The sequence below is a fragment of the Phoca vitulina genome, unplaced genomic scaffold (assembly GCF_004348235.1).
Source record: "Phoca vitulina isolate PV1807 unplaced genomic scaffold, GSC_HSeal_1.0 scaffold2, whole genome shotgun sequence".
Classification (NCBI taxonomy): domain Eukaryota; kingdom Metazoa; phylum Chordata; class Mammalia; order Carnivora; family Phocidae; genus Phoca; species Phoca vitulina.
The window spans coordinates 80,445,260-80,563,159 of NW_022589705.1; the positions used below are offsets into that span (position 1 = coordinate 80,445,260).

Sequence of the window (117,900 nt, forward strand, 5' to 3'; positions counted from 1 at the left end):
CAAATCTGTAGTGATAGTAAGTAGTCTACTGGGTGCTTGGGGCTGGGAGTGGGGGGAACTGACAGCAAGGGGACATAAGGGAACTTTCTGGGGTGATGGAAATCTATATATTAATAACAGTGGTGGTTACCCATGTGTATACATTTGTCAAAACTCAAACTATACACTTAAAATGTATTTTACTGTATGTAAATTATATCATAATAAAACTGACAAAGAAGTAAAAATACCTGCTGGTTTTATACTTTGTTTTGGGGGGGGGGTGGTGAAAGGAGAGGGAGAGAGGGAATCTTAAGCAGCCTCCACGCCTGCATGGAGCCTGACGCAGGGCTCAATCCCATGACCCTAAGATCACGACCTGAGCCGAAATCAAGAGTCGGACACTTAACTGAATGAGCTACCCAGGGGCCCCTGGTTTTATACTTTAATGACAACAGAACATTCCAAAGGAAGAAGCAAAAAGAGAGAAAAGAGCTCTAGGAGGAATGTGACACAAACGCTATGGAGATGCAGAGAAACATTCCGTCTGGTACTTTTTCACAGTGGCTTATGAACGTTCATGAAAGATCCCCCTCAACCCTCTACCCCTTTTGGATTAAAAAAGACTAACCAAAAACTTGACATAGGTAATCAATCTAGTCTAATATAGTCCAAAGATTTTTTTTTTTTTTTAAGTAGGCTCCACACCCAGCATGGAGCCCAACGCAGGGCTTGACCCTGAGATCAAGACCTGAGCTGAGATCAAGAGTCGGACACTTCACCGACTGAGCCACCCAGGTGCCCCTAAAGATTTTTTTTTTTTTTAAAGATTTTATTTATTTGAGAGAGAACAAGAGAGAGAAAATGCAAGCACAAGCGGGGGGGCGCGTGCAGAGGGAGAAGCAGGCTCCCCGCTGAGCAGGGAGCCCGATGTGGGGCTCGATCCCAGGACCCCGGGATCATGACCTGAGCCGAAGGCAGACGCTTAACCGACTGAGCCATCCAGGCGCACCTAAAGACTTTTTTTTTTTTTAAGTAAAACTTTCTATAGCACCTCTGACCAGCATTTTCCAATCATTTCTTAAAGATCTCTAATTCACAGGGATCTCACTACTTCAAGGGGCCATCTGCTCCCTGTGGACAGTCCAAGTGGTCACATAGTTCCTCCACATGTTGAGCAACCAGAACATCTCTGTAATTTCACCTCCTGGCTCTTCAACATACCTGATCTTTCAGCCTAATCCAATCTGGGCTGCCTTTCCTATCTGTGCCATTCCCAATCACAAAACAAAGGCACGGCCATAGCTGGAGGGGCCCTGCAGAAATGCAACAATGCCTCTTCCTAATAAGCCTAATAGCTTACTTGGAGTCAGAAGGGCAAGGCTAAAGAAAAGTGGGTCTCTCTGCGTCCTGCTGGGAAGTAACTTTACAGACCCCCAGTGCACCATAATTTACGCGCAGCATCAAGCTGGCTGGTCACCTGCAGTCTTTCTATGGCACTCCAGGATCCCGTAGATTCAGGTGGAATGAAAATATTTCCACATGATGAAAAATAGGAGAAGAGCAAAGAATGTGTTTTAAAATTAAGCACATAATTAACACTTACCTACACATAAAAGCGTGGGTTTTTAAACCAGACTGTATGGCATTTCAAATACTGTTAAAAGGTGCTTCCTACCTTGACTGGGACCACTGCAGTCTGCACCATGTTCCGGAAGCGACCAACTGAGGGATCCACATCCTCTGCAGAAGATATGAGAGATGGGTTAGTTTGATACTCTGCTGGGATGATTAAGGGAATAGGGCCCACTGCAAAGTAATCACAACTCATATTAAAACAGTAAAATACAACTAACACTTCAAGTGCTTACTGAGCGCTGACACTGTGTTAAATCCTCACAACTCCACGAGGCGAGTACGACTACAATCAGCATCTAACAGACATGCTCAGGCCTGGAGGGGTGAAGTGCCTGGTCCAGTCACCCTGCTGGGGAGTGGAAGGACCAGGGTTTGAGTCCAAGCAGCCAGAAATAGGCCTTGGCTCTGGACCACTGTGCTGTACTGCCTTTCCCAAGTTCTTTCCCATTCCATATGATCAGTCCCTCTTTGAAGGGGGAAATCAAAGAGCAGATTTCATCAACCCCAAGCTAGTGATAAAACAATGACACATGTGATGGACACTGGGGAGGGTATGTGTTCTGGTGAGCGCTGTGAATTGTGTAAGACTGTTGAATCTCAGATCTGTGCCTCTGAAACAAATAATGCAATATATGTTAAGAAAGAAAAAAAGAAGAAGAAGAATGTAGCAGGAGGGGAAGAATGAAGGGGGGGAAATCGGAGGGGGAGAAGAACCATGAGAGACGATGGACTCTGAAAAACAAACTGAGGGTTCTAGAGGGGAGGGGGGTGGGAGGATGGGTTAGCCTGGTGATGGGTATTGAGGAGGGCACGTTCTGCATGGAGCACTGGGTGTTGTGCACAAACAATGAATCATGGAACACTATATCTAAAACTAATGATGTAATGTATGGGGATTAACATAACAATAAAAAATTTAAATAAACTTCATTAACAAGAGATAAAAAAAAAAAAACAATGACACATGACACATGGGAAGCGGTCACACACCACGTACCCTGCCAATGCCCGCTCATTAGCAAATACCAGAAATTAGGATTCAGGCCCAGGGCTTCCAAGTTAACCTGGCCTCCTGACCTGAACAACTGTATACAATCAAGACTTACTAAAGGAGCTGAAGCCCCCTGTCCAAGCAGGGTGGAGAGCAGCCCCCTTTTCACAGGTTACACACATACACATTACTGGTTCTAGCCTCATTCACCGTAGGAAGAAAAGTGCTAAGACCAAGGAAGGGACGTGCTTGCAGTAACTCTCTCATGCCTCATTTATTGGACATCAAGCATCAAAATAAAGAGCAAGATACTGTCCCGCCTTTAAGGAGTTCACAGCTGAAAAGCCAGATAGGCTACAACACAATGGAGGGGTACAAGATAGTGTTCCTGGAGCACAGAAAGGACGACTGGGCTGGATCACCTGGGATGAACGGGACCTTTCTCACTGAAGGCTGAAGGTCTGGAAAACAGGCAGGCAGACTTACTATCATTACTAAAAAAACTACTCCAAGCCCCTTTGTCTTAATATAGTGGTGGGAAAGGAACTGTTTTCGTATTAGGGGCTGTATATCTGACTTTAAATGCATAGAGGGTGCCTGCTATTCAAAGAAACACCCCTATGAATCCCTTCGGAAAACAAAGATTCACTATTTGAGTAATTAATCCCTTGTTTGTTTAATAAGTCTGGTTTTTCACATATTAAGATGCCTCCAAAGAATACACCCTGGCATTACATTCACAACCAGTCTTTGCTCAGTGAATGAACAATATATAGAAGAAAGAAGGAAAGATATCCAGGCTCATTAGGAAAGGGACGAGGTTTCTGTAAAAGGCATCCTTACCTTTTTTCTCACCCCATAGGAGCCCTGTTCCAATCGTCCCCTCAGCAAGGCAAGCTAAATGAAGCAAAAGAGCAACTGGAGCCCAAGAGGGGTGGCTCACGGGGTATGCACCCCACGTGTGCAAAAGGCCTGTGGAGGGGGAGGATAACTCTCTGGGGGACCCTGTCCTGTGCCATGCTGGCTGAACGGTGCTCGGGCCTCTCACCCTCTCCTCATTTCTAGCCATTCCACTCCAAGAAAGAGGATACACCCATTCCACGAGACCTCTGCTCCTCGAAGATCTACCAACAAGTTCCTTGCTAGTAAGTCTACTTCTGGCATAGGAACGGCTGCACGGATAAAATGCAAAAGTGATGGCTGATGACAGTGAGGATAATGGCTAATGTTTGTCAAGGGCTTACTGAGTGCTGAGCACTGATCTAAAGTATCTGTACAGGGGCGCCTGGGTGGCTCAGTCGTTAAGCGTCTGCCTTCGGCTCAGGTCATGGTCCCAGGGTCCTGGGATCGAGCCCCGCCTCGGGCTCCCTGCTCGGCGGGGAGCCTGCTTCTCCCTCTCCCTCTGCCTGCTTGTGTTCCCTCTCTCGCTATGTCTCTCTCTGTCAAATAAATAAATAAAATCTTTAAAAAAATAAAAAAATAAAGTATCTGTACATATATTAATCATTTAGCCTCCCCACCAGTCCTGTGAGGCCAATATCTGTTAAGTCACTTGGTCAAGGTCACAGAGCTACTAAGTGAAGAGGCTCATTTCAAACCCAGGTCCTCTTAACCGCTATGCAAGGCTCTGTCTGAATACACATTTCGCGCCAGGGCAATGATTTTCTTTCCTTTTTTTTTTAAATTTTTTTTAAAAGATTTATTTATTTATTTGAGAGAGAGAGGAAGAGGGAGAGACAGCGTAAGCACATGAAGGGGAGGGACAGAGAGAGAGAGAAAGAAACTCTAGCAGACTCCACACTCAGCACAGAGCCCAACAAGGGGCTTGATCCCACAATCCTGAGAACACGACCTGAGCCAAATCCAAGAGTGGGATGCTTAACTGACTGAGCCACCCAGGTGCTCCCCAGGGCAATAATTTTCAAGGAGAAAAACAAAAGACCAGACCCTGAGGTCTAAAAGAGATTTAAAAGATTGACTATCCAGTGATTCCCAAATTGCTGGCTGTTCATCAGTACAAAAAAGAGCTTGTTTAAAACTATAAAATCTCTAGGTCCAACCCCTAGGAATTCTTATTCAATAGGTTCTGGGGTCCAGAAATAAGTTTCCCCAACTGGTCACTCAGCCCCTGCCTGAACACTTCCACTGGGCATTCACTGCTTGGATAGTAATCCTCTCTACTTCACACACCAAACAAATGCTTGGATCTTTCATAGGGATCTTTCTGATTCTTCTTCTAAATATAAGGATTTTGTTGTTGCTTTTTATGCTGAGCCAAATACTTGCTACTCACTGGCTCTGGCTTGCCTACTCCTTCCTCCCTAAGGTCAGCCCTGCAAATATCCAACCACAGTGGCCATGCCTCCTCAAGCATAGTTCCCCTACATTCCCAGCATTTGGGGGACAGTGTTCCATAGCTGTGAGTCTCCTCCTCCCTCAGGACTACATAACACATTCAGTGGTTGAGGCTGTGCTTGCATTTGGTAACCTGTTTGGGTGAGTTCTGCTCAGAACACAGGTGAGTGGGGTTACTATCCCCTACTGTTCTATTAATGCAATTTTAAACTGCACTTGATTAGTTTCCACATCCCCCTGATGACTCATTCAATTAACCAGATTTGGTTTTTTTTTAATGAGCTGTCACTGGAATGGATCCTCTCCATTTAAATAATTGATATTTTGAACCTATGTGCAGGACCTGAAGGTTATTCTCACTGTACTTCATTTGGGAAGTAAAAGCAACTTGTTAGTTTGGGATCTTTGTTTCTATCCACTGAGACTGATCTCTAACAAGGTTTTCAGAATCTCAATTCCATCCTCATCATACAAATGATACCTCCTGGCTCAATGTCATCTACCTACCAGAGTACTTGACATATATGTGAGCCCAATAAATGGATGTTGAATGATGGAACAAACTGGTGAATTTGGTGGCCTTCCCATAAACAGATGCTCTCACCTTGATGACGTCTCCATACAAACTCTCTATACATTACTTCCTTACAGAGAGGCAAGTCTTTAGTGCAGTTAATGGTGACAGCAGAAGGCTCTCCAATCTTAGAGTTACCACTCACACTCAGAATTCCACAAAGACAGTAATGCTCTACTCTGAGGTAAAAGACAACAAACAACTCTACTTCCATCTCCACTATGACACAGGCTTGCTGGACCAGCAGGTGGGAATTACAGCCTGGCTCTGTATACTGCATTACGCGGGCCCTTTCTTTGTCTATTTCTTTCACACTGCAACTGGATAATACTTGAGTGTTTGAGGGTACTCCACTGATGACCTGTAAGAATTCTCTTTCCTTAATATAGCACTGGTTATCCTACACCTTGTTGAGAAACATTATAACCAACCTACGCATTGTGCACACTACTCTCTGAGATCACAGCTTTTTCATTGGAAGAAACTAGGAAGACATTTCACCTGGGTTGATGATCTCATCATCCTCACTGAAAGTCACCCGTGAGTTCTTCCTCTTCCTCTTTGGTCTCTGAATGTCGAGATTCCCCTCCTCAATGGTCAGGGTGGAAATCCGCTTGTTGTGGGCAGTGTTGAACTCTGTCAGGTTCTAGGCCAGGGTTCACACAAGACAGACAGGAGTCAGTACACAGGGAATCTGAAGACCATAGAGCTAAACAGGGGCAAGAAGGCTTTAGGAGCGAATGTTAACCTCCCCAGGCAAACAAGATCCTCTTGTATTCAGAAAAGACTCATTACTGCCCTTAGACTGCTACTATTAACAAGCCTCTTTTGACAAAATATGGAACATCCCCACTAATTAGTGGGGCAATGATGGTCACAAGGAGGTGAAGAACCTTGAGTTGAGAACAGGTCATCTGTGCAAATATCCCTGAGGTGAGGTTCTGTGTTTCTGGGGGAAAGACTATCATGTCTTCATGCTGAGAATTAAAGAATGTGACCGGGAGGAACTCCATGAACTGCCTTAAAGTAACGAAACAGAGACGAGAGAGGGCAACTGACAGCTTCTTTGCCAGTAGCCCTCCCAACTGAAGCTCAGAAGGACAGGGCCAGTGCACTTAATATTTGGCATTAATGGTTTGTCACTCCCTGTCCCTGTGTATGGCCCCATTTCTATTCATAACCACCCATCTATTTCAATGATTAACTTGGCCTCAGCACTGCTGCCTGCCTCTTCCCAATCCTCTGGACCTATTCCAATCTGCACTGCAGTCTGAGACACTCTAAATGTCTTGAGAATGAAGACCCAGGGAGGACCTAACAAACTGAACTTAAAAGACAGGGAAGCAGGGAAGCAGCCTGGAGGAGAGATGGGCACCAGTGACTGTCAGCAAGGTGCCTGGCTATGAGGCTACTTCTTTAGAACAAAATAACATGTAAATGTAAGATTTCTGTTGTGCTTTTTTTCCTAAGGGCTGAGAAACTGCCTTGATGAACAAGAGGTAAATGCATGAGGGTGGGTAAGGGCATGCTGGCATTTGGTCTACCTGAACAGACCAGTCACACCAGTGCAGCGATGGACATGTTAAGGACAACAGATGCATCACAAGCCACTGGGGCTAGCCTCTAGAAAAGGACAACTTTAGCACTTTAAAATTACATCTTGTAAAATTCATGGCCTTCAGGGCAGCTAGGCCCATAAGACCAAAAGCAGTCTAGTTCTACTCAGAGATTCTTAGGCTATTTGAGCCATATAAAAAAAAAAAGCAATGTTGGGGCGCCTGGGTGGCTCAGTCGTTAGGTAGATCCCAGGGTCCTGGGATCGAGCCCCACATCGGGCTCCCTGCTCGGCGGGAAGCCTGCTTCTCCCTCTCCCACTCCCCCTGCTTGTGTTCCCTCTCTCGCTGTGTCTCTTTCTGTCAAATAAATAAAATCTTAAAAAACAAACAAAAAAGCAATGTAAATGAACGAAAGCTTCAGTCTCTCTAAGCCTGTGCTGTCTGACCAAACTTTCTGGGTGATGGAAATGTTCTATATCCTTGTCATTCAATATGGTAGTCACTAGCCACATGTGACTACTGAGTACCAGAAATGTGGTTAGTAGCTACCACACTGGACAGGGCAGCTCCAGGAAAGTTTAACTCCCAGCCCTGGCTTCTAACATCCAGTGAAGGTATACAGACGACCATGAAGGTCTGACAGGAACTCCCCGAGAGGCCTGGCTGGACATAACCAAGCCCACACGGCGCAGCTGTCCCAGGTGCATCACATGTGGACACACTGTACTGGAAAAGCAGCAAACCTCCTGAAGCTAAGTCACTGGCATTTCAAGCTACACAGAACAGCTACATACTGCAAAACCCAGAGTCCCAAAAGACAAAATAACACCGTAGATGGATATGGAATTACATCAAGCTCGGTCTCCTCCTCTGGAAGCCCCAGCAAGCCCTTGAGCTCATCGTCCTCTCCACCCATCTTCTCATCTCCCTTCACAGCTGACGGCAGTGTCTGAGGCTTCTCACGTAGAGTGTAGGCCCTTGTGGATGCGCCGAACGAGACTGTGGAATCGATGGGAATCTGCTGAGGCTTGTGAGGTTCCAACCGAATGTGACCCAAGAAAGTGCCGTGTGCTGGGAATAACCAAATCAGAAATATAAGAGAGAAACACAGAAACAAAAACCAACCTGAGTTGTAGGAGGGCGAGTAGTTCCTCCCAGCACATCAGTTTTGCTTTTTAAAATGAAAATAGCATGGGGTCCGCTTTGCATCCCTTGTCATGGGTCACCATGAAAAGGAAACTCTTCACTGAGTCTTCAATCTCTTCAGTGGATTTCTTACACATCTCCAGACCCGTCGCTACCCCATCGAACAAAGACCATTGCTCACTCTCCGCTGGACAGGTTTGGCTTCATTCTGGGTCTAGCAGGAATCACTCCAACCCAGCAACAGCCATGACCCACAAGGTAGAAGACAGGCATTGCTGTGGTCTGACCTCTCCAGCCCCAAGTGTAAGGAACATAAGAACTTCTGGCCTGGTGGCAGTTATGTTTGGGTTTTCCCCAGGACAATAAAGGACATTGGCTGAAACAGGTGCATTATGAATGCCAAGTCAAACCAAAATTCTACTAGAGAGTCTCAATATTTCTCCATGTCAGCATTCTGCATGTTATAAAATGGAAAGAAAAGATGAGATAAATTTGCAAGTAAGTACTTGTGAGACAAGCCCCTCCAAAGTCATTATATAAGCAGATTGTGTGTGTGTGTGTGTGTGTGTGTGTGTGTGTGTGTGTGTGTGCTAGAGGAGGGGAAAAGGAGTAGCACATGATCAGCCCAGGAGCAGGAGGCTTTACATTTTACACTATACTGATACATGAGCAAAATGAATAAACTTCAGAGCCCCATGCAGTTAAGTCTCAAGTGCATTTCTGGGATTATCTTTGGCAAAGATGAAAATCTTACTCGGAGTGTGCTCATGGAATTAAAACTGGTATTATTAGTAGTCAAAGCAAAATGTAGCTGGAATAAAGAACCCATCATAAAAAATTAAACTTTGCTCAAAGCAAGTATTTTTTAATGTCCTGCAACACTACTCTAATACATTAATGGAGCTTTCCATGGCTTCTGCTTAAACCGGACCACAATTTTATCACGGTCCTATAAACACCTGAATACCCAGAGCCCCTGGTTCCTGGGTACCTTTTTTTTGTTCTCTGTATATACTTATTGCCTTTTCCAGGACATGACTTCCCAAAACCCTCTTCTCTCTCTAGTCATCAATTATTTCAGGAAAATAGGAGATACCACAGAAAGAGGAGCTGATTTAAAAACCAAACATAAACTTCTTCCTCGATGAGCAATAAAACATGATTTCAAAACTGAAGAACCCAAAGAGCATTTTCACATTGCCCCAAAGGGAATGTGTGAAACGGGATGGGATGTGAGTTACTTACTACTGTTGAGATCTATTAGGAAAACTCTCTTCAGATGCTTGTGGTAGACCAAGGCAGCGTGGACCCGAGAGCAAGACTGGTGGTCAATGGTAAAGTCACACAAATCAGGGTTTCTCCCAAATAAGTAATACTTCTTCTCATCAATAATCAGTTTCTAAATAAATATTAAATTAAATATTACTTAAATCTTGTTTCAACAGGGTTTAGCAAAAATTCTTCCAATCTAGTAAGTAGAGAATCTTGAGTAAATAAAATTCCTTGCCAAGGTGAAAACAAAATTATTTCCCACTATTCTTCAAGATAAAAAGCTCAGAATAATTTACTAGCATTTTGGAGGGGGGATGGCAATTAATCTCCCCAAATGCAGTGGTTAAATGTCTTGTGTTGGTATGAAAAGAACTTTTCTTAATTCTATTAGATGAATGTAGCCTGTGGGAGTGGCTAGTCTTCCATCCATTGGAAATTTAAGATTTCACTGGATCTTAATTTTAGGCCAACCAGAAAACAAGAAGTACAAAGCATGTCTACAAAGTAGTAAGACTGCTGTTCAGAAAATCTACATTCGAATGAATATTAACAATCGGTGAGGAAAGGAAAGGGGTGTAAACACCTATGTGTATTCTAATCATGCTGCCATAGCCCCAAAGTATTTTTGGAACCCTCTTTAGGAAGTACAATTACATTAGATATCACTGTATGAGTACCTAAATCTAACTTCATTGGCCACAAAAAAATATTACTCTAAGTTAACTCTAAATGAGTATTTGCTGTGTCCAAACATAGAACTACTTCATGGGGCAAAGATTTTCTAGGTTTGGGGAAGAAGGGTATGGGGATTAACATTTATTGACAGACTATTTACCGCTAGGCATTTTAAGCATAATCTCATCTAATTCTCAAAACAACTCTGTGAAACAAGTATCACCTCTATTGTTAAAGACAAGAAAACAGATGGAGAGAGATGAAGTCACTCATCCAAGGTAGCCCAGCTGGTTAAGTAGCAGAGCTGGGATTTGAACTCAGGTGTGAATGACCTGCAATGCCAATATTGTAAACAATGTGCCACTATCTGAAACAATTCTAAGAGAAGAGCTCTAAAATGTTTCTAGACACTGCTATGGCACTAAAAAGGACCCAAAACTATAGAATGTCCCAGTATAACAGCAGAAAAGGGGATTTCACAGACCAGGAAACTATTACAAAAAAAAAATTATGAGGGGAGAAGGAACTGATGTAGAATTGTTAACTTTTGATTTTGCCAAAGAAGGACATTAAAAAAAATTCTCACCAATTAGTAGCATCATAATCATTTTATAAAAGAAAGGTCATTTCAACACCAAATAAGTAGGAAGGAAAGGATAAAGGACATTCTTTGAGCTCATTTTAGCTTTATGGAACACTCACAACAATGTCCTTATTTTTCTTTTAATTTTTTTTTTAATTTTTATTTAAGTAATCTCTACACCCAATGTGGGGCTTGAACTCATGACCCCGAGATCAAGAGTCGCACGCTCCACCGAACAAGCCAGTCAGGCTCCCGATTCTTATCTTTCTTTTAATCCTGAATCAGTAAAGCCTTTGCTGGTTGGTTGTAGACTGGGTTGTTGTAGATGAAGGACTCTAGATGAATTACTGCTAACACTTTCCCAGTTCTAGAAGTCTACAACTTGACTGCTCAAGAATGTTATATTTTTCCTTTACACACAGGTCTCCTTAAGCTCTAGTTCACATTCCACACTAACTCCTCCTGAAATCCCCAAGAGAAGACAGCACAAAGCTGAGTAGAGAAATAGTCAAGTTAGTATAGTACCAGGTAGGACTCAAGAGGCTTAGATTTCATTCCTGGCTGTCACTAAACTCACACTGGGCCACTGTTCTCCCCTGTGCTTCAGTGTCCCCTTATGAACCCAGAACTATACCTCCCACTGATACTGCTGAGCACGCAGGCGCCACACACTGTGCTAGGTTTCCTGCTGTGTCACTTGGTCTCCACAACCACTCTGTGCGGTGGGCAGGTATTTTTATTCTTATTGTTAGGATGACAAAATTGAGACTCCAAGAACATAATTAACATATTCAAGTTCACACAGCTAAACACAGCAGTTACCCCCTTATCTGTGGGAGATACATTCCAAGACCCCCAGTGGATGCCTGAAACCTCGTATATACCAAACCTTATATACTGTGTCTTTTCCTATACACACATACCTATGATAAAGTTTAATATATAAATTACACAGTAAGAGATTAACAACAATAATAAAAGAGAACAATTATAACAATATACGGCAATAAGTTAATGTGAATGTGGTATCTCTCTCAAAATACTTTATTGTACTATACTCACTCTTCCTGTGATGATGTGAGATGACAGAATGCCTATGTGACAAGATGAAGTGAGGGGAACGACGCAGACACTGTGACACAGCATTAGACCACTACTGACCTCTGACAACATGTCAGGGGGATCCGCTGTGCCAGTAACTGAAACGGTACCGCGGCTAAGGGGGGATACTACTGTATTTGTAAGCTGGATTAGAAATTCAGGTCCGTCTTACTTCAGAGTCCAAGCTCTTTTAACCACTACATTATGTATTTTTTTCACTCTACCTACATCGAAAAAATGCACCATAAGGCAAGGAACATTTTAAGTCAACAAGTACTATGGGTCATGTTCTTAATTTTTCTTTTAACTATCACTTACCCAGTCTTTTTAAGAAGTGAACAAGTACTATGGGTAACTATGACCCATAGTTAAAAGTGATTTTCACTATCACTTACCCAGCCTCTTTCAGGCTTAGCCTTAAGACCCAATTGGTTCAAGCTAGTCTACGTATGTGGGTCACCTATGGGAAACTCTGTCCAGCAGTGCCCATCTGCTGCTGGCAGAGCTTATGCCAGGCCTGTACTGCTATGGAGCCCCAAGATTTAACAACAGCCTGACAGCTCAATCAACCACCCCCATGTCATCCCCAAGTTTTAAGATTTGGGTTAAAAATTAGACATTGATTTAGAACTGAGAGAGCCCTGAAATTTCAACATCTTGTTCTTTCCAGGTACTGCTATGCAGGCTGAATCTCACAGCATTTTTCATTTATATTTATATGCACACAGATTATGTATGCACAAACTTAAATTTGCTAACTACAGTGCTCATAAGCTGGTCTCAAGGAAGCAATACATAAGATCACCCACTCCTGGGTTCTAATATAACACTGGCCAAATTTCTCTAATTCTAAGGTGCCAAAGACATATCAGAGATTTAGGTGTTCAGGGGGTTGGGAAGGAGAAAGGGTTTCCAAATTAAAGATATACATTCATTATTAAAGGTATCTCAAGGGGCGCCTGGGTGGCTCAGTCAGTTAAGCATCTGCCTTTGGCTCAGGTCATGATCCCAGGGCCCAGGGACTGAACCCCGCATCAGGCTCCCTGCTCAGTGGTGAAGCCTGCTTCTCCCCCTCCCTCCGCCTGCTGCTCCCCATGCTTGTGCTTTCTCCCTCTCTCTCTCTGTCAAATAAATAAATATATATATTTTAAAGGTATCTCCATTACAGAAATGTTCAAGTATATGGGGGTAACAGTATGTCTTAGAATTAAGGAAATGTGTTAATTCTTGGACGACGTCAAGTGAACGAAATAATTTATTGGTTTTTCAATAGTAACTAACACCACAATTTCTTGACTAGCTATGGCTAATAACCACAATTCAGTTGTGCCTCTGAGTTATAACTCAGAGTGTGTCTTTACACACTGGGCTTAAAAGACTCATGGCTTTTGTTTTAATATTGCACTTCTTAAACCCAGCTATCACAACACATCACAAGCCTTTGACACAAGGCTAGGATATAGATAGCTCGGTTAGTATCAAGTGCTGCCTAAATCTTTAAGAATAAGCATCTCTTAGGTCTATTCGTCTCCAAAACAATACAGTGATGTCTAAGGATTGTAACTTGACAATCGTGTGGCAACTCAGCATACCTAAGAGCACTGAAAGACAGAAAACACGATCAGTTAATGGAAACCAGTAATCAGAGGGATGTTTGACAAATCAGAGTGCTTTGAAAATATAAATTATTTCACAAAGGAATGTGATATTAGCATTAAGGCTACGCCTCATTGTCTATTTCTTTCTACTACAAACTAGAGATTTACTAAATTCTAGTACCAAAATAAATTCCTCTATGTCTTCAAAGCTTCATGCTATTTAGCAACGATATTTTACACCTGTGGAACAGTCTATAGTAAAAAAAGGCTTTACAGACATTTTAGCTAAATTATTTCCTTGAATAATCTGGATGTTTTGTAACCTTTAAGACAGAAGAACTCAAGACAAAAGGCCTCTATAAGTGACTGGCTAAGGGCATGATGAATTAACAGAATTCATCACAACGCATGCCTTAATACTTTGCAAAACACCTGGGTCTCCTTCAGGAGATCTCACAGATGCCTTTCAACCATCTTGATCTTTACTATACACGCCAAAGAAAACCAACTGCATTCAATAATGAGGCCTTGAACCTAAATTCTACCTGAGTAAGCAAACATAAAATTGCCTTAAGACATGGAGACTCACAACTCCATGGTCATAGTGGGCATAATCTCCATTTCTTGGTAAGTAAATGGCACTGTTAAGGATTAAAAAACTTATACAACCTAGTATCTAATCAAAATTCATGATCTCATGAAGTTCCATGTGGTGTTCATTCTAAAGACTTGTATAAAAGCTGGAATTCTGCTAAACTTTTCCTGTATAGTACTTATTTCAATTATAATCATGTAATTTTTGTGTGATTGTGTTTCCTACCAGATAATCTGAGGACAGGAACCATGCTTGTTTTGTTCACTGTTGCAGGCCCTCTGCTGAGCACAATGACTGGCACACAGTAAGCATTCAATAAGTGTTTTGAATGAATGAATGAATTTCATCACCATGCCGTTCTCTTTTTTGAGCAAGTGTCTTAGCTTACTATACTTCTTTGAAAGGCTTGGGCCTGGGGCGCCTGGGTGGCTCAGTCGTTAAGCGTCTGCCTTCAGCTCAGGTCATGATCCCAGGGTCCTGGGATCGAGCCCCACATCAGGCTCCCTGCTCAGCGGGAAGCCTGCTTCTCCCTCTCCCACTCCCCCTGCTTGTGTTTTCTCTCTCGCTGTGTCTCTGTCAAATAAATAAATAAAATCTTTAAAAAAAAAAAAAAAAGAAAGAAAGGCTTGGGCCTGAATTGCATAAATGCAACCCAAAAGTGAAATGCAACCTACATCATTCACTTTCTTCTTCAGTTACTGCGTATCTTGTAACTTCCACACAACTCCATGTACTCAGAGAGATAGAATTCACCAAGTTCAGTTTGATGGGGACTCATAAGCCTATGATCAATTAAAACCCTTCATTTGGAAGGTGAGAGAAGTCACAAAAAACTGAGTGTCTGTGGGAGATACTAGGTTTGAATGTGTTATATCACCATGTGCTTTTAATAGAAAAAAAAATCAAGATGAACGAAAGTAGCATTGCTGGAAAACAAAGCACAGGAGAGGGGGTGGGAAAGTGAGTCATTGGCAAAAATGTTTAGTGTGACGAGAAAAAAAGGGAAGACATGTATTTCCATACCTCAATTAGCTTGTCTCCTTTGACTACATCCAGATGTAAACCAGGTGGGGGTTTACCTGCCCTGAAAAATAAGAGTGAGAAAAGCATTTTCAGGATGAGTTTGTAAATGCCATTTACAATCACTGTCCCATTCAACAATGCAGCTCTTCTACCAGCCTATAATTAGTTCATGTTCAAGCAGAAATGTCATCTACTTCACTGTTATTACAGCTCCTTTCTACATTTGACACTTCCCCAGTGATTCAATTGCTCTAAAACAGACTTTAGTGGATCTGTATTTAGAGCAGCACCAAAGAAACCTATATTTTAAACACTGGATATCAACCTCAGAGAAAAAGCAGCACACAGAGTCCAAGTACTATAGCTGCGATAGTCTGGTTACTTGGAGTTTGAATCTAAGATTTACCACTACCACTAATACCCTATAAAGGCAGAATAAATCAGTTGGTGTTTGGGGCTGATCAAGATTAGTCACATCACAGAATAAACAGAGGGTACTGTCCTGAGCTCTGAGACCAAATCAGAGGTGCATAATTAGGGAGCTAGGGCAATCCAAAAGCATGCCCATAAAACCAGGTACCAATAAATACAAGAGATGTTTGTTACTCTTGAACAGGTCTTCCTTGAATGGCATGTTTCAGGGAACTGTTCTCTATACTTCTTATAACACCATTCATGAGGGATACATATACATCAAAGCACCAAACAGTGCCTGGTACATACCAGACTCTGAGGAAATGGTAGGTGATCTCAAATAGTCTCTTCTAACTGTAAGTTTACAGTCCTGGTCCAACTTCTTAAATCAATGCAGCAAGGGACCAAAATAGGCATACAATTTGTAGACTGAAACAACTGGGTGCTACAAAAATGCAGAGGGACCCAGAAAACAGCCACACTTTCACTTGCTTCCGGTCTTTGCTCCTTTTAAGTTTGAAGAAAGAACAATCTTGCCAGAGCCCCTACATTTGCATACACACACACACACTGCATCCTCATCCATCTAACTGAAGATGCAACATAGTCATCTCACAATCCTGTCCCAACTCCTCTATACGGCAGTTGTTGAAAGGACAGTGCATTGGACAAAAGCCCATTCTGTACGGAAAACAGGGAAAGGAAAGTTAAATGTTACATCCACAACATACCTTCTGAACTCCTACTATGTGCCTGGCTTAGGCCTAGGAGCTGGGAACACGAAGATGAATCAGACAGCCCTTGCCCTTGAGGAGCTCAATATAACGGGAAAGAAAAAGGAATTATGCATAAACTGTGACGAGCTACAGCAGAAACAGCTCTAACTCGGATGGGTCTCCTTGCAAGGCAATTCATATGTATTCATCTTGCACCCTGCTCAAAGACTAAATTAAATTATTCCATTATTCCCAAGAGCTTGAGAAGGGTCGAAAGGGGTTCATCTCAGCAATTACTGACGTCCACTTGTGCCCGGCTTCGAGATGGGTCAAGCCGTCCCGGCCCTCAGGGCGCTTCCAGTCTGCGGGAGACAGACAAGTACCGCACGGGAGATGCAGCAACGACAGAGGGATGCGGGGCACTGAGCTTGGGCTGGGGCCGGGAAGCGGGCTCGTGCGCGCTCGGGACAGAGAGCAGGGGGGCAGGTACGGTGCTCCACAAGAGCACCAGGCACTCAGTCAGGAGTTGGGGTAAGTTCGGGGCCAAGGCCCCGAAGCGCCCCAGCAACCGGCTGAATCGCCCAAGGGACTGCCTAAGCGAGCACCCCAGAGCCCCCAAGTCTGGGTTTCCTCAGTTTCTGGGCCCGGGCTCCAGGCTCCCGGTTCCTCCACACGCCGCCCGGCCCGACGGACAGTTCTCCCTCAATCAGTTCCAGGGTCTCTGAGCCGTTCGGCTTGCTGCGAGAAATGAGCCGCCCTGCCAGTCCGGGCCAAGCCACTCCAGCCCTGGCCAGGCCACTCCAGCCCTGGCCACCCCGCCACTCACCAGGTCGGGCAGTCGAACAGCGGGAGGCTAGAGCCGGAGTTCGCGGCTGCCGCCATCTTGCGTCTCCCCCTCCCATTTGGCGGGCCCTAAGCACGCCGGGAAACTGGAAGACCCGAGGGGAGAGGCGGCATCCCAGCAGTCTGTGCGTACGCACTCGCGCGCGCGCGCGCACGTATACCTACGCACGCATGGGACGTGTCTAGTGGCCGTGAAGACTGGAGTCTGATTTTTAAGTTCTTTTCCGGTGTTTTGAGACAGCTGGGCTTCTCTGGAAGAGTCTCGGGAGGGTAGGGCTTTCCTTGGCCGGGAAGTGTCTGAGGAAAGGTGCTTGTAAGGAGGGGTATCGGTCTCCCCTGTGTTCTCCAGACGCCCCTGGGCTCTAAAGTCTTGGGACCCTGTCCTTGTCCTGCGCTTGCACCATCAGCCTTTCCACCCCAATCTGGGGAGAAGCTAGAGGGCAGAACTCAGAGAGTGGAGTGATCAGTTTCTCTTCTAACGGCTCTTCGCAGAGCTGCATGCATGCTACTTACATCCCCTTCCTAATCCAAATCTGGGTCTGAGGATTTCTGTAGATTATCTGGGAAGCTGCTTTAGGGGATCATCTAGTTTGTTTATGAAAACTGGACAAACTGCAGCAAAGGGCGGATCCAATTCGAAGGCAGGCTTCCAAATCTTAAGTGTGCATGAATGAAATAGTTAAGCTGTGGCCCCTTTGGATTTTAAAATTTTGGTCATGGTGATTAAATAGTGCAAGGAAGCATTAGGATTCAAGCCTGCCCTAGGCCTACGGTAGGCTGAGAGAGACCAATAAATAGCAGGGCCTCTGATTGTAAAGGCTTTATTGAATGCTTACGTATCTGTGCAAGTATGTTTTATATGCATCATCTCATTTAATACTCACAACACCGGTGAGATAGGTATGATTCCTGAGGGGAGGCTCAGAGAGATTGAGTTACCTAGTCTCAACCTAGAACAAGTGAGTGGGATTCGAACATAAATCAGTATGATGCCAAAGGCCGTGCTCTTAAATCACCACTGTCTCTCATACTTAGATGTTGGTCAATTACATTTATTATTAGCACACAACTGATTCCCAACACTTTTTCATTTTTGTAGAAAACAGGAGAAGATTAGTTGGCCGTTTTTAAAGAAACCAATTAATTGCAAAATTATTGTTCACCCGAAAACAGCACTGCACAGCAAGTTATCTCTATGGTGGAGTTATTTGTTTTCTTGATTCCCTGCTACTGGTCCTTTTTTTTTTTTTTTTAAAGATTTTATTTATTTGACAGAGACACAGCGAGAGAGGGAACACAAGCAGGGGGAGTGGGAGAGGGAGAAGCAGGCTTCCCGTGGAGCAGGGAGCCTGAAGCGGGGCTGGATCCCAGGACCCTGGGATCATGACCTGAGCTGAAGGCAGACGCGTAACGACTGAGCCACCCAGGCGCCCCTGGTCCTTTAGATTTTTAAATCAAACGTCAGCCTGGTGTTTGCCCTTTTGACCTCTCCAGGGCATCAAAATTTAACTGCAGCATAATATTAACTTGGATTTTTAAATGATCAACTCGTAGGCAAGCAGGAAAATCACCTTTTCCTCTGACCTTCAAAAGCACAGTAAACTTATCCAGCAAGGATGCTAACTGATTGGAACACTTATCAAATGACCTGTTAATATCCTCCTTTCCAGTCATGGGATTCTAAAGACCAGGCTGATAGGAAAAATACAAATTCTAAACTTAGTTTCAAGAAAACAGGCTATGGCTCCTCCTTTGAGCATGAGTGCATGATTCCTGAGAAGGAATTATTCTCAAGTGTTTTGAGTGTAACAGAAAAGAACAAGGTACTTTTATCTACAGAGATTGTCCAGGCCTTCAAGGTTCCATGCACTTTTCAGGCATAAGGTCGTGTTGAAGCCATTTCTAGCTAACGGTGACCTGATAACAAATGTCAACTTTGCCTTTCAATTTCTCAGCTTCTGTGTGTGGTCCATTATTTGATCCCTTCTAGTGCTGACTATACACCCAAGAAACCTAACGCTATATTCTTACCCTTATAATTCTTTACTCCTTAGCCATGTTTCTTGTTTCCAGCACAGCTGATATTCACACTGGCTTCTGATGTAATGGTACCTTACATTTACCTAGGCCTTATAAAGCAAAATGCTCTTTGTTTGGGCGCCAATGATGTCAGTATAGATCAGCAAACTGAAGGGCAGCAGTCCCTGAAATGGAAAGACTGATGGGCCAGCTGCCTTGGGAGTCTGGTATCTCAACTAAGATTAATTTCTTAGACTTTGAGACCCCCTTAGAATGGAACCCAAGGACATGAGGAGCATATTGATGTCAGAAAACTTTCTTAAAACCTCTTTGATTTATGAGTAATCAAATGGAGACACAAAAAATGTGTGTTTGTGAATAGATACTACAAACCAGAGGCTTCATTTAGCAGGGTGGTGAATGAAAAGTTCACAAGGTCCTGACCAAAGAAAAGATGGGCAGAAATTGCCACTACTCCAGATTTTGAGAGAATGCTTCATGAAAGAGGAGGTGAGCAAAAACACAGTGTAGAGTGTCTCCAGGTGTGGTTTTAAGTCTGAGTGCTTGAGATCAAATCCTGGCTCCATCATTCCTAAACTGTGTGCCCATGGGCAGGCTACTTACTGTGCTTCAGTTTCCTAATCCATAAAAAGTAAACAAGAAATATTCAAAAAATTTTACATTTAGCATAGTAAATTACTGGTAGTAAGGGTTCAAATGTTATCCCACAAATGACCATGCACATGTAGAGCACTTCCTCTAGCTTTAAATTCCTGTATTAGACTGCCGTTCCTGGCCTCAACTTCTTCAGTTGTAAAGTAATGGGGCTAGTCTAGACAAGTGTCTCACAGACAGAGATGTTGTGGACCAGGGGAAAAAAAGTAATATAGGGATGTCAACTTTTATTTTGTCAACTAAGGAGATTTAAAAATGAAGACTTCCCAATGACATCACCACCTATTCATTTTTATAATCTTGAAATATCCTTTTTAAAAAGTTGGAAGGTCATTATCTCACACTCAAAGATGGTACTTTAAAAAGCCCACTATAGGGGCGCCTGGGTAGCTCAGTCAGCTAAGGGTCTGCCTTCAGCTCAGGTCATGATCCCGGAGTCCAGGGATCAAGCCCTGCATTGGGCTCCCTGCTCAGCAAGGAGCCTGCTTCTCCCTCTCCCTCTGCAGCTTCCCCCTACTTGTGTTCTCTGACTCACTCTCAAATAAATAAAAAAATCTTAAATAAAAATAAAAAGCCCACTACATCATTTTTCTCATTTCTTCATGGACTGGTAAAAACTTGATCCATAATTAGAGTCCAACATTAAAAAGCCTATTATTTCAAGTTTATCCCTTAAAAATTAAGTGCTACATTGTCAATCAAATTGCATTTTGGATAAGTATTAAAATGAACTACTCAAATGGCCTAAAAGTAGGATCAGGGTTGGGTATCAAAACCTTTCACACTGGGGCGCCTGGGTGGCTCAGTCGTTAAGCATCTGCCTTCGGCTCAGGTCATGATCCTAGGGTCCTGGGATCAAGCCCCACATCGGGCTCCCTGCTCGGCGGGAGGCCTGCTTCTCCCTCTCCCACCCCCTCTGCTTGTGTTCCCTCTCTCGCTGTGTCTCTCTCTGTCAAATAAATAAAAATAAAATCTTAAAAACAAAAAACAAAAAACCTTTCACACTATATCCTGGTTAAATGGAGAGTCTAAAGTAGTTGTATTTCATAGCACTGAAAAACAATACTGAAAAATCCTGTGAAACTTTGGGATACACTTAACATGTTTAGAAAAGCAGGGAGAAGCAGGCGATTCCTAGCCCTAAGAAATAGGGTAGACTGAAATATGAGTTGGGTTCTGGTCTGCATTTAGTGATCAAAAGCAAAAGCTTCATTCCCGTGACTAAGGATAACCTCTCAATAGGAAGGGGAAAAAAAAAAAAAGGAATGGAGTTGTTTGGGTTTTTTAAAAGATTTTATTTAAAAAAAAAAAAAAAAAAGATTTTATTTTTAAGTAATCTCTACACCCAACATGGGGCTCGAACTCATGACCCTGAGATCAAGAATCACACACTGTGGGGTGCCTGGCTCAGTCGTTAAGCATCTGCCTTCAGCTCAGGTCATGATCCCAGGATCCTGGAGAGCCCCGCGTCGGGCTCCCTGCTCAGTGGGAAGCCTGCTTCTCCCTCTACCACTCCCCCTGCTTGTGTTCCCTCTCTTGCTGTGTCTCTCTGTCAAATAAATAAATAAAATCTTTAAAAAAAAAATCACACACTCCACCAACTGAGCCAGCCAGGCACCCCTAAAAAAGAATGGAGTATTAAGAAGAACAAAAAGAACAAAGCTGGAAATATCACACTCCTGGACTTCCAACTATACTACAAAGCTATAGTAATCAAAACAGTATGTTACTGGCACAAAAACAGACACATGGATCAATGTAACAGAATAGAGAGTCCAAAGATAAACTAACTCTCATATGGTCAATTAATCTGACAAAAGAGACAAGAATATGTAATAGGGGAAAAGACAGTCTCTTCAATAAATGGTGTAGGCAAAACTGGACAGCTACATGCAAAAGAATGAAACTGAACCACTCTTTTAAATTATATACTAACTCAAAGTGGTTAAAGACTTAAATATAAGATCTGACAGGCAGTAAGCTTTTTGACATTGACCCTAGCAATAGTTTTTTGGATCTGTCTCCTCAGGCAAGGACAACAAAAGCAAAAATAAACAAATGGCACTATATCAAACTAAAAAGCTTTTGTTCAGTGAAGGAAACCATCAATAAAATGAAAAGGCAACCTACTGAATGAGAGAAGATATTTGCTAATGATATATCCAATAAGGGGTTAACATCCAAAATACATAAAGAACTCATGTAACTCAATATAAAAAAAAATTGGCACAGGACCTGAGTAGACATTCTTCCAAGAAGACATACAGATGGTCAATAGACACATGAAAAGATACTCATCATCAGGGAAATACAAAGCAAAACCACAATGAGGTATCACCTCTCACCTGTCAGAATGGCTAGTATCAAAAAGACAAGAAATAACAAGTGTTGGCGAGAATGTGTAGAAAAGAGAAATCTTGTACACTGTTGGTGGAATGTAAATTGGTATAGCCTCTATGGAAAACAGTATGGAGGTTCCTTGAAAAATTAAAAATAGAAAAAAATAGAACTAGCACATGATCCAGCAATTCCACTTCTGGATATTTATCTGAAGCAAATGGAAACACTAATTCAAAACGACATATGCACCCCTATGTTCACTGCATATTTACAATAGCCAAGGCATGGAAGTAACCCAAGTGTCCACTGATAGATGGAAGGATAAAGAAAATGGGATTATATATATACATATATATAATGGAATATTTCTCAGCCATAAAAAAGAACAAAATCTTGCTATTTGTGACAACATAGACAGACCTAGAGGGTATTATGCTAGATAAAATAGGTCAGAGAAAGACAAATACCATATGATTTCACTTATATGGAATCTAGAAAACAAAACAAATGAACAAAGAAAACAAAACAGAAACAGACTCATATATACAGGAGACAAACTGCTGGTTACCAGAGTGGGGAGGGGTTGGGGGCAGGCAAAATAGGTGAAGGAGATTAAGAGGTACAAACTCCCAGTTATAGAGTAACTCATGGGGATATAATATACAGCATAGGTAATATTGTCAATAATGTAAAAACTTTGGTGACAGACGGTAACAAGACTTTCGTGGTGACCATTTCACATTGTATATAGATATCAAATCACTATGTTATATACCTGAAACTATAGAATATTGTATGTCAATTACACATCAATTAAAAAGGTGAATGGAGGTGGGTTAGGGTGTTTTACTTTGCACTGATGCAATGGTAATTCCAATTTGATATTGTTGCCCAATGGCATAAGGTAAGACAGTGTGTATCACCACTCCTTAGCAGATGAGACAGGACAAAACCAGCCCTGGGAGCATCAGTCTAGCAGCTACAAGTTCTTGTTCTGGAACATCCCCAGAGGAAGGGCCCAGAATGACATTTCTACTTTACCTTGTATAGTACTATATAGTACTATAGTTTTTTTTTTTTTTTTTTTTTTTTTAAAGATTTTATTTATTTTTTTGACAGAGACAGCGAGAGCAGGAATGCAAGCAGGGGGGAGTGGGAGAGGCAGAAGCAGGCTTCCTGCCGAGCAGGGAACCCGACGCGGGGCTCGATCCCAGGACCCTGGGATCATGACCCGAGCCGAAGGCAGACGCCTAACGACTGAGCCACCCAGGCGCCCCTATAGTACTATAGTTTTAATTCACTTCAGAGAATGGTAGATCTGCTTATTACTTCTAGAACATTCCATAAAGGAAGGAAAAAGGGGAAGAGGAAAGGAAAGGAATACCGAGGCAAACAGAATGTTTATGCTCAGACCAAACCCCTGTGATCCTTATAATCAGAAAATGTTATAGCTAGAAGAGAGCTACTGAGAAAACTTGGGGCCCACAGGTTAAATGACTTATCCAAATACCTATGGCAAGTTAATGGCAGAGCCAAGATTCTTCAGCCTTCTGTGCTCCAGTCTAGTTTTTGACCTCCGAACTAATGGTTCTCAACCATGGTTACACATGAGAATTACCTAGAGCTTTTAAATGCCCAGGCTATACTCCAAACTAATTGAATTAAATCTTGTGGCAGGGGCACTGAGGTATCAGTATTTTTTTAGTTTCTAATGTGAAGCCATGGTTAAGAACCACTGTCCTAGATCATGATGCCCCCTTCCCCCCAAAGACAAACAAATCAGAGATAAGGAGGATTCTGTGAACAGGTTTATTAAGATCATCTAGCAGAACCTCTTGGCAACTACCATAAACTCCAGGCCCTTCGAATTCTAAGCCAAGGTCAGACTGGCTACCCACGACCACTATTACCACCACCACTGGATTACACAGTATTATAGAACACAACTATGATAGCTTCATTTAACCCAAATTGAAATCGTTTTTCACAATCAGGAATTTTTTGGTCTTAAATGTTACAAATGATGTACCCAAGTCCAGCTGATTGTAGAACCAAGGAACGAGCCCTGGAGCTGCTGCTTGGGCCGCCTGTGACACCCCAGTAGCTCCATCCTGTTTTTCAAGGAAAGGGCAGCATCGGCCCTTATTCCACCCCCAAGCCAATCATCACCTGACCTCCAGTCTTCTTGCCAGTCTCAATTTTTCTCAGGACAGCACTTTACCTAATAGCTACCACATGTTAACTCATAAAAACTTACTACAAAAGCTTTTTTAAAATGTTTATTTGTATTAAGGAGTGGAATGGTGCAAGAGTACAAAGAAACTTAGGCATTTGGGCCCTTGTTTCCCTACTATTCACATTAGTTTGGTAAAAAGGAGATTAAGGAACATTAAAGGGAGTGGAAGAAATGAATATAAATATATCCAGGGTAGCCCAGTCCTCTAATTCACTAAAGGATGAACTGAAATTGTTGGCCCAATTCACACTTATGTGAGAGCCTACAGAAATTTTATTCCCTTTAACTGCTCTAGACCTGTGTGAAAAAGGGAAATGGACAACATTTCTATTACAAGACAGCAATCTTTTATTGAAACATTTTTTTTTTTTGTCTAAAACTATGCATGGAGATTAATCTCTTGTTCATAAATTAGGATAAGTCTAACATCACTATTCCAAACCGGCAGTATTTACAAAAATGAACCCTTTCTTTGCTTTATCACCAGGTTCACAGAACTAAATTTTAAACCAACCTCAGTCTAGCTTTTAAAATCTTCCTGCCATCAAATGCCCAGCAGCCCTTATGGGGGAAGGGGCAGCCTTTTGACAGCAATATTCATCATTCACCAGGAATGTAGAACCACAAGTGAACAACAACAAAAAGTTTAAATCATTCCAAACAATTCCTATTTGCTTTCCAAAAGCATGCTTTGTCTAATTCTCCCTTTCTATACAGACAGGGGGAGAGGGACCCCAGAGGGCATAATAATGTTAATTAAATTAATCTCTTAAAAAAGTGAACAAGACAGTTTAGTGTGTGTGCAGATGAACTGCCATGGATGACACTAGCAGGTAATAAAGTAAACTTTAAACCCCGTTAACAGGTACTTTGACAATTGGCCAGCTCAAATAGATACTTTTAATCGGGATCAAATGTGCAATTTTTACTTTCCAGTTAAATATATTGCCAAAATCTTTCAAAGCAGATAGAGAATAGGCTTCTTGGAAATTCAAATTGAAACGTTAAATAATAAAAAGTACCAGCTTATTATATAGTTTCTGACAAATGTGTTGGCTGTCAGAAAGTAATTCTACCTCAGTTGCTAGTAAAAAGGTGAATCTAGTATATACATAAAATGACAATATTACAAGACTGTAGTGTCACCTGTCAAAACAAGAGTATCTAGAATGGAATTTTCAGTAAACACTTGGAGATGAAGGGCAATCAGAATACAAGAGAAAGCAAAATCCACATAAATTAATTCCTAATTTGAGAAATCAATAGAATGTATGCATAAATTGATAAATACTGTCTCCATAGGTCACTAATTCCAAAGGACTAGTTAGTAGTTATTTTCTAACTAAATTATTAAACAGGACATTCTGGTGTATGCTCTCTTCTTGTGATCAGTTTGTTCTGGAAAGACTCCAGTAAGCAGGTGCCCTTGAAAACAGCTCAGCAGAAGGAGGCTCTGAGGCAATCACTTCATTTATAAATTTGCCAGATAATAAATACCAAGATGACAATAATCACGGACAGGACAAGCACCAGGATACAGATCTTCTTGCGAGATTTTTTCTGAGGAGAAAAATATATAAAGAACACACTCATGAGACAAGTAAAAATTTTCATATCTAAGACTCCAAGAGTGTTTCATAAATCTGCCTCCTTGTAATCCCAGCATTAACTCTATCCGTGCACGGATATGCAGAGACCCTCCCAATATCTCAACAGTTATCAGCGCAAGGCAGTAGTGCAAATTCTAATTCCAGATCCCCTAATACATTTCTGCAAAGGGATTGTTTATACCTATGCTGCTAGGCATTATTTGTAATAAAATAAGTTATTTGTGCATGTGTATTTTAATAAAGGTTTTATACCTATTATAAAATTTTTGTTTACTGTAAAAAATACAGACAAGCAGAAAGAAAATAATCATCTACAGATAAAACCACTGACACTCTGATTGTATTTTCTCATGATCTTTTATCTATGCACATTGTTATTTGACAGAATTGGGATCATACTGTATGATGTTTGACGTCTTTCTCACTTAACATTTCAGCACAAAAATGTTATTATAAACTCTTCATAGACATCTCTTTTAACTCCCACATAATATAATATTGAGTGGATGTATATAATTTACTTCATAAGTCCTTTACTGTCTAACACTAACATCATCATTCAGTTTTTAAAAGGAAACACTATTATTAAATACAAATTTCCTTAACATTTCCAGGTAAAATACAACTATCTTAGGAACATGGAAAATGACTGAAATGCTGTTTATTAAAAAGCCATACAGCACCAAACGGAGAGGAAATGAAGAGGACGTCAATCACAGTACCTGCACACTTGAGATAAAGACCCAGGTAAAAGTCACAAAACCAGAGTTTCAGCTAATATGTAAAAAAAATAACACTTCATACAAAGTAGAACGATTAACTCCCATTTATTCATAGAAAAATGATAACCCCCTACTTATTCACAAATAGCAGTTGGAATTGATTTTCTGTCCATCCTCTGTGGCTGCAGTCAACATAAAGTAGCCACAAAGTCCTACTTTGTACCTATTACTATACTAACTGAAACAAATTTTAGCTGTTCAGAATATAAAATTAGCCTTATACCAGATTTAGGTATCATGCCAGCTTCTGGGATTAGCCTTGTAGCTAAGAGCCTTCTGTGTCAGTTTATTCAAGGACTGATGTCTTTTTGTAGATTTCTCCACAGAGGAAAATATTAAAAGTGGACCGCGACTGCAATTACGACCACTGGCCCCCAGCTGAAGCCTAAGCCAAAGCCTGCAGCTGTTCTCAGTGTGTCAGTGAGCTGTGATGGCTCGTGAAGTCTGCAATACAGTGACTTTCTTTGGTATGTGCTCTTACCTGATAGTAAGCAGCTCGCTGTAACTGATCAGTGGCTCTCTCTACATGTACCTCTGAGCTTTCCACATTGGCTTCTATGCTGTCTGCAAATAAACAGAAGGGCAGTGGATGTTTTTACCACAATCAGATGTTTCCAGATTGCAAATCAAACACACTCTTGATGTTGTGGGTCCTGGTTTCACCATTCCACCATTCCAACTATCCAGCCACGGAATCAAAAGTTACTAACTGGGTAAGACGATAGCTCTATTCTTCGGAAATAAACACTGAACTATTTTAGTGGCAAAGGGTTGTGAAGTACGCAACTTACCCACGAATGGTTCAGAAAAAATTATATATACACATGTATATTTAGAGAGAAAGAGAGCAAGTCTAAAGCAAATGGGGGTAGAATGTTAACAAGAGGTAAATCTGGGTAAAGGTTATAAAGGAATTCCTTGTAGTCTTTTTATTTTTGCAACTTTTCTAAACTTGAAATCATTTCCAAATAAAAAACTTTATAAAAAAGGTTACTAATCCCAAAATGGTTTAAGTTTCTGGAGATAAAAGCTGGGAAGCCAACAGCTATTTCCCTAAACAGCCAAAGACTTAACAAGAAGCAATGGCAAGTGAGCTGAGTAATCATGGAGGTCTCACTTTAGTTTCTACATCTGACAATATAAAAAGGGGGCCAAAAAATGAATTTAATAATTTTTAAATGGCATTCGTAATTTCCTAAGACATGTCTTACTGACTTCTTCACACACAAGTACTACTATCAACTCACCTTGAGGTTAAAGGTATCAATGATACATACCAATTAGATCACCTTGATCATGGATCATCATGGCCAAATCTTTAAATATTTGATTGACATCCAAAATATCAGCCTAAGGAACATAAAAAATAATTAACATCAAGCAACATGTTAGACAATTCAATTCCTCTACTTAGCTAAAATTTTGGTGTAAACATAACACATGTGTTTCTAAGGCTTATAAATCATGCTTTCTCCGTAAACTGAAAATGAAAATAAAGTTAATTAATATCTACTAAATGCCTACTATGTGCCAAAAACTATACCAGGTAGGTAATTAAAGCACAGACCCTTGAAGCCTGACTGTCAGCTAGAGAGAACCCAGTCTTGCTGTGTGAAGTTAATCCTCCACAGTCTTGTGGTACCATCTTAGGTTAAGAACCTCTCTGGGATGTCCCCTCTAAAATGTGGACAATGACAGTACCCATCTCCTACTAAAGTGCAGAAGCACTAAATAAGTTGATATATTTAAAGTTCTTGGAACTGTGCAATACGCACTTTGTAAGTGTCAGCTATGATTAATCATTACTTAGTTGGTCCTCATGACAACACAATGAGACACGTATTATCCCCATCGTACAGAAGAGAAAAGTGGGGCTCAGAGAGGTTTGATGACTTGTCCCAAGGTCTCAAAGCTAGCAAGTGGCAGAGCTGAGAATTAAAAGTTCATGATGTTTTCATTATGTTACTATGCCTCTTTGATATTTACATTAATCATTCACTCTATGAAGTCAAGTATCTTTGAGGATAATAAGGCTCAGAGAGGTTATATAACTGTCTAGTCACAAAGCTGGTCAGTAAGGAAACTAGGGATTGCAGCCAGAATCTCTCTAAAGCCCATGCTCTTTTGATTGCAATACACTGCCTCTCAGAACGCTACAATAAAAAACAATGCTTGAAAGCCATGACTTCCGAATCATAACTTGGCAAGACTAGTTCTTACCAGAACATCAAAACTTTAATTACTTGCTAAGAATCTACTGTAGTAGGGACAGTCTGCTAGTTGCTGTGGATACAAAAAGGCTTACTAGCTAACGGAGGTGGGGGGTGGGATGAGCACACAATAAGATAAATAAGAAAAGTCACTATATAGGAAGTGACTACTAAACGGTTATAGGAAGGTGTGTAGAGGAAGGCTTGCAGAAGCAGCAGGACTTGAGTTGTACCTTTTTTTTTTTTAAAGCTTTATTATTTTTTTAAAGATTTTATTTATTTCTTTGACAGAGAGACACACAGCGAGAGAGGAAACACAAGCAGAGGGAGAGGGAGAGAGAGAGGCAGAGGGAGAAGCAGGCTTCCCGCTGAGCAGGGAGCCCAATGCGGGGCTCAATCCCAGGACCCCGGGATCATGACCTGAGCCAAAGGCAGACGCTTAACGACTGAGCTACCCAGGCACCCCTTGAGTTGTACCTTAAAGCAAAAGGGAAGCCATATAAACAAAAAGTTAATTGAGTTAAAGAGCAAATAGCCCAGCTTGGTTATAACATGGGTGTGAAACCGTGATTTATAATAAGAAATATATTTTTAGTCTTCATCCCATTCCTGGATCAGAGCTCCTAAAACCCTTGAAATTTCCTAAGTGGTAAAAGAGAGAAAATTAGCTTTTGTTACTTATAACACATCCCTTTCAACCACACCTGAGCTTAAAGAACAAGCCCCTCAGGATGGGGGCTGGTTGCCAGGGGAACCAACTGTGTTATCAGAGAGCTGGAGGCTGAGTCAACCACCAAGAGCCAATGATTTAATCAATCATGCCTACATAACGAAGCCTCCATAAAAACCCTAAAGGGCAGGACTAAGAGTGCTTCTGGGTTGGTGAACACGGAGGTCTAGGAGAGTGGTGCAGGTGGAGAGGTCATAGAAGCTCCTCACCCCTTCCACATATCTTGCCCTGTATATCTCTTCCATCTGGCTGTTCCTGGGTTGTATCCTTTTATAATAAACCAGTAACCTAGTAAATAAATTGTTTTCCTAAGTTCTGAGCTGCTCTAGCAAATTAATCAAACCCAATGAGGGGGTCATGGGAACCTCCAACTGATAGCCTGTCAGTAAGCACAGGCAACAACCTAGACTTAGTTGGCTTCCCAAGTTGGGGGGAGGGTTGTGGGACTGAGCCCTTAAGCTGTGGGATCTGATGCTAACTCCAGGTACAGTGTCAGCACTGGGTTAAATTGTAAAACACCTAGCTGGTGTCGAAGGATTGCTTGATGTGGAAAAAGCCCACACATTTGGTAGCCAGAAATGTCAGATGCGCAATGTGAGAGTCGAGGAGACACAACTTCTATTTCATTAGAATAGGATATTAGATGTATATTCGATGTAGGAAATGACTGGATATAAAAATCCAGTCCCAGCTAAGGCACTCGGACTTAATGCTGAATGCAGAATTTGTGAAGCGCCTATTATGTTCCTGATGTCTTCTACCTTACATTCCTTTCCTTAGCTCTGTGTTTCACTCGACTCTCTGCTATAACAGTATTTCTAACGTTAGAGAACCAAGTCAATGGTTAGTTGCAGTAGGTGAAAAGAGAAAAGATAGGACATCTTTGAAGGCAATAAAATTATCAAACTTGAGGATGAACTGTGACACTGATGGTCTCTAGGGCAGTGGGTCTCCACCCTGAATGCACATTATAATCACCTGGGAAGTTTGAAAAAAAAAATCTTGTGAATATTTGCCCATTTTTAGCCTAAAAAAAAATAGGAATTTCACATAGTCAAAACTAATAGCTGGTGTGGGAGGGAGAACAGCTGGGCACTTGGGGGAAAAAGTCTTCAAGTGACTCTAAGGTACAGTCAGAGCTCAGAGCCACCGCCACAGATGAAGGTCATGGAGGAGCTCCAAGTTTCTCCTCTCTACAAACCCCCTCCTCCTCATTGCCCACCCCCCCTCCAGGGATGGCAGTCCTCTAGCTGCATGGAGGAGAAAATTACTCAGGTTTAAGAATATACGTGTCATTATGTAAAGTTAAAGTTGGAAAATCAGGTAAGAAAGGCCTCAAGACCTTTCCCTCAACCCCCACCTTAAAAACTGTTCCTGTTCAATGAATCATGGAACACTACATCAAAAACAAATGATGTAATGTATGGTGATTAACATAACATAATAAAAAAAATTTTAAAAAAACAAAAACAAAAACCTGTTCCTGTTTCTTTGCAGTGAAGTCATATCTACAACTTGGGATTGGACTATGGGATGCACAAAAATTAAGCAAACTTTTTGGCCTGCCTTTATTCTGAGCTATTCAGACTAAACAAAGGGGCTCTCTTTCTCTTTTTTTAAGATTTTATTTATTTGAAAGAGAGTGAGAGCACGAAAAGGGGGGTGGAGTGGGGACAGAGGGCAGAGGGAGAAGCAGACTCCCCGCTGACCAGGGAGCCTGACACAGGGCTCGATCCCAGGACCCCAGGATGATTACCTGATCTGAAGGCAGACGTTTAACCAACTAAGCCACCCAGGTGCCCCAAAAGGGCTCTCTCCAAAGAGGTCTGGGGGCGAAGTCTTTTTTTTTTTTTTTTAAGATTTTATTTATTTATCTGAGAGAGAGAGAGCATGAGCGCAGGGGAGGGGCAGAGAGAGAGGGAGAAGCAGGCTCCCTGCTGAGCAGGGAGCCTGATGCGGCTCAATCCCAGGACCCTGGGATCATGACCTGAACCAAAGCCAGATGCTTAACCGCCTGAGCCACCCAGGTACCCTGGTTTGGGGCAAAGTCTTAATGAGCAATAAAATATTTGTTTGCCTTGCTCTGTTCTTCATGCATATTCTCCCACAGACCATGTAAGATATGGTATTTGAGTCTTCCTGGGCACCACGACCAGTACCACCATAAGAGTAGTTCAAATTCACCATGATTACATTGAGACATAATACGCAAATCACATTAGGACTCATTTCATGCTTTTTCATAACCGCCGAGAGAAAATCCAGGTGGATTAGAGTGCAGATACATGGAGTCAAACAAAAAACACGACCTGGCTCTTACCTCCAGCTGCCGAATTGCTGTTTCTCTCTCTTTAATAAGTTCCAGATCCTGTTCGGTGATGGCCACCTCATCCTCCTGGCTCTGCATCTGGTTCCACTCCTCATGGCTGCAAGGCAACAAGCACACTAGCTGATTCCCCCTCCCTAAGGTGTGCATGAGACACTCACAACATTACTACCAGCGGAGCCTAGCCAAGGACATGACCGGGCTCCAACGCCTCCGGGATCGATAACAAAGTCCTTGAGGGCCACATTCTTCATATCTGGAGGCAAAGAGCTGATATTACCAAGAAAACAAAGTCTCAGCTTCCCTGGGCAAAACTGAGATGAAACAGGATTATGAGGGATGGGACTCCTTGCTGTTTTCCAGTTAGGGGTGCACCTACAATCTTGCTAGGGCTTGCTAGACAAGGAAAGCAGACAGAGACTTGAAGTCAGTGAAGCACACTGGCCCATCCTCTTCTAGAGCACTCTCAGAATATAAGCTGTGTTGGTCTCTTGGGTACTAAATGGGTGGAGGAGAGCAGGCTAAGTGACCTGTCAATGCTTCTCCAATTAGTCTAACAGAATCACATCTTCTGGTTTTCAGAACATTCCTTGAGATTATACTTTGGGTTTAAATGCCTCTTTTTTAAAAAATATTTTTTAAGGTTTTTTATTTATTCATTTGAGAGAGAAAGTGAGACCACGAGAAGGGGGTGGGTTAGAGGGAGAGAGAGAAGCAGACTTCCCACTGAGCAGGGAGCCCAACATGGGGCTCGATCCCAGGACCCCGGGATCACGACCTGAGCCAAAGGCAGACACCTAACCACCTGAGCCACCCAGGAGCCAGTGGGTTAAATGCCTCTTAAGAGAAAACTAAAATAAAAAGCTAGTGAAATGTTATAACTCTTCTTTTCAGGTACCATATTTAGAAGAAAGGCATACTATCAAAAGGAATGAGATCTTGCCATTTGCAACGACGTGGATGGAACTGGAGGGTATTATGCTGAGCGAAATAAGTCAAACAGAGAAAGACATGTATCATATGACCTCACTGATATGAGGAATTCTTAATCTCAGGAAACAAACTGAGGGCTGCTGGAGTGGGGGGTGGGGTGGGAGGGATGGGGTGACTGGGTGATGGACACTGGGGAGGGTATGTGTTCTGGTAAGCGCTGTGAATTGTGCAAGACTGTTGAATCTCAGATCTGTACCTCTGAAACAAATAATGCAATATATGTTAAGAAAGAAAAAAAGAAGAAGAAGAATGTGGCAGGAGGGGAAGAACGAAGGGGGGGAAATCGGAGGGGGAGAAGAACCATGAGAGACGATGGACTCTGAAAAACAAACTGAGGGTTCTAGAGGGGAGGGGGGTGGGAGGATGGGTTAGCCTGGTGATGGGTATTGAGGAGGGCACGTTCTGCATGGAGCACTGGGTGTTATGCACAAACAATGAATCATGGAACACTATATCTAAAACTAATGATGTAATGTATGGGGATTAACATAACAATAAAAAAAATTAAAAAAAAAAGAAGAAAGGCATACTACATATGATGCTAGACATAAAACACTCCGAAAATTCCAACAGTATGCATAAATCAGACATCATCTCCACAGTATTTAGTTTCCTCCCCACACTGGAGATATAAAAAGGAGTAAGACAGAGCCCACGAGGCACCCCTCTGAGGCGCTCACAGTGTAGTGGGAAGAGAGAGATTCATACCTATGATAGAGCACTTTAAGTTCTAAATTAATAACACCAACACATTTTTTTTTTAAGATTTTTACTTATTTATTTGACAAAGAGAGACACATCAAGAGAGGGAACACAAGCAGGGGGAGTGGGGGAGGGAGAAGCAGGCTTCCTGCACAGCAGGGAGCCCGAAGCAGGGCTCGATCCCAGGACCCTGGGATCATGACCGGAGCTGAAGGGAGACACCTAATGACTGAGCCACCCAGGCGCCCCACCAACACATTTCTATGGAATTAGTTAATTCAGTCTGGAGAAATTAAGAAAGAAGATGTCTTTCAGATGCAAACTGTTTGCTTTTTCTTGTACTACTCCTAAAAGAATGAGTTGCCTCCATTTTACAGATGGGTAAACGGAGACCCAAGAACTTTGAAAAAATTACATCTGAATTAGAGGTAACATCCTAATCTGTAGATTCATGGGTTCGTACTTATTCCTAGCGAGCCAGGCTCTCTCCCCAACACAAACACATCAGAGATTTCTCTGGCTCTTTTATTCACCTTCAAATTGTTTCTTCCCTAATTCAAAGATCTTGGAAAAGCCCAAGGTTTTGACTTTTTTATTTTATTTGGTGGATTATAAGTCACCCACCCCAGGTCTTCCTTTATTTTTCCTTCTTCTCCACATTGATTTTTAAAATTAGAAGCAAAGGGACGCCTGGGTGGCTCAGTCGGTTAAGCATCTGCCTTCAGCTCAGGTCATGATCTCAGGGTCCTGGGATCGAGTGCTGCATCGGGCTCCCTGCTCAGTGGGGAGCCTGCTTCTCCCTCTGCCTTCTGCACCCCCTGCTTGTACTCTCTCTGACAAATAAATAAAATCTTAAAAGAAAAAAAATTAGAAGCAGGAAGTATAGAATCCATCTCAACTAGCCAGCAGGTTGTACGGATAATTCCTTACCCATCAAATGAGACGAGCTGCTCCTCTCTTTGCCTCTCCTCCGCCTAGAAAGCAGATGGCATTATTGCTGCTGTTATCCAGAAACATGTCACAGACAGACACACAAAACAATGGCTTCCTTTCGCTACAGTATAAAGCAACATCCCTTGGCTCCAACAGGATCTGTAAGATGACACAGGGCTCTGGCAATCTGTCTCAACTAGAAAATGGGTGTGAAGTAGTTGAAAGCAAATCTGGGCTCAGAATGGTAACCTTACTAAATAGGATGGAGGGAACACGGGTTGGAGAGAGGAGTAAACAATAGGGAGGCAGAATAAGGGAAAGAGTTGAAACTTGCAGGGAAACAAATTTTCAGAGCATGTAAAGATTTAAAAAAATGGACATTTATGGCATATCAGGCACTAAAGTGGCAGACTCATTTCAAAGATCAGTCTAATGCATGTATTAAAAAAAGTTCAGAAAAAATGTTAAAAGAGCAATCTATTCCCATTAAAAAAGAAGTCGTTCCCTTTTTCTAATAGCAGTAATTAAAAGAACAAGGAAAATGAAGAAAATTTCAAAATTCTACCCACCCAGAGGAACACTGTGAGGTTTTTCTGTTTTTGTTTTACTTTTTCCCCAAATCAAGAAACAAAACAGTTAGTGCCCTCAAGCCTACCTCTATGCCCTTCTCCAATTACAACGCCCCCTCCCTCGCCCTTAAAGTAACCACTATCCTGACTTTACAATGATCATTTTCTTGTATTTTCAATACAGTGATATGTATCCTTATTTAATATCATTTTACCTGCTTCTGAATTTCACATGAATGGAATTATACTGTTTGTATTCTTCCATGCTTTGATTGGATCTTGCCAGATTGTGCCAGATCCATCCCTGATGCTGAATGTAGCTGTGGTTCATTTATTTTCTTCGCTGTATGATACTACAGTATGTGAATATACCATAATGCATTTACCTATTCTACTACTGATGGACATTCAGATGTGTCCAACTTTTGACTACTACAAATAATGCTGCTATAAACACTTATACATACATCCTGACATAAACATTTACAGTTTTCTCTAATATATATCAATAGATGCCATTCATACAAATAAAAGCTCATTGGGGTCCCTAATAATTTTTAAGTGTTAACAGGGTCCTGAGATCAGAAAGTCTGAGAAACTACTGTTCTATTGGGTTGTATCTTTTTCATACTGACTCATGGGAATTCTTTATATGTTCTATATATATTCTGGTTACTAGTTCCTTGTCAATTATACATATAGCAGTATCTTCTCCCTGTTTGCAGTCTGTCTTTTCACGTATTTACCACTTTCTTTGCTCTTCATTCTGTTCTGCTTTTCAGACTTCCCATATGGGATCACCTTCCTTCTGCCTGAAGTTCATTTTCTGGAATATTCTTAAGTAAGGTGTCCTGAGAACAAACTCACTTTTGACTGAAAATGTCTTTATTTTTTTTTTTTTAAAGATTTTATTTATTTATTTGAGACAGAGAGAATGAGAGAGAGAGCGCACATGAGAGGGGGGAGGGTCAGAGGGAGAAGCAGGCTCCCTGCCGAGCAGGGAGCCCGATGCGGGACTCGATCCTGGGACTCCAGGATCATGACCTGAGCCGAAGGCAGTCGCTTAACCAACTGAGCCACCCAGGCGCCCCTGAAAATGTCTTTAATTCTCATTCTGTATATCTTCTTTCACTGGGTTTAGATTCCTAGGTAGGCAGTTACTGTCCTTTAGAACATTAAAGATAGCCCTCAACTAGCTTCCACTGTTGCTGTTGAGAAGTCAACTGCCAATCCAACTATTGCCTCTCTGAAGGTATTCTATTGTTTCCCTGGCTATTTTTATGATTTTCTCTTTGTCTTTGGTGTTCTGAAGTTTCTCTCTGATGTATTTAGATGAGAGTCTTTTATTTATTCTTTTTGGGATTTGTTGGGCTTCTTGAAACTGCAGATTAGTGTCTCTCATAAGTTCTAAAACATTACCAGCCATTATCTCTTCAAATATCACCTCTGTTCTATGTTTGCTCCACTCTTATTCTGAAACTCCAATTAAAACTAGGTCACATCCTTTCTCTTTATTCTCCATTTCTCATAGTCTTTCTTCCTATTTAACTTCTTAACCCCCGTCCTACATACTGATACATAATATCATGAGATAGATAATATCTTCTATTTTCTAGTTAAATCATCTATCCATTAAGTTTTTAGTTTCCATATTATATTTTTCAATTCTAGAAAGTATTTTGACCCTTTTCCAAAGTTTTTTGTAGTTTCCTGCTTCCTGCAGATGTTTTCAAGATTTTCTTTAAATACAATAAGGACAGGGGCGCCTGGGTGGCTCAGTCGTTAAGCGTCTGCCTTCAACTCAGGTCATGATCCCCGAGTCCTGGGATCGAGCCCCGCATCGGGCTCCCTGCTCGGCGGGAAGCCTGCTTCTCCCTCTCTCACTCCCCCTGCTTGTGTTCCCCCTCTCACTGTGTCTCTCTCTGTCAAATAAATAAAATCTTTCAAAAAATAAATAAATAAATAAATAAATAAATAAATAAATACAATAAGGACAGTTGTCATATAATTCTAATACATGAAGTCTCTGTAGGTCCATTTTACCTCATTGTTGTTTCTATTAGTTCTTGTTTAGAGTTATTTGTTTCTTTGTGTACTTGGGTATTTTTAACCCTGTGCTGCTCACAACACTTCAAAAATTGTTTGAGGGTATTCTTTCAGGGCTAGGATAAAGGTGTCTAACCAGAAAGGATTTGTATTTGCTTCTGCCTGGTACCTAGGTACTCTACCAGTCCAGAACTACTTGAAGCTTGAGGCTTTCTGATCATTCATGTACTATGAATTTGGGCAGTAAATTTGCCTCAAGGTTCCTCTGTGGTACAAGTTATTGCCTGGATTTCCCCTCTCTCCTGCTGTCCTCCACCGCTTGCTCAGTTCAGTGCTAATGCAATCTTTTTGTAGGAAAGAAGGGCTTACTTCTGGTTTACCCATATCTGAAGGATACAGCCTTTTGGGGTCCAGTTTAATTGGAGGAGCACCTTCTTTTAGATTTTCCACCTTGTCTGGACTCTGAGCTTTTCTTCCTCCTCATGCCACATAGACATCAAAACTAAAGTTCAAGTTTGCCCTCAGTAAATGTACTCCATGCAAAAGCAGTTTCAGTGCTTAGCCTACCTCTCTGTGGGTTCTCATCTTCTCTTAGATTTTGACCTTAATATTTTCATGGCCATTTTATACTTTTGAGAAGTTAGGTTGTTAAAATTTAGTATTTGTTAATTTGTTTCACAGAGAGGTCTAGTGAAAATAACCTAGCCCTGCTATATTCTAGGATATAGATTCATTGTTTCTTTTCTTAAGTTTTTAATGTAAGACAAATAAAATTTAAAAAAAATCACACACAACTCTGTCACTTTTTCAAATCTTTGTGCATATTCCTTTCTAGTGTTAGACCATAGGCATACATATTTTTTTAATTTACTTCTATTAAAAAAAATTTTTTTTTAAGTAGGCTGCTCACCCAACATGGGGCTTGAACTCACGACCCTGAGAGTGAGAATCACATGCTCTACCAATTGAGCCAGCCAGGCGCCCTGCATACGTATTTTTTATAAGGATTGTACCAATCTGGCATTTTCACAACAGCTAATGTCTATGTGTATTATTATTGAGGGGGAGCAGGTAACAAACAAAAGCTAATGGTCAAAATGGTCAGAGTTAGGAGGGGGAAAAAAACCCAACAATGTGGGAAAGAACATCCTGCAATCGCAAGGGTCTTCTTCTTTTGGGAATAAACTCACCGAGAGACGAGATCCAGCTCTTGCTCTGGCAATGCTCTCCTTTTCCTTTTCAGATACCCTTCTCTGAACAGCCTGGAAGTTGTTTAAGGCTGCAGAGAAGTCATTCATGAGGCGTTCTTTCTGAAGTTTTTGCTGGCGCTAAGGAAATAAACAAGGACTTGAAATTTCATATTAACCCTAAATAATCTGGTTTTAATTCCCATTAAAAGCAAAATTACTCCTTCTAAAGATTTCCAACCAGGAAAATTACTATAAAACAGGCTCTTCCTTAAATTAATAAATTTGTTCTTTGCTAACTCAAATCCCTCATTAATGCCACAGACCAAGTCTGAATTCTCCTTCTTTCATTCTGACAAACCTGGGAACTGTGTGTCATTTACCTTGTAAGGTAATCTCAGAGGGAAATACAATTGAGAATTTTGGTTCCCTGGAGAATCTAAAAGCAGAATAAATAACTTTAGGCTCAGATTGAACCCCAAAAGAGATTGTTCTATGTTAAAATGTTAAAAATATTCATCTACACTGAGTTCAGAGCTTCCCTGAAAACTACAGAATCATTTTCCTTCATACTGTAGTGAAGTTTAAAACCTTGGAGAACCTGAAAACTATTACAGGCTATCTTTACTAAGCTTACTGATTCTATGTCTCAAAAAAAACACATACTGAGAGAATCTGTTATGGGCTGAGAACACAGAAGTAAAAACTCATCCCTGACCTCAAACAGCTTACCAACTACTTATAGATAAGGGATATAGACACACAAGTTACAAATCAATATAAATAATTGCTATATCCAATTAGTACTACAGGAGTTTGGAGACAGGTATAATCATTAAGAACTCAAGTGGCCAAAAAGGCCTAGAGAAAGTGGATACTGAAGGAAGAGAAAGGTCTGAATAAGCAGATGGAAGAAGTAAGGCAATTCCAAGTAAGAAAACAGTGTGAGCAAAGGCATGGCAGTAAAAATTTGAAGAGGATCTATAAGGAGATAGTTTGACTGGAACCTAAGTTTTTTTTCATGAGAATAGCTAAAAGAACTGGAAAGACAGAGAAGGGGCTGACCAGAGCAAGTTTTAAATGCCAAGCTAATGAGTTTGGGATTCAATCCCTAAAGAACAAAGAGCAACAAAGATTTCTGAGCAGGAAACATGATGGGTACAAAATGATAATTTAGAAAAAGTAGTCTGTGATGGTGTACAGGGTAGGATGGAAAAAAGAAACATGTCAAAAAGACTATTGCAATATTCTAGGTTAAAGGTTAGGAGGACATTGTATTCGTAAAGGGAACACAAAAGACATGAATTTAAGAAACATTATGACTTAATGACTGACTATGGGGCTACAAGGGAGCTAAAGTCAAGAATGACTCAAATTATCACACCTGGGAGAATTATGGTAATACTGAAAGCAAATTTATTTTATTTTTTTTTAAAAAGATTTTATTTATTTGAGAGAGAGAGAGAGTGAGCACATGAGCAGGGTGGAGGGGCAGAGGGAGAGGGAGAAGCAGGCTCCCCGCTGAGCAGGGAGCCCAATGCGGGACTCGATCCCAGGACCCTGGGATCATGACCTGAGCCAAAGGCAGATGCTTACCCAACTGAGCCACCCAGGCACCCTGAAAGCAAATTTAGATGAGGAACTTTTTTCCCTTTTTCTGGGATTTTTTATTTTCACACAAACATTGTAACAATAAGAGGGAAAAACCATCATTCTCTAATCTCACAATCCAAAAACACTACCTTGTTTTGTTTTTTTTTTTTTTTGAGTAGGCTCCATGCTCAATGTGGGGCTTGAACTCACAACCTTGAGATCAAGAGTTGTATGCTCCACCAACTAAGCCAGCGAGGTGCCCCACAAAAATACTATCTTTAAGTATATCATAAACATTTTCCATGTTATCATACTCTTCACAATTATGGTCTTTGTTACATAATATTCTATCAAGTTGATCTAGTAAAATTTATGTAAACATTCCTTCTAGATTCTTCCCAGGTTTTAACTATTATAAATAAAGCTAATGTGAGCCCCACTGTAATTGCTAATATTAATACAGTGCTTACTATGTACCAGTACGGTTATAAGTACTTTAACATAATACTTTAATCTATACAACAACCTATAAGTTAGGTACTATTATAGTCCCTATTTTACAGATCAGAAAACCAAGGCACAAAGAAATTAAGTAATTTGCCTAGGATCACACTGTCAGTAAGTGGAAGGGGTAGAATTTTTTTTTTTTTTTTTTTTTTTTTTTATTTGACAGAGAGAGACACAGCGAGAGAGGGAACACAAGCAGGGGGGAGTGGAAGAGGGAAAGCAGGCTCCCCACTGAGCAGGAGCCCGATGCGGGGCTCGATCCCAGGACCCCGGGATCATGACCTGAGCCGAAGGCAGACGCCCAACGACTGAGCCACCCAGGTGCCTGAATTTTTTTTTTTTAAGATTTTATTTATTTATTTGACAGAGAGAGGCATAGTGAGAGCAGGAACACAAGCAGGGGGAGTGGGAGAGGGAGAAGCAGGCCTCCTGCCAAGCAGGGAGCCCAATGCAGGGCTTGATCCCAGGACCCTGGGATCATGACCTGAGCCGAAGGCAGATGCTTAACGACTGAGCCACCCAGGCGCCCCGGAAGGGGTAGAATTTAAATACAGGAAATCCACTTCCAGACTACAGTTTTTTTTTCTTCCAACCTTTTTGCCTTAGGACAAATTTGCATGAGTGGGAATATTAGGTCAAAAGGCACGAACTTTTTTTATGACAATCAGTATTATCAATCAGCTTAGTTAAGGGATTTGGGTGAAATGGGAGGAATTCAGTATAAGACAACACATTAAATTTTAGATGAAGGCAGTATATTCAAGAGGAGATATTAGAGTAGGAATTGGCAATATGGGCCTAGTCCTTAGAGGTTAAGGGCTAGAGCCAGGAAAAGATCTGGGGGTCATGTTCATAAAGGTGCCAGGGAACTCATAAAAATAGATAAGCCTCCTGAGGGAGAAAGCAGAGACTAAGAAAATGAGAGGTCAATGGCAGAGCCTTGGGACATGCCTACTTCGAGGAAGACAGAGAGTCAGAGAAGGAGGCTGAAACTCCACCTGGGGAAAGAGAAAAGAGGCCAGCAAAGGATACCAGAGTCGGGAGACACACTGAAAGGGGATCATGGAAAGAAGAAAACCGTTTCAGTAGAGATGGGATGGGCTGTTTCAAATCAGACAGAAAAGTGAATAAAAGCTCAAAAAAGCCCACTAGATTTGGCAATGAGAAGATCACTGATGATAGCACATGAATATGAAAAAAGACTGAAAGGAGGATATACGGTCTGATATACAGGACAGGAGCAAAAAGATGGTGGTAAGCTAAGATTGATTAGATAAAGAAAGAATCGAAAGGGCAAACGGTATTCAGCACAACAGGGGAAAGAATCAAGGAATTATGTGTAGATCTATTTCGTGTTCTTAATGATCCAAGGTAATGGAAGGGAACAATAGCATGGATGATCCAAAAATAACTTCTTTTTGATTTTGGAATACATTAAATCCTCTCTCTCTCTCTTTTGGTAGCAGATTTAACTTTCTATTTATTTTTGCTTAGGCTATTAACTCTTAAGTACTTTCAACATTCTGTTTTCATCAAGATCCTTAGACTCTCTCTTTATTACTAAAGCCATCCACAAGCATGTATTCCCTAAGTGCCCAGCTGGGAGGAGGGAAGGGGTGATTTTTATTGGAGATACTGGATGGCAAGGGGAACTGGTCTCTAAGTGAAATATCAGCATGAATAACAACAGCATACCTATGGGCGACCAAAGGTGATTACATTAAGATTACTTTTTATCAGAGCTGCTTTGTAGCACAATGACAAAGCATCTAGTCTTGGCTCCTCTCTTTTGTGCAAGGGGGCGCCAGAACTCCAAAGACTAAACATCTGCTTCATTAAACAGTTTTGCCAGGTATGGGTTAAGCTAACATTTTCAAACTTTTTTTGATGGAGACATGCAGAAATAATGTGACATCTTGACCTAGTTCCATATATACACATATGTATGAAATGAAAGCTTCCTGTAATAATAGTTCCCTTTACTACATGGTATACATTCTGATATTCCTACTCTATTTTTTAAATGATGATTACGGCACACTAAAATTATTTCATGTTACAACTAGGCACAACTCACAGAATGAAAAACAACCTAGAACAGGGAAGTTGTAGGCTTTGTCTTTATAGCCATCAGAGAATAGGACATCATCAGAAAAAAATCAATAATAAAAAGCAAAATAAGTGCTCCCAGAAATGGTAGAGAAGCTAAAAGAAAAACGGAATCACAGTAGGCTAAGGTAGATGGAGAAGGTTTTTTTTTTTTTCCTGGAAGAGAGAGGATTTGAGGTAGACCATGAATGACAAGTAAAACAGGTCAAGCCACAATAAAGGAGGAGGCACACTGACTTCAGGAATGTGTGAAGAAAAGGCCCAGCACATCAAGGGAACAATGAACTCCAGTTAAAAATTGTGTGTTTTTAAAGGATCTCAATGACCACTGAATAAAATAACTTGAAAAGAGAAATCCTTTCCCCTGGGCATTTCTTCAACCTGAAACCTATGAATAACTCATGATGGGACATGAAAGTGACTGCAAAATAGAAAGCAAAAACATTTGATTAAAATTTATAGAAACTGACTACAAAACAAACTAGGACCAAGCCTGCAAACATAAAGCTGCTGGCCAAAACCCAGAGATGCAAACATTGAGAATGTTTACCAGTTAAGCTCATTTTATCAATATGTTAGTATGTTATTATTAATAATAGCAGCAGATACTGATTACTACTAAATGCCGAGCACTTTGCAAGACCCGGTGCATACATTCTTTCTACTGTCACAACAGTCACATAACCCCATTTTACAGATAAAGAAAGTGAGGGTCAGAGAAGGTCTACCTAGCACCAAAGGCCAAGTTATTTTTGTTTCACACACTGCCTTCCCATTAAAACAAAGTCCTTTCCTATTAAACAAACACACACACCAGAAAATACCAACCTGTTCTGAAGCAGATAAGGGAAGAGGCAAGGACCCTAATTCCTTCAGTAATTCATTTGTTTCCTTGGCGAGCTGATTTGTAGAGTGCTGTAACTGTTGCCTAAGAGAGAAAAGACACGTTTCAGGATATTCCCACTCCTCGAGAGCTGTTATAGTTAGTACAGTTAGTTCTCAGAGTGCCCCAGTGCAGGGAATGAAAGGGGTACTTGAAGGAATGGGTTCCCAGAGGCCCAGGTTCACACACACACAAAAAAAAAATCCAGAAATACGACTCAGTCAAACCCACCGCAAGGCATCTTCATGTTACTCAGTAGAAAGAACCTACCTCAGTGAAACCTGCTGATCAGGTATTTTAACTCTTTGGGGAGAAAAGAAATGCCTATCAGCAGTTCTGATAGAAATATAAGAGCAACTGCCCCCCACATCTAAACCTAATAGTTTGAACACACCAAGGTCTCACAAAACTCTCCCATCCACTGCCCAGCAGTTCTGCCTAGCTGCTGTCTGTCACAGGCCACTGACTAGAGACGGAATTCAGACACTGGGGGTTGGATGAAATGTGCATTAAAAGCACAGCTTCTACCCTAGGGAACAACTTCCAAAGAGCTACTCCCACGTTCTTGCTTAAAGCTGGCACTTTTTCAGCTTTAATCTTGGCTCCCTATCGTCCTTCATGCTTGACTTTCTGGCTCTTCCCTCCAAAACAAAGAAGCCCTGTACTGCATAAAAACATATAAGGAGTATAAGGGGAAGAATATTAAAGAGGGAAGAATATGCATTCTATTAAGTGGGATTGGAAAGTAGTGGAAACATAAAAAGAGCCCCTTTTAGTCACGGTTTCCTCTACTCTGCGGCTATTTCTACAAAGGTTTTGAGGGAGGACAGAGAAACCATACTACTTAATCGTTACTATTTTTTCACTGCAAAGGGGCCTCCCAGAGAAAAAACGAGGGAGTCAAAAACAAGAGGCAGTCAAACAGGAGCCTGGACCTCCCAGACGTTACTAACACACCCAAAGATTTTTCACATCTCCCTGGAAAAAGTTCAAAGTAGTAAGTCATTCTCTCACTTCACACTGTCTAGGACAGGAAACAAAGAATATCATTCAGTATATTTTAAAGATGAAGAATAGAACTTCTAAAAGCAGAAATGGGGTCAAAAAGGATGTAATAAAAAGAATCACGAGTTCCTACTACCAGTCCATTCTCCTCTCCCTCAGACGCCCCTCAGATCATTGTGAATACATTTTTCTAATATTTACAGTTGGAAATCCCACCAGACTAGAGGAGCTCTGCAGATCATCAGGAGTCCTGTGCCAACAGGAGGCTCATTTAGGCAGAATACAGTTTAACAGTGGTAAAAGTTCCCTTCCCTACTTCCTCAAAGTATTCTGCTAAACAGCCCAAGGGGAAGAAAGAATCCGAGTTTGAGGATTTTGAAAGGAGCAGAGATCACAACCCATGAATATATTTTGTTGCCCCTCTTCCAAATCCAGCTATTACTTCATGTCCCACTGCCTGTCATTCTGAGTCCATAGGCCAGAAACCTAAGCTGCCACGCAGCAAGGACAGTGGATGTGTCCTCAAAGGGCCCTCACAGAACCCAACACATTAGGAAGCTACTCACAGATTTTCCTGTAGCTTGCTTGAGTCCTGCTTAGTTCCTAGTTGGCTCATCAAATTCTTTATCTGAGCAGCTGGGGAGACGGGGGGAAAAGATTTATTTAAAAGAAAAATACATTCATCATGAGCAACCTACTTCTCAAATCACTAGTCTCTCTCCACATCCTGAATAAGTTCATGCAACTAACAGAAAGCATGTTATGATAAAAAATTTGGCATATACATTCCCTTCTAAAACTAATTACGAGGTTCACCTTTCTCCTATAGATAACTATGTCACCAAGTAAAGGGTAGCAGTTTTGTTCATCATTCCCAAAGAACTTTCAAAATTTTCCAGATTTCCCATGGTACTAGTTTAAAATTTCAACACCTTTGAAAGGGCCTTACTACCAAATATCAACTCGCAACAATTAAAATTTAAATTCATAACACAATAATTTTTCTATAGCAAACATTTTTGGAAAGACAATGTACATTTGTTATTAATAACAAATTACCATTAAAAAATAATAATAATAAATTACCATTGACTGAACACCTCTATGTGCCAGGAGCTTTTATATTAGGAGCTCTGTATACATTATTTTATTAATTTTCACAGCAACAGTCTGAAGTAGGTATATCTTCATTTTGCCGATGAGGAAATATATTTAGATAAGCTATATAAGTTACATTTACATAAGTTAATTATATAAGAGTACACAATTATTAGGTAACAGAGCAAAAAATTCAATCCCAAATACATTGAACTCCAAGGACTATGTTCTTTTAACTATGTTGTTTACAGTCAAATATATGGTTTTGTTCAGATAACGTTCTCTATCTTTTCCTAGATATTTTGCTAAGACTAGAAAAGTTCATGTTTGAATTCTAGATGTTTAGGCCTCTAGCCCTGGACTAGGAAAGCAGAGGTCCAGAGGAACTGATCATCTACCAATAAGGAGAAACACTCTAACACCAGCTTGCCTGGGAATGTGAATAGCCCTGTACCTCACTGATTTGTGCATCAGAAATAGAGCGTTGATATCTTTTTTTTTTTCTTATTCTAAATATTTTTGGGTTTTTTGTGGGCTTTTTTGAAGTGTAGTTGACCTTTTGATTTCTTTTGTGTCCTGCGTTCTGTTCTTTTTCTGGTTGGGTGGGAGGATGAAGGAGTTAGATTCATTCATTCATTTGTAGAGGTTGGAATTTTCTTGTATTTCTTTGTTGTTGTCTGCTTGCTTGCTTGCTTGATTTATTTGAAAGAGAGAGAGAGCATGTGTGCGTGTGGGGTGCAGAGGGGAGCAGAGGGAGAGGATGAGAGAACTCCAAGCAGACTCTGAGGAATGCAGGGCCCAGAGCCTGACATGGGGCTTGATGCTGAGCTCGATCTCACGACCCTGAGATCACGACCTGAGCCAAAACCAAATCAGAGATGCTCAACTGACTGCACTACCCAGGCACCCCTGCTTGCTTGCTTCTGAAGAGCATTCACTAACTTCTATTCCAAGTTGCTGGAGTACAGACATAACAATAGAGTACTCCTTGCCCAGAGGAAACACGATTATCTTCAAATTTCACCAGAACTTCAAGAGATAACATAACACAATAGGTATATGACTCTTCCAGCCAAAACAGTCTCCTTTGTGAGGGCCTTTCCTATTCTCTCAGCATTAATGCCAAAGTTTCACTTGTGAGATACCAGACTGCTAGATGACTGGCTTAGTGGAAGATGAGGAGGAAACCAATGTATATTACATCATTTGTATATATTATAGGGAAAATGTACATACAATGCTTCCATATCCAGTAAGAAAAAACCTTCACTTGTTAGAACTTAGGATAGGGTGTTCCTTAAAATAACAAAATTTAAGGTTCAATCATAATCTTGCTCTTAATCTGGTCACCAAGAGTAATAAAAAGGTGGGTGCCTGTGTGGCTCAGTCAGTTAAGAGTCCAACTCTTGATTTTGGTCAGGTCATGATCTTAGGGTCCCGGGATCGCGGACTGGCTCTGAGCTCAGCGGGGAGTCTGCTTTTATCTCCCTCTCCCTCTGCCCCGCCCCTCCATGCTCTCTCTCTAAAACAAACACACAAATCTTAAAAAAAGGGAGAGAGAGAGTAGTAAAAAAGCAAGCTGAAGTTTATGAAATACCAAGTTACCTTACACAAACACTGATGAGTTAATAGCCTCTAAGTCTGATAAGAAACAATGATTAAGCAAAATCTAATTGATTGCTGGTGACTCTACTCCTAAGTAGCAATTGAACAACCTAGTCCTTAGAAATATGTACGAGTTATTTCTGTCTAGCCGAAATCACTACATCATGGGTGTTACAAAGCAAAAAAATCCCAAAGTCAAGAATATATAAACTTGGGGTGCCTGGGTGGCTCAGTTGTTAAGCGTCTGCCTTCGGCTCAGGTCATGATCCCAGGGTCCTGGGATCGAGCCCCACATCGGGCTCCTTGCTCCGCGGAAGCCTGCTTCTCCCTCTCCCACTCCCCCTGCTTGTGTTCCCTCTCTCGCTGTGTCTCTCTCTGTCAAATAGATAAATAAAATCTTTAAAAAAAAAAAAGAATATATAAACTTGTAGCACTTCAAATTATGATTTTATCTTATTTTGAGACCATGTTTTTGTTTTGTTTAGCAAAAATGTAACTCTAATTTTATAATGGAAATATAGTGTTCAAGTGATTAAAATTTTGCCTTTTGACCAACATTCCTAAAATACATCAATTATTCTATTAAGTGAGGTTACTTTTAGCTTAATGGTTCCACAGGAAAATGTAAGCACCATAATGAGTGCATTTTGCTAAGACAGCATTCTATAAGATAAGTAACAGTTTTTCATCACTAACATATGGAATTTCCCCTCTTATCTCAGTCAAATTGGAATCAGGATACCACTAGAGCTATCAACTGGCTAGCCATACAAATAATTTATAAGAGGGCAGACATTAGCATTAATTGAGCATTTATTATGTGCCAGACACTGGGCTAGGTACTTGACGTGATATAATAAATAATACATTTGGTCATTGTCCCCAGTTCCTGACACAAAGCACCTAAAACCCTTGGAATATTGTGCACAACAGGAGTGTCGTTTGTTATTCATAAAGATCCCCTTTTTTTTTTAAAAGATTTATTTGAGAGAGAGAGAGAGAGTACGCGTACTCGCGCATACACAGGGAGAGGGGCAGAGGGAGAGAGAGGAGAATCCTTTAGTAGACTCCCGGCCTAGTGCAGAGCCCTATGGAGGACTTGATCCCAGGACCCTGAGATCAACATCAAGAGTCAGCTGCTTAACGGACTGAGCCACCCAGGTGCCCCATAAAGAGCCCCTCTGAATACACTGAGTTTATGCTATTAGGGTGAGTTAGAGCTAGATAGCCTTAGGTTGGGTGGGGCTAGTCACCAGAACTACCAAGTGATTATGTTGGAACTTTCAGCCCCACCCACTGACTTTAGGGAAATGGCGGTGGGGGGCAGGGATGATAGGCACTGCCCATTAAGATTAAGCGTTATAAAAACTCTTGAACTCCATTTGATGAGCTTCTGGGTTGGTCAACAGGTGAAGATACAGGGCGGGTGTTGGAGGGTGTCCGAGCTCCTTCCTACATACCTTGCCCTGGGCATCTCCTCCATCTGGCTGTTCCTGAATTATGTATGTAATATGTAAAATGTTTTCCTGAATTATGCGAGCTGCTCTAGCAAATTAATCGAACCCAAGGAGGGGTTCCTGGGAACCTCGGATTTACAGCCCACTGGTCAGAAGCACACGTGATAACCAAAACTTGCAACTGGTGTCTGAAGGGGAATAGTCATGTGGGACTCAGCCCTTAACATGTGGCATCTGCTATTAACTCTAGGCAGACGTATCAGAATTGGGTTAAATTGTAGGAAATCCAACTGGTGTTTGGAGATCTCAGAATTGTTTGGTGTGTGGAAAACCCACACATCTGATGTCAGAAGTATTAAAAGTAGAGGGAAAACAGGAGTATTTTTCCTTTACACTTGATATGCATTATTTTATTTAATCCCAACAACCCTTTAAATAAGCATTATTATCTCAATATTATAGATGGGCACACTGAGGCTCATGAATGTGACAGAACTCATTCGTTCATTCATTCGTTCATTCATTCATTCAGAGTACCTACTCTATACTGTCCTATGCTCTAGAAGACAACTACTCTTTTTTTTTTTTTTTGACACAGCGAGAGAGGGAACACAAGCAGGGGAAGTGGGAGAGGGAGAAGCAGGCTCCCCATTGAGCAGGGAGCCCGATGCGGGGCTCGATCCCAGGACTCTGGGATCATGACCTGAGCTGAAGGCAGACACTCAACGACTGAGCCACCCAGGCAGCTCGAGGACTGCTCTTAAGATGCTAACATTTTAAAGAAAAGAGACAGACAATAAACATATATCTCTGGCGGTGATTAAGTACTATAAAGAAAAATAGCGGTGCCTGGGTGGCTTAGTTGGTTAAGCATCTGCCTTCGGCTCAGGACATGATCCCAATGTCCTGGAATTGAGCCCCCATCGGGCTCCCTGCTCAGTGGGGAGCCTGCTTCTCCTTCTCCCTCTGCCTTCTGTTCTCCCTGCTTGTGCTCTCTCTCTGTCAAATAAATAAAATCTTACAAAAAAAAAAAGAAAAATTCAAGTACGGGCTGGAAAGACAGGGCAGGGAGAGGGTACTAGCTTACATAGTGTGGCTAGAGATAACCTCTCTGAGAAGGGACACAGAGAAGAGATCTAAAGGAAGTGAAAGATCAAGCCATACAAATATATGGGGAAGAAGCTTTCTAACAGAGTATGAAGTAAAAGTCCCAAGGCAAGAGTGCTTCTTGTAAATGAGGAACAGTGAGGAGGCCACTGCGGCCACAGTAGAGCAAGCAGGAGAGGGGTAAGAAAAGTGACCAAAGATGTAGAGGCCAGATCGTATAGGGCCTTCTAAACTAGAACAAGGACTTCAAATTGGAATGAAATGGGAAGACACAGAATATCATAATAACTGGAACTCAAACCCAGGGCAAATTCCAATGGCTATATTCTTTGTGCCACGTTATGTTTTTTGAAAAGGCTGAGGCTTAAAGGAAATAGAATGGAGTGACACAGGGCAGGCCTCAATTCCAGTGTTCTACTTAGCCCCACCCTACTTATCTGATACCTCCCTAACTTAATAGCTCTCTGCCCCAGGTAGGCTGATGTCCTTGCTCTAACCTCCTCTCTTCCCCAACTCCCTCCCACTTTGGGGAACATTCCTGTGTACTCTCCAGAGTCCAGCAGAGCGCCAGGCACCCAGTGGGTACATAAATCATTGTTGGTTGAGTTAACCTCTTTTTATATCATGACACTTTCTTTTTTTTTTTTTTTTTTAAAGATTTTATTTATTTATTTGACAGAGAGAGACACAGCGAGAGAGGGAACACAAGCAGGGGGAGTGGGAGAGGGAGAAGCAGGCTTCCCGCTGAGCAGGGAGCCCGATGTGGGCCTCGATCCCAGGACCCTGGGATCATGACCTGTGCTGAAGGCAGATGCTTAACGACTGAGCCACCCAGGCGCCCCTATCATGACACTTTCTTTAAGGCAGAATATATGAATGAACATGAGCTGGGAATAATAAGACCTGACCTCTAAGCCACACTTGACCATTAACTAGATAACATGGCACCAAGCAAGTCATTTCATGTTGCCGAGTCTCTTTTCACCAATTGTATGTGATATTCAGGTTTAACTAACATATACTGAGTACTTACTATTATTATAATACTTACATTTGTACTACTTTTTCCTCATTAAATCTTTACAAGTATGTGAGGAATAAATGTTCTCTGAGTCCTCCTATCACTGCTCAGTGCTGAAATTCAACAATAATAAATAAGCTCTAGTCCCAGAATGATGCTATGCAACCAAGGAGTGTTTTTTGCAAGCCAGAGTTTGGCATACAGAGGTTCCACCTGGGTACAAATGGGACTGGACGGAGTATGTGCCTCAGGAAGGCAGGGACCACATTCTACTCATTTTTGAATTTGCATAACAACACACACACACACACACCCTCCAGAAATAGTTAGTTGAATATATGAAGACACATTAAGATAGATCTTATAAAAAGTTTAAGGAAACAGATCTCATCTTATTGATTGTCTTTATAGAGTACCCTCCTTAGAAACTCCAGAGATATGTCAAAGTATCAAGGTATTAATCATCTAATCAAAACTTATTAAATACTCAGGGCACCTGGCTGGCTCAGCTGGAAGAGCATGCGACTCTTTCTTTTCTTTTTTCAAGATTTTATTTATTTAAGAGACAGAGTGAGCAAGAGAGAGCACAAGCTGGGGGAGCGGCAGAGGGAGAGGGAGAAGCTGACTCCCCTGCTGAGCAGGGAGCCCGATGCTGGACTCGATCCCAGGACTCTGGGATCATGACCTGAGCCGAAGACAGACCCTTAACCAACTGAGCCAGCCAGGCACCCGGAGCATGGGGACTCTTTTTTTTTTTTTTTTTAAGATTTTATTTATTTATATGACAGAGAGAAACAGCGAGAGAGAGAACACAAGCAGGGGGAGTGAGAGAGGGAGAAGCAGGCTTCCTGCTGAGCAGGGAGCTGGATGCGGGGCTTGATCCCAGGACTCTGAGATCATGACCTGAGTCAAAGGCAGCCACTTAACCACTGAGCCACCCAGGCACCCCCTGAGCATGTGACTCTTGATCTCAGGGTTGTGAGTTCGGGCCCCACGTTGGGTGTAGATATTACTAAAAAATAAACTTAAAAAATTTTTTTATTAAATACCCTAGAGAGCAATGGGGATTTTATAGGACATGGAAAAAAATCTATTAAAAATCAGCTATTCTCGGGGCACCTGGGTGGCTCAGTTGTTAAGCGTCTGCCTTCGGCTCGGGTCGTGATCTCAGGGTCCTGGGATCGAGCCCCACATCAGGCTCCCTGCTCAGCGGGAAGCCTCCTTCTCCCTCTCCCACTCCCCCTGCTTGTGTTCCCTCTCTCGCTGTGTCTCTCTCTGTCAAATAAATAAATAAAATCTTTAAAAAAAAAATCAGCTATTCTCTGTGTATTCTCAGCTGAGAACTTTTTTCATCTAGACTTTTCTGATTTCTTTTGTTTGTTGAGGTTACCTGAATTTGTTAGGGGGGTTACAGAAGTTTGGGGAAGGGGGATCTAAGGGTCATTTCCTAGCTAAGCACCAGAATTAATCCAAGCCTCTGTCAACTCTTTCTAAACTTCTGAATATTAAGATATTTTCCTAAAAGTTTCCAGCAAGACTCAGGTATCAGATACACCAAAACTCAAATCATAAGGACAGAAGTGTCTTACTTTACGGAATCCAAAAAAGCAGAATTTTTTGTATACTGCCCTCCAAAACCACCAACATCAGGGATTTATTTAAAAATAGTGACTCGGGGTGCCTGGGTGGCTCAGTCGTTAAGCGTCTGCCTTCGGCTCAGGTCATGATCCCAGGGTCCTGGGATTGAGCCCCGCATCGGGCTCTCTGTTCAGCAGGGAGCCTGTTTCTCCCTCTCCCACTCTGCCTGCTTGTGTTCCCTCTCTCACTGTCTCTCTCTGTCAAATAAATAAATAAAATCTTTAAAAAAAAATAAAATAAAATAAAATAAAAATAGTGACTCAATGATCCATCTATTTTATATCCAAGAATTTTATCCCTTAATAAACCTAAAGCCCAGAAAGGAATAGAATGTTCCCATACACAGTTATTTTCACTGGAGTGTACTTAACAATGAAGTAAAGTGATACTTTCTGGAAAGATTTTTATAAAATAGGTTGAATCTAAAAGGGTCTTCTGGTCAACTTGGTTAATAAGAAAACTCCTTTTCTAAGCATTCTAGTAAATAAAAGTTTTACCTTAGGTTGACTTGTTACAACCCTTTGGGTGAAAATAATAGTCTATGAAATGCTACATAATCCTAGAAACCAGATGACTAGGCCAAATATAAAGACAAGTCCTTAAGTTCTGTGTAAGCAATTTTGTTATTTTTAAAACTAGACCTCAATTTCTATCATTGACCTCTTATTTTTAAAAGCATGTCCTGGCTAAAACTTTTATGAAGACTACAAAACAAATCAATTTATTGTACATTACAGCTGATATCCACACTATGAATTACTCTAAATTGAACACTCTTTATGTGCTTTTAGCTGGTATCAGCTTTAAGTAGAATCTGAATCTCCAAATCAACCTTTTTTTAAAGATTTTATTTATTTATTTATTTGGGGGGTGCAGAGGGAGAGAATCTCAAGCAGACTCTGCACTGAACATGGAGCCTGACGCAGGGCTCAATCTCACGACCCTAAGATCATGACCTGAGCTGAAATCAAGAGTTGGATGCTTAACCAACTGAGCAACCCAGGCACTCCTGAATCTCCAAATGAACCTTAATCCAAATCAAAGTCTAGTCATATCAAAGTAACTACCATCATAGTGTTTCTTTTTCAAAGAAAAAAAACAACATTTATACCAAATGGGAAAATGATAGCCTATGTGGTGATTATGACAATGAAGTCCTATCAGTGTCTTACTCTAAAAATCAGGTTTATATTGTTTTCATATAGCTACAATGAAAATGACCTGACTTGAAAAATGTAGCCACTATATTACAATATTAAGGCTCTAAACTAAACTAAACCTGAGCGCTAAATATCAGACATAGGGGCACCTGGGTGGCGCAGTCGGTTAAGCATCTGCCTTCGGCTCAGGTCATGATCCCAGGGTCCTGGGATGGAGCCCCGCATCGGGCTCCCTGCTTGGCGGGAAGCCTGCTTCTCCCTCTCCCACTCCACCTGCTTGTGTTCCCTTTCTCGCTGTGTCTCTCTCTGTCAAATAAATAAATAAAATCTTAAAAAATAAATAAATAAATAAATAAATAAATATCAGACATAATCTTCCATTTACTGTGCCAGTGACAGAATATGTAATGGTTAAGAGCATACTCTGAATTAAGACTGCCTATGTGTTATTCCTGATTCTACCACTTCTGAGCTTTATGATCTTTTTTTTTTTAGTAAGCTCTATACCCAGCGTGGGACTTGAACTCACAATGTCTAGATCAAGAGTTGCATGCTCCACTGACTGAGCCAGCCAGGCATCCAGCTTAGCTTTATGATCTTGAGCAAAAGGCTTCACTCCTCTGTGCCTCAGTTTCCTCACCTAAAAAATGGGAATAACAAGAGAACTCTCATACTGTTTTTGAGCAGATAAAATAAGATAATATGGAGCTAAATTTAGAACAGTGTCTGGCACATAAAAGAACTCAATTAAGGATAGCTATAATTATCAAACTCAAGACAAAGAACAATATACTTAGCAATGATAACATCAATTAAGTACATACTGAATGCCAACTACATATCCATTGCTGTGCCAGGCACTGGAGCTAAAGAGAACTGTACAATGTATGCTGTTTCTATCCCCAGAAAACTAAAAGCAATCTCTCTAGTTAGAATGACAAGGTCAAAAATAATTAATTAAAGAATACCGAATAAAAGTGCTAAACTGTGAATGAAAAGTGCTTGCAAATTCAAAGAAACAACAACGACAAAAGGATAACCAACATTTCTTAAACAATTACTATGTTGCAGGCACTGTTTTAAGCACTTTACATAATTACATCATTTAATTCTCACAACCCTATGAAGTAGATATTATTTTTAACCCTACTTTATAGATGAGGAAATTAAGAAACAGAGAGATAAAGCAGTATGTTTACACAGGTAGTAAGAAGCAGATTAGGATTCAAACCCAGGTAGTCTGACTCCTGAGCCTGCTCACCTAATTACTAAACCATAGTAGGGCAAGAGACTCAACCAATAATATCACCATTTACTGAATGTCTACTATGTGCCAGTCACTCTACTTTTAAACATCCCATTCTAGGGGCGCCTGGGTGGCTCAGATGGTTAAGCGTCTGCCTTCAGCTCAGGTCATGATCCCGGGGTCCTGGGATCGAGCCCCACATTGGGCTCCTGGCTCAGCGGGGAGTCTGCTTCTCCCCCTCCCTCTGCCTCTCCCCCTGCTCGTGCTCTCTCTGTATCTCTGTGTCTCAAATGAATAAATAAAATCTTAAAAAAATAAAATAAACACCCCATTTTAATAATTCTATTCATGGGGTGCCTGGGTGGCTCAGTCAGTTAAGTGGCAAACCCTTGATTTTGGCTCAGGTCATGATCTCAGGGTCCTGAGATCAAGCCCTGCTTTGGGCTCCACGCTCAGTGGTTAGTCTACTTGGGACTCTCTCTCCCTCTCCCTCTGCCCTTCCCCCGCTCGCTCTCTCTCTCTCAGATACATAAATAAATCTAAAAAAAAATTGTATTCATTTTTACAGATAGGGTTACAGACAAAAAGGGGAAATAGTGCGTAGAGTTAACCGTGCATAGAGGGGCAAGGACTCAGTCACAGAACTGCTGACCCTAAAGCCCATGCTCTTCCTGATTTCACTTTCTTTCAAAATCAAAGGTAGGCTTAGTTACAAGGGGCAGGATTTAAGCACAACTCAGAGGATTTGTATAATTTAGATAGCTAACAAGTTAGGGAAAGATATTAAAGAAAGGAGGAACAGAATGAGCAAAAACTTGGAGCAAAAACAAGTGTTTAAGGATGTTAAGAAAAACAGCCCTGCCTATGGCAAAGGGTGAAGAGAAGTAGACAATATGCCTAATCTGGGTTAAGATAACAGAGAGTGAGGGGCGCCTGGCTGGCTCAGGTGGGAGAGTGTGTGACTTTTGATCTCAGGGTTGTAGGTCTGGGCCCAACACTGGTCATAGAGATTGCTTAAAATTAAAATATTAAAAAAAAAGATGACAGAGAATGAAAACAAGGTAGGAAATTAAAATCTTATGCAGCAGACATGAGAGAGCCACTGCAGGCCCTTGAGAAGGTGAGTGGTATAATCCAAACAGGATTTTAGACATACTACTGATAGCATTATCGGGATGAATAAGAATGGAAAGAGAGACACTGAGAGTATGCTGCTGTAATACAGATGTTGAGGTCATGAAGATTTAAGAGATGGCAATGAAATAAAAAGCAAATGGCAAATGTGAAAATAACTTTGAAAGAACCACCTATGGGATTTCATGATAATTGGTTTTAAAAATTCAACTGCCTTTCATTTTTTTAGTTAAAAAAAAACCATAGCAATAAATAAGTAACATTAAAGAGAAATGCTGTTCTTTAATCTCTTCAGAGAACTTGGAGGCTATTAGGTTTTTTCCTATATCTGACACAGCAATACTTGCCCAGACCCTCCACTCCATAATAGGCAGAGCCAAGTACATTTCTTCTGTACCCCACACATATTGATAACAACCCTTTCTGTACCAGGCAGTCAACCCTAGCTGTATCTATAACAACCCACGTGCTGGCCTGCCATATTTCAGCTGATATGCTCGGCAATTCCAAACCCACATCTGTGGCTGAACAGCTGAGGAAAAAAAACAGCTATTCTCTCAAATTTTCAATGGGTAGAGTTCCTGCAGGTCTGTATGGACTTGGGTATATGTCTGTGAGTTCACATTCAGAGTGTATACTTAGTATAACCACCATGTCTTGGAGAGATTTGGGGAAAGTCATTAACCTGACTAACAGGGTAGAAACAGTGTTACCCTGCCAATTTCAAATTCCCAATTCCTCACCAAACAACCCTAAGGGAAGAATTCCAACTGATACTACCTAGGGTCATAAGATGTGGTAGGTACCACATAGTACAGGAAGAATGAGGGAGGAAGACTTCAAAGACGGTAGAAAAACTTCACTCATTCAAATATACTATTTAGTAAGCATCAAGACCCTAAATGATAATGATCCCTGGCTACCTCCCTGACTTCTTTTCTTACTATGCTCCCCTTCTTTAACTGCAGTCTAGCCACACTAGCTTTCTTGCTATTCTTTGAACACCCTAGGGGGGCACCTGGCTGGCTCACTTGGGGGAGCATGCAGCTCTTGATCTCAGGGTTGTGAGTTCGAGCCCCATATTGGGTGTACAGATTACTTAAAATCTTTAGGGGCGCCTGGGTGGCTCAGTTGTTGATTAAGCGTCTGACTCTTGATCTGCTCAGATCTTAATCTCAGGGTCGTGAGTTCAAGCCCTGCACTGCGCTCCACACTGGGCATTGAGCCTACTTAAAAAGAAAAAAAAAAAGAACACACTAAGGTCTTTGCTCTTATTCCCTCTGCCTACAATGCCTTCCCCCAGCTATTCACATGGCTCTCTCCCTCACTTCACTCAGGTCTCTACTCAAATGTCACCTCCTCACAGAACCCTTCCTTAACCATCTGATCTAAAATATAATAGCACACCCACCCTCTCTCTCTCCTCACCTCCATCCCCTTACCCTGCCATTTTCTTCACAGCACTTGTTACTACCGGATATGTATATATGTGTATATATACACACACTCTCATGGCAGCAATTTTGTCTGTCTTATTCATCACTCAAATCCCAGTGCACAGAGGGTGCTCAAAGAATATTTGTTAACAGTAAATGTACGAATCTATCCTATATTTGGGACTGAGATAAGTACTAGAAATATAAAGATGAATAAGTCATGTCCCATGCTTCTTCAAAGGAACTAACTATCTAACAGCGGAGGTTAGCCACACCACAAGAGAAAGTTCTACAGCTTCAGGTATTTCCCAGTTTCCTATGGAAAGTAAAAAAAGAACAAGTCACTTCTAACTTGAACTGCCAGCTGCTACAATATTGTAATATTAATTAAAAATTATAAAAAAGGCTAATTACTGGTCATAAGAGACAGACCTGGTTTCAAATTCTGGCATTGCCATTTGTTTGCTTGGTAACTTTTTTTAAAGATTTTATTTATTTATTTGAGAGAGAGACAGAGAGAGAGAGAGAGCGCTAGAGCACAAGCAGGGGGAACGGCAGAGGGAGAGAGAAAGGGAGAAGCAGACTTGTGAGCTGAGCACAGAGTCCGACTCAGGGCTCGATCCCAGGACCCTGGGATCATGACCTGAGCTGAAGGCAGACGCTTAACAGACTGAGCCACCCAGGCACCAGTCTGCTCAGTAATTATGTAAACTTTCTGTTTCCTAACCCATAAAAAGAAATAATATTGGTAATTACTTAACGGAGTTGTTAAAAAATTAAGTAAGATAATGCATATAAAGCACCTTTTGCATTGCTTGGCACACAGTATGTACTCAAATGTTAGCTATTAGTGTTATTAATGGTTGATTCCAATGATTCTTTGAGCCCGATACCCAACAAACAGGTAAATCCTATTCAATTGTGTCACCAAAGTCTATCCCTTCCTTCCTTTTCATTTTCACAGTTCCTAACTGGTGTCTCTAAATCCAGTCTCTCCCTTCCAATGTAATCTATACATTTCTAAAGAACTAAATCCAAGGGCTATCTGGGTGGCTCAGTCAGTTAAGCAGCTGCCTCCAGCTCAGGTCATGATCTCAGGGTCCTGGGATATAGCACCACATCAGGCTCCCTGCTAAGCGGGGACCCTGCTTCTCCTTTTGCCCCTTCCCCGACCCCCGCTCATTCTTTCTCTCTCTCAAATAAATAAGATCTTAAAAAAAAAAAAAAAAAAGAACTAAATCCAGCCCCCTTAGTTTACCACTTAAAGCCCTTCAGGTTTGGGCCCCAACTTACCTTTCCAACCCAATTTTCCACTACTTTCTAGAGTCCACCCGTCTAGCCAAATTAAATCATTCTACTTTTCTATATATACTCCATGCTTTCCCACTACCACGCCTTGTTCATTTTATTCTCTCCTCTTCCCTTCTTTACTGGTAAAAGTTCAAATCCTTTCCACCACTTTCCAGACCTAGCTCAAATGCCACAATGCCTTCCTAGATCATCCCCAAGTGAAAACGGTATCTTTCTCCCCTGAATACCTACTCCATGTTGCTATATCTCTTCTGTAGTACTGAACCCTTTCAACTTTATATTTCAGTTGATATGTGCGCCACGGGCTCCCTGTTGAAAGAATCCATGCCATGCCAGTTCCTATACTCAGTATATGAGTATGCCTAATACTCAAACAAATATATGTAGAATGAATATTTCACAAAGAGACACTAAGGTTAGATTTAGCCTCAATGATAAACTTTCAGCCTTGAACCAGAATCTCCTGACCTAACTGGTACTACAGTTCCCTCACAAAAGGAGAAATTGGAACACAAAGTACTATACTTTCAAACCAGTGGTCACATTAACTTTTTTAAATTTTTATACATAACAGGCCACACAGTCTTCCTTCCACTTCCAATTCACCCAGTCTCACACTTTCATCAGAAATTTTCCCCCTCTTTATCTAGAACATAATTATAATTCAAGACCAACTGAGTTCTACCTATTAACAGAGTATAGCCAAGCTCACAAAAACACAATAAACAAGGATGCTGATCATCATTCTTTCCAAGTAAAGTTGTACCACTGACATGTTTATAAGGCTCTGTGATGATTTTCAGGCACAAGAAACTGCCTGTATTTGACTCAATCAGCTCAGTCAGTCTTACTCAGACCCTAATGATGGGCGGGGGGGCTAGTTCTAAGACAAGCAACGACATTCTGAAATCCACCACCAACTCTACCATATCTTACTTGCTATGTGATTGTGGCCAAGTCCCTGAGCTTCTCTGTGTATGAGATTTGTTCAAAAAAGCTGCTAAATAGGGAAGGAATGCAGAAGCTTCATCAGCTTGAAACCCAAAAATATGTGCAAATCTTTTGCTACAAAAGACAAAACCATGTAAATGGGAATGTTTTCGGTGAACTCTCTTTATTAAAACAGAAGTCATCTCACCGCTCAAATACATGTCATTGTATCTGATATACAAATTCATTACAGGAAGAGCTGGGTATTAAGTCACCCAAACACATGCAGTCTCCACTTCCCTTAATTGAAAGCTGCTGATTTCCAAGGAGCAAAAAGCTGAGCAGAATGTAACTTAAAAGTCTAGATCGGTAAACAACTCCCGATCCAAACTGGCCAAAGAGGAAAGAGAGGTGGGTGGGGGTAAGGCAGATGACAGGAAAAACTCGGCTGACCACTGCGCCAAGTGAACTCACTCACTGCTCCCGAGATGACACACACACCCCTCCACCCTAGGGCTGTCAGGACTGCTGCTTTGGCCCCCATACCATGAGGGCAGTACACCTGAGAAGAAACTCAAGCTTCAGCTGGGGCTCGGGACCCTCGGGGAGCCTGCGCCTGACAGACTCGAGGATGGCAGCCGCCGCCCCCACAGTGGAGAGCCCGAGACGGCCTCAGGTGTGGCTTTGGCCGTAGCCTCGGCCGGGCTCCGCATCCCGGCAACCTCACCCAGGCCTGTCCCCGGGATGGCCCCTGCCCCCCAGCCCTGTCCCCAGCTCACTGGCTTGGCTGATCCGCTGGATGTTGCCACTGCACGTCTGTATGATGCTGTTGAAGTCCCGGAGCTGGGGCCCAGAGGACCCCGGGTTCCGATACATGTCTAAGGGACCGTAGGACATGACGAGGAACTGAGACCAACTCGCCCTGCACCGCGCTCCTACCGGAAGCAGCCGCCAGACTGAACCCGCAGCCTGACGGGGAAACCGAGAAGAGAAAGGGCGGGGGAAGGGGCTAGGGCTGCGTGCGCACTGGCCCCGCCCCCACGCCGCGCGCATGCGTCCGTCCCGCCCCGCCCCACAGTGCGCAAGCGCCGCTGGAACTGGTGCCGGGGACAGTAGCTTAGAGACCGGACGCCTCCGCCTTGGGGAAACGGGGCGGGGCGCTGACGTCACACGGTTGGGGCTCGGATTGGAGGAGCTGGTGTGGTAGTGTTGTTTCTCGCCGGAGCGCGGTGACAGGAGGCAAGAATTTTCTATTAGCATAAAATTGTACCAGATGATCTCAGCCCTAACATCCTATTCTGTTCTATTCTGAGAATTCAGGCCCAAATATGGGAGAATTCGACAACCCTGAAAGTCAGATCGGTAACCATCTCCTGAAATTCCTCACTCTACTTCCATCCTGAAGGGCTTTGGTAATAATTGCGGAGCGCTTTTATGGTTTACAGACCGCTTTCATTTCTCCTCCACCCCTCTTCTAAGCAATAAAGCGATGATAATAATAATATTTATTGAGCACATACTATGTATGAATCTTCACTGCAATTCATTTGTTCATAAGCTCTATCATAGCAAGGGACAATGTTCCAACTATATTTTTACGTTCAGAATAGATAATGGACAATCGGTTTTTTAAATGTTGAAGCAAAGTAACTCGACAAAGCAAGAGTTATTTTCCCTTTTACAAAACTGAGAAAATTAAGACCACGGTGGTTAATTTGCTTTTCTGAGATTTGACTGCAAAACCCAAACATTAAGCTAACTCCATCTTCATCTCCCTACTTCCGTAAAACTCATTCTCATGTTACCAAACTCATTCTCCATCTAAATCCTTCCCAAATAGCCTCTTCATTTACTATATATCCCAAACCAGGATTTTTTTTGGAGAACTAGACTCTCAAATTTTAAGTCATTCCCTTGAGGGTGGGGGGAAAATCATTCCCTAGAGGGTGGGGGGGAAACCATTCCTCAAGTAATTTGGAGTGTGTGACCTCAATGTTCTCATAGAAGACTGCATTTGGTGAGCTTATCGTAAATGGACAGACGTGGGTAGGATTTGGGTTTGGGAAGAGATCTAGATAAGAAGTGAAGGGGAAACTAGCAGTGTTTGTTTCCTGTGTTCTCCACCCAGCCCCACCCCAGCCTACTCTGCGATCTCGGGAATGGCAAGAGAGGAAGCTGTTTGCCTGTTTGGGAGGAGACCCCAAATGAGTGAATGAGCCTTAGAGATTTTGTAAGCAAAGCTATTTCTATTTTCGTTGCGGCATTTTTTTTTAAAGAGCATTTCTTTCTCTATAGAAAGGGATAGATGACATTTGAGGGCTCTTATTCTGGTTATTAAAATGCTACCATTTCTTAGAATCCATAGTTTTATGTCAAATCTTATACCTAATCATGTAAATTGTACTTTACCTATAAAATAGTCTTTTTTTCATTTACACTTGACTCTATTTAAGGTGAAGTTCAGTAAAGGTATTTTTCTCCTAGGAATTGAAGACATAGGGTTTTGTTATTGTTGTTTTCTTTCTCCATCTAAAATAAAAAGTGGTTTTCCATCTGTGCCTTGTGCTATTTTGTGTTCTCTGTCATAGCTATACATTTGTGTCTTGCAAATACTAGATGTCAAATAAACATTTATTATATTTATACATGAATGATAAAAAATAACTACCATTTCTTAAATGCCTATCCAGTGTGTGAACACCTTTTACAAACCTTATGGGTACCCCCCAAGATAAAGCCTATCTGATAAAAACCACCTGTGGTCTGACAAAATTAGTGCTGCAAAGGGAGACTGCACACCAGAGGTATCATGGGGCATCTCACCAAGCACAGGAGAAGATAGAGTTATCCTAGGATTTGGGGAAAAGATGGAATGTAGGTAAAATTTTAAAAGAAGCAGTGTTTTGATAGCCTCAAAGCACACCAGGCTACATGTAAGGGGATTATCATCAGGCCTGAGCTAACAAGAGGACTCAGGATCTTGTTTCCTTGGAAACTACAACGTGAAGATAAATGTGGAATGTTGTATCTGGAAACCCCTTATCTGAAGCTTTGCACCTGGGTGGGAAATTGAGGCTGCTCCTCTGTGTCAAAGTAACTCAAATCCTCCAGGCAGGAGTGGAATATTACATTCTTATTGATATTTCGAATAGCAAATATTCTGAAAATCTGTGATTTTTCTCAGCATTGTGTCCTTTTGTTAATTGACAAAAACAGTTTTCATGGTTTGCACCCATCAATGTGAGATTAGCTCCTTGGTAACAGATAAGGAATCTGGTGTTCTCTAGAGGTCCTGGGTACTTGCCCAGCGCTATACAGCTATTAAGTTGCAGAGCCGTGATTCATACATATTCCATGACCCAGCAATTCTACCCTTAACTAAATACTCAACTGATATGAATACTTATATGTTCCAAAAACCAAGTATAGGAATGTTCATAATAGCATTTTTTAGGACTAAGCAGCATTTTCTGTATTATTTTTATTGAGTTATAATTGACTTACAATACAATGTCATGTACGGGTGTTAAGTGTTCAATTCAATGAATTTTGACACTTGTATACATCCATGGAACTACCACCCATATCAAGATAGAGACCTTTTCATCATCACCCAGGGAAGTTTCCTTGTGCTGTGCTCCTTTCTATCACATATTTTATAGGGAAAAAAAAAAAGGAATGTAGCAAATGGGTCAAGGTTGTACAAAAACACCAATGAACTGCAGGTTTGTACACATTGCTCTATCAAGCTGTGCTCCTTTCTAATCAATTTCTCTCATCCCCAGAAATCACTTTCTAATTTTTATCACTACAGATTTGTTTTGCCTATTCTTGGACTTCATAGAGATGGAATCATATTTTACGTATTGTTTAGTGCTTGGCTTATTTCAATTAACATAATATTTTTGAGATTTATCCATTATGTTGCATGTATCAGTGGTTTGGTCTTTTTTATTGCTGAGTAGTATTTTATCATATGAAAATACTACAATTTGATTATCTATTCTCTTATTGATGGACATTTGAATTGTTTCCAGTTTGAGGCTATTACGATGAAGGTGAGAGCAGCATTTATTTTTACTAATTCCAAACTGGAAACAACCTGAATGTCCATCAACAATAGGATGGATAAATTGTAGTAGTATTTTTTTTTTTTTTAAAGATTTTTTATTTATTTATTTGACAGAGAGAGACATAGCGAGAGCAGGAACACAAGCAGGGGGAGTGGGAGAGGGAGAAGCAGGCTTCCTCCGAGCAGGGAGCCCGATGTGGGACTCGATCCCAGGACCCTGGGATCATGACCTGAGCCGAAGGCAGACGCTTAACGACTGAGCCACCCAGGCGCCCAAATTGTAGTAGTATTATAGAACACAAAAATAAACGTCCTACTGCTATGTAAGCAATGCGGGTGAACTCATCCAAACATAATGCATTGTGGGTGCCTGCCTCGCTCAGTCAGTGGAGCATGCAACCCTTGACCCTTGATCTTAAGGTCGTGAGTTCAAGTCCCATGTTGGGCATGGAGCCTACTTAAAAAAAATAAATAACAAACATAATGCCTACCAAAAGAAGCCAGAAAAAATTGAGTACATTCTGTATTAATCCATTTTTATTAGATTCATAACCAGCAGAATTATTATTTAAAGTAAGGATAGTATGTAGTTAATTTGAGAGAGGGAGTAACTGGGAATGGGCACATGAGGTGAGCTTCTAGGGTGCTGGTGGCAGTCCTCTTGATTCGTGGTGGTGATTACATAGGTGTGTTTACTTTGTGAAAATTCATCAAGTCATATACATGTGATGTGTCCTCTTCTGAAGTATGCTATATGTCAGTAAATAAGTTTCATATTTAAAAAAAATAAAGTATCATTATCACCAATATGGCAAGTTTTTCTTGGGAATGGTAGGGAAGGGTCAATGGAGATATTCACTTAGGTTGCAATGAAGACTGCATTCAAATGAGCACTCATCATGCATTGCTCATGGGAATGCAAAATCATATAGCCACTTTTGGAAAATAGTTTGGTAGTTTCTTAGAGAATTGAACAAGTTTGCCATACAATCCAGCAATCCCACCCCTAGGTGTTTTACCCAAGAGAAATGAAAACACACGTTTCTATAAAGATCTGTACATAAATGTGTAAGGCAGCTTTATTCATAGTAACCAAAAGCTGGAAATAACTCAAATGTCCATCAGTTACCGAATAAACAAATTGCAGTATATTCATATGATGGAAAACTATTCAGCTATAAAATAAAGGAACAGACTACTGAAACATGGAATGAGTTACTGAGACATGCAAATACATGGACAAATCTCAAAAGTATGTGCTAAATGAAAGAAGTCAGACACGAAAGCCTTCATATTGTATGATTCCATTTATGAGACATTCTGGAAAAGGCAAAGCTACTGGGCTAGAAATCAAATTAATGGTTGCCAGGGGCTGGAGTTAGGGGGGAGGGGATTAACTACCAAGGGGCATAAGGGAAGTTTTGAAGTTGATAGAAATGTTTTAGATCTTGATTGTGGTGATTACACAACGGTATACATCCATCAAAACTCTTTGATCTATATACGAAGATGGGTAAATTTTAGTGTATGCAAACAATATCTTATTAAAGAAAATGACACTCTAAGAACCAGTGTGATGAAGTGGCATGCACGAGGTGGGTGGTTTGGAGTCAAAAAAAGGATATACCAGTTGTGGGTTGCATGAATGTTCTGAGGGCCTAAACGTGATCTTGGGATAAGGTAACAATGGAAGCCAAAAACAAGTGAACGTCCACGGTTATTTTATTTTATTTTATTTTTTTAAAGATTTTATTTATTTATTTGACAGAGAGAGACACAGTGAGAGAGGGAACACAAGCAGGGGGAGTGGGAGAGAGAGAAGCAGGCTTCCCGCGGAGCAGGGAGCCCGATGTGGGGCTCCATCCCAGGACCCTGGGATCATGACCTGAGCCGAAGGCAGACACTTAACGACTGAGCCACCCAGGCACCCCTTTCCACGGTTATTTTAATTTATGATTCTATTACTTTCCCTCTCAGGAAATAGAAAATGTAGATTCTGTAGAAGTCACGCATAAAAATTGCTTACAAAAACTAGTGCGTACTACGTGCCAAGCACTGTTCTAACAACTTCTACAGACATGACTTAATCTTCACAACACCCGTAAACTAAGGAGAGACAGAACTCAAACCCAGGCAGTCTGACTTCAGAGTTAACCGCAGCATGACACCAGTATCACTTTTCATGTAGAGTTGGTAATCTGTTGCAGTGACAACCTGGCAAACACTGGTAGGGAAAGTAGTCATTGATACCAGGAAGAGCTGAGGAATATGAACTACTTTCCCCAAACTGACAGCTTTCATTTCTGGCTTCCAAATCTAGAGGTTCACATCGTTTTTACTCAATCCCATAGGCCAAAGGGCAATGTGGTAGCCAGCCTACAAGACAGACCCCAGTGATCCTTACTTCCTGGTATGTACCCACGTGGGAGGCACCATTCCACCTGGAATAGTGTCAGTAATTTGATCTCTGTAACCAGTAAGGTATTGCAGAAATGATGGAGAGCCACATCTGAAGGTAGACCATTGCAGCTTCTGCCTTGCTCTCTTGGATTTGGTTTGGTTCCAGAATCTATTCCCTTTGTGGCAGATTCTATTTTTTAAGTTAGTCACCACAATAGCTTCCATTCAACATGCTCTTCTACTTTGTCATCCTCTCATAAAGAGAAGGGATCTATGTCCCCGGCCCTCAAGTCTGGATGGGCTTCTGACTGCTCAAACAATAAAGTACTGCACAAGTAAGGTAATGCGACTTCTGAGGACAGGTCGGAAGGTGTATGCATCTTCAGCTTTGTTCACTGGATCACTTGTGCTTGCAGTCTAGAGCCACCACGGAAGAAGTCTGATTATCTTGACCCACCATGCTGGGGAAGTCCAAGTTATATATGGAGGGGTCCCATGTAAGGTGCTCCAGTCAGCATTACTGGACTTCCAGTCATCCCAGCTAGATATACAAGTAAACAGCCTTTAGAGATGATTCCAGCCCCAGGAAGCATTCCTCGGTTTTTGAATCTTCCCAACTGAGGACCCAGACATTGTAGAACAAACCAGTCATCCCCACAGTGCCCTGTCCAAATTCTTGATCGATAGGGTCTGTGGGCATATTTAAATTTGGGGATAGTTTCTTATGTAGGAATAATAACCAGGATACCCTGCAACTCCTGACAGTTTTGGCCTTCCTGAAAATGGCCCCTCCTCCCAGACCCTTGAGCCGGCCATCAGTTGAAGACAGCTATACTGCAGGTAACACATGATCTTAAACTGCAAAGGATGGAACCAAAGTCCTAAATTTTGAGGGTTATTTCGAGTGGCTGAAGACCTTCTTGAAGAACTGTTTATACAATATACTTCCCCTACAGTGGTTTTTAAGGCTGAGCAAATGGGTAAATTAACTCACACAATAAAGATGGTCATAGACATAGCTTACTGTCTTAGTCCTTCCGGGCTGCTGTAACAAAATATTACAGACTGCATTGCTTATAAACAACAGAAATTTATTTCTCAAGAGTTCTGGAGGCTGGGAAGTTCAAGATCAAGGTGCCAGCATGGTTATTTTCTAGTGATGGCCTTCTTCTGGTCTATAGTCCTTACCTTCCGGCTGTGTCCTCACATAGTGGTAGAGGCAAGGTATCTCTAATTCCATTCATGAAGGCAGAGCCTAAGCACCTTCCAAAGGAAGGTCCCACCTTCTAACACTATCATCTTTGGGATTAAGATTTCAACATATCAACGAAGGGGGGGAGGGGCACAAACATTCAGACCATGGTACCTACAAAATAAAACTGTCTTCAATTTAGAGAAAGTAAGTTGTCATTGAGTCTATGGAATAGAACGACCAGGATGTGACAGTGACAATGTCTGAGAGGCACCTGTTATTAATTTTAAAACCTACCAGTACCAAAGTTTCAAACTAATACATTCCTCTCCTTCTTGAGATGGTATCTCAAAATCCTTTCACTCATACCTTATAAAGATTCATCCTGTATTATATTTTGAAAAATAATGGTAAATACAAAATCAAGAAACAATGGTGGTGTCCAATATTTCACTAAATGGGAGCCCATGAGGACAGTAACTTTATCAATCTTCTTCACTTCTGTATCCTCCTTGCCTGGCACAGTGTTTATAACAAAGCAAGCACTTAAATTGGAAAATAAAGTAATAGAAGAAAAAAGAGAATGAGTTTATTCTCTGATGGATATGAAACTCCCTATTACCACAGTTAGGCTTTTGTTTAAGTCTACAAGACAAAATGTTTTCTAGGCTGAATGGCATCATGGGATATGTCCATTGGTGGTAAACCAGCAATCAATCAGTCAATCAATCACCCAACAATTATACTTGAGTCAATTTGAATTTTTATTAACACACATTTTTCAAAGTTTGTACAAACCAAAACATTCCTGTGTTTCAAAATGTCCATTATACAAACATACAAATGAACAAAAGGTGTTACCAAAAGTTAGCTACTCAATTTCATGGTAAAACAGTGTCATGATTTTTAAAAACCAAAATTTCAAGACTGAGGTTTCTTCCTTCACTTTTTGGAACTTGTGGAAAGTTAGAAAATGTGTGAATCTGCTTTATATTAAATGCCAAGACCTTAAAAAAAGATTTAGTATAAAACTAAGTATGTGTTTTTATATTATCACTTCATGAAACAGAATTTCTCAAGTCTTCCAAATTAAAAAAACCCAAAAAACCATGACTGTAACGTTTTTCACAATCTTTCCCCCATAGTCAAATGTAAATGCATCTGAAAAATATTATCTGACAGTTTATCTTTACCTAAAAGTTTCTCATTCAAAAAGTTACAAAACTATTTAGCACTGCCATTTCCCCTGCGTAGAAGGGAAAATGACCTCCCCTACTAGAGTGAGATAGAAGCAACATGGTCCATTGTTTCTCTTCTCGGAAAGAAGCCACCCATTTCCACATCTCCGTCCAATTCTGTGCATGGCTCCACTTGTGAGAATGTTATCACAAATTATAAGCATTTGCCTTAGGAAATGCCTAGCAAGTTAAACTGACTGCTTACAATTTTGGTACACTGAGGTACAAAGGTCATCTGCCCTCATGGTTACCTCTAGCCGCAGTACCCCTCCCTCTCCATTAATGATTCCAAGGTAGTTGATTTTACTGTGTTTCATGGGACATTACACATCTCTCATTTCTTTCACAAACATCCCATACAGGACCTGAGAGAATGACTGGAAGTGCAAATCTATCTCCTCTCCTGGAAAAGTAAATCCATGTGCCTATTGGGTCAAGAAGGGAAAATAGGACACAAACAATTCTGGCTGAGGCCAAGCTGCTTCTGACAAGCCCTGTTTTCAATACATTTCCATTCAAAGCAAGGAGTGTGCAGGCTGGGGTGAATGAGGAGGAGTGGGGAGAAGGTACAGTGATACCATTTCTCGAAATCAGACTCAGAGTCCATACTTGAGCAGCTCATACTGACTCTCAAAATGCTCTGTAGTTCAAATATTATCCCATTTTGAATCTGCTCATTTTTTTAAAAAATGTTCTCTGACAATGGCCCAATATAACAAATGATGTAAGTAAAAGGTATTTTTTTTTTTAAAAAAAGAAGTGGCAGTGTGAGAATTTAAAATCAGTCACATAAAACAATCAAGAAAGGGGTAGGGGAGGGAAATGTCCAGTAAAACCTAGACAACCTTTCTTTCTGCCCTTACTTAAAAAGACAGACTGTTCAAATCTTTGCTACCTCCCTTAAGTAGCTTCTTCTTAAATGCTCTTCCAAGAAATCCTCCAAAAGGCACTTAACTCCATACTGATGCATTGAATTGTTTCACCTCAGCAATCAGTTTTTAAGACTCCAAGGTAACAAGAAAAGGTCTTATTCCTTTACTAAAAGGTAGAGAGTAGAACTTTTTTTTTTTTAAAGAGGCATCACTTTTACAAGAAGAACAAGCTAGGCTACCATTATTCCTTTATCAAGAAAAAGTTTCTTTTTTTAAAAAATAAATAAAACTCTGGCTATACATAGTACAAAGTTCATACATAATATACCTGGAAAAAAACCCAAGAGTATACCCTGAAGCAAAAGGTTTATTGGAGAGAGAAAGCCTCTTCCATTGTACCAAGTCTTAAGGTGGCAGTTTTCAAAGTTCAGAGAGTGGCAGTGATATGTGATTAATGCCAAACAATTTGCTCATGGGTATGGCAGGATGCAATGATGGACAAAAAAACAAACAAAAATCATTCTGCACATAACACTGAGCAGTGACCACCACACACACACAAAGAGTAGTACCAGAAGGGAGAGACAGAGAGTAGTCGGGGGGGGGGGGGGGGGAAGGGAGGGAAAGAGTGAAAGTATGAGACAAAGAGCTTGGAACCCCAAACATCCAAGCATGCAGTCATGACACAGCACAAACCAGGTGTTTCCATTCAGCCTACTGCGATCCCACAAAGAAGGATAACTATAATAAAATAGAGATTTCTTAAGAAAGCTTGCAATTCCCAGAGAACAGCCAGGTCACCAATCCTAACCCAGGAACCCCTGTGCTGTTGACTGGGAGCCTCCTTATGGTCTCTCATGGAGAGGTTATAGCTCCTGATTTCTCCGACTTCTTGCTCTTGGACAAGGCAGCTGCCTGCTTCAGGAGCTCTCGGTTTTTGGCCTAAACAAAAAAATTCAGTGAAAGAAGGATGTTTTAACAGGACAGGACATGTTTTTCATGCAGATGCTAAGGCATACAATGTAGAGGGTCAGGAAGAGAACAAGTTCTAGAGGCAGAAAACAACAGAAAGCTCTAGGGCTTGGTTCAGGGGAAGATAGTGTTTGCTGGAGGTTAATCAGCACACTTCAATCTCCTGGGATCCACAGTTACAAAAGGGTGCTTTGTGCAACACAAACAAACCGTGGAGTGCCTTAATGTGCTGGATAAACAGAATTCATAATCCAGACATCTGGAATCACATCTGGCTTATCCAAAAATCAAAACACACATTTATTACTGCCACTGTTTTTGAGGGAAAAAGATCAGAACACACCCAACAGTGAAACAATAAAAGACAGCTATAAGGTCGATTAATATGAATTTGTCAATACCCTGAGAATAAAGAAATCTAAGAGATAATCACTTGAAAATACAATCAGCTAAATACACCAGGGTTATCACATAAAATAAGCAGACTCACCTGCAATTGCTCTGTGACTTCTTTGTGGGTTTTCTCCATCTGGTTCATTTTGGCTCTCATCTGAGATTCTTGGTATTGAAAATCAGCCTTCAACTCTGTGATCTGAGGGGGGAAAAAAAGGCAGAGTGACCAGAAGAAATCTCTGTGCAACGAAAAATGTTCTCGTACCAAAGAACTAAATGGTTTCCCAAATGAATGAAATCCAGGGCTCTCCTGAAGATCCATAACTATATCAAAGCCAGGGGATTCTGTATCCTGTTTTTTCTAAAGATTTCCTGAAAATGATACAAAGTCCTGACATATCATTTCTGATACATCATCACTGGCAGGTTTTAAAGATTTTATATATTGGGGTGCCTGGGTGGCTCAGGTGGTCAAGCATCTGCCTTCAGCTCAGGTCATGAGCCCTGCATTGGGCTCTCTGCTCAGCGGGGAGCCTGCTTCTCCCTCTCCCTTTGCCTGCCGCTCTGCCTGCTTGTGCTCTCTCTGTGTTAAATAAATAAGTAAATCTTAAAAAAAAAATAAAGATTTAGGGGTAGACGAACCATGAGAGACGATGGACTCTGAAAAACAAACTGAGGGTTCTGGGGGGGGGAGGATGGGTTAGCCTGGTGATGGGTATTAAAGAGGGCACGTTCTGCATGGAGCACTGGGTGTTATGCACAAACAATGAATCATGGAACACTACATCTAAAACTAATGATGTAATGTATGGGGATTAACATAACAATAAAAAATTAAAATAAATAAAATAAAGATTTTATGTATTTAATACATGCCAATAATCCTCCAAATAAATCAGTGATTATAATACAATATGACTGACGGTTTGAGAGAAGCCAGGAGAATAACAGCTATTGCCTTTTTTTTTTTTTTTTTAAAGATTTTATTTATTTATTTGACAGAGAGACACAGCGAGAGAGGGAACACAAGCAGGGGGAGTGGGAGAGGGAGAAGCAGGCTTCCCGCAGAGCAGGGAGCCAGACGTGGGGCTCGATCCCAGGACCCTGGGATCATGACCTGAGCCGAAGGCAGACGCTTAACGACTGAGCCACCCAGGCGCCCCTAGCTATTACCATTTATTGAATTTTTAACCCTGTTCCAGGCAAACTGTTTGAACATATATATATATGTATATAGTTGTTTTTGTTTTTTAGTAATCTCTCTCTATGTGTGTGTGTGTGTGTGTGTGTATACATGATTGTTTTTGTTTTAGTTTGGTTTGGTTTGGTAATCTCTATAGCCAGCATGGAGCTTGAACTCCAAGATCAAGAGCTGTATGCTCCTCCAACTGAGCAAGCCAGGTGACCCAAACTGTTTGATTCTATTTTTTCATTCAATCCTATGATAAACCTTTGGGGGGGGGCAATATTATTCTTCCTATTTTATAGATGGGAAAACCAAGCCTTAGAAAGGGCTAAGTAACATGGCCAAGATCATACATGTTAGCAAGTGGCAGAGCTAGAATTCAAACCCCAGGCCTTCTTCTATTGACTATGCTATTCAAGAAGAGAAGAGAAATCTACGTCAGGGAAGTGATGTGTGAGCTGAGTTTTGAGGGACATGAGGTACAGCTGGCACACAAGGTAGGGAGAAGGGCATCCAAACAAAGGAAACTGTGTGGGCACAGCCCAGGCCTATGAGGTCACTGACAGCTTGTTCGAAGGACTGATGAGCATGGAGAACGGCAGGAGATGATGCTACAGATAGGCAGGCATGATGGAGAAGGGCCTGTGTTCCAAGCCAAGGAGTGTGACCTTGATTCTGAAAGTGATGAGAAACAATCTCCTATTTGTTTTTGCTCCTTCTAAAACCCAAACTCTGCAAAGCAGTAGAAACAAATGTTCATTTTATCTCTATTTTGCAAAATCCTTTTATGTGCCATTCTAATCTAGTCCATGAAGAAGATATACTTGGGTCTGCTTTCATCCAATAGTCATGTAGTAAAGTGGAAAAAATACTGGTCTCTCCCCATGAATCTCCACCTTCCTGGCAGAAGAAAGCACAGGCTAGTAGAAAGAACAGCAGAATCAGAAAGACTTGAGTTAAGTACTTTGTGCTGCCGTTTACTAGTTGTGTGATTTGGTACATCATTTAATATCTTTGGGTCCATTTCCTCATCTGTAAAATGAGGTCAAAATTAAATGGAAAGCAGGCATATGAATATTTTAACGTTATAAATGCCTTTGTTAGCCATTCACAATGAAACCTAGCACTCCAAACTTGGCACAAAAAAAACATACAGTCTCAGGGAAAAAAACACAACTAGATGAAGGGAATGAAAGCCTAAAAGGAAAAATATTGGAGGCTCTCTTCATCTGTGACATGATGATAACAGTGATTCCTCTCTCAAAGGGCTATTAGGAAGATAAATGAGTTAATACATAGAAAGCACGCAGAATAGTCAGCCACATAGTTAAGTATCCAATAAAAGTTAGCTATTATTGTTATTAATATATTAAGACAAAAATGAGATATTCTTTAAGAACCTAAAAATAAGATAAATAGACCTGAATCAGAAGAAGGATGTAAAAAGTTCCCTTAAAGAGCGGGGCTGTCAGACCAGAGTAAGACTTTACTGAAGATGTTAATGTGTTTAAAGAGTGGGTCACTCAGGAAGGGAACTGTCAGTAATAGAAGCAAAGTGACCTACTAGTCATGGAGGAAGGCCTACCTGAACATAGTCCAGGAAGGAGAGAGACCTGGCCCACATATTTTGAGTATTACTGTCCCACAGACATGGCCATCCCAATAATAGAGATGGAGACATGAGGTTCTCTTAGCTTGAGAGCATTAAGAATTCCAATTACACAACTACCTCCTCTTGTCCTGACTCCATGCTCATTCGGCACCTTCTGATTGCAACCTTCCAAAGCAGCTCATGCTGAGAAGAGCAGGAGTCAGTTATGCCCCACTATGAATTAAGAGGGGCACTGTAGTTTTACACATCACCTCTGTAAGCCTGGTTAACAGGAGTCCTCCCTGAGAAGTGGAAGCTCCCTCTGAATGCTGAGAAAAATCAACTTGTTAAATGCACCTGACCGAGGTAGATTCACCATGGTAATACCAGGTCATGAGTCATCTTGGCAGACAGTAAGCCTCTCCCAGGATAGCCCAACCTTGCCACTGGATCTCTCAAAGCATCAGTGGCCAGTACCAAATAAAAATCAGTTAAACAAGAGTTAGCACCATGCCCTATGGTACCACATGCTTACCCTTGCATCATTCTAGCCTGAGAGGCATTAACAAAACTGTACCTTCTTCTCTTTCTCTAAAATCATTTGATCTTTTTGATGCAGCATCTTCTTCAGAGTGGCCACTTCTTCCTTCAGTTGGGCAATGATGACAAAGTGGTCAGTGCCCGGTGAGTCCAGAGCCAGGTCTGGGGAAAAGCTGAGTAGAAACATGGAGGGGAAAAAAATCATAACTTGGAGGGATAAACCTTTTTCTACTTGAGGACACACCAGAGGCCACCTGACTACAAGCTCAAGGGTAAGAACAACTATTTGAATTCCCAGCAGTAAGCACAATGCTCCATACATGCCAGACTCAATAGCATTTGCTAAACTGCACAGGCAAGGTGATCATGAGATAACTATACCAACCAAACCACAACCCAGAGCATTTCTGCAGCATCTCCTCTCACATTGAAGATGAAAACAAATGCATTCCCCAAGAGTCAAGGACATTTTGTTTCAGGTGTATTGAAGATTCCCAATTATTTATGGGTGAAACAGTCAATTTTTTGTGACTAACTCATTTCCCTAGAATCTGGATAAATTACCAATTGTTAGCTCACATATTTTTCTTTTAAAACTCCCCACAGAGCTCATCTTTTGGTTCTTTATTTTCTGCCCCAAAGCACCATGATGTGGTGCAGCTGCTAAGAAGCTGATGCCTAGGGGCGCCTGGGTGGCTCAGCCGGTTTAAGCAACTGACATGGGCCGCTGCTCAGTGGGGAGTCTGCTGCTTCCTCTCCCTCTGTCCCTCCCCCCACTCATTCTCTCTCTCAAATAAATAAATAAAATCTTAAAAAAAAGAAAGAAAGAAGCTGTTGCATTCCATCCCAGGAGCAGTCAGTCCCTTCTAAAAATTATAAAAAGATGAAATTTTCTTTTAAAGATTTTATTTATTTGAGAGAGAGAGCGCACACAAGCGGGGGGGGCGGCAGGCAGAGGGAGAAGCAGACTTCAAGCCCCACTGAGCGGGGAGCCCGACATGGGGCTCAATCCTGGCACTCCGGGATCACGACCTGAGCCGAAGGCAGACGCTTAACTGACTGAGCCACCCAGGTGCCCCAAAAAGATGAAATTAATAGGAAGGAAGCCAACTTCCCCTACACTGCAACTGGCCTGTTGACCACCACTTCCAATATCAAAAATTCAATGGTATTTAGTTAGAAAAGACACAAAGAGGTGGCAAATTCCAGAGTCACACCACAACCCGGGTTTTCAACAGATTCTTCTCAATAACAGCACCTGAGCACTTACTTCATTTTTTCAAAGTGCCAGGTCAACTCGGTCCTCTTAGCAGAGTCCTCTAATCAGGCCCAGCTCCCGGGAATCTGTAACCCTCTGAAATTGTATGTATAATTCGGTGTATACATACAATGGGTGGTTTCTAGGATGAGGATCCATAGCTTTCCCTGGTTGGTCAGAGATGTCTTACACCCAAAACAAGTTAAAGGAATCACTGCCATGAGAGTCAAATCCTGCCCTTCTCTAGAGATTTCCCAAAGAAAGCTCTTACTCCTCCCAAGGCAACCTTTAAAGTAAAACACAAACCTGTTCTTCCTAAGCAGACACTGGAATATTGATTCCTAGCTCCCTACATCAATATAGCAATGACTCTAGGCCCCCCTTGCTGTTGGTTTGTTCCTCCATCTTAAACTACATCTAATAACCAGCATTTCTCTACACAGGTAGAAACTCCAAATAGCAAGTGGAATCACTGGACATCCTCAGAGTTACCAAGTCAAACATTCTATGGCTAGAAGACACAGTCCATTGATAAGAATATTCTCTCTTGGTCCACATGAAGCATGTGAGAAGAATGTCAGAAGAATGGACCCGTTGCTTTTATAACTGATGAATATGCAGAATTACTGGGTAACAAAAAAGTAAATGCCATATAATAAAACAAGGCACGCAGGAGAAAATACTGAAAGAACCCATCAAAGTCTCCACCAATTTCAACACCTGCCAAGGGACTGTCTTCCCTCAATCCAAGAGAATTTACTTAAGCCCGTAACTAGAATGACAAATGAAACAGAGTAATGGGCTAATATAAATCTTGTGGTCCCAAAAGCTCCTAATGTTCTTCTCTACCTGCTTCTTAAGAGAGGATTCTTCCCATACCAATACACTGTTGACAAAACCAGTTGTGTCTATCCTGTGTTAGGGCCTGACCTTTCTAACTCTCTAACTTCTGATTAATAAGAACTGCTGGAAATCAAATGAAAACAGACGGCTAGGTTAGCAAGGCAGAAAATTAGATCCAGTCTCTTTTCAAATATCTCCAATGACAGGGAACTCACTACTTCTCTAGGAAGCTTCTTGTCTTTTCTAAACCTTTTTTTTTTTTTTTTAAGATTTTATTTATTTATTTGACAGAGAGAGAGAGACAGCAGAGAGGGAACACAAGCAGGGAGCCCGATGCGGGGCTCGATCCCAGGACCCTGGGACCATGACCTAAGCTGAAGGCAGACGCTTAACAACTGAGCCACCCAGGTGCACCCTTTTTCTAAACCTTTTAATATAAGAGCAATCCTCCTCAGGGTAAGCCAAAACCTGCCTCCCTGTCATTCCTATCCTTTGGCCCTGGGTCTGTCCTCAAAGGCCACACAAAGTAAGTCTACTCTTTCAGGCATATTTCAAATGGAGAATGAAATAAAACCATGAGGAGGGGCGCCGGGCTGGCTCAGTCGGTGGAGTGTGTGACTCTTGATCGCAGGGTTGTGAGTTCAAGCCCCATGCTGGGCGTAGAGACAACTTAAAAATAAAATCTTAAAAAAGTTAGACTTTAAAAAAAAAAAAAAAAAGGTTAAAAAAAAAAAAACCTACGAGGAAAGGAAAAGAATGTCCTTTAGAACAATAAACCACAAGGTGTGCCTGGGCATCACCCAATGTTGAGAGTGCTTTTTTATCACCAACAGAACAACAAACAAATATGATAAAAAAGTAGCTGGTACATTTTCTCTGGGAAGAAAAGCTAGACATGAACTCAGATTTTCCTTAAATTGAAAAGTTTTTGCTACAATTTCAAGAAACTAGAAAATATTAGAGGGAAGCTGTGAATTCTGCAGGATACTAAAAAAAAAAAGACAAAGGCATTTTAGAAGTATAAAACTATCTGAGGGGGCACCTGGGTGGCACAGTTGGTTGAGCGTCTGACTCTTCATTTCAGCTCAGGTTGTGATCTCAGGGTCATGAGATCAAGCCCCGTATCAGGCTCTGCACTCAGTGCAGAGTCTGCTTAAGACTCTCTCTCCCACTTCCTCTGCTCCTCCCCCCGCCAAATAAATAAATAAAAATCTATGAAAAAAATAAAAAATAAAATTATTTGAGAAAAGGTTTTATAAAAAACCTAGGGGTATCTGGGTGGCTCAGTTGGTTGAGCATCTGACTTCGGTTCAGGTCATGATCTCGGGGTCCTGGGATGGAGCCCCATGTCAGGCTCCATGCTCACTGGGGAGTCTACTTGGCTCTCTCCCTCTCCCTCTGCCCCTCTCCCTGCTCGTGCACACTCTCTCTCGCTTAAATAAATAAATAAAATCTTAAAAACAAAAACAAACCAAAACCTAACGTGATGTGTTCCCTCTGTATGATACAGAAGGCTAATGGAAAAGGAAAAAAAGGAGAAAAAAAATCAAATATGCCTCAAAACTTAAAAACTAAGAGAGGATAATGTGGTAGAACAGCAAGGTGAGTGAATTGTGTAAGACTGTTGAATCTCAGATCTGTACCTCTGAAACAAATAATGCAATATATGTTAAGAAAGAAAAAAAGAAGAAGAAGAATGTAGCAGGAGGGGAAGAATGAAGGGGGGGAAATTGGAGGGGGAGAAGAACCATGAGAGACAATGGACTCTGAAAAACAAACTGAGGGTTCTAGAGGGGAGGGGGGTGGGAGGATGGGTTAGCCTGGGGATGGGTATTGAGGAGGGCACGTTCTGCATGGAGCACTGGGTATTATGCACAAACAATGAATCATGGAACACTATATCTAAAACTAATGATGTAATGTATGGGGATTAACATAACAATAAAAAAATTAAAAAAAAAAAAAAAAAGAACAGCAAGGTGAATGGAAAGTTGTTAGAGAGCAGCCTTCAGAAGACAAGAGGAGATAACAATGAAAGGACAAGAGCATATATGGATATTTTAAAAGTAGGGCCAGGAAAGTAGTCTGCGATCAACTGAAAACAGGGAGGCAGCTACAACAGACAGCTCAGAAGTGAGACCATTAACATCTGGTATAGAACTGAATTCAAGATAGATACTCAGTAAAAAAACTGGGGGTTTGCATGACATTACAAAAGGACGTCAAAAAAAAGGCTTGTCAGAATGTTTTCAAAGTGAGGGGTGACTGGGTGGCTCAGTCAGTTGGGCGTCTGACTCTGGGTTTCGGCTCAGGTCGTGATCTCACGGGTTGTGGGATTGAGTCCTGTGTTGGGCTCTGCGCTCAGTGGGGAGTCTGCTTGGAGATTCTCTCCCTCTGCCCTTCCCCACCTCGCACTCTCTCTCTCTCTCAAATAAATCAATAAATCTTAAAAAAAAAAAAGACACCCTGTAGAATCTGAAATCAAGTTAATAAAAAAGGTAACAGGAAAGAATACATTTCACAGATGCTTTGTGCTCCTTAATTGAAATTCAGCCCTGGTAAGCCTACGTGCTAATCTACTCCCATATCCACCACTGGCTGGGAGGGAGAACCTACACTGGGCGTTTTCAGAATGGAAATGATTCCAAGGATTTTGGGGAAGAGTATGTCACTGTCTCACTTCAGGATGCCTGGGCCTGCAGAAACAGGAAAATGGGAGGCCCCAAGACTTGGCTGGGAAGCAACACTGCACCAACACGAATGGGGCACTCTAGACATTAGGACAAAGCAGCTGCAAGAGGAAGCAGCACTCAGGAGAAGGGAAAGCAAATAAAAATATGTATTTAGACAGGTTTAAAAAGAAGTAAAAATATTTAAATGCATCTCGTTCTCTGCTGATTGAGTATCTGCATTGGGCCTTCTGCATGCTAAGGAAGCATTGATTACCCCTCACAGACTGAGCAATACTGTCTTAACTCCAACTGGTCTCTGCTCCACTTCTCAAGACAAACTCCTGCCCTGCCTGGAGGAGGCCACAGGCACAGATCACAATGAAAAGCATACAGCTCCTGACTTCTTAAAATTAGTGTGGGGGAGTTATTTGTGGACTACAGGATTCAGTTGCTATTAAATCCAGTTATATGTGCTTGTCTTTTACAGACAGGATTAGTTATAAACAAATATTGACACTGCTTATTCATAAGATATCAAGTGGCTAATGTAATGACCCTCAGAGACTCAATAACAACCCTAGACTAGGTCCAAGGCATACCCTGGAATGTATTCCTGTTTCAGGAACTGTATATGCAGCAGCTCAAACAGAAGCATGCACACACACCAACTGGCTTACCTGTCTCCATTGGTTGTGATTGACTCAAACTTGGATTTTTTCTTTGGGATTTCATTTTGAATTGAAGATGTAGAAAGTGTTTTCTGGCTTTTAATGCAAAAATAGAGAGACAGACATTAGAAATAAAAGATTTATAAAACATCACAAAAGTTTGTTAAATGGGACCAACATGATATCACAGCTCTTCCATACAAGAGCTAATTATTCTTGATTTTTTTTTTTTTTAAAGATTTCACTTATTCACTTGACACAGAGAGAGAGAGAGAGAGAGCACAGCAGGGGGAGCGGCAGGCAGAGGGAGAGGGAGAAGCAGGCCTCCCGCTGGGCAAGGAGCCTGATGTGGGGCTCGATCCCAGGATCCTGGGATCAAGACCTGAGCTGAAAGCAGACACTCAACCAACTGAGCCACCCAGGCGCCCCTATTCTTGATTATTAAAATCCACCAAGGTGTTGATTTCATAGGTCCTGGATGCATGGGTAGCTCTCTTCCATAGGGCCCCAAAATTCTTAGCTTTAATTAAATATTACCTGCTTTATTAATAACTACGAGAACAGAGTCAATAAAATTTTAATAAGAAGTATAATCTATCTTATAGTTTAAAAAGTACTTTTCTAAAAATCTTTTTAATTTTTTTAATTTTAAGTAGGCTCCATCCCCAATGTGGGACTCACACTCATAACCCTGAGATCAAGAGTCGCATGCTCCACCAACTCAGCCAGCCAGACTCCCCCCTTTTTTTTTTAAAGATTTTATTTATTTATTTGACAGAGAGAGACACAGCGAGAGAGGGAATACAAGCAGGGGGAGTGGGAGAGGGAGAAGCAGGCTCCCCGCGGAGCAGGGAGCCCTATGTGGGGCTCGATCCCAGGACCCTAGGATCATGAACTGAGCCGAAGGCAGACGCTTAACGACTGAGCCACCCAGACGCCCCCAGCCAGACACCCCTTAAAAAGAACTTTTACATTTAATGTTTCATATGCATTTCCAACTCTGTGAGGTATATACAAGGTACTATTTCTACTCTGCAGAAACTGAGGCTCATTGAGGTTAACTGACCTACCCAAAGATATATAGCTTGTCAATAGTGAAGCTGGGACTGGATACCAGGTTGAACTCTTTGTCCAGTTCTTCTTCAGTACATTTCTGTGAATCTACTATCTGAGTCCCACAACACCACTAAAAATCAGTTTTAGCCCCAATGAGTTCACCCTCAAGAAAGACCCCTTCTTACTTGATCTCTTCAATATTTGATACCACTGACCATGCCATCCTTCCCTCCTTCCAACTTTATTGAGTAACTGACAAACTGTATACATGTAAGGTATACAACGTGACAGTTTGATATACACATATGTTATGGAATGATTACCAAGATTAAGATAATTAACACATCTATCACGTCACATAGTAAACTTTTTTTAACGGCAAGAATGCTTACAATCTACTCTCAGCAATTTTCAAGTATATAATACTGTATTAAGAATAATCACTCTGCTGTACATTGGATCCTCGGAATTTTTTCTCCTTAGAACTGAAAGTTTATATACTCTTTGACCTAAATCTCCCCATTTCCCCCTTTCCCAGCCCCTGGCAACCATGATTCCAATCTCTGTTTCTATGAAATTGGCTTTTTATTTATTTATTTATTTTTATTTATTTGACAGAGAGAGACACAGCGAGAGAGGGAACACAAGCAGGGGGAGTGGGAGAGGGAGAAGCAGGCTTCCCGCCGAGCAGACAGCCCGATGCAGGGCTCGATCCCAGGACCCCGGGATCATGACCTGAGCCAAAGGCAGACACTTAACGACTGAGCCACCCAGGTGCCCCTGAAATTGGCTTTTTAAAAAGGTTCCACATAGAAGTGATACCATAGAGTATGCCTGTGTGTATGTATATATATCACATTTTCTTTATCCATTCATTCATTGCAAATCATTTACATTGTTTCCATCTCTTGGCTATTATGAATAAAGCTGCAATGCACATGGGGGTACAGATAATCTCTTCAAGATAACCAATTTCATTTTCTTTGGATATATACCCAGGAATGACCACTGGATCATATGGTAGTTCTGTTTTTAATTTTTTGAGGAACCACCATACTGTTTTGCACAATGGCTATACCAATTTACATTCCCACTAATGGTGTATAGGGTTCCCTTTTCTCCATAACCTCACCAACATTTGTTATTTGTCTTTTCCTCTCTCTCTTTTTTTAAAGTAATCTCTACACCCGAAGTGGAGCTCGAACGCACAGCCCTGAGATCAAGAGTCACATGCTCCACCGACTGAGCCAGCCAGGTACCCCTCTTGTCTTTTTGATAATGGCCATCTAAAAGATGTGAGGTAATATCTCATTGTGGTTTTGATGTGCATTTCCCTGACAATTAGTGATGTTTAGCACCTTTGCATGTATCTACTGGCCATTTGTATGTCTTCTTTGGAAAAATGCCTATTCAGGTCCTTTGCCCACTTTTAAATTGGATTTTTTTTTTTTTTTTAGTATTGAATTGTATGAATTCTTCATAAGTTTTTTTATATTAATCCCTTATCAGATACATGGTTTACAAATACTCACTCTATCTTTCTTGAGTGCTTCTAGAGTTCTGTTCTCAGCCTCCAACTTGAATTATATCATCCAAGAGCATGGTTTTAACAACTACTTATTATATGGGTTGGAAATGGTATTCCCCAAATGCAGATTCACGGACTCTATCCTACATCCTATTGAATTAAAGTCTGGGGTGGAGCAGCAGGAATCCACACTTGATAACAACTTCTATTCCCACTGACTCTTATGTGCTACCAATGGGCCACATCTGAACCTTTCTTGTGAGTTCTAGGCTAAGCTCCCAAAAAATAATTCTTCTTGATTCTCCAAACTCAACATTTTATTTTTTTAAATTTTTTAAAAAGATTTCATTTATTTATTAGAGAGAGAGACAGAGAGAGCACGAGCAGGGGGAGAAGCAGAGAGGGGGGAGAAGCAGAGGGAGAGGGAGAAGCAGAGGGAGAGGGAGAAGCAGAGGGAGAGGGAGAAGCAGACACCCTGCTGAGCAGGGTGCCTGACGCGGGGCTCAATCCCAGGATCTGAGTCAGGACCTGAGCTGAAGGCTGATGCTTAACCGACTGAGCCACCCAGGCGCCCCACAAACTCCTCTTTTAAAAACTGAACTTCTCTTCTTCCTATATTCTCTCTAAGAATCTACCTATTCACCCAAGTAAGAAACCTGAGAATTATCCTTTACTCACCCAGCTCTTACCCTTCTACCTGTTCATCAATTATCTAAATTTCTCATAATTCTCCCTCTAAACTATCTTCCTGAATCTGCTTCTTTGATCTCTGGTGCCATGGCCTCAGTTGAGATTCTAATATTAACATCTCTTACCCTGGACTCATAAAAAAGCTTAACTAGCCCCCAGTCTCTTTTTCTTCCAATGTATTCTCCATAGTAATCAGGGTTAATTTTTTTTACAGACCCCAGGATTAGGTTCATGCTCCTTAACATGTCTGCAGAATCCCCTTTTCTCCCATTCCCTGGCTCTCAAACATAAAGTCCAGCAACATAAAAGAACCTGCAATTCCCCAGGATTTCACGTGGTCTCACGCCCTCCATGTCTCTACAAACGCTATTTCCTCAGCCTAGGATGCCTCTGCCCATTCCCTCTGTGATGATTCCAACTCATCCTAAAATCCAGCTCCAACACCAGCTCTTCTCTGAGCCTCTCTTGCCTGACTTCCCAAGGCAGTTAATTACTACTGCCTCTCATGCCTGTACCTTGATGCTTCTCATGCTCATCGAATTATACTGCAATGATTTGATTACAGGTCTGTCTTCCCTACCAGACTACATACGCTTGGTGAGTAGCATGATTCTTTCATTCATCTCTGCCTTCCTAGCAGAGTCGTTGGCCCATGAGAGTACTTAATAATGTTTGCTAAATGAACAAACAAAATCATAATGGTAACAATAACAAACAGTAACTAAAATATATTGAATGCTTCCTATATGCCAGTTATAAAACTAATCACTATGCATGCACTATATAATTTATTTTCACAACAATTCCATGAGTTAATACTATTATTTCCCTATTTTAAAGATGAAAAAAGCTTGCCCAAGATCCCACACAGAGAACCTGGCAGAGTTGGGATTCAATCCAGAGCCAGAACTCTTTTTTTTTTTTTATTAAAGATTTTATTTATTTATTTGACAGAGAGAGACACAGCGAGAGAGGGAACACAAGCAGGGGGAGTAGAAGAGGGAGAAGCAGGTTTCCTGCAGAGCAGGGAGCCTGATGTGGGGCTCGATCCCAGGACCCAGAATCATGACCTGAGCCGAAGGCAGACGCCTAACGACTGAGCCACCCAGGCGCCCCTGGAGCCAGAACTCTTAACAATACCTCAGATACTCTGAAAGGAAGCTAAGGCTACAATGAAAGGACATCTTTTTGACTAGATCCCACCAGGACAAACCTAGAACATCTATCAACCTCCTGTCCAAATATGCATTAAAAAAGCTGCATGCCTCAGAAAGTGAAATGTCCAAACTTTTAAGGAGATAACCCACTCCAAAGGTGAGAAGAACATTACAGGGAAAGTAGAACAAGTTCCACAAACTTTTCAGACACAATACAAACCAAGTCAGGAAATCCTGATACCTTATGGAAATCTCTCTGGCACTTGGAAGATACACGAACTGTAAAATATGGTAAAGGAGATTCCTCCTAAGCACAGTAACTAGAGAGAAAAGACTAGGAAAATGTATACCAAATGGTATCCTCCATGGCTAATTGCGTATTTTACCTGACCAACCAATACTTCCAGTCCTATCTTATGCATCTTGGGGTTACCTGTTATAATGGCTGCCACCACTCAGTCGACTATACTGTTCCTTCTCCTGGTGGCTGGCACGGGAAGAGATGCTCAGATGTTTCCTCTGCTCTTTGGTCTTTTGAAGGACCCGTTTGTACGAAAGTGTGCACAGCCAGCACAGCAATTTCCCATCTACCTGAAAGACAAGAAGACAAAGATAAAGAAAAGAGAATGTAGCACATGGGTACTACAGAATATAGGTACTGGAAGCTAGAACCTCTGGGTTAAGTCCCAATTCTGCCACTTATGAGGTGTGTGAACTTAGGCAAGTCTTCTACCTCAATTAAATCTCCCTATGTCCTGTGAAGCAGCTACTGTTATTTCCCACTGGAAAGATGATGAAACTGATGCATAATAAGATTAAGTAACTTGTCCAGGATCATTCAGCTAACCCAGGTCTACGGGACTGCAAAGCTTATACTCCAACTATTATTATATGCTACCTCCTGATTCCTAAGTCAGCTTCTCCAGTATCTTGATTCAGAGAAAATGTGCTCTGGTTGGCAAGCAGGAGTAATCTGGTCACTGGAGAGTTATATCCTCCCATTGTAAAGTAATGAATTTGGTTAGCAAGAGTTAGCTCTTGTAAGCCTAAGCATCTCCAAAAAGTAGCTCTGGACACTGAAAAAGTTTCTGTACTGTATTCTTTCATTAAAAGAACATTTATTGAAGAGAACAAATTGATAGTTGCCAGAGGTGGGGAGTGGGGGGTAGGTGAAATGGATGAAAGTAGTCAAAAAGTATAAACTTCTAGTTATAAAATAATTAAGTCACGGGGATATAATGTACAATATGATGACTACAGTTAATAATACTATATTGCATATTTGAAAATTGCTAAGAGAGTAGATCTTAAATGTTCTCATCACAAGAAAAAGAATTCGGGGTGCCTGGGTGGCTCAGTCGTTAAGCATCTGCCTTCGGCTCAGGTCATGATCCCAGGGTCCTGGGATCGAGCCCCACATCTGGCTCCCTGGTCAGGCGGGAAGCCTGCTTCTCCCTTTCCCACTCCCCCCTGCTTGTGTTCCTGCTCTCACTATCTCTCTCTGTCAAATAAATAAATAAAATCTTAAAAAAAAAAAAAAAACAAGAAAAAGAATTCTGTAACTGTGTATAATGATGGATGTTAACTGGACTTATTGTGATCACTTTCCAATATACACAAATATCTATAATCATTATATTGTACATATGAAACTAATATAAGGTATGTTGATTATACCTCAATTTAAAAAGATATATAAAATAATCACTTTTTCAGTCACTTTTTAAAAAGTAGAAAATGAGAAGCACACTTTTTCTCAATAAATAACAGCAAGCTGTAGATATATTTCAGATTAATATTTTGGCCATTTCTGGTAAAACAATTGAAAGGGAGAGGAAATAGTTCTCAATAAACTATAACTTTTATCAATCTAAGTATATATATATAAATATATATGGGGGGCACTTAGTATGTGCCAGGCCATTGGAAATGTGGCAAAGAACAAGATGGACAGAGCTCATGTTCTAGTGGAGGTGGACAAACAAGCAAAAAAGCAAGATTAATTTCTCACAATGTTACATGCTATGAAAACAATAAAACAGGGTAATACGATAAGGGGTGAGTGAGTGAGTTAGTAAAGGGTCTCTGTGAAGAAGTGGCATCTGAGCATGAGGAACCAGTTAAGATGCTTTGGAGAAGGATGTATCAGGCAAAACGACAGCTAGCACAAAGGTGGGAATGACACGGGCATGTCTGAAGGGCTGAAAGGCAGCCAATGTGGCTGAAACAAGGTGAGGGGTGGGAGGTGTGAGGTCAGATGAGACTGAGAGGCAAGTATGGGCCATGCAGGCCAGGCAAGGGGTTTGGGTTTTATTCTAAGTGCAGCCAGAAGTCACTGAGTTTTAAACAGAACAAATCTAAACCACTTTTATTCTACCAATGCCCCATCGCTCCACATAGGGCTCTCCTCCATGTCATCTTGTGACTTTTAATTTCAACAGATAGAGATAATTAGAGTCAGATAGTGAAACTGGTCATGTATCCTGCTTAACTTACAATCTCTCCTTTACAGAATTCAATAGAATTTTGCCAATCATCACTTCACTTATATGGGATATTGATCACTGTAATTCAGATTCTCATGAAATACTAACTCAACAGATATTAGAATATAATGGTCCAGGGGTGCCTGGCTGGCTCAGTCAAAAGAACATGCAACTGTTGATCTCAGGGTCATGAGTTCGGGCCCCACCTTGGGTGTAGAGATTACATACATACATACATACATAAATAACAAACTTAAAAATATACATATACTTTAAAAAAAAAGAATAAAATGGTCCACATTTAGTAAATGAAGAAAACAAAGTCTAAAAATCTTCAAGGTCAATAGCATCTAGAAAAGGAACTGAGAATTCCTTTCTGTCATATGTCTTTTTTTTTTTTTTTTTTAAGTAGGCTTTAGGGCACCTGGATGGCTCAGTTGTTAAGCGTCTGCCTTCGGCTCGGGTCATGATCCCAGGGTCCTGGGATCGAGCCCCACATCAGGCTCCCTGCTCAGCGGGAAGCCTGCTTCTCCCTCTCCCACTCCTCCTGCTTGTGTTCCCTCTCTCGCTGTGTCTCTCTCTGTCAAATAAATAAATAAAATCTTAAAAAAAAAGAAAGTAGGCTTTAAGTAGGCTCCATGCCCAGCACCAAGCCCAACTCGGGGCTTGAACTCACCACCCTGAGATCAAGACCTGAACTGAGATTAAGAGTCGGATGCTTAGGGCGCCTGGGTGGCTCAGTTGGTTAAGCGACTGCCTTCGGCTCAGGTCATGATCCTGGAGTCCCTGGATCGAGTCCCGCATCGGGCTCCCTGCTCGGCAGGGAGTCTGCTTCTCCCTCTGACCCTCCCCCCTCTCATGTGCTTGCTCTCTCATTCTCTCTCTCTCAAATAAATAAATAAAAAAAATCTTTAAAAAAAAAAAAAAAAAAAAGAGTCAGATGCTTAACTGACTGAGCCACCCAAGCGCCCCTCTTTTTTTTTTTTTTAAAGATTTTATTTTTAAGTAGTCTCTACACCCAACATGGGGCTCAAACCCACAACCCCAAGATCCAGAGTTGTATGCTCCCCCCACCAAGCCCAGCAGGCACCCCTTGTTTATGTCTTTTTGACACAAGTGACCCACCTTAATGTCTCTGAAAGAAAAAGAAAGTCAACAAGAACACCGAGATTTACCTTCTTTCTGTCATCTTTCCTGTCGAATGCACACTGCTGCTTACACTGCTCGCACGAATATGGCGGCCCATACTTCTTCTCCGAGTTCGTGCAGCGCTGGCACTTGTTGCCGATAAATGCTGCAATTATGTTGCAGTACTGACAAGGTTTGGGCTTAAGGAGAGAAAAAGGGTCAACTGAGTATATTATGAAATACCAGTGCATTTTTTAAAGCAACCATTCCTATTACACAGTTCATTAGGCATTGTAAAAATGTATTCCTGACTTCACAAATTTCCTTCTACATTGATCAAATGAAGCCCAATTCCTAACACTACGCATAAGGTGTTCTTCTGCACAGGACTACTGACTTTTAAACAAATAAATGAGCAAATAACAAAACCCCATTCGTGTATATACGCTGGGACTTCTGTGAGAAATTCAACAGAACCAGTTCTTTGGAGAAACCGGCAAGGGCTTCCAAATTTCTCAAAAGGCCTCTTTGCCATTATCACCATATCACAAGTTGGGAGATTCCCTGCAAGGACATAGTATCCAGAACCCTAACACTGAGAGACAAAAATTCATTCGTCAAAATGAACAGTCAACTGCTACCAAACAAAGAAGTCACATCGTAGGATCTATCTTTCCCGTCCTCTTTTCATACTGGTTACTGAAGGTCTCAAGGAAAATTATAATGACAATCCTGCCATCATGAACATAAACACAGACCTTCTCAATACTAAATATTAGCTAAGCTCGAAAGCTCAAACACTAGATAAACTTCACTGAGAAAGTATTTACACGTAACTAGTTCTAATAAAAATATGGTAATTACATCAATAATCCACAGAATATAAGGTTCCAAGAGACCTGAGTACTCACTGTTAGGTACAGAGAAACCCTACTTACTGTTCCATATAACTGCACATTCTGAGCACATTTCTTGCATATTGTATTGGTTTTACTGTTAAGGAAAAAAGAGACACAAGGTTTTTATAAGAAAAAACCTGTCTTACTTACAACATCTGAAAACTGATTCCTCCTTAAGCCCACAGAATTTGCTCATTGCTAAGTGCCAAGGTGATACGTGGTCTGGATACTTGGTTAACTGAAGGTTGAGTATCTGGCCAATAACTCTTCTATTAATTCTTTTGTGGTTACTAATTTTATTAGCTCAGATAAAATGAGACTTTAGTTAAAATGGAGAGATTATCACATCTCCAAGTATCACTAAACAAAATTATCAAATATGGACAGAACCCTCAAAAGAATATTATGTTAGACTGAAATGGACTAGAAGTAATTCTCCTCAATTTGGATAAACAGCTGAGAAACCTGAGGTGAGAAATAAAGTATATGTGTTTCGAATACAAACTTAAGAGGTTCTATCCACGTTGACTTTACTCTGTCTACACTCTCCTCTGTAAGTAAAAGCATATGAAAATCCCAGATGTGAGGAAATAGGTGCTATGACCAACTATTTTATCAATACTTCCAATTTCTCTAACAACTAAGTACTGATAAAAATAAAAACATCTTTTTTTTTGTTTTTTTAAAGATTTTATTTATTTGACAGAGAGAGACACAGCGAGAGAGAGAACACAAGCAGGGGGAGTGGGAGAGGGAGAAGCAGGCTTCCCGCTGAGCAGGGAGCCCGATGCGGGGCTCGATCCCAGGACCCTGGGATCATGACCCGAGCCGAAGGCAGACGCTTAACAACTGAGCCACCCAGGCCCCTAAAAACATCTTCTGTCTTGTGAAGGTCCCGAGGTGATAATATTACCTAAATATCTAAACTGATAAACCACCTTGGGGAAAAAAATCATCTTCAAATAAAGTTTAATTCTTCACAAAGGGAGGTACAAGCAAATGCTTGATGTGCAAGAATAAACAATATTCTGGGGCTGAAAATAAAATCACATAAAAATCCAGCCTATGAGCTATTTTGTGATTATTTTCCCATAAAATCCTATAAAAGTGACCATAAAGTTAAAACAAAGAAAAATGCCAAAGTAGAAAACATTTAAATTAAAATGAAATATTCAAACAAAATATTTTCCAGGGCAATTTTCTTCCATTTTAAAGAGGCAGTATAAGAAGTGAGGTGCATTTAAAGGAAACTCTTTTATTTTATTTTTTTAAGATTTTATTTATTTATTTGACAGAGAGAGGCACAGCGAGAGAGAGAACACAAGCAGGGGGAGTGGGAGAGGGAGAAGCAGGCTTCCCACAGAGCAGAGAGCCCGATGTGGGGCTCGATCCCAGGACCCTGATATTATGACCCGAGCCGAAGGCAGACGCTTAATGACTGAGCCACCCAGGTGCCCCTAAAGGAAACTCTTTTAGAAAGAGGATTCACATCAGCAATTCTGTGATGTTGAACATTTGAGTTTATGCTTAGATTTATTACTGAAGAAGTGGGACATATATATATATATATACAAATGCTCCTGACATCTCAGAAAACATACAAAGAAAAACTATTTCTATGATCCATCTTGAATCAATTTTTTTTAAGATTTTATTTATTTATTTGAGAGAGAGAAAGCACGAGGGGGGTGAGAGGCAGAGGGAGAAGCAGACTCCCTGCTAAGCTGGGAGTCCAATGCGGATCTTGATCCCTGGACTCGGGGATCATGACCGAAGCCAAAGGCAGACACTACACCAACTGAGCCACCCAGGTGCCCTTGAATCAATTTTTTTTTTAAGATTTAATTTTTTTTAAGTAAATTCTACACCCAACATGGGGCTCGAATCTACAACCCCGAGATCAAAAGTCACATGCTCCACCAACTAAGTCAGCCAGGCACCCCCATCTTCAATAAATTTTTATGTATGGTGCAAATTCAGGGTCAAACTTCATATCTCCCCCACACCCAAAAATTAATTCAAGATGGATCATAGACCCAAATGTAAAAGCTAAAACATAATGCTTCTAGAGGATGTTTTATATGTTTCCATTTCTATGAAATGGTAAAACTGATCCATGGTGGAAAGGAAAATCAGAACAGTAGTTGTGTGAGGGAGGCAAGAAGGGTAGGGATTGAGTGGGATGAGGCATGAGAGGACTCTCTAGGGTGATGATAATGTTCTATTATTTTGAAAGGGTTTGGGGTTACACAGATGTACACGGTTTGCAAAACTCATCGAATGATGTACTTAAGATTTGAGCATTTCACCGTGCACAAATTTTATCTCTAAAAAAATGAAGGACCGTAAATAAATGTTGAATTTTGTTAATGATATGCATGCTTAACTGTTTTGCATGAAGTATACTGATGTCCACAACTTTAAAATGCATTACAAATAAGATGGATTAATACACTAATGGATAAATGCAAATGCAGTAAACATAAATCGTAGAATCTAAGTGGTGGGTATATGAGTGTTTATTGTCTAATTCTTTCAACCACTTCTGGTTTGAAAATATCCATAATTGGGCGCCTGGGTGGCTCAGTTGGTTAAGCAACTGCCTTCGGCTCAGGTCATGATCCTGGAGTCCCGGGATCGAGTCCCACATGAGCGGGGAGCCCGCTTCTCCCTCTGATCCTCCCCCTCTCATGCTCTCTGTCTCCCATTCTTTCTCTCAGATAAATAAATAAAATCTTTAAAAAAAAAAAAGAAAAGAAAAGAAAATATCCATAATTAAATGTTTGGGAAAATGTTCCTAGAACTGAAATAAGACTGATTAAAATTAGGTTTCTAGGTCTATGTGTGAGCTAGCAAATAGACCCCACCCTGCTTTAAGGATCTATTACAGTTGCAGTCCCACAGAACTTACTACACCAATAAACTACTTTGCTGCTATTGCAAGTCTCCCAAAAATGTGTGTTTACTCACACCTAAATGTTTTTCACATTTTTAAAAATGAGATTTAAAAAAAAAAAAATAACAAACCCTTATCAGAATGATCACATTTCTAAAAGTATCTTCCTTTCGATTATAAATTCTTGAAGCTCTGAATATAAACATACTGAAACATGAGGCTCACTGTTTTACTGTTGTGGTTTCTTCGTGTCATAAAGATTATAAACACAATATAAAACGATCAAGGATCTTAAAAAAAAGTAACTTTAAAAATTAAAGCAGTCAATGGATAACTAGGGAACGAGAAGTGTGTTTTGTATTCGTCAATGTGTTATAATAAAACTGCAGAATCTGTGTATAATGCACTCAATTACAGATCTGTACCGTGAAAAGCAACTAATTGTCGATTTTAAGAGGAAAAAGCCTATTAACATCTTCCATGGTCAACAAAAACTGTACCTCTCCTGCTGGTACTCCGTTCTACAGTAGGTGCACTTCACAACAGGGTGTGCAATCCGACATTCCTGAAATGAAATGAGGATATAATTTTAAAAGGCAGTCAGAAATGGAAACAGCCTTCAGTAGGAGGCAGAAGACCTGGGTACAATTCCCAGCGTAGCCACTGCGCTTGAGTGAGTCACTTGAACTTTCTGGGCCTTATTTTTCTCTTCTGTAATATTGGCATCACTGGCCTGCATTGATGTGGGAATTAAGAAAGAATTTATATGGAACTAGTCATAAATTATAAAACAAAAATATGTACGAATAAGCCGCAGACTGGAAATCAGAAGCCCTGGATTCTAGTTTCAGTTCTGCCGCTTCCATTGTCTGATTTTTGAGCAGGTTCACTTGTGAAATGAAAATGCTAAATTAAAATCATTATTGCTTACCTATATGAAACTTCCTTAAAAGCAATATATATATTTCAAATATACATATGTATTTATATAAAGCCTAAAAAAAGCACTCAAACATCTGAGCTCTCTCCTACAGGGTAAACAGAGTGTGACAAAGTCATGGCCATTTGAGGCAAGGATGACATACAGTTATTGAAAGTCTCCCATATCAGAGGCACAAACTCTGGATTATCTGGGAATATCTCAAAATCCATCTCAGGACGCCTTGGTGACTTTTAACTGTCACCTCACAGCACTTCTATTAGCTTAAATAGGCAAAGCAAGATGAAGCAACTCAAATGAAAAAAAGAACTTGGATCTTCAGGAGTAAAAACAGTAGCTGGTTAGGGCCAGGACCGAAGGTCACCAACTGGATGCTGAAAAATCCTTTTGCTTCGTGCGCTTAATTGTGGGGCTTTTCTATAAAGCCGCGCCACATCCGACTCTGAGACTGGCTGGAAAGTGCCCGTGAGGCGCCCGAGTTGGGAAGACTCTCCTCCCAGGCAGCACCCAACTCTGGAGTTCAGTACCAGGCGGCGTAGGGGGTCCCTCAGTCTGCAACCAACGGCGGGGAAGCCAGCCCAGGAGGGATCTCGGTGCGTCTGGTCGGGGGCAAGCAGGGGACCCACTGTCCCCTCCCCTGACCTCAAGGGGTCCGAGAACAATCCCTCGCGGTTGCTAAGCACCGGGACACGCCGGCCGCGGGGGCCTGGACGGAGCCCGGGACTCCCCCACGTGCCCCGCCGGCCCTCAGCGGAGCGGGTGAGGCGCCTCAGCTAGGCGGGCCTGCCACGCCCTGCCCGGGGGACCCCGCCGAGCGGCCCCGCAGAACAGAGGGCTCCGGGCCGCACCTCTAGCGTCCCAGTTCCCGGCCGCCGCCCCAGCCCGCGCACCTTGCACAGCTGCTGCCCCTGAGACAGCGCCTCGAAGGGGAAGCGCTGGTGGCACTTGGTGCAGGCGTAGAGCGCCGCCATGTCCGGCCGGGGCCGTGCTCACCGCCCAGCCGGCCCGGCCCGCCGCTTTATCTGACAGTCTGAGGGACAAGCAGGCGGCGGCGGCGGCAGCAGGCTGCGGGCTGCGGCAGGCGGGCGGGCCGGCGAGTGCGGGCGGATCGGGGCGGGCACGGCGGCGCTCGTTGCCCGTTCACTGGTTTATTTCGACGTCCATCAAGTACGAAGGGGCGGAACACAGGGCTTATGACAACTCTGATTCGGTCTGGGCTGGAATACGCCACTTATGACGCGCGCGGCCTCGATTATGTAAAGCGCAGTCACGCGGGGGCGCCACTAGGAGGTACCTTCTCCCGCCCGGGACCGCGGAAGCGCCCAGACCCCTCCCACTTCGCTCTTTGTTCCCGCCCTCGCTCCGCCTCTCCTCGGCCGCGGGCGCAACCGCACCTCTCGCGATACCTCCGCGGAGTTGTGATGTTTTGGTTTCCATGGAGCTGCCCTCTGGGAGGCGGAGGGGCGCGGTTGGGCAGAGAGCTGCGCGTTGTTAAACTACAACTCCGGAAAGATCCCGAACCTGAAAAAGGTGGAGGGCTTGTGAGAGAACACCACCATCACAGGGAGGGAGAAGAGGAAACCATGAGAGACAACCTAAGAGGGGTGCCCTCTGTCAGAGATCCCTACAAAGGGGGGAAACTCGAGGATTGTTGACCTCCAGAGAGAAAGGGGGAAGCCCCAGAGAGGGACCCCTATGTTGAGGAAGAGGGCTTAGAGTGATGACAGCCCCTCCAGGAGGATGTAGAACAATACTAAGGCGAGGCCCTCCACCCCTCAGTGTCCTCCTGGTCTGATGGCCTCCCTCAGGGTGGGATACATTTGGCCTGAGGCCTGTTTCCTACTTTGTGTTCCCCAGTTGCACGCCCAGCTTTTCTTGCAAACAACCACCTGAGGTTTCCTGGCTGACCCTGCCCCCACCCCCACCCCAAGGCAAGCCACATCCTCCTGGATACTCTGCCTCTCTTCAGCTCTCAGCTTGGCACATATAGCCGCCGCCCAAGGAATTGTGAACTTCTTGTTCTTGAGACTTTGGCAAAGTTTCCTGCAGTGCTGACCTTTCCAAGTCCCTGCCCTATAGCTGCTCTTGGCCTTAGATTATTTTTGGTTCTGCCAACCACCTATACAATACTAATTGCTGCAATGTGCATTTTTTACAATTGAGGATGCACTTATGGTTTCTACATCCCTGCCCCAAGAAAATTTATCTCTGAAACCCAAATCCAGCCCCCTTCTTGGGGATTTGCCCAAAGATGTGTGTTAATCAAAGGTTTAGGCTCTGGGGTCAGAAAACTAAGATTCAAAATTACTGTTCCACATTTACTAGCTGTGTGACCTTGGATTTATCACTGAACTCAGAGCCTCACTTTCCTCAGTTGTACAACTGGATCATTATGAGGATCAAAAACAGTACATGGAGGGTAATGGGGGGAAACTACTTAATAAGTAAGGGGTTTTACTTTGGAATGATGGAAATATTTTGGTACTAGACAGAGGTAGTGGTTCCATAACATTATGAATGTACTAACTGCCACTGAACTGTTCACTTTAAAATGGTAGATTTTACATTATGTGAATTTCACCTCAAATCATTAAAAAAAAAAGGATTTAGGTTTGGGAGCTAGACTGGCTTTGAATCCCAGCTCAATCACTTAGAAGCTGTATTACTTTGGGCATATTAAACACAAACAAAATAAACAAACAAGAAACAGTAAAAACAGTACATGGAACTTGGTACACTAGGTAAATGTTCATTATTAGAAGAAAAAAAACTTTCTTTTTTTTTAAGATTTTATTTATTTATTTATTTATTTATTTGAGAGAGAGTAGAGCAAGTGAGCAAGAGAGGGAACACGAGTGGGGGTGGGGGCAGAGGGAGAGGGAGAAGCAGGCTCTCTGCTGAGCAGGGAGCCCGATGTGAGGCTTCATCCCAGGACCCTGAGATCATGCCCTGAGCTGAAGGCAGACGCTTAACCGACTGAGTCACCCAGGTGCCCCAACTGTGTTTCTTATTAGGGAGATGCTGCTGCCTTGGATGTAAATACAGCATCCCTTCTACTCACATCCATAACCCCAAACTGGGGTATGAGTCTCTCTGTGTTCCAGTTCTGATCTCCAATGTATTACTTACCAGCTTTCTAATTGCCTATTTACACATTTTTCATCCATCAGACTATGGCATTACGGAATATAAGGACCATATCTAAGTCATTTCTGTATCCTCTTTACCCAGTGCAGGGTGAATTAATCCATTCTTTCAACAGATCTTTATTCAGTATTCAGTCGAACAGCAAGGACTATGCACGATGAGACGTACCGCAAGGATAGAGAACAATGTTAGGATAGGGGAGAGAAGATAAGGGGAGTCACCTGGGTAGAGAAGATCAGGGAATAATTTTCTGAGGAGGTGCCAACACGTGAAGGTCAAGAAGAACTTAGCCATACGACTTAGCCAAGAAAGTTCTGGGCAGAGGGAAAGGTGAAGATCTTGAGGCAGAATACAGCTAGGCATGTACAAGAATGAAGAAGCCGCTATAGCTAGAGCTTAGCGGGACAGAGACGAGGAGAGAGGTCAGCAGGGATTGGCTGGGTCCAGATGACCCTGATACGGACATGGATTTTTTTTCAAAGTACAATGTATGTAGTATAATGGGGAAGAACCCATTGGTAGTTTTTGGGTTTTTTTTTTTAAGATTTTATTTATTTATTTGAGAGAGAGAATGAGAGAGAGAAAGAGAGAGCACATGAGAGGGGGGAGGGTCAGAGGGAGAAGCAGACTCCCTGCTGAGCAGGGAGCCCAATGTGGGACTCGATCCCGGGACTCCAGGATCATGACCTGAGCCGAAGGCAGTCGCTCAACCAACTGAGCCACCCAGGCACCCCCATTGGTAGTTTTTAAGCAGACAAGTGACAGATTTGTATTTTTAAGATTTGTCTGGCTGCTACGAGGAAAATAGACTGGAGGCACAGAGACTGGTGAGGAAGCTATCGCACTCATCCAGGTGAGAGATGATGATTAAAATGTTGCAGTGAAAGAAGTGGACAGATTCAAGATATATTTTGGAGAGAGAATCAACAGGATTTAGGGATGGACTGGATTTAGGTGGTGGTAAGGGAAAGGGAGAAATTATGATCAATGTACCCAGTTATGTGGATGGTGGTGTCATTTCCAGCAAAAGGGAAGATAAGAAGGAAAGGTTTCAGAGACAAAACCAAGCGTTTTATTTTTGACATACAGGAATGCATCATTTTATTGAGCTTGGCTTTATTGTACTTTGCAGATATTGCATTTTTACAAATTGGAAGTTTATGGCAACACTGTATCCAGCCAGTCCGTATGCACCATTTTTCCAACAACATTTGTTTACTTCTTGTCTCTGTGTCACATTTTGGTAATTCTCACAATATTTCAAATCTTTTCATTATTATATTTGTTACAGTGGTCTGTGATCAGTGATCTTTGATGTTATTATTGTCATTGTTTTGGGCAACACAAACCACCCTTATATAAGAGAGTGAAATTGATTTATAAATGTGTGTGTGTGTGTGTGTGTTTTAAGATTTTTATTTATTTATTTGTCAGAGAGAGAGAGCACAAGGGGGAGCAGCAGGCAGAGGGAGAAGCAGACTCCCCGCTGAGCAGGGATTCCGCTGTGGCACTCGATCCCGGGACCCTGGGATCATGACCTGAGCTGAAGGCAGACGCTTAACTGACTGAGCCACCCAGGTGTCCCATGTGTTGTTTTTTTAATTGGGCTCCACTGGGTGTGGAGCCCAATTCGGGGCTTCAACCTGTGACCCTGAGATCGAGACTTGAGCTAAGATCAAGAGTCAGACAACTGACCGACTGAGCCACTGAGGGACCCCAATAAATGTGTGTGTTCTGACTGCTCTATAAACTGGCTGTTCCCTGAGACACAGGGAACAATATTGGAATTAGTCCAGTTACTAACCCTACAATGGCCTCTAAGTGTTCAAGTGAAAGGAAGAGCCAAAAGTCTCTCACTTTAAATCAAAAGCTAGAAATGATTGAACTTAGTGAGGAAGGCATGTCAAAAGCTGAAATAGACTGAAAGTTAGGCCTCTTGTACCAGATAGCCAAGTTGTAAATGTAAAGGAAAGGTTCAGTTCTGGAAGGAAACTAATAGTGCTACTCCAGTGAACACATGAATAATAAGAAAGCAAAACAGTCTTATTGCTGATACAAAGTTCAAGTGGTCTGGATAAAAGATCAAACCCACCACAACATTCCTTTAAGCCAAAGCCTGATCCAGAGCAAGGCCGTAACTCTCTTCAATTCTGTGAAGGCTGGGGGTAGCTGCAGAAAAAAAGTCTGAAGCTAGCAGATGTTGGTCCGTGAGGTTTAAGGAAAGAAGCCATCTCCATAAAATACAAGTGCAAGGTGAAGCTGAAGCAACAAGTGCTGATGTAGAAGCTGCAGCAAGTTCTCTAGAAGATCTGGCTCAGATCAGTGATGAAGGTGGCTACACTAAGCAACAAATTTTCAGTGTAGATGAAGCAGCTTCCTACTGGAAGAAGATGCCATCCAGGACTTTCATAGCTGGAGAGGAGAAGTCAATGCCTGGCTTCAAAGCTTCAAAGGACAGACTGACTCTCTTGTTAGGGGCAGTGCAGCTGGTGATTTTAAGTTGAAGCCAATGCTCATTTCCATTCCAAAAATCCTTAAAAACAATGCCAAATCTACTCTGCCTATGCTCTATTAATGGAAAAACAAAGCCTGGATGAAAGCGTGCCAGTTTATAATGTGGTTTACTGAATATTTTAAGCACACTGTTGAGACCTACTGCTCAGAAAAAAAGATTCCTTTCAAAATATTACTGCTCGTTAACAATGCACCTGGTCACCCACGAGCTCTGATGGAGATGTACATCAAGATTAATTGTTGTTTTCATGCTTGCTAACATATCATCCGTATGCTGCAGCTCGTAGATCAAGGAGTAATTTCAACTTCCAGGTGTTATTTTTTAAGAAATACATTTCCTAAGGGTATAACCGCCATAGAGAGTGATTCCTCTGGTGGATCTGGGAAAAGTAAATTGAAAACCTTCAGGAAAGGATTCACCTCTCTACATGCCATTAAGAACATTCATGATTCATGGGAAGAAGTCAAAATATCAACTTTGATAGGAGTTTAGAAAAAGTTGATTCCCTTGGGGCTCCTGGGTCTGCCTTCAGCTCAGGTCATGATCCCAGGGTCCTGGGATGGAGTCCCTTGTCAGGCTGTCTGCTCAGTGGGGAGCCAGCTTCCTCCTCTCCCCACTGCTCGTGCTCTCTCTCTCACTATCTCTCGCTCTCAAATAAATAAAATCTTTAAAAAAAAAAAAAGGGAAGAAAAAGTTGATTCCCACCCTCGTGGATGACTGTGAGGGGTTCAAGACCTCAGTGGGGGAAGTAGCTGCAGATGTGGAGTTAACAGCAAGAGAGATAGAATGAGAAGTGGAGCCTGAAGATGGGACTGAATGGCCAAAGTCTCATGTTACAACTTGAAGAGAGGAGGAGTTGCTTCTTATGGATGACCAGAGAAACTGGTCTCTTGAGATGGAATCTACTCCTGCTGTGAAGACTGTTGTAATACACAAAGGATTTAGAATAGTCCATAAACTGAGTTGATAAAACAGTGGCAAGGTTTGAGAGAAATGACTCCAATTTTGAAAGAAGTTCTACTGTGAGTAAAATGCTATCAAATAGCATCATCGTGTGTTCCAGAGAAATCATCTGTGAAAGGAAGAGGCAATTGATGTGGCAAACTTCATTGTTTTAGAAATTGCCACAGCCACCCCGACCTTCAGCACCCACCATCCTGATCTGTCAGCAGCTATTAACATCAAGGCAAGACCATTTGTGACTACGAAGAGGGACCCAGAGGGTATTGTGCTGAGGAAAGTAAGTTAGAGAAAGACAAATGCTATATGATTTGACCGATACGTGAAATCTGAAAAACAAAACAAATGAAAAAACAGAAACAGAATCACAAATACAGAGGAGAGGGGGTTGGGGGAACGGGCAACCTAGGTGAAGGGGATTAAGAGGTACAAACTTCCAGTTATAAATAAGTCATGGGGATGAAAGGTACAACATAGAGAATATAGTCAATAATATTGTAATAATATATACAATATAATATTACAATAATAATATGGCGACAGATGGTAACTACATTTATTGTGGTGAGCATAGCATAATGTATAGAATTGTCAAATCACTATATTGGACACCTGAAACTAATATAACATTGTATGTCAACTATACTTCACTTAAAAAAAAAGGAAGTAAGAAGGGGTAAATAACTATTGGAACAGGGAAAATTTAATAAATTATAAGAGACTAAAACAAAAATCCAGGCAAGACCCTCCACCAGCAAAAAGATTACATCACACAGAAACATCAGACAATGGTTAGCATTTTTCAGCAACAAAATATTTTTATTAAGATATGTACATTGTATTTTTAGATATAATGCCATTGCATACTTAATAGACTAAGCATAGTATAAACATAACTTTTATATGCACTGGGAAACCAAGAAGTTCATTTGAGTCACTTTATTGTGATATTCACTTTATTGTCCCCCCTTCCTGAATCAAAAGGAAGTCCATCCAACACAGAACTCTGGTCAGGAGGAGCTGCCTGCAGAGGAGCCGTGAGCAAGAGAGTGCAGAGAGGAGAGAGTGGTCTCACAGAAGCCAAGAGAAAAGCGAGAGACATTAGTCAATAGTATCATCAGCTGCTGGGAGACTGAAGTGAGGACAATGATGGCTGTTTCCTGAACTGACCTGGACACACACCTGTGTTTGCTGAATGTCTGTCCTATCAGAGCTTGTCCTTCTTCCCTTATCAAGTCTTCCTCCATGTGTCTTTGGCAGCAGCAGGGTGTGCCCCTGAGGGAGCAGGAGAAGACAATTTTCTAGCAGTATTGTTCATAGTATCAAAAGGAAAAGGGAAAAAAAGGAAATAACTATTGACAGAATAATGGATGAATAAATTGTGCTGCACTTAGGGCACCATGGAAGTCCAGAGAGGGGACACTTAGCTTCAACTGGGTCAGCTCTCCCGGAGTGTCACTGCTTACCTCCTATTCACCATCTCCAGAAAATCTTCGTGTTAAGGAAGATGGTGTAGGTCTGGGGTGGAGAAGGGGGAGTTTATAAAAATTAGAACTGGCTTCTATCGCAGGTATGAATTCTTGGTCCACAAATTCAGAAACAAAACTTTTTAAAAAATGGTAATTTCTTCTTAAAGATTATTCTTCTGACTTAAATTATTTTTCTGACTTTATTGAGATATATTGACATATAACTGGATTTAATTTCTATGTTATTTATTCAATAAGCATGCATTGACCATCTAGTAAGTATCAGGCGCAGGGCTAGGCCTTTAAAACACAGCAACAAGGGGGGCCTGGCTGGCTCATTTGGTAGAGCACGCAACTCTTGATCTTGGGGTGTAAGTTTGAGTCCCATGTTGGGCGTGGAGATTACTTTTAAAAAGTACAGCAACAAATATAACCAAGTCCCTGGTGTCATGTCCATTGTAGGGGCTGGGGAGACAGCCGATATAGGAGTAAACAAACGTATAATATAATTTCAGGGAATGCTAAGTGCTCAGATAAAAAATAAAGCAGGGAAAAGGGAGAGAGAATAATGGGAGAGGCTCTATTTTAGATGGAATGGTCAGGGAAGATTTCCCTGAGGAGCTGGCAAATGAGCAGGCACCTAAGTGAAGGATGGGGTGGAGGAGGGAAGGAGTGATCATCCAGCAAATGAGTCTGAGAAGGTACAGCCAGTGAGGTTAGGAAGAAACTCAGGAGAGTGTTGAGTCTCAGAAGCCAAGTGAAGAAAGGTCTTCAAGAAAGAAGTGATCACTGGGGCCCTTGGCTGGCTCAGTTGGAAGAGCACACAACTCTTGATCTCAGGGTTGTGAGTTCCAGCCCCCTGTTGGGTGTAGAGATTGCTTGAATAAAGAAGTAAACTTTAAGAAAAAAAAGTGATCATCTGTGGTAAAGGCTGCTAAGAACTTTGGCAGGATGGACAAGAGTGGTTGCACTGGGTTGGCAGGAGGAAAAGCCTGAGTGAGATAGGTTAAAGACAGATGGGGCAGGAAAAAAAAGGAGAAAGAGAATGGGAGGTGAGGAAGTGGGGTCAGTGAGTAGAGAGAAGCATTTAGAGGATTTGGAACACAACAGCAAAGGTAATTTTAAAACGCTGTGAAAGGCAAGAGAAGATTTACCTTTTTATTTCCTCAACGGACACTATAACAATAAAGGGGAAACTTGATGGTGCAGGAGAGAGTTGAAGGAACAGAGCCTTTGAATAGGTGAATGGGGATGGGATCCAGGGTACAAGTTGAAAGTTGGCCGTGAACAGTAGCGACAGGAATAATTTAGAGTCTGCCCCACACATTCCCCAGGGGCTGCATCTAAGTTCTGGGAAGTTTTTGAGCCGCAAGCACAGGTGGAATGGAGCAGGGTAAGGATTATCTAGTCTTTGTCATCTGTCAAATGATCTTGGACTCTCCAGTTTACAGAACTGTGAGAAATACATTTCTGTTGTTTATAAGCCACCCAGTCTATGGTATTCTGTTACAGCAGCTGAAACTGACAATAATGGTCTAAGGACTAATGTTCCAGGTCAGCTGGTGGCTGTGCTCCATGTTGTCATCCAGGCACCCAGATTTCTTCCAGTGAGTTCCTCCACTGCCTGCCTGGTTGTGGCTAGTTCATGTGAGGTACAACTGGTAGGGAATGTAAAAAGTCCTTGGACTGTTTTTCTATCTCCACTTATCCTATAAGATCTCATGTAGCTCTTGGCTTTCAACCACCGATGACTTTGAAAGTTGTCTCTAGCCTGGCCTCTCCCCTGAACTTGACATTTCTATTTGGACATCTACTAAGCATCTCAAACTTGGTATCTCCAAAAAATGTTCAGCTTCTTCTGCAGTCCTCTCCTTTTAAGTTAACGACAGCTCCATTTTCCCAGTTGTTTGGGTGAAAAATCTTGGTGCCCCTGGATGCAGGGCTCGGTCCCACGACTCTGAGAGCATGATCTGAGCCAAAATCAAGAGTCAGATGCTCAGCTGACTGAGCCACCCACATGCCCCTTAAATTTGCATTTTAAACATTTTATTAATGTGTATAGTTTGCTTTTTTATTTTTAATAAATGATTTAAATATTTTGGAGAGTGGGGAGTCTGCTTCTCCCTCTGCCTCTCCCCCTGCTCGTGCATGCTCTCTCTCTCTCTCTCTCTCAAATAAATAAAATATTAAAAAAAAGAAACATTAGGGTGCACTTGCTGTGATGAGCACCAGGTGTTGTATGGAAGTGTTGAATCACTATCTTGTACAGCTGAAACATGTCAGGCAGTTAGTTCGGCATGATAGAGGAGGTACAAAGCAGATGCTGACCACACCCTGGGAGCCACCCCAGAGGATTAACAGCCACGCATTCAGAGCCACCTCTAAGGGCTAACAGAATAGGAAAGGCCACAAGGGGACTTCCAGGAGCTGAGCATGAGCACAAAAGGTGCAACTACACTGTATGTTAACTAACTGGAATTTAAATACAAACTTAAAAAAAAAAAAAGGAAGATTAGTAATATTGGTGAAAAAAAGTCAAGAAAAATATATTCTAAATGTGTTAATGCTCTTCAGCCAAAGACCACCAGAAACATACCTATAGATAAACAAATTGGATTTATCACCCATTGTGGTGAGGGAGAATGGACACACTGGGAATCATGGGTGTTACAGCCTTTTATAGGATCTGGACTAGGGTTGAGTGACTTGGGGGAAAGTCTAAGATAGTAAGGGTTTGCTCTCACTCTCTGGATGTCAGAAAGCAAGGGCATTTCTATGATTGGGAATCTCAGTACATAAATCTTATCTGTAGGGAGACGAGGCTAGCACAGGGTAAAACTAATTGTTAAGAAGTAGCAGTCACTCATTTTAGCTAAGGGGGAAAGGGTAGCTTGATATTTTGAGGGAGGCACAGTGACCTTGTTATCTGTGCTAAGATAAAATATAAAGTGGCCTTGTTTTGTCTTATTTAATCATGGTCTCAGAGTAAACATGTAACCAACTGAGTATTGGTATTCTGTGAGATCATTTATGTTCAATAACATGGTCTGGCTGTGAGTTACAGGCCAGCATTTTTTTCTCTCTCTTTTATATGGAATGAATATATAATAATTTATTAATTATGTACATATTTTTGTATTCCTTGTCCAAATATTTCCAGTCCATCACTATAACACCCAGATATGTAATATGATAATGAAATGCATTCATTTTGATAGACTTTCGGTCACATAAAAGTTATAGGTCTCCACATATTTTTTATTTTGTCATTATGAAGGTAAACTTAAGGTATGAAGATAGACTATATTTTATTTTATTATTTATTTAGTTTTAAGTAGGCTCCCCGCCCAGCATGGAGCCCAACATGGGGCTTGAACTCACGACCTGAGATCAAGACCCAAACGCCCACCCAACTGAGCCACCCAGGCACCCTAAGCTAGAATATATTTTAAATGATAGGTGTGTCTTCATTTAGAGTTTTTAAATATTTAGATGTAATAGGTGCGCCTCTATTTATATCTTTGTCCCAGGCTCTATAGATGTGAGTGGTGGGCATTTGCTTTTCACTCAACACATGCGACGTTTGCATCAGAACTCACCACCCAAGCTCAGAAAGCAAACAGATTCAGATAGGGAGGGATATTCAAGATACCTCCAGAGTTCAAGCACTTCTCTCACCCCTGTTGCCAATAATCTGGGTCAAGCCACCCTAATTTCTTACCTGGTGTGGTGGAATTTGTATTCTGTCAATTTAGCTAAGCCGGAACTATGTTTCCCAGAATTCCCTTTGTTGTGTAGTTTTGGGTGAGAATTTGCCACAGAGGAAGATTTAGGCACGATTTGGAGGCAGAAGGGAGGCTGTAGGCATGCCTACTCTTGGAAGGTTGATACAGGGTCAGATGCTGCCATAGCTCATGCATGTTTTCCCTGATCTGCTGGCTCCCCTTGTCCTTGTAAGGCAGCAGCTGGGCCCACAGCTCCTCCCAACCCCCTTGGTTCTCTGCCTTCTCCTTCTGCAACTCCAGGTTGAAGTGTGTGTGTCGATGAAGGGCAGCTTCTATTGCTGGTCGTCAAAATTGGAGGCTTGAAGGTGTGGAGAGACCAACAGGAGATCTACTTTGTCCTCGTGGGTTCCAGCTCATCTTTGGGAGTCCTGTTTGACCTTGACATCCACCACTTCATGTCCATCTTTCAGAACACCCATCTCTCAGACCTGCCTTGTTGACTTCTAGCCCAACACCAGATATACAAGCAACAACCTGTGTCATCCGTTTAACCAGCCCACATAATTGTATCAGGTTAAATACCTATAATAAGTCCCTCATTTTATATCGCTCCTAATGGTTCTGCTTCTCTGATAGAACCCTGATGGATACACCTGGACTTTCACAATCGACTCCCAGGCAGCCAGAGTCATCCTGCTAAAACTTGTCAGACATGTCGCTCTGCTCAAATCCTTCCAGTAGCTCCCCACCTCTCTCTAAGTAAATGCCAGTCTTTATTCTCATTGTCCCAGACTCACTTTAGATGTCTCCCAGCAGTCCATATCCTTGCCTCATCTCCAAATGTTACTGGGTTCCTCAGCATCGTGGGGAGGCAGATGCTAGTCCTTGGCATGAACTCAATGAAGCCTTCTGTAGTGGAGAGCACAGAAGCTTCGGCTCTCATGTCTGACCCAACTGGACCCATGAAGGCTCTGGCTTGCCCAGAAACAGCCCAGTGGAATGAATTCACGTAATTCCAAAGTGCGGACTCTTAAGACCCTGTTGGTGACCAGGAGACCAGAAAGTGAAAAATTGCTGAGAGATAAATTCCTCACTCTTCTTCCTTCTTACGGACTATTCTGAGACATAGTGGCTCTATGTCACCTCTTTGAAGAGATCCCACGTCACTGAGCAACTGGCTTTGATTTTTGTGGGACTCTGGCCAGCAAAGTAATGCACTAGCTTGTATTTCTTTCCTTCCTTCTCTGTTTCACTTCTCTTTCCCCCTGGCTGTGGGGATTGCAACTCCTTCGATTTGGGCTCTGTTTTCTAGGGAACAGAGGCTGACAGTACCAGAAGAGGTCCCAGAAAACAAACCTTCAGCGTATGATTCTGTGGTTGTTCTTCTGACTTATGTGAAGGCAATAGGGATCTCATTGCTGGTAGCAAGTGGAGTGATAACCTTGGCCTTCAGTTGGCAACAATGATGAAAGCTTTCTCTTGTGGTGAAGGGAAGATTAAACAAAAAACAAAAAACAAAAAACCACATCCAGGAGCAGGCAGGTTATAAGTGGCAGTTGCAAAGGACTCTAAATGTACAACTTTAGTAGATCTCCTATGTCAGAGTCAAGTTCCTGACAGGGAAAGAGTAGGACCCTGAGACCTGGGTTAGGGACATTAGGGAAGACAAACCTAAGAGTCTTTATCTCATAAATTCTCCTGAGTTTTCCTGAGGGGTAGAGCAGCCCCTGACCTCTTGCCAAGGAAGAACAATTTCCCTTTTCCTTGAGACTATGCACTAATCTCACAGGAAGCAGGCGCATCATAAGATGACATTTATTCTCCTCAATACCTGCTCTCATCACCTCCTCAAATAACCAGGGTCAGTTCCCAGCAAATCCTGAGTGGGGAAATTTAAGTCCTGACCTGAGAAAAATAAGCTACACATCAAAGGAATCAAAAAACCTAGTTAATATATGTGGGAGAGATCTTGGGGGTTTTAGACATGGCAGTGAGGGGGCAGGCAAGGCAGAATGTAAGACTGGCTAATAGGGATCTCATCATCATGGACCACTGTCCCATAGTTCAGGCTTCAATATTCTTTTTTTTTTTCTTAAGATTTTATTTTTTAGTAATCTCTATACTCAATGCGGGACTCAAACCCACAACCCCAAGTTCAAGAATGCATGCTCCACTGACTGAGCCAGACAGGCATCCCAGTCTTCAATATTCTTGCAAGGATAGCTAGATCTCAGGGGCACCTGGGTGGCTCAGTTGGTTAAGCGTCTGCCTTCGGCTCAGGTCATGATCCCAGAGTCCTGGGATCAAGTCCCACATCAGGCTGCTTGCTCAGCAGGGAGTCTGCTTCTCCCTCTGCCCCTCAGCCCACTTGTGCTCTCTCTCCCTCTCTCGCTCTCTCAAATAAATAAATAAAATCTTTAAACAAAAAAAATGTTTCTTTTTTAAAAAAAAAAAGGATAGCTAGAGCTTGTCTCCGGTAGATAGTTTCCAAAGATGGTCACAATCAATTCCTTCCCTCCCTCTACATACGTGCCACCCCTCACATCAAGAGATGGAGTCTGTTTTCCTCTTCTCCTTGAATCTAGACTGGTCTTGTGATTTGCCTTAACTAACAGAATATGGTAGAAGGACACTGTTCCAGTTCCAGACCTAAACTTCATGAAGACTGGCAGCTTCCATTTCCTCCCTCTTGGAAGCCAGCCACCATGTAAGACACACACTGAGACCCTCACACTGTGAGGAAGTACAAGTTAGCCATGCGGAGACACCATATTAAGAGAGATGACTGGGGAACCTGCGTGGCACAGTCAGTTAAGCATCCGCATCCAACTCTTGATTTCAGCTCAGGTCATGATCTCAAGGTCATGAGTTCAAGCCCCACATCGGGCTCCATGCTCAGCGTGGAGTCTGCTTGGGATTCTCTCTCCCTCCCCCTCTGCCCCTGCTCCCTTGTGCGTGCGCTCTCTCTCTCTTTCTCTCAAATAAATAAATCTTTTAAAAAAGGAGATGACTGACCAGTCCACAGGTGTTCCATCCATCCCAGCTGAAGTGCCATTTATGTAAGTGAAAAGGACATCTTGGACATCTCTTCTCCTACAAACACCTGTAAATATCACATGAAGCATATGGACACCCAACTAAGCCTAACCCAGATTACAGAATTATGAGAAATAATAAATTGTGGTTGTTTTAAGCCTTTAAGTTTGGGGAGAGTTGTTATTCAGCAATAAATAATTGAAATATGGTCTTAAAACTTTGCAAGGATGGTTCTTTAAAGCAGGATGGTGGCCTACAATAAATGAGGTCAAGATGCTAGAACTTCCATGCTAGAGTATTTAAGAAGAGGTCGGATGTTCAAGGAGGTGGGAATGGAAGATCCAAGAAATCAGCACCTGACTATGTTCTCTAGGAGGGCCCAGAGGACACTCTCTTTACTGAAGCAATGAGGGGTTCACTGAGAAATGGACATCAGCATCTCTGAGTGGCTCAGTGGTATCTGTCTTTGGTAGGCCGAGATGAAGAGTAAGAGATGCGGCCATGGAACTGGCATCCCTAATATCAATAGTAATGTTGGGATTCCAGAATGGCAGAGGTAGCATCCAAGGCCAGGTGAGTATGATTAGTGTCATGGGCAGCAAGGCCAAAGTGACAATGAGGGTGCCTTGATCTGCAGGGATCTGTGGCAAATTGACTATGGGGACGGGATGGATGGACAGCTGACTGGGTAATCCTCAATTTTTATTTATTTATTTATTTATTTAAAAGATTTTATTTTGGGGCACCTGTGTGGCTCAGTCGGTTAAGCACCCGACTCTTGGTTTCGGCTCAGGTCATGATCTCAGGGTCATGAGATCAAGCCCTATATTGGGCTCTATGCTCAGTGTGGAGCTTGAGATTCTCTCCCTCTGCCCCTCCCCCCAGTCTCATGAGTGCACGCTCTCTCAAATAAATAAAATCTTTAAAAAAAAGCTTAAAAGATTTTATTTATTTATTTATTTTTAAGATTTTGTTTATTCATTTGAAAGAGAGAGAGAGACAGCGAGAGAGGGAACACGAGCAGGGGGAGTGGGAGAGGGAGAAGCAGGCTTCCCGCTGAGCAGGGAGCCCAATGAGGGGCTTGATCCCAGGACCCTGGGATCAGGACCTGAGCTGAAGGCAGATGCTTAACAACTGAGCCACCCAGGTGCCCCAAGATTTTATTTTTAAGTAATATCTATACCCATCATGGGGCTTGAACTTATAACCCTGAGACCAATAGTCACACGCTCTACTGACTGAGCCAGCTAGGTGCCCCCCTCAACTTTTTTTTTTTAATTTAATTTTATTATGTTATGTTAGTCATCATACATTACATCATTAGTTTTTGATGTAATGTTCCATGATTCATTGTTTGCATATAACACCCAGTGCTCCATTCAATACATGCCCTCCTTAATAGCCATCACCGGGCTGACCCATCCCGCCACCCCCCTCCCCTCAACTTTTATATTAAAAAATATCAAGGGGCGCCTGGGTGGCTCAGTTGGTTAAGCGTCTGCCTTTGGCTCAGGTCATGATCCCAGGGTCCTGGGATCGAGTCCTTCATCGGGCTCTCTGCTCAGTGGGGAGCCTGCTTCTCCCTCTCCCTCTCCTTCTGCCTGAAACTCCACCTGCTTGTGCTCTCTCTCTCTCTCTGTCAAATAAATAAATAAAATCTTTAAAAAAAAAATCAAGAGCTGATAAGCAGAAGACTGACATTAGCTGCCACAATGGAAAATCACAGTCCCTCATCCAGACCCTAGATCTAAGTTCACATAACCAGAACACCCTGACTGCAGGAGAGGTTATGCCCCATTAAGGAACAACTCTGCAGTGAATGGTACCATAGTTACCTAGAGTAAATGTCCCTCCAATCCTTCCCCAAAGGGATCTGCTGCCATTTACTAAGGTAACTGTGCATTGGAAAAAGAAGAATATTCACAATTTTCAAAGATTGTTAAAGACATGGAGTCTGAGCTGACACAGAAACTAAGAGACACAAAATACCAACATAAATTTCTGGTTAGAGTGGGGACTAACAGAGGCCAGGTGATAGATGGAGTTTAACCTAAATCCAGTGGATTACATGATCCTGCAGGTACAATGTGGCTGGAGGCTGTCCAGCCAGATAGTCATATGTCGCATATTGTGGATGTCAACCAGGCTCTGAACTTAGCAACTCTATTGCTTTGGGGAAAAAAAATCCGTAAAAAAAAATGGCCACGGTGGCAAAGATGGAGGCTATGAATGGACCCTGAAACTGGGGCTCCTTCTCCAAAGTTAATCTAGCAACTGCCAACAAATAGCCAAGCAGCCAACAGTAGGCTGCAGTGTATCAGGGAGAACTGCCAGCCACCTGGTGGCAGGTCGGTTATATCAGCCTCCTTCCACTTTGGAGAAGGCAATGATTCATCCTTACTAGAATTGTTTTTTTTTTTTTTAAAGACTTTATTTATTTTTTTGAGAGAGAGAAAGAGAGTGAGAAACAGCATGAGAGGGTCAGAAGGAGAAGCAGGCTCCCCGCTGAGCCAGGAACCCGATGTGGGACTCGATGTCAGGACTCTGGGACCATGACCTGAGCTGAAGGCAGTCGCTCAACCAACTGAGCCACCCAGATGCCCCTAGAATTGTTTATGTACTCCAAACATGGGTTGCATTTCTTACCCATAGTGCTTCTCAAGTATTACTATCCAAAGGTTTAAAGAATGCTCAATCCATTACCAGGACCAGAGGACCCATTTTATGGCAAAGGATGTGTGCTAATGGCCTCATGCACGTGGCCTTCACTGGTCTTACCATATGCCGTCACTCAGAAGCAGCCAGCCTGAGAAAACATGGAATCAAATGACTTTATTTCCACAAGCTTAAATCTCCTCCTCTGCAAAATGAGGATTATAAACAATAGATGATACTTTACAAGACTGTTGTGGGATAGGAAGGAGATCATGTATATAGGGTATTTTACATAGGTCCTGCTGTGCAGAAAGTGCTCGATAAATGGTAGGCATTATTATGAATTGAATTGTGAAAGGCCTCTGCATCCTGAGAGGAACTGGTGGTTGCACTTCAAGAAGCCCAGCAGGGTCGTGGATCCCACTCTAGCATGATCTGCTTTGAATACTCTCAGCTGTTCAGAAAGTCCCTGGCTTCAATTACATGTTTCTGCCAGGGGATATGGCAGAGATGCCATCACCAAGCAGAGTTGGAGGAAAGGTGAAAAGAAAACCCAGGGTGAGTCCAGGAAATGGAAACTCAGACTAGGATTGGTTGGTTGCCTGGAGGAGAGGAGGCTGTCCAAACGTGATTACAAAAGCCAGCCTCCAGCGGGAGAGCTGTTACCTCACTGCTGTTCCCATCTAACATCAGGCTCCGAGAAGGAAAGGAAGATTCCTCCTCTCCCCTCCTCCAAGGTAAACCCAGAAGCTAGCAAGTATGAATATCGAGCTGCCAACCTCTGCCAGGCTGCCTGCCTGTGAGCCTTATGCCCTGAGAGCCAGGATACCCATTCCTCAGGGAGGCTATACCCCTGGGTCCCTTGTAGTGCCCTGGACTAGGACTGGTCCCAGGAGATGGGTTGGGGGCTTTTAGGGGCTTGGGGTACCAAACCCGAAGAGACATGAGACTTGGATTATAGGTACCAACTCAGCAATCTGTGGCCTTAACCCTGGCACTTCACTTGTTTGGGCTTTAGTTTGTCATCTGTAAAATGGAGATCAAACTACCTTACCTGCCCAAAGGACTGGACGATTTCTGAAACCCCTTTAATGCAGGATCGAAGGTGACAGTGAGTTCATCTTTGAGGATAGATGAAGTTATCTGGAAGTGTGGGTTTGAGCATCAGTCGACTGTGGGCTTAAATCCTGACTGCCACTTCCTAGCTGGGCAGTCTTAGGAATATTACTTAACCTCTCCCAGTTTCAGCTTCCTTATCTATAACACATGGTTGAGAACAATGGTACCTACGCCATGGGGTTGTTATGGATATAAATGACCTTGTGTCATAAAGTGCTAAGTCCTCAATATATGGGAGGTTGTCCGTTTTTAATTCGAGGAAAATTCCTTGAGCTGGCAAAGATCACATTAGAGGTAAGTTTGGGGGCATATGTATTTTCCGATTCTGTGCTATAACAGAAAGAGCGTAAGGTTTGAATTCCGACAGTCTCGAGCGTGTGTCTAGGCTGCACAATTTGCTGTGTGACTGTTGTTGTCACGAGGAAATTGAAAGGCCGCGGCTCCTCAGGAGGGTCCTGGGCTCAATCGAGAGCACCTCGCTGCTTTTTATGGACTCCTCCCCGAATAGGACGGGGAAACCACCGAGCGGGTCCGAAAGGGCTCTGCAGACCTTCTCCTCCCTCTCCCCCTCCTGTGGGCCAGTGACGAAGCCCGCGCGCGGCGCCACCATGCGGCAGGAGGCGGTGTCGCTCTTCCTGTGCTACCTGCTACTCTTCGCCGGCGGCGGGGCGCAGGCAGGTGAGGGTCCCCGCACCACGGAGGGCTGTGGGATAAAGACGCGGAGAGCTTCAGAATCCCGGCGGGGAGTCTCAGGGTCCCTGGTTCCAAGACGAGAAGGGCTATTACGATGGCCAGCTCCGGGTCGCTGTAGCCAGGGTCCCAGATTCGAATCCCCACCTGTCAATTCCTCCGTTCCACCGAAGGGTTACTCTGTGCCAGGTGGGCGCCAGGCACGGCGCCTTGGGTGGAGTCTCTTCCCTTCAGGGAGGCTCCCCGAAATGGAAGGATGGGGTGGTCCTGAGCATCAGGCACAGAGTAGGGAGCCCCGCTCCCCGCTCCACTTTGTCCCCTCCCGATAGGCAAACGACAACGGGAAAAAGAAGGCTCGGAAGGCGGAGGCTCCGGGTTCTGGGGCGCGCTGACCTACATGGCGATCGGAGGAGGTGCGTCCGGAGAGCGCAAAGCTCGGGAAGGGGGGGGGGGGCTCGGGCCCCTGCTGCGGGCGCTTGCTCATCACCTCCTCTTCCTCCAGGGCTCCTGGCCGCCGGGCTGCCCGCGCTGGGCTTCACGAGCACCGGCATTGCCGCCAACTCGGTGGCCGCCTCGCTGATGAGCATGTCGGCCGTGGCGAACGGGGGCGGGGTGCCCGCCGGGGGGCTGGTGGCCACCCTGCAGAGCCTCGGTGAGTGGGCGGCCGGGCCCTCGGGCGGGGACGCCAGAGTCAGGTGACTCCATGAGTCGGGTGTTCTTACGATCTCCATCCTTCAGTGGGGAAACGGAGGCACCGAGGGACTAAGTAATTTACTCGAGTTCTGCCAGTTAATTAGCACCAGGGCCAGGATTCGAACCTGGTCTTATGCCTCGTTTTTAACCACGAAGGCCAGGTGCCTCACTGATGCTTTGGCCAGGTCACAGCAAGCCTCAGTTTCCTCATCTTTTAACAGGGATGGCCATCCTCAATATAACATTTTATGAATCTGCTCAATCCCAGAGAACCAGATTGGCAAAGAAAGGTGGTGGAAAGGGGTGCCTGGCTGGTTCAGTTGGTAGAGCATGGGACTTTTGATCTCCCGGTTGTGAGTTCGAGCCCCATGTTGGGTGTAAAGATTATACTTAAAAAATTTTTTTAATTAAAAAAAAAAATGCATTCACTTCTCTCTCTCTCTTCCACCCCTTTCTTTTCCTTTCCCTCCCTCTCTCTCTGAGGCCTCCAGAATCCTAGAGAAAAGTTGCCCCCGGCAGACTCCTCTCTGCCTTCCTGAATCTTCCATCTGCTCTCAATTCTGGATGACAAAAGCTCAAAGAACCAGGCCAAAAGAATGGAGTCTTTCTCAGAGGGGGCAGAAGACACAGATCAGTCCAAACCCCAGCAGTGGGAGGTGAAGGGTGTGGGCAAAGCTAGAAACAGTCCTGCACTGTAAGATGCTTGTGCGTGTGACAGGCTTGTGAGGAGGATGAAATCCCTTACTTGTGAACCCCCAGCCCCCACAGGGAGGTCACCACTGAGGTGGCTGTTGGGAGCATTATTAATAACACGGTGTGGTCACTGCAGATGTGAAGAGAATGAGCTGTTATTGGTGTATTTCCCATCTCTGAAACACATCTCTGATTTGAGACGGCAAGTCAAGGGGGAACTAGGATTCACTTTGCAAAAGTCCTGTCCCCTCTCAAGGCCCCCGTTTCGCTAACTGGAAACGAAGAAGTTAGACTTCACTAATGGTTTCCAGGCATTTGGGTTCCCGGGTCTGGTGCCTGGGCCCCAAGTGACCCGGCTCTATTTGCTTCACAGGGACTAGTGGTGGTAGTGCCCTCATGGGCAAGATTGGGGCCTTCCTGGGCTACGCTGTCCACAAACACCTCGAAAACAGCAAGGAGGAGCCGGAGGATGAGGAGTAGCCAGGAGCAACCGGGAACCCGCTCCTTCTTCCAACTGTAGCCCAGAGCTTTCTCGGTCACACTCATCAGTGACCAAAGTGAAAACACGGAATAAAATTCAATCAGAAAACACTTTGCCCTGGGGCGCCTGGGTGGCTCAGCCGGTTAAGCGTCTGCCTTCAGCTCAGGTCACGATCCCAGGGTCCTGGGATCGAGCCCCGCAAAGGGCTCCCTGCTCGGCCGGGAGCCTGCTTCTCCCTCTCCCTCTGCCTGCCGCTCCCCCTGCTTGTGCTCTCTCGCTCTATCTCTCAAATAAATAAATAAATAAATAAATAAAATCTTAAAAAGAAAAAAGAAAGAAAGAAAATGCTTTGCCCTTCTGTGAGTCACCCTTACTGTGAGAAGCCCAACAAGATCTGGCTCTGATTTGCCTTCTCCATACACCTCCGACCCCTTCTCCCCTGAAGCCAACCACAGCTCCTGGAACACAACCAGGTGGTTTTGTCTCTGGGCCTCAGCACGTGCTGTTCTCTCTGCCTCAAATGTCCTTCTGAAGCTCATAACCCAGCTGAGACATCCCCTCCTCTGGGATTCCTTCCCAGCAGAGCCTCCTGCCACAGCGTGAACACTCAGGCTCGATTTCACAGGGTGCCTGGGGAGGCAGAGCTCAGTCTGTTCTCAGTGGGAGACGCTTCCAGCTACTTTTCTGATTAGGCAGAGATGGAGAAGCCTGATCTCCATTCTCTGAAGAAGCACAGAGTGGTCTCCCTTAGATGGAGAATATAAGGCCAGACCTTTTCCTTGGGGAAAGTGTGTAACACCAGCTTTTTGAGGGTGTGGCTCGGCCAGGTCTCCTTCCCTCCAAGAACTCTGGGGATCAAATGGACAGTTTGCGAATGGAGCCTTTATACCTTTGGAATGGAAAGGAAAGGCCAACCCAAACCTTTGGGGAGATCCGAAGTTAGCAAGGCCTAGCCAGGTGAACCAAGGTGCCTGGACCTAGGTGGGGTGGGGTTGCATAGGGGTCCCAGAAATCAAATGGCAGTGAAGACAGGGCTGGTGCCAGCACCAGGGTTCTGGTCTCTGAGCGGGCACACCAGCCTCCATGCCAGACCAGCCTCCTGTGGAGATCTGCATCCCTGGGAAGTGGTCATGTGTGAACCACAAAAGCTGGTCACAAAAGGGCCATCGCAGCTGTGTTCAGTCCTCCGCCGCCCCGCCCCACCCCACTTATAATCCAGACATTCTTCTCCAGTTACCGCTGTGTGTGGGAGGGTGGGTAAGAGGTCCCATCCTGCCCGCTCCTGCCCCCAGATCTCACGCCATCTCTGCGGCTGGCAATCATGTGCCTCAGCTGGCTTGCCCCAGGCCCCAGAGAAACACTGCTTGTGGAAGAGGTTCATAGGTGGGAGAGACAGCACCTGCTCCTCACACTCTCTTCATGGCTTGTGTCCAGGAGCAAAAGCTGGGCTGAGTCCCCTGAGCCGATACTCACCACAGGGGCCTCAGCTGAGTCCGGTCTTGGCTGGGGCCGTCCAAAGAGGGGCAGAGAGTGGACTTCTGCCTCCAGAGGGAGGCGGAGTCTCAAGCATCACACTCTACTGAGGCCTGCACCCCAGTTTGTCTATAGGGTTGACATCCCAGAGACATAGTGTGTATCTCTCAACACCTTCAGGGAAGGCGTTGTCTCTAATTTCTCTCTCCTCTCCAATGCCTGGCGCAGGCCTGACACACAGTAAGTGCTAATATATGTGGGTAGAACTGAACCTGAGGTCAGTCTCCTCCCATCTACCTGTCCCTTCACCTTCCCCAATATTCATGGGAAGGATGACTGGACCTCTTGTTCTTTCTCTTGGGGACCCTTAGTAATACCCACTGTCACTACCATGTAGGCCTGGGGATGGAGGAGCTGAACCCCCTTTAACACTGGTCTGAGTAAACACAGGCCTTTAACCTCTTACTCAGCATTCTCCAGCATAGATGAGGCTGGGGTTTTCAAATAAGACAGTGGAGCATAGTAGTTAGGAATTTCCTCTGGAGTCCTATAGACCTAACACAAGTTCCTTCACTTCATGTGACTCAGTTCCCTCCTTTGTAAGATTAAAGGATAAAGCAGAGAGAAAAAAGCCAAATAACAACCAGGAACTAGATCATGTGACTTTGGAGTCAGGGTTTACTTTCTGGAGCTCACAGACCCTGTTCTTCCTTTCTCCTAAGGATGGGCACCCTGCCCCCAGGAGCATAAACCCCCCACTTATTCCCTTGGTGTCTTTTTTTTAAAGATTTTATTTATTTATTTATTTGAGAGAGAGTGAGAGTGAAAGAGCACAAGCAGAGGGAGTGGCAGAGGGAGCAGGAGAAGCAGCCTCCCCGCTGAGCAGGGCAACCGGATGTGGATGCGGATCTTGATCCCAGGACCCCTGGTCATGACCTGAGCCGAAAGTAGACGCTTAACTGACTGAGCCACTCAGGTGCCCTGGCTTTTTTTTTTTTTTTAAGATTGATTGATTGATTGATTGATTTATAAAGATTTTATTTATTTATCTGAGAATGAGAGAGAGAACACGAGAGGAGAGAGGGTCAGAAGCAGAAGCAGACTCCCCGCTGAGCAGGGAGCCCGATGCAAGACTCGATCCTGGGATTCCAGGATCATGACCTGAGCCGAAGGCAGTCGCTTAACCAACTGAGCCACCCAGGCGCCCAAGATTTATTTATTTATTTGGGACGCCTGGGTGACTCAGCCGGTTAAGTGTCTGCCTTCGGCTCAGGTCATGATCCCAGGGTCCTGGGATCAAGTCCAGAGTCGGGCTCCCTGCTCAGTGAGGAGTCTGCTTCTCCCTCTCCCTCTGCCTTCCACTTCCCCTGCTTGTGCACTCTCTCTCTCTCTCTTTCTCTCACAAATAAATAAAATCAGAGCAAGAGAGAGAGAGAGGAGGGGCAGGGAATCCTTAAGCAGACTCCTTGCTGAGCGTGGAGCCCAACTCGGGGCTCGATCCCAGGACCCTGAGATCATGACCTGAGCCAAAACCATGAGTTGGACGCTTTAACCCAGTGAGCCACCCAGGCGCCCCTTCCCTTGGTATCTTATTTCCTTGAATAGCTTCAAGGCCAGAGACAGACAGACAGCTCGGCCCCCGGGATTTCAGATTTGAGGCCTCAGCACTTCTCAGGCTGAATGACACCGAAAATGACCTGTCTTTAAGGAGACACTCTTCTTACCACAGGATCCCTTGGGTCTCTGCAGGATAACGCCTTGCGTTCATTCTGCAGGCATTTCCTGGGCACTCAGTCTGTGTCTGGCACTGTGCCAGTTGCTGAGAACACCGTGGTGGAAGAGACCTGATTCCCACCTCCTTGGAGCCCACAGTGCACAAACTAGGAGCCCCCACAAAGTATCTATGACCCCCTTCTCCCTCCCTGTCACCACCTCCTTGCCCCCATCTCCCTTCACCTATCCTGGCCCTTGTGAGCCATCATGGGCCACAATCATCCTTCTACAAAGTGTGAGGCAGAACGATGAACACAAACCAGAATTCACTTATGCAACAAGTCAGGAGATGCTAATGCACTTTTAGCCGCCTCCTTGGCAATGGCCTTCAGAGAGACAAAAAGCTGAGTCCTGGCCCAGCAACAGGGTGGTGCCTCCAGCAGGTTACCTGCCTTCTGTGAGCCGTAGCTTCCTTGTTTTTAAAACAAGGGGGCTTGGATATTATGGTCTCGGAGTTACTCCCTACTCTAAAACTGCTGAGCCTGAAGCACATGCTTCGGAATCCTCTCAGTCCTGTCTGATCCCGGCCCTCTGAGAGTGGATTTTATTTTTAGAAGCTGCCAAAAGCCACCTTGTGATGCCAACTTTGGTGACTAAGGTGGGTGATGGTGCCGAGAGATGCCATGTTTGGTCACAAATGAGGGTGACTAGAGACCAGCAGGGCAGTTCCTCACTCTGAGACCACACCCTAAGACAAGTCCAAAAATAGATCCCATCTGTGTGACTGACTTGATGGAAAACAACACTGAGGTCCTCTGTCCTCATCATTTCTCTCTGGACCTCAGTGTCCTAGTCTATGAAATGGAAGAGGGGAGGAGTTGAACTCTCATCTAGACCTAGAATGTCTTTCCCAAGTACTCAAGTGAGAGGTGTCTTTCTCTTTAATAAAATCCCTTCACATAGGGATTTCTTTTATTCTTTAAGGGCCTCCCTGGCCTCCAGACCCTTGAAAGTAAGCTCACTCCCTCTCAGGGCCAACTTCCCAGCGTCCCATCATGCCATGTGCTGTTATGGCCACCAGGTGGCAGGAAAATCCCGCCCTGAATCTCCCTCAGCCTGCATCATCCTTTAGCAGCTTCACAATTACCACCAGCCCTCCACCACCAGGGATGCTGAAGACCAAAATGAATCAGACCC

General features: G+C 42.5%; 4 protein-coding genes and 1 non-coding gene across 6 annotated transcripts in view; 1 reads left to right on the forward strand and 4 right to left on the reverse strand.

Moving 5' to 3' along the window:
- Positions 1-17,186, reverse strand: part of PPP1R8 (protein phosphatase 1 regulatory subunit 8) — a 19,094-nt gene extending 1,908 nt beyond the window's left edge. The window contains exons 1-6 of the mRNA XM_032390177.1: positions 17,043-17,186; positions 15,087-15,147; positions 9,485-9,638; positions 7,944-8,164; positions 6,039-6,183; positions 1,658-1,722 (exon numbers count right to left, since the gene is read on the reverse strand). Coding sequence (XP_032246068.1) covers positions 1,658-1,722; positions 6,039-6,183; positions 7,944-8,164; positions 9,485-9,638; positions 15,087-15,147; positions 17,043-17,098 — 702 coding nt within the window. The 5' untranslated portion in view covers positions 17,099-17,186. The remainder of the gene's footprint in view (positions 1-1,657; positions 1,723-6,038; positions 6,184-7,943; positions 8,165-9,484; positions 9,639-15,086; positions 15,148-17,042) is intronic.
- Positions 13,193-13,358, reverse strand: LOC116627128. The gene has a single exon (XR_004298432.1).
- Positions 17,187-23,888: 6,702 nt separating the features above from the next.
- STX12 (syntaxin 12) lies at positions 23,889-60,684 on the reverse strand. Its single transcript, XM_032390191.1, has 9 exons — positions 60,437-60,684; positions 45,081-45,150; positions 43,455-43,554; positions 38,421-38,558; positions 34,613-34,656; positions 31,982-32,087; positions 27,999-28,071; positions 27,203-27,285; positions 23,889-25,889 (listed from the first exon to the last, which is right to left on the reverse strand). The coding sequence occupies exons 1-9, from the start codon at positions 60,552-60,554 to the stop codon at positions 25,797-25,799; spliced, it is 825 nt and encodes a 274-aa protein (XP_032246082.1). The 5' UTR covers positions 60,555-60,684; the 3' UTR covers positions 23,889-25,796.
- Positions 60,685-70,028: 9,344 nt separating this feature from the next.
- FAM76A (family with sequence similarity 76 member A) lies at positions 70,029-93,409 on the reverse strand. 2 transcript variants are annotated; one of them, XM_032390205.1, is made up of 9 exons: positions 93,225-93,409; positions 91,895-91,959; positions 88,511-88,592; positions 87,647-87,799; positions 84,419-84,576; positions 79,564-79,650; positions 74,151-74,286; positions 70,894-70,995; positions 70,029-70,373 (listed from the first exon to the last, which is right to left on the reverse strand). In XM_032390205.1, the coding sequence occupies exons 1-9, from the start codon at positions 93,303-93,305 to the stop codon at positions 70,287-70,289; spliced, it is 951 nt and encodes a 316-aa protein (XP_032246096.1). In that variant the 5' UTR covers positions 93,306-93,409; the 3' UTR covers positions 70,029-70,286. The 2 variants fall into 2 exon arrangements, with proteins under 2 accessions (XP_032246096.1, XP_032246107.1); XM_032390216.1 differs by having other exon boundaries at positions 88,538-88,592; positions 93,225-93,408.
- Positions 93,410-110,469: 17,060 nt separating this feature from the next.
- On the forward strand, positions 110,470-113,725 carry IFI6 (interferon alpha inducible protein 6). The gene is made up of 5 exons (XM_032417766.1): positions 110,470-110,578; positions 111,543-111,638; positions 111,980-112,063; positions 112,153-112,302; positions 113,410-113,725. Exons 2-5 carry the CDS (start codon positions 111,569-111,571, stop codon positions 113,514-113,516), a joined length of 411 nt encoding a protein of 136 aa, XP_032273657.1. The 5' UTR covers positions 110,470-110,578; positions 111,543-111,568; the 3' UTR covers positions 113,517-113,725.
- Positions 113,726-117,900: the final 4,175 nt, after the last annotated feature.

Bases quoted from the DNA above. Each gene is read 5' to 3' on its own strand.
- IFI6 (XM_032417766.1), top strand. From the start codon at position 111,569: ATGCGGCAGGAGGCGGTGTCGCTCTTCCTGTGCTACCTGCTACTCTTC. The intron at 112,064-112,152 runs GTGCGTCCGGAG...CTCTTCCTCCAG, and splicing joins CTACATGGCGATCGGAGGAG to GGCTCCTGGCCGCCGGGCTG. The intron at 112,303-113,409 runs GTGAGTGGGCGG...TTTGCTTCACAG, and splicing joins GGCCACCCTGCAGAGCCTCG to GGACTAGTGGTGGTAGTGCC.
- STX12 (XM_032390191.1), bottom strand. From the start codon at position 60,554: ATGTCCTACGGTCCCTTAGACATGTATCGGAACCCGGGGTCCTCTGGG. The intron at 45,151-60,436 runs GTGAGCTGGGGA...CCGTCTCCCCAG, and splicing joins CCAGCGGATCAGCCAAGCCA to CTGCTCAGATAAAGAATTTG. The intron at 27,286-27,998 runs GTATGTATCATT...GTTTATTTGCAG, and splicing joins TGATCAAGGTGATCTAATTG to ACAGCATAGAAGCCAATGTG.
- FAM76A (XM_032390205.1), bottom strand. From the start codon at position 93,305: ATGGCGGCGCTCTACGCCTGCACCAAGTGCCACCAGCGCTTCCCCTTC. The intron at 79,651-84,418 runs GTAACCCCAAGA...TTGCATTAAAAG, and splicing joins GGTGGCAGCCATTATAACAG to CCAGAAAACACTTTCTACAT. The intron at 70,374-70,893 runs GTGAGTCTGCTT...TTTTTTGTTTAG, and splicing joins AAGTCACAGAGCAATTGCAG to GCCAAAAACCGAGAGCTCCT.